General features: G+C 38.2%; 1 protein-coding gene across 4 annotated transcripts; it reads left to right on the top strand.

The window, feature by feature from the left end:
* The first annotated feature begins 15,679 nt into the window (after nucleotides 1-15,679).
* On the top strand, nucleotides 15,680-92,288 carry ZNHIT6 (zinc finger HIT-type containing 6). Of its 4 annotated transcripts, none has more exons than XM_049879669.1 (10): nucleotides 15,680-16,516; nucleotides 18,650-18,715; nucleotides 18,970-19,076; nucleotides 19,162-19,247; nucleotides 26,750-26,853; nucleotides 55,729-55,797; nucleotides 57,487-57,567; nucleotides 59,630-59,707; nucleotides 81,563-81,687; nucleotides 86,077-92,288. In XM_049879669.1, exons 1-10 carry the CDS (start codon nucleotides 15,852-15,854, stop codon nucleotides 86,115-86,117), a joined length of 1,422 nt encoding a protein of 473 aa, XP_049735626.1. In that variant the 5' UTR covers nucleotides 15,680-15,851; the 3' UTR covers nucleotides 86,118-92,288. The 4 variants fall into 4 exon arrangements, with proteins under 4 accessions (XP_049735626.1, XP_049735627.1, XP_049735628.1 ...); XM_049879670.1 differs by lacking the exon at nucleotides 86,077-92,288 and adding an exon at nucleotides 61,397-61,464 and having other exon boundaries at nucleotides 81,563-81,681; XM_049879671.1 differs by lacking the exons at nucleotides 57,487-57,567; nucleotides 59,630-59,707.
* Nucleotides 92,289-107,289: the final 15,001 nt, after the last annotated feature.

The raw sequence follows: 107,289 nt of genomic DNA, 5'->3' as shown, positions 1-107,289 counted from the left end.
TACATATGTATGAGACCTCAAAGTATTGCTATTATACTAATGTTTTAAACTAACATATTCACTTAGCTTCATCTGTAGTTATTTACCCTTTCCTGTGTTTTCCTTTTCTTCCTTCATTATAATGATTTTATCTGCGATAATTTATTCTTCTGGAGAAACTCCCTTAAGTATTTTAATGTTTATCTGCTGGTAGTAAATTATCTTTACTTTCCGTTTGTCTACAACTCTTTATTTTTTTTAATTATGCTAAGTAAAAGTTTACAAATAAAGTCAGTTTCTCATACAAAAATTTATGTATACCTTCCTATATACGCCTAATTGCTCTCCCCCTAATGAGACAGCACGCTCTCTCCCTCCACTCTCTCTTTTCATGTCCATTCGGCCAGCTTCTGACCCCTTCTGCCCTCTTTTTTCCCCTCCAGACAGGAGATGCCCACATAGTTTCATGTGTCTACTTGATCCAAAAAGCTCACTCTTCACCAGTATCATTTTCTATCACATAGTTCAGCCAATCCCTGTCTGAATAGTTCCTGTGTTGGGCTAACAGGTCTGGGGACCATGACCTCTGGGATCCTTCTAGTCTCAGTCAGGCCATTAAGTCTGGTCTTTTTACGAGACTTTGAGGTCTGCATCCCACTGCTCTCCTGCTCCCTCAGCTGTTCTCTGATGTGTTCCCTGTCAGGGCAGTCATCGGTTGTAGCCGAGGACCATCTAGTTCTTCTGGTCTCAGGCTAAGGTAGTCTCTGTTTATGTGGCCCTTTCTGTCTCTCGGGCTCATAATTACCTTGTGTCTTTGTTGTTCTTCATTCTCCTTCGCTCCAGGTGGGTTGAGACCAATTCATGCATCTTAGATGGCCACTTGCTAGCGTTTAAGACCCCAGACGCCACCCTCCAAAGTGGGATGCAGAATGTTTTCTTAATAAATTTTATTATGCCAATTGGCTTAGATGTTTCCAGAAACCATGGTCCCTAAACCCCCGCCCCTGCTACACTGGACTTCGAAGTGTTCGGTTTATTCAGAAAAATTCTTTGCTTTTGGATCCAGTTGTACTGACCTCTCCTGTATTGTGTGTTGTCTTCCTCTTCACCTAAAATAATTCTTATCTAATATTTAATTAGTGAAATCCCCTCTCCTTCCCTCCCCACTCTTGTAACCATCAAAGAATATTTTCTTCTCTGTTTAAATTATTTCTCCACTTATTATAATAGTGGTCTCATACAATATATGTCGTTTTGCAACTGACTAATTTCACTCAGCCTTCCAGATTCCTCCATGTTATGAAATGTTTCACAGATTCATCTTTGTACTTTATTGATGCATGGTATTCCATTGTGTGAATATGCCATAATTTATTTATCCATTCATTCTTTGTTGGGCACTTTGGTTGTTTCCATCTTTTTGCTATTGTAAACAGTGCTGCAGTGAACATGGGTGTGCATATATCTGTTCGTGTAAAGGCTCTTATTTCTCTAGGATGTATTCCAAGGAGTGGGATTGCTGGATCATATGGTCATTCTATTTCTAGTTTTTTAAGGAAGTAGCACATCGATTTCTAAAGTGGTTGTACCATTTTGCATTCCTACCAGCAGTGTATAAGTGTTCCAGTCTCTCCATAACCTCTCCAACATTTATTGTGCTTTTTGGATTAACGACAGCCTTGTCGGAGTGAGATGGAATCTTATTGTAGTTTTGATTTGCATTTCTCTAATGGCTAATGATCATGAGCATTTCCTCATGTATCTGTTAGCTACCTGAATGTCTTCTTAAGTGAAGTGCCTGTTCATGTCCTTTGCCCACTTTTTAATTGGGTTCTTTGTCTTTTTGCAGTTGAGTTTTTGCAGTATCGTGTAGATTATAGAGATCAGACACTGATCGGAAATGTGACACCTAAAAACTTTTTCCCAGTCTGTAGGTAATCTTTTTACTCTTTTGGTGAAGTCTTTGGATGAGCATAGGTGTTTGATTTTTAGTATCTCCCAGTTATATACTTTCTCTTCTGGTGTTTGTGCATTTTTAGTAATGTTTTTTATGCTGTTTATGCCATGTACGAGGGTTCCTAGCATTGTCTTTATTTTTTCTTCCATGATCTTTATCATTTTAGATTTTGTATTTAGGTCTTTGATACATTTTCAGTTTTTGTGCAGGGTATGAGGTATGGGTCTTGTTTCTTTTTTTTGCAGATGGATATCCAGTTATGACACGATGATTTGTTAAACAATCTTTTCCCTATTTAACTGACGTTGGGCCTTTGTCAAATATCAGCTGCTCATATGTGGATGGATTTATGTCTGGATTCTCAATTCTGTTCCATTGGTCTATGTGCCTGTTGTACCAGTACCAGGCCGTTTTGACTATTGTGGTGGTATAATAGGTTCTAGAATCAGGTAGAGTGAGGCCTCCCACTTTGTTCTTCTTTTTCAGTAGTGCTTTACTTATCCAGGGCCTCTTTCCCTTCCATATGAAGTTGGTGATTTGTTTCTCAATCTCACTAAAAGATGCCATTGGAATTTGGATTGGAATTGCATTGTATCTATAGATCACTTTTGGTAGAATAGACATATTTACAATGTTGAGTATTCCTATCCATGAGCAAGGTATGTTTTTCCACTTTTGTAGGTCTCTTTTGGTTTCTTGCAGGAGTGTCTTGTAGTTTTCTTTGTATAGGTCTTTTACAACTCTGGTAAGATTTATTCCTAAGTAATTTATCTTCTTGTGGGCTACCGTAAATGGTATTGATTTGGTGATTTCCTCTTTGATGTTCTTTTTCTTGATGTAGAGGAATCCAACTTATTTTTGTGTGTTTATCTTGTATGCTGATACTCTGCTGAACTCTTCTATTAGTTTCAGTAGTTTTCTGGAGGATTCCTTAGGGTTTCCCGTGTGTAAGATCATGTCATCTGCAAATAGAGATACTTTTACTTCTTCCTTACCAATCTGGAAGTCCTTTATTTCTATATCTAGCCTAATAGCTCTGGCTAGGACCTCCAGCGCAATGTTGAATGAGTGGTGATAAAGGGCAGCCTTGTCTGGTTCCCGATCTTAAAGGGAATGCTTTCAGACTCTCTGCATTTAGGATGATGTTGGCTATTGGTTTTGTATAAATGCCCTTTATTATGTTCAGGAATTTTGCTTCTATTCCTATTTTGCTGAGAGTTTTTATCATGAATGGCTGTTGAACTTTGTCAAATGCCTTTTCTGTATCAATTGATAAGATCATGTGGCTCTTGTCTTTTGTTTTATTTATATAATGGATTACATTAGTTGTTTTCCTAATGTTGAACCATTCCCACATACCTGGTATAAATCCCACTTGATCATGGTGAATTTTTTTTTTTTTTGATATGTTATTGAATTCTATTGCCTAGAATTTTGTTGAGGATTTTTGCATCTATGTTCATGAGGGATATAGGTCTATAATTTTCTTTTTTTTGTGGTGTCTTTACCTGGTTTTGGTATCGGGGATGTACTGGCATCATAGAATGAGTTTGGGAGTATTCCATCCTTTTCTATGCTTTGAAATACCTTTAGTAGTAGTGATGTTAACTCTTCAAAAGTTTGGTAGAACTCTGTAGTAAAGCCATCTGGCCCAGGGCTTTTTTTCTGTTGGGAGTTTTTTGATTACCTTTTCAATCTCCTCTTTTGTTCTGGGTCTATTTAGTTGTTCTACCTCTGTTTGTGTGAGTTTAGGTAGGTAGTATGTTTCTAGGAATTCATGCATTTCTACTAGGTTTTCAAATTTGTTAAAGTACAATTTTTCATAGTAATCCAATATGATTCTTTTAATTTCAGATGGGTCTGTCGTAATATCACCCATCTCATTTCTTATTCGGGTTATTTGCTTCCTCTCCTGTTTTTCTTTTGTCAGTTTGGCCAATGGCTTATCAATTTTGTTCATTTTTTCAAAGAATCAGCTTTTGTTCTTGTTAACTCCTTCAGTTGTTTTTCTGTTTTCTATTTGATTTAATTCTGCTCTAATTTTTATTATTTGTTTTCTTCTGGTGCCTGAGGGTTTCTTTTGTTGCTCTCTCTCTATTTGTTCAAGTTGTAGGGGTAATTCTTTGATTTGGGCCCTTCTTTTTGTATGTGAATCGACTCGACGGCACGGGGTTTTTTGTACGTGTGCATTTATTGATATAAATTGACCTCTGAGCGCTGCTTTCGCTGTCCCAGAGATTCTGATAGAAAGAGTTTTCATTCTCATTGAATTCTATGAATTTCTTTATTCCATCCTAATGTCTTCTATAACCCAGTCATTTCTGAGCAGGGTATTGTTCAGTTTCCAAGTGTTTGACTTCTTTTCCCTGATTTTTCTGTTATTGATTTCTACTTTTATGGCCTTAAGATCAGAGAAGATGCTTTGTAGTATTTTGATGTTTTGGATTCGGGTAAGGCTTGCTTTATGACCTAAGATGTGGTCTATTCTAGAGAATGTTCCTTGTGCTTTGGAAAAGAAAGTATACTTGGCTGCTGTTGGGTAGAGTGTTCTGTATATGTCTATAAGGTCAGGTTGGTTCATTGTGGCATTTAGATCTTCCGTGTCTTTATTGAGCTTCTTTCTGGATGTCCCGTCCTTCACCAAAAGTGGTGTGTTGAATTCTCCTAATATAATTGTGGAGCCATGCATCTCACTTGTCAGTGCTGTTAGAGTTTGTTTTATGTATTTTGCAGCCCTGTCATTGGGTGCATAAATATTTAATGTGGTTATATTGACTTGACGGCAGTGGGTATCCTCCTGGTATATTGTCCCTTGAATCATTATATGGTGTCCTTCCTTATCCTTTGTGGCAGTTTTAACATTAAAGTCTATTTTGTCAGAAATTAATATTGCCACTGCTGCTGTTTGTTGATTGTTGTCTGCTGAATATATTTTTTTCCATCCTTTGAGTTTTAGTTTGTGTCTTTAAGTCTAAGGTGTGTCTCTTGTAGGCAGCCTATAGACGGGTCGTGTTTTTTTATCCAGTCTGCTACTCTCTGTCTCTTTATTGGCGCATTAGTCCATTTACATTCAGCATAATTATGGATAGATTTTTTTTATGGATAGATATGAGTTTAGTGCTGTCATTTTGATGTCTTTTTGTGTGTGTTGTTAACAGTTTCTTTTTCCCACTTAATTTTTTGTGCTGAGTAGTTCATCTTTACATATTGTTTTTTCCTCTTATTCATTGTTGATTTTATTTCTGCTGAGTCTCTATCTTTTTCTTCTATTTTATTTTGATATGTAGAACTTTTAGTCTCCTTTGTGGTTACCTTAATCTTTACCTCTACCTTTCTAAGTTTAAACCTGACTTTTATTCCTTTGTATAACCTTGTCTTCCTCTCCACATGAAAGATCTATGACTACTTAGTTCCTCTTTATTGTTTTAGTGTTGTCTTCTTTTATATAATAACATCGCTGTTTCCCTGTTTTCAGCGTTTTTTTATGTTGATTTATTTTTGTGTTTCCCTATCTGGGTTGACATCTTGATTGCTCTGTCCAGTGTTCTAGTCTTAGGTTGATACCTGATATTACTGATTTTCTAACCAAAGAACTCCCTTTAGTATTTCTTGTAGTTTTGGTTTGGTTTTTTCGAATTCCCTAAACTTCTGTTTATCTGGAAGTTTTCAGATAAATTTCACCTTCATATTTGAGAAAAAGTTTTGCTGGATATGTGATTCTTGGCTGGCAGTTTTTTTCCTTCAATACTTTATATAAGTCAATCCATTGCCTTCTTGCTTGCATGGTTTCTGCTGAGTAGTCCAAGCTGATTGTTATTGACTCTCCTTTGTAGGTGACTTTTCCTTTATCCCTAGCTGCTTTTAAAATTCGCTCTTTACTTTTCCTTTTGGCAAGTTCGACTATATGTCTTGGTGACTTTCTTTTAAGATCTACCTTATGTGGAGTTCAGTGAGCATCTTGGATAGATATTTTCTCATCCTTCGCAATATGAGGGACATTTTCTGCCAATAAATCTTCAACAATTCTCTGTATTTTCTGTTAAATCTCCTTGTTCTCATACTCCAATCACTCGTAAGTTATTCTCTTGATAGAGTCCCGGATGCTTCTTAAGTTTTCATCATTTTTTTAAATTCTTTTTTTCTGATATTTCTTCATATATATTGGTGGCAAGTGCTTTATCTTCAATCTCACCAATTCTGCCTTCCACTTGCTTTTTTCTCGTCCTCTGACTTTCTGTTCAGTTGTCTAATTCTGTAATTTTATTGTTGATTTTCTGAATTTCTGATTGCTGTCTCTCTATGGATTCTTGCAGCTTATTAAATTTTTCCTTGTGTTTTTGAATAACCTTTTCAGTTTCTTCAACTGTTTTATCTTTGTGTTCCTTGGCTTGTTCTGTGTATTGCCTAATCTCCTTCCTGCTGTCTTGAAGAGTTCTGTATATTAATCTTTTGTATTCTGCATCTGGTAATTCCGGGAAGGTACCTTCATCCAGATCCCTTGATGCTTTGTTTTGAGAGCTTGTTGAAGCAGTCATCATCTGCTTCTTTATCTGATTTGACATTTTGACTGTTGTCTCTGAGCCATCTATAAGTTATTGCATTAGTTTATTTTATGTTTGCTTACTGTATCCTAGCTTCTTGCTTTGTTTTGTTTTCATATGCCCAAATGGGTTGCTTGAGTGAGCTAGCTTATTTTCACCTTTGAAGCTCTGAGGTCCTGTCACTGGATGGCTAGGGCTGATATCAGGTGTATCAGCCTAGGAGTCCATTCACTTTTCTTGCATGGATTCAGCTCAGGTGTCCAGGTAGCTTGACATCAAGTGTGCGGTACAGGATCTGTCCTACAGTCTTAGAGGGGCAAGGGTGATTGGTGTAGGTACCAGTGTCTGATTCTAGTAGCGGGTCACACTCTGAACAAGGCAGGGGGCTGAGAACCATCCCCCAAGTGTTTGTTGGGAAAGCGCATCCCTGTTCCCTAGAGCATACAGGTGGGTGGGTTCTGCAGATGTACCACAGGCACTCAACACTTTTGGTTTTAAGGACTGGGAGGTACCAGTTATCCTTGGACTCCTGTCACAGGTGGCTGGGTGACCTGAGTGGAGCCACCAGTCCTCAGGCCCCTGATGTTGGTAGCTGAGGGCACTGTTTAACAGGCAAAGCACTGTCAGACATCAAACACCCACCTCTCCACTGCACAGCTAAAACAACACAGTCTGCCAACAAGGGCCTCTTCTCCTGAAATAGGCCCACAGAGGTCCATGCAGGGGGGAAAGGTATTCAAAGTCCACGGACTGTGCATGCCTGGACAGAAGCTGCTTCTGTCCTGAGCTCCCCAGGTTAGTGGAGCTCGCAAATTATCTTTTCCCCCAATTGTGAATTTATTCCTTCTCCAAGGCTGGGAGAATGGCTCAGAGCACTCAGCACTGCCTTTCTCAGGCCCACAGAAATCAACAGCCACTGAAGCCAGCTTGGGGGCAGGGGTTTGGTAAAATATATGCAAGTACTTAGCTTTTGCCAAGAGCACCATTACTCTGGTTCCAGAGGTGTGAGTAGGCTGTGCAGCTGGCTGTTTCCTCCTAAGGAAACTACAGCTGAACACTACTACCAGCCCGCCGCAATTGCTCCTGGGAATAGTGCCTGAGGGGTCCTAACGATTCAGGTCCGGTAACTCCTCTCCACTTCTGAACTATCTCTCCCCGCCCCTGCCACTCAGCCCATTTTCTAACTTTGCTTTTGATGTTCAGGGCTCCTCACTTGTCATAAATATAATCATTTCACTTTTTTTTCCAGGTCTTTGTTGTAAGAGGGATCACTGGAAGCATCTGGCTATTCTGCCTTCTTGGCCCCACCCCTAAAAAAACTCTTTCATCTTTATTTCTAGAGGACATTTTAGCTGGGTATAAAATTCTAGCTTGACATTTATTTTCTTTCTAAAGAGGCAGTTCGAATCCACCAGGCACTCCTTTGAAACCTTATGCAGCAGTTCTATGCTGTACTATAGGGTCGCTATGAGTCAGAATTAACTCACAGGCAATGGGTTTGGTTTGGTATTCTATTGTCTAGCTTCCATCATTTCTGTTGAAAATTCTGATGTCAGTTTTATTTTTGCTTATTTGAAGATATTATCTTGGGGTTTTTTCCCCCCGATTTTAGGATATTTATTGTCTTTGGTTTTTAATAGTTTTACTACAGTGTACTTAAGGTAGTTTTCTGTGTAATTGTGTGCTTGGTATTCAAAGGCCTTCTTACATCTGTGACTTGATCTCTCTGGTATGTTTTGGAAAAATTCTGACCAGTTTCTTCACATATTACTACTGCTCGTTCTGCTGTTCTCTTTCTGGGATTCAAATTAATCAAATAAAGGTCAGCAGTTCAAATCCTCAAAGCACTCCTTGGAAACTCTATATGGGGTAGTTCTACTCTGTCCTATAGTGTTGCTATGAGCCAGAATCGACTCAACGGCAATGGGTTTGGTTTTTTTGGTTTTTAGATATGTTTACCCTCTTCCACCATTTCATACTCTTCTCAGTATTTTTCTCTTTATGATTCAGACCGTATACTTTTTCTGTTTTATCTTTTAGTTCACTAACTCTGCTTTTGTTTTTGAACCCTAGTTTTGCTGTATCTAGAAACCTGGTGGTATAGTGGTTAAATGCTACAGCTGCTAACCAAAAGGTCAGCAGTTCAAATCTACCTGCACTCCTTTGAAACTCTATGGGGCAGTTCTACTCTGTCCTATAGGGCCGCTATGAGTTGGAATCAAGTCAACAGCAATGGGTTTTGCTTTAGTGCACCATCCACACTTAAGTTTTTAACTTTAGAAATTGTATTTTTTATTCTAATATTTTTGTTTTACTTTCACTAGTTCTTTGGTGAAATCTTCTATCTTTTCATTTATTGAACATATTCATTATAAAAAAAATTATAGTTGACTTAAAGTTCATATCTGATTATTCCAATATCTGTATGTCCTAATGGTCTATTTATATTGTCTGGTTTTTGTTTCAATTTCCAGTCATTTAACCTTGTCTCCTGGAATGTTTAATTTTTTTTTATTAGATAACAGACCCTATGGGCGAAAACTTGCAGAAGGTATGAATGATGATATCTCCCTCCCCAGAAGATTCCTTTTTTGGCAGGTAGTTTGATCCAATCAATGATTAATATAGTTCAAGATTAGACTTTGGACCTTTTGAGAGCTGATCTATTGCTAGGTTTTCCTTCCTTCCATGGGCTCTAGAAGAAGGTTCTTCTTTGTCTGTTTCAGCTTCCTAGTAGCTGCCAGCAATGCTTGGTGTTCCTGGGCTTGTAAATGCATCTCTCTCCATTTTCTGTCTTATTCTTCTGTGTGTGTGTGTGTCTGTTCTTCTCGTTTTATAAAACACTATACAGAAGCGATTAGGTTTAGGACCCCTACTTTGGTATGACCTCATTAACATAAAAAACCCTATTTCCAAACAGGGTCATATTTACAGATACAGGGGTTAGGACATCAGTATAACTTTGGGGGGATACAATTCAATCCATAGTACTATCAAACAGCTATTTTTAAAATATTTATCCAGATTTTGTAGTTGTTCTTGGCAGCAGGCTTTGTCTGAGCAATTCTACCATATCTAGAAAAAAGTTTCCTTATTTATAGAAAGAGAGAAATATACTTCCCTCTTATTCCATTTTTTAGTGGTTGCTGTTGATATAACAATATTAAGATTTAATTCATCACAAGCTACTTAGAGTTAATACTTCAAATAAAATATAGAAACCTTAAAACAGTCTACCCTCATCCTTTGTGCTATTGTTGTCATATGTAGTACATTTGTATACATTATAAATCCAATAATAAAAAAAAAAAATTTTTTTTTCAGGGTTATAATTTCTTCTTTAAGCATATATATATATATATATATATACATATAATTACAACAAGAAAATTATAAATGTAAATATATTTTTTCCTGTGTATCCTATACACCCATGTTATCATCTGGTGTCATTTCCCTTTAAGAATTTCCTTTACCATTTCTTGTAGCATAGGACTGCTGGTAATGAATTCACTCTAGTTTAGTCTTTATTTCACCTTTATTTTTTAAAGGATATTTTCCCTAGAATGGAATTCTTGGTTGCCATCTTTTTTTTCCTCCATCACTTTGGATATGTGATTCCAGGTCTTCAGACCTACATTATTTGTGATGAGAAATTAGCCATCATTCATGTTGCTGTTCATCTATATGTAATATGTTGTTTTTCTCTCAAAATTTCTCTTTATCCTTGACTTTCAGCGGTTTGACTATCACATACCCAGTTATTGTTTTCTTAATATTTATCCCATTTCATGTTTGTTGAGCTCCAATTTAAAGGGCTCTATATATATATATATTTTATATTATCACAGTATAACATTTTTCTCCTGTAATTTCTTGTTACATTAATTCTCATACAGTAACAACACAAATAGCCAAGTCAAAACATTTCTACACAGAGACAGGTAACCACAAGTCAAAAGTAAAATCTGCAAATTCAGAAATTACACTGTAAAAGTCATTTCCCACTGGCAAAATAGTTTAGCACATTAAAATAAAGCCTAAAACAGACAGAAAAAATTTTTTTTAATTCTATCAACTTCATCTGAAATACACTTTCTATAGAAACAGAGTTACCACAAATCTAATAAATGTAAACTTTAGAGTTCTAAAGCAGCCTTCAAAACGTAACATAAACATGCATTTCTGTCTGTAAAGTCTGCAAAAGTACAATAATTTTTAGTTCTTTTTTCATAAAGAAGACCCCCAAAATTGTACGAGCTTCAGGCCTCATAAGACCTGGCTCTGTCCTTGCTAATATATGTGGTTCTTCCTGTAGGAAGCAAAAAAAAAAATTTTTTTGATTGACGGTTGTGCAATAAACCAAGAAAGAGAATGCTGCTAGTGACACAGAAAATCACTTGAGAATAGGAACAAGGTTTTTGGCAGCAGACACTTCGGCAAACCACATGTCCTGACCAAAATGTATGAGATGTCCCTCACACACAGGGTTAGTATTTTTTATCATATCATTTCGCAAGAATAAGCTAGTCTTTCAACGTATAGTGCCTTGCCCTGTTAAAAATAATAGCTTTTTCTTCATGGTCTATATAGTAATTGACTATGATAGGTATGATGAAGTCATTATCATCTCAGCCTAGGTACATAATTACACAATCTGTGTGCTTTGGATTCAGAGTCCTGGCATAATTCAGTGCCAAGTTAGAAAAGTGGCACCTCTATAGAAAATAGCAATTGATGGGGAATCTGAGCTATAATATAGACCTTACCTAGCAGTGGAATTTTAGGACTCCACACAAATACAAAAAATAATCTCAGTAATAATCATTAAAAATAACTTTCTAGGTATATAGTTCAGGACAAATTTAGAGTTGAAATTTAAGATAACTTCTCACTCCTTGAAGTAAATACCAGAAATCTAGTTTCATGAATAGGGATAAGGAGATCACCATGAACTATTAGAAAATAAAAATTTTATTTGAACTTTATTAACATTACATTCCATTTTTTTCACTTGAGTGTTATCAATTTGTAAAAGAGGGGTCAACCACTTAACTACCAATACTAACACAAGATACTATAGTAAAACCTGTGAAAGCCAAAGCCTGTGTAAAGCAGAAACCTATCAGAGAAGAAAAACTTAAATAATATTTTCCACTAAAATGAGCAACAGAAAAGTAGTAAGACTGCACCCTCTCAAAGGTGGAAAATTTGGGAGATTCAGAAGCACAAGGCAGTTCTGTTGAGTTCTGGCTCTCACAGTTTTCACTGTATATAAAACATCCACAGTTAAAATCATTTTTAAATGTTCCCAAATATTTCCTACATAATTTAACATATCACAGAAAAATAGTATGTCTTTTTCTTTCAAGTCTTCATACAGTGAAAAAAACAAAACAAAACAAAAAAACTTTGTACAAAGCTTAATTAGTATAGACTGGCAAAGTTTTTATGTATGAGTCATAATGAACTCAGTGGCAATAGGTTTAGCAAGTTTTCGATTTAATGGAAGTGAGAAAACAGTAAGAATTTATTCAGCTTGGTTTCAGAACTAGTAAAACTTGCTACTTTTAGGCTTCAGGCATTAAAAAAAAATATATTTAAAAATATTTTTATAAATCTATCTCACACACTTCTCTGCAGCAAATATTATGCCTTCCGTATCAGGTCCTGGTTATCTCTAATGGTAATGACGCAGTTGTGGATCCTTCTAAAGGCTTCTCGATTATGATTGAAGCTCTTGAATCATGATGTATTTGTTGTTTGAAATTATCCTTTTGCCAATAATAGATTCAGCCAAATCTTTGGTCCCCTGCTTAAGAATAATCATGCCCACAATCGACCTGTGGTTCCTTCCATGACCATTTCTGTGCTCCAACCTTGGAACCTCAGCTCAGGAAATTAATCTGGCTCCCTTTTACCTACAGTATGAATAAGTGCAAGCTCCTTTGCATGGCCTAAAAGGTATTGATGAACTGATTAACAGTGAAACTTGTGAACTTGACGGGACTACCTTGTTTTCCAAGTCTCGAAAGTTTTCCACCTTTGACAGGGTGAGCTCTTACCCCTTTTCTATTGCTCGTTTTAGTGGAAAATAGCATTTAAGTTTCCTTCCCTGACAGATTTCTGCCTTACGCAGGTTCTTGTTTTGCAGGTTTTACTGTATTAATGAATATATAGTTATAACTTAGAATTAGTGCTTTAAATTAAACACACACATGCAACCACCACCACCACCTAGGCTGGAGCCAAGGAGGGGAGTGGCCAAGGAATGCTTCTCCAGGGAAGTAGTGCTTGAGTTGCCATCTGAAGGATGAGTAATTGAGATAAGGTTGGAGAGCAGACATGGGCCAGAGTATGAGGGCTCTTTTCAAGGACATAGTAAGGATTTAGTGCTTTATCCTAAAAGCAACAATTAGGCATTGAATGGTTTTAAGGAGGTTACTCACATGATCAGATTTGTGATTTGTAAATATGCTCAGATTGGAGAATGGATTGAAGAGATAAATATTTATTAACTGAATTACCCGAATTATAAGCAAACTAATTATGCTCAGCTAACTGAATATTCACTTTATGTTAATCCCTTCTCATTGAAATTTGAATTTTAATATCATCTTCTACTGCAGCACTGTGCAACAGAGATATAATGTGAGATGCATATGTAATTTAAAATTTTCTCGTAGCCACATTAAAAACAGTAAAAAGAAAGGGGTGAAATTAATTTTAATGTTTTATATAACCCATTATATCCAAAATGCTATCGTTTTGACATATAATCTAATAGATTATTAATAAGATAGTTTACATTCTTTTCTTGTTTTGGAAAAAGCACATCTCGATTCTGATAACTACATTTCAAGTGCTCGATAGGCACTGTGGATAGTGGCTCCCATATCAGACAGTCCAGTTGTAGGATCTTCACCTACTGGCTCCCAAACATGGCTGCATATCGGAGCCACTACACAGAAATACTTGGTTAAAATATAGATTTCCCAGCAGCTCTCTCTATTTTGATTAACTACGTCTAGGGAGAGATCCAAAAACCCATTTTGATCAAGTGCTATGAGTCAGAATCGACTCTACAGCAGTGGCCTTGGTTTGGTTTGTACCAGGTGATGTTGATGAAGCGGTTGATTACTGCATTACCTCAAAGTTGTGAATAAAATGAAACTTTTCAGCATTCTGGGAGAATTTGAGCAACACAATGGGAAACCCAGTGGGAAGATATTTGGGACACACCTCAAACCATTTCAGAACATTCATTACCATACACTATTGCTGAAGGAAACCCTGGTGGCCTAGTGGCTAAGTGCTATGGCTGCTAACTGAAAGGTCGGCAGTTGGACTCCACCAGGCACTCCTTTCAAACTCTATTGGGTTGCTGTGAGTTGGAATCAACTCCATGGCAATCGGTTTGGTTTTGGTTTTATTGCTGAGAAGTTCAATCCGAAAGCTTTCAGTTCCTGAAAAGGAAGCAAACTAACAAAATGGCTGCCTCCCCCCCCAAATACAATCCCGAAAAGGTCATGTAACTGTGAGGAGGAGGATTGATCTCAGAATCTAATTCAGAAGCTCTGAGGAATCCCTAAGAAATGGAAGGGAGTTTGATCCCATTGCGGTGGGAGTCAAAGAAGGACACCAATGGAAGGGTAGGGGTTGGAATGAAGGAATAGAATCTCCGTGCCTTTTTTTTACTCTACACTGCCCTGGTAGGATTACAGCCAACTTCAGTGCAAGATGGGGCATAAAAGCAGCAGCACCTACCAACTCAGCACCTACCCAAGAAGGAAGAGAAATGTCAGGAAAGCCGATAAACATGCATAAAGGTTGGTTTGAAACAGTTCTTCTTTGCCTACTTCTTACCCAGTGGTCTAGCTGGCTACCACAAAGGACGGTAACCAAAAAAAAAAACCAAAACCTATTGCCCTCTAGTGCATTCCGACTCATGGTGACACTATAGGACAGAGTAGAACTGCCCCATAGATTTTCCAAGAAGTGCCTGGTGGATTTGAACTGCCAGCCTTTTGGCTAGCAGCTATAGCACTTAACCACTACCCCACCAGGGCTTCCACTAGCTCTTAGGAATGGCAAATGCAGGGTTACAGAGAGGTAACCTAAGGGGCATGTTCTCCTCATGGGAGTGGAGGGCAGGTTGGGACTTACAGGAGTCCACATTGTGACACCAGAGACTTTCTACCCTGAGGCTTTTTACCGCATCTCCTCCCTATCCCCCTCCCAGACAGACAGACAGACAGACAGACAGACAGACACACACACACACACACACACACACACCTGACCAGAAGAGTCACATTCCAAGTCTTAGCGATTTGATCCTCTTTTTCAAATACACCTGAGAGCTAAGGCTGCTGATACTCCCAAGGGAATATGAGATCACAGGGGAAAACACTGCAACATTTGAGGAGTATAATCCCACAAAACCAAAAAACCAAACCAGTTGCTGTCAATTCCAACTCATGGTAGCCTCATATATTTCAGAGTAGACCTGTGCTCCACAGGGTTTTCAACGGCAGATTTTTTGAAGTAGATCGCCAGGCTTTTTTCTGAGGGGCCTCTGGGTGGACTGGAACCTCCAGGTTTTCGGTTAGCAGCCAAGCTAGTTAATCATTTGCACCACTCAAGGGCCCAGTAATAACAGCCACCATATATTGAGTTTGTGTCAGTCCTTGCTAGATTTCCATGCACAATTTTATTCATTCTTCACAACACTAAGAGATTTGTATTATCATTGCCTATGCTAGCGTATAGTCATCACGGGGACGGCACAAGACTTCGGTTGTGCACGGGTTCGATTGTGCTTGGGGTCGTCATGAGTGGGCAAACTCCATGGCAACTGACAGCAGTGTGTACGTGAAGAAACCGAAGCTCCGAGAATTGTAACATCAGGTGAACCCTCCATTTTTTCACAAGATTAGATTTAATCGTTAATACAGATTAGCGTGGGACTTCACATTTCAAAACTGAAAGGGTGTCGCTTCTTTTCCTTCCCTCAATCTTTGCACAACAGGCGAGGCGAGGGGAGGTGTTCCGCCGATGGAAGGGTTGAGGCGGCCCCGCCCCAGGAATAGGGAGTGGCTAAACCCCGCCCGGGAAGGCGGGAGTTACAGTGGGCGTGGCCTCGCGCTGTTTCTCACAGAGGAGTCGGGGAGGACCTCCAAAGAGCCGTAAAGAGCTCTACCAGTCGTGAAGTGCTGAGGCGCGGGAGCGTTGCTTTACGACGAATTCAGTGATCTCGGCTGCTCCGCCCTGCACGTGTGCTGCTGTCGGTATTTGGATCGGTAATTCATTCCTGGCGTGGAAGCGGCCACATTCGGGACGGAGTGGTAGCAGAGGTCAACATCCGTGAGTTGATGGAGTTTGCTGCTGAAAATGAAGGGACTCCGGGAGGAGATTGCATGAGTGGAGCAGTGGGGGCGCGGCTAAGACCCGGGTCGTGTAGGGAGGAAGTTTTTGCAGGGATGGCGGAGGCCTGCGGTGGAGAGGAGGGGAATGGGCTGACAGGAATGGAGAAAACAAGGGTTGGAGGAGAAGGAAGTGGACAAAGGCAAAAGGACATGCGAGTGGACCTGAAGGTTGTGAAGCAAGAAATAACAGACTGGTCAGAAATAGAAGAATGCAAGTTAGATGCATGGTGGGTGAAGCAAGAGGTGGAGAATGGGCCTGAGGTGAAGGATGAGAAAACGGGCACACTGGAGGTGAAACAGGAGATGGATGCTAGTTTGGTGATAAAAGAAGAAAAGATGGATGAACCAGAGATAAAGGAAGAGAAAGTGAAGGTTAAGGAAGAGGTTATGGACTGGCTAGAAGTGAAGGAAGAGAAGGAGGTTAAATTTGAGATTAAAAAAGAGGAGATGTTGGCTGACCAAAACATAAAAGAGGAGGAAATGATGGATGCATTTTGTGTAAAAGAAGAGAAGGATGTCCTGAAAAAAGAAGTGATGGATGATACAAAGGTGAAGGAAGAGCGTGAGATCAGCCCCCCAGTGAGCTGCAAGAGGAAACTGGCCATGTCAAGGTAGGTTGGGGGGAAATCTGATTGGGGGGAGTAAACCAAAAAAAAAACCAAACCCGTTGCCCTCGTGTGGAGTCGATTCCAACTCGTGGGGACCCTATAGGACAGAACAGAACTACCCCATAGAGGTTCCGAGGAACACTTAATGGATTCGAACTGCCGACCTTTTGGTTAGCTTCTGTAGCTCTTGACCATTAAGCAACCAGGGTTTCCATGAATAAGCAAACAACTGGGAAATATAAAGGTGGCAATTGTTTAGTACTTAATTCAATTTTCCATGTTTAGTGGCAATGTATTTGTGTGGCCAATGCCAAAAATCTGCCCATTCTCATAAGCATGATGGTGAGAATTATGTAATCTGCAGAGAACATTTTAGGCCAACCCTTTCTGCTTCTTGATTAGGCCAGGTTCCATCTGTCTCATAACTTTTGTGGAAGCTCATTACCTCCACCGGGAAAACTCCCCATCCACGCTTCTAAAAATTTTTACTTACTCTTCAGATCTCAGCTCAAATGTCGCTACCTCAGGGAAGCCTTCTTGACCTTCTTCTAACCTCTTACATCCTCCAGTCTTGATTAAAAACTCTGGGACAGCTCTGCTTTGTCCTACAGGGTCGCTATGAGTCAGAATCTACTCGACAGGTTTGGTTTTGGTAATTTCTCTGATAGTTCCACGTACTTTTCTTTCAGGGCATGTATCATAACTTGCAATTATGTACTGCTGAGATATTTGATTAATGCCTATCTCCCCATATAAACTTAAGCCCCACAAAGGCAAGTCACTTTTTTGTTTACTGTTGTATCCTGAACATGCATCACAGTGTTTGGCAGTATATATATATGTGTGTGTCTGTGTGTACATGCACAAAATGAGTCAATTCATTTACAATATAAAAACCACATGTTGAGTCAGGAATAGTGATTTTATTGATAGTTCATCTTTGTAAACAGTTTTTGAAATTACCACTCACGAATTATTGGAGACCTGTTGGAAACAGTTTGTATTGTCTGGTCCTGTGGAGTTCTCTGTTGTATAGAGTGAGGAAATTACCTGTAGGGGATGGAATAATGGTAAGTAGTACAAGTTTGGGTCCGTGGAGCCTGAGTTAGGCACCTGTTACGGGGATATAGAGGAGCAACAATGTTGAATGTTGTCAGTTGTTCAGTAGAATATGTGAGGTTGGTAATAAGTCAGATGGGCAGTGGCCAAGTTAGGAAATGAGAAGTCTGAGGACTGGAAAACCTTAATATGCTCTTAGCTTGGTATTTCTTTCAGAGAGGGTGGAAATGAGGAAAGATCTAATAAAACCAACAATGCTAGATATGATTACGTTACCATTAGACAAAAATGCACTTAAACTCAAGAGTCTAGTTTCTGTATGGGTAGTATGAATATTTATTGCTTTTGATGTGCTTTTTAGTTTCTTTATAGTGTATGATTATGTGACAAGATAGGAAATAAAAGAGTGGTTAGATTCTTGGGAATATTACTATGTAGAACACTGTGGGTCAAATAGAAGTAGCTGTAGTTCGACTGTCAGTACCCCAAGATCTGAGGAGAGCAGTTGAAGACATGTGGTGGGCGGTAGCATTTCTAGATTGTTTTGATGCTCAATCTGGGTTGGGTGTGGAGTAAGGAAAAAAGATGCAACTACTACTTTCTCTAAATTTGACTGGTTTAATATTCTTTTTCTAGTGTGTGTGCTTTTAAAATGTCTACACATAGCTCATGGATTGGGTTTCTGGATTCATACACATCCCATGCACATACACATACACGTATGAGATTATCAGGAAGTAAAAGTTAAAATATCAGTGAGTAATCTCATTCTTTGTGTATAGTAGAAAAAGCAGTAAAAATGAGATTTAAAAATTTTTAATACGTGTTTTCTTGAATTACATATTATTAACAACATTAGAAATGTAAGTGCTATTTGGTTTCAAAGAGGAAAGTTTTCAAACAATGCTTGACAGCTACCAAGTATTTTGTCAGACCTACCCTTGCATATACTCTATTCAGTATGACTACATGTCTGTAAATTGAGTGTGACAGGTAATTGAATCACATTCAAGTTTATAAATAGATAAGTAGAACTGATATTTTATAATTTAATAAATTACATGTTGGCTTTTGTAGGTGTGAAACTTGTGGTACAGAAGAAGCAAAGTACAGATGTCCACGTTGTATGCGATATTCCTGCAGGTATATGTGTAACTACTTACCTTTTTACTTCTATCTGTACCCTGGTGGCATAGTGGTTAAGTGCTAAGGCTGCTAACCAAGAGGTCAGCAGTTCGAATCCGCCAGGTGCTCCTTGGAAACTCCATGGGGCAGTTCTGCTCTGCCCTATAAGGTGGCTATGAGTCATAATCAACTTGACAGCAGTGGGTTTGGTTTGGTTTTTGGGTACACTTCTTACCACAAAGTATAAAAGTACTTCCTCTTTGTCCCTTCAGTTTGCCCTGTGTAAAGAAACACAAAGCGGAATTGACATGTAATGGAGTTCGAGATAAAACTGCGTTTGTTTCAATACAACAGTTTACTGAAATGAATCTTCTAAGTGGTAAGCCATGTTATGTATAACAGATTGATGTTTCCTGGCCATTGGATTAGGTCATTCATTTATTTTTCTATTTTGAAATTTTTAGATTATCGATTTTTGGAAGATGTGGCAAGAACAGCAGACTATATTTCTAGAGACACTTTTTTGAAAAGACCAATAGGAAATAAACATGTAAGTATTTTTTCTAATTGCTTCCAGTTATATGGGGCAGTTCTACTCTGTCCTATAGGGTCGCTATAAGTCAGAATCGACTCGACGGCACTGGGTGTGGGTGGGTTCCAGTTATAATTCCTTTCAATCAGTTAGGCTTATTCTTTTATTCAGTAAATTAAGTGGCTGCCACGATCCAGCACTATTCTAGTTATCTAGGAAGACACTACTGAACAAAATAAAGTCCTTCCCCTCGTGACGGTTGTAATGTAGTGGAGGAGATAGGAGAGATGAGAAGAGAAGCAAATATAATCTCAGAGTTAAGCACCTGCAGAAAATAAAGAAGTCTGTGGAGACAAAGAGAATGACAGTGGTGTGTGTGTGTGTGCTGGGGTTGTTTCAGGGTACTGTTTTGAGAGTAGTCAGGAAAAACTTCCCTGAAGAGGTGATGTTTAAGCAGTGATCTAAATGCGGGGAAAGAGACAGTCATGTGAACATTTCAGGGGAGATTATTCCAGATGGAGACCAGCAAAAGTAAAGTCCCCAAGTCAAGGAGCAAGCTCGGCATGTTTGAGGAATAAGAGGTGACTGAAGCATAGTGAGTGAGGAGAATTTTGAACATGAAGTTAGAGAAACAGATAAGGGCTGTTAATGTACCTTAAGTGAAAATGGAAGCCGTGAGAAGGTTTTGAGTGTTTTTGCTTTTTGAAAGATCTCTCTTGCTGCTATGTAGAGAATGGACTTTAGAGGGCAAGAGTGGAAGATTGGAAGCAGGGAGACTAATCAGAACTATTGGTTTTGGTACAGGCAAGAGATGATGGTAGCTGCGATAATACTGTTAGAATGATTAGATTCCAGTTTTAAAGGAAGAACTAACAGGACTTGGCCCTTTGCAATACATTTAGTTTTCCGTCTTTCATTTTCTTACGTACTAGACAAAATTTGAAGGTTACATACATACATATATGTAAACCAGAGTCCAAACTCATTGCTGTCAAGTCTAATTCCAACTCAAAGTGACCATATGAGACAGAATAGAACTTCCCCGTAGACTTTCTAAAGCTATAATCTTCACCATAGCAAATTGCCACATCTTTCCCCCACAGAGCAGCTGGTGGGTTCAAAACACTGACCTTTTGGTTAGCCCAGTGCTTAACTACTGCACCACCAGGGCTCCCTATGTATGTATGTATGTATGTGTGTGTGTGTGTGTATGTAACACTAGTATTCTAGAAATAGTAGTGTGATTAAATCAGATTATACTGGGTTATGTGCATTTTCCAGAAGCTATTTAGTGTTAAGAATTACAGAATTTTAATACCTTTTAAACACCTTTTTTTATTGGTATTTTTGGTACACACATGACAATACACATATCTAAAAGAAAAACTATCATGTGTCAACTCTTTATTTTTCATTTAGCTTAATTAGGTATAATGAAAATTCTCTTAAATTACTTTTCTATTATGAAATGCATAAAATGGGAAATGCAGTTTAATGAATAATCATAAAGTAAACATCCATGTAACTACCATCCAGATCTAGAATTAGATCATTACAAGCTGCCCAGAAGTTCCCTGCTACCCACTTATCTGTCCCTGAACCAGTGCTACCATATTTTTCGCAAATAATGTGCTCACGTAAATATCACACCCACAGATGTAACGTGCATAGCGTGCCTAGGAAGGTAATGTGCAAAGAGGTTGTGCAGTTGGCAAAAAAACACAATGTATGCATTATTTGCATGAAAGTATGGTACACTGTACATACTGTACACTGTAGCTATTTACGGAAACTCACTATCTGATAGGGTAAAACTTTATTCTTTTTCTAGAGGATGGCTATTGAGTGCATGTCACAGTTCTGTTCAAACATTAAGAAATTAAGAATTTCTGAATAGTTTTCTATCAAATGAGTATACCACAATTTACCTATTTTACTGTTCAAGTGCTTTGGATTTTCTATAATAACAAAGAAAAAGGAAGGAATAAAGGAGAAAAAGAACCAATGACAGTATTGTGGAATTGCTTTGTTTTGGAGGTAAACACATCTTTGGGTGGGTTGTTTGTAAACATCTTCCAAAGTGGTTGTATCAGTTTACATTCCCGCTAATAGTGTCTAAGTGTAATCTGCTGACACATTCTTTCCAGTCCTTGATTCGGTCAGAGTTTTAAAATTTTTGTCAACCTCTTGACTATATATATAGTGTTACTGTGATTTTTAAGTTGTACTTTTATGAATTGTAATGAGATTAAGCACCTTCCAAATATTTTATTGACCATTTGGATTTCCTCTTCTGTGAAGTGCATGTTTAAGTTTTTTTTATCTATTCATTAATAGTCAACTTTCTTTTTCTTACTGGTGTGTAGGAATTCTTTGAATTTCCTGAATGCCAGTTGATAGCACCGTGTGTTATAAATTCTTTCTCCCTTTCTGTGGCTTATTTTTTCACTCTGTGATGTCTTGGTGGATTAAAAAAAAAGCCATCAAGTCGATTCCGACTCAGAGCGACCCTATAGATGTTTCTAATTTAATAGAGTCGAATTTATCATTTGTTTCCTTTATAGTTTGTGGTTTTATGCTTTTTCAAGAAATCCTCTCCTATCTTAAAGTCTTGAAGATATTCTTCTATAGTTATTTCCTAAAAGCTTTATAGTATTGCCTTTCAGGTTTCTGTCTTTAAACAACCTGGAATTGATATTTGTGTATTATGTGAAGCAGAGACACAATTTATTTCCCTGTGTGGATATCCACTTTTCTTAGTACCATTTCTTGAAAAGTTCATCTTTTCCCCACTGGTCTGCAAGACCGCCTTTGTTATATATCATGCAATCCATATGTGCTTGAATCTGTCTCTAACCTGCCTGTTCCATTGCATTAAATGCTCGTGTATCCCTTCACCAAGTATTATAGCTTTTTACTGAAACTCTGATTTGATAGAATAAATCTTCCAACCTTGTTCTCTTTCTGGAGTATGGCTTTTCAGTGTTGTTTGCAATTCTGGTCAAATATTAAGAAATAAAGAATTAGCTTGTTGATTCTACAGCCTTCTACCCCTACCCCAGCCCTTGGCTGAGAATTTTAATTGGGATTATTTTAAAGATCAACTTCTTTGTTGATCTATAGATTTGACTTTTTTACAATTTAAATCTTTAAGTCCTTGACTGTATTATGTCTGTCCATTTATTTGGATCTTCTTTAATGTCCCTCTATGTATTTTCTCAGTAGAGGTCTTGCACATTATTTGTTAGATTTATTCCTGAGCACCTTATTTTTGATGCTATCTTAAACAGTATCTTCTTTTTAGATTTTTTTTTTTTTTAATTTCTAGCTGGCATATAGGAATGGGATTTTTTTTTTAATTTTATAGTGAGCAACCATATAAAAATCTATTCTAGTATCTTATATGTAGATTCTTTGAGACTTTCTCTGTAAGCATTCCATCACAGTTTTCTTTTTTTCTAATCCTTACTATTTTTATCTCTTTTTCTTGCCTTTTTGGAATAACTAGTACCTCCAATTCAGTGCCAGAGGCTAGCGATGATAGTAGACATCTGTATCAGTGTTCTGTGAGTCCACTCCCAGATTTAGTGATTCAGTAGAAGGGCTCAGGACTTAGTGTATAGTCATACTCATGGCTAAGATTTAATTCAGTGAAAGGATACAAAGCAGAATTAGCAAAGGGAAAAGGTACGTAGGACGAAGTCCAGAGGAAACTAGGTACAAGCCTCCAGGAATTCTCTCCCAATGGAGTCACAATTCCTTTGGCAATGAGTTGTGACAATATGTGTGAGGTGTTGTCTACCAGGGAAGCTTATTAGAGACTCAGTGCTCAAGGTTTTTAATGGAGGATATAGGTACCGTCTTCCTAGCATGTACTAAATTTCCAGACTCCCAAAAGGAAAGCAGATGTTTAGCATAAACCACATTGTTTGTAAAAACAGTTTAGGCACAGTGAAACCGCTCTAATATATGTTTAAGAGCTGCAGGGTGCTATGGCTGTTAACCAAAAGGTGGGCAGTTCAAAACTACCAGCCACTCCATGGAAAACCTATGGAGCAGTTCCACTTTGTCCTGTAGGTTCTCTATGAGTCGGAATTGACTTGATGGCAACGGGTTTCGTTTGTTTTTTTTTTTTAGGGAATTATTAACCAGGCAAGTTTCCAGATGCCAACCAAGGGCCAGCTTTGCAGTTGAACTTTTCAGAGGATAGTAGTCTCAGGCTGGTTATATTAGCTCTTTTCTGCACAACAGTTTTGTCTTATTTCTCTTAATTTCACAGGGGATGCTTTCAGTATTTTACCATTAAGGTGATACTTGCTTTTAAATATTTTGCTGACATCATTTATTAGATTAAGGAAATTCTGTCCTAGTTTGTTGGAGCCCTGGAGGGGCAGTGGGTGAGAGATTGTCTGCTAATCACAAGGTCGGCAGTTCAAATCCACCAGCTGCTCCTTGGAAACTCTATGGGGTAGTTCTACTCTGTTGTATAGGGTTGCTGAGTCAGAATCAACTCAACGGCAGTGGAAGAGGATCCTAATTTGTTAACAGGTTTTATCATGAATTGGTTTTATATTTGATCAAATACTTTTTTATTTATTTGATTATTTTAATTTCTTTTAACCTAATGTGGTGAATTTCATTAGCTGATTTTCGAATTTAAACTAACCTAGCATGATATTTTTTTAGCATGATATATTATCGTGATATGTCATGTTTTGTGTACATTGCAGAATTCTGTTGCATTATATGGGTATGTGTGTATGTCTGTCTATTTGTTCGTTTTTTATCTGTTCATGAGTGAGATTGACATCTAATTTTCCTTTTTTGTAATCTCCTTGTATCTATGTGATCTGACCTTATAAAATTAGTTGGGAATATTCTTGTTCTGTTCATGGAAGCGCTGACTAATATTGGAATTCTTTGTTCCTTGAGAGTTTATAGAATTTGTCAGTGAACTCATATGGGCTTGGAGTTTAGGGCAGTAATTGCTTTAATAATTATAGGACTATTCAGGTTTTATATGTCTTCTTGAGCCAGTTTTGGTAAATTACATTTTTTAAGCATTTGTCCATTTGGTATAAATTGTCAAATTTATTAGCATAAAGTTTTTCATAACATTTTCCTATTTTTGTAACCATTTCATTTGTGATTTTGATTATTTCTTTTGCTAGATCAGTTGCTATTATGTGTTTGTTTTATATTTTGTTCATGTGTTCTCTGATTTTATTATTTCCTTCGTTCTATTTTTTTCTTTTGGTCTTTTTCCAATTTGTTATGATAAATGATTGGCTCATTACTTTTTAATCCTTACTCTTTTTCTCATGCATACATTTAAGAATATAAATTTCCCTTTTAAGTATTGCTTGATTTGTATCCCAGAAGTTTTTAAATAGAGCATTTTTTAATGATTTCTTCTATGATCTGTGGGTAATTTAGTTTGTGTTTCTTAATTTGGGGTTTTCTAAATACCTTACTTTTAGCTTAATTGCGTTTTGATCAAAGACCATATCCTTTCTGAATTTATTACAAAATATGATGAGACTTGTTTGTAAGGCCCAGGATATGGTCAAGTTTTATAAGTATTTGCCTGCTTTTCTGAATTACTTTGTCAGCTTTTCGATGCTTTTAATGTGATTAATATATATATGTATGTATTTCCTCCCATAATCAGGCATTCTTAGATGTTTTCAGTGGGAGAGTTGGTCTATCTGATTGCTACCATTATTGAAACCAAAGTCCCATAAATTATTTGTTTTAAAGTTATAAAATTACATGTACTTTCTTAAATCATTTTCCTAGTTAGCCAATGAAAGGCTCTTCTTTTTCTTGGCTTATGACTTGTCTTTTTCACTGCAAATTCTAGATCCTCATTCACTTAACAAAAAAACTTGGCTTTTTCTTTTCCTTTTCCTTGAGTGATCCTTCTTTCTTGACTTAACTGAAACCTAATGATACTTTCTTCACCATTTTCTGAGGTTGCATAGTTCAGTGTATCCAACCCAGGTAATCATTGGAGTGACACAGATCATGGTCAGAGTGTTCTCATATTCCAGTTTTCTGCTGCCCATATCAGTGACTACTTTTGAGTTAGGCCTTATACTAGGCAGTACCCTGGTTTCTCCCCGAGTGAGCAACCTATTGAATGATAAAGGCATATGAATAGTCAGAATAGACTCGATGGCAATGAGTATGGATCCCTGGTGGCACACTGGTTAAGTGCTTGGCTGCTAACTGCAAGGTTCGCAGTTCAAACTCACCCAGCAGCTCCATGGGAGAAAGACCTGGAGATTTGCTCCTGTAAAAATTTCAGCCTATGTGCAGACCATGGTCTCAGGGAACATGTAGCTCAACTGGCATAACAATTTATAAAGAAAATGTTTTACGTTCTACTTTGATGTGTAGCGTCTGGGATCTTAAAAGCTTGTGAGCAACGATCTAAGATATTCCACTGGCCTCACCCCTTTGGAAGCGAGGGAGAATGAAGAAAACTAAAGACACAAGGGAAAGATTAGTCCAAAGAACTAATGGACCACAACTACCACAGCCTCTACCAGACTGATTCCAGTACAGCTGGGTGGTGCCTGGCTACCACCACTGACTGCTGTGACAGGGATCACAAAAGAGGGTCCCAGACAGAGATGGAGAAAAATGCAGAACAAAATTCTAACTCACAAAAAAAGAGCAGACTTACTGACATGACAGAGACTGGAGAAACCCTGAGAATATGGCCCCCGGACACCCTTTTAGCTCAGTAGTGAAGTCACTCCTGAGGTTAACCCTTCATCCAAAGATTAGACAGGCCCATAAAACAATGAGACTAAGGGGCACACCAGCCCAGGGGCAGGGACTAGAAGGCAGGAGGGGACAGGAAAGCTGGTGATTGGGAACCCAAGGTCAAGGAGGGAGAGTATTAACAAGTCATAGGGTTGGCAACCAATGTCACAAAACAATATGTGAACTAACTGTTTAATGAGAAGCTAGTTTGTTCTGAAAACCTTCACTTAAAGTACAATTAAAAAAAATATTTTTCAGCCTAGAGAGCCCTGTGGGGCAGTTTGACTCTCACATGGGGTCGCTACGAGTTGAAATCGACTCCATGGCACCTAACAACAACATGTATAAAATGGTCAGAAAAAGGGAAATAAAGTATTGCACAAGTTGCTCCTGTAATTGCCAAGTGACCTGTATTTTTTTAATTCTCATGAAATCCTTTTGGCTTATAAAGTGTATGGTTAAAAGCGTAAGTTCTGAAATTAGACAGACCTGGGTTTGTATACAGGCTCTACCTCTGAGAAATGGCTATATAATGTTGCAATACCATTAATTCTCATTGCTGAAATAGAGTGATGATCGTTCCTATGTCATAGTATTGTTGTGAAGATTAGAGGTGTTACTGCTTACCGTTTGTGGTGCATGGTAATCACTCAGTAAATCTTAACTGTTATTTCATTGGACATTGTTTTACTCACTTTTGAAAATTAAAGCATTTTAAACGTAACGTGTCTGTTTTTGGTTATTAGATGTACTATCTGAAAAACCGTGCCCGGAAGCAAGGTATTTACTTAAAACTTCTACCCAATGGATTCACCAAGAGAAGAGAGAATTCGACATTTTTTGATAAGAGGTAAGTTTCTAACTTCTTTGTTAGCGTATCTGGTGCTCTGATTTGATCAGGAGCATCCTTTAAAGTTTGCTTTACTCTGGGCATTGCTACGCGAAGTGTGGTCTGTGAGCTATTTGTTACTGGTCCTCAACAAGATAACAGCACAAATTAAGAGTAAGCATTTAGAAACCTTTTATAACATTTTGACAGCAATTTTGTCATGTGAACCTAATGATAAAAATTTGGGCCGTGTGTGTGTGTTGATTTTCTTTGAGAAGCTGCTTAAATGTTAATGTGCGTACAAATCTCTAGGGACCTTGTTAATAAGCAGATTGTGATTCAGTAAGCCTCGGTTGGAGTTTGGTATTTTGATATTGTGCATTTCTGACAAGCTTCCCCATGATGCTGACAGTTTGAGAAGTATACTTTGAGTAGCAGTACTCTAGAACACTCTCATACATTAGAAGTGAACTATGTTTCTCTGAGACTTGAGGTACCATGGAAGTATTTCAGGGGCTTCAGGGACAAAGTGGTAAGTCAAAGAAGGACCTCTACATTGCCTTAACTGAAGCAACTCTGTTTTTATAATCCTTTCTATCTTGGAATTCCAAATAAGATTTCCTTTAAAAGTGGATAAAAGGATAAAGCAGGACTTTGAGAACATTTACTCTAATGATGAATCTGAGTCAGATAACAGAAGAGAGTCTACTTTGCTGCTTTCTGAAAGTATTCAGTTGAGAAGGCCCCAATATCACAGAAAACAGAGTCTCAGAGTGTTGTTAAGTAACCGGTTAAGTTATTGGATAATACCTTTCAGAAGTCGTAATTCTGGATAGAGGGCCAGAAAGTTTGATTCTCCTTCAGCCTGAGAAACTGTTGGGACCTTGAACAATTCTAATCGTTCTGTCTTTTCAGTTTATGGAATAGTACAATCAGAAGAGAATCTTAGAGTTTACCTGTTCTAAATCAGTTCCCTTCTCCGGATCTCACCTGTATGATTAGCATGTTGGACTAGGTGAACCCTAAGATTCCCTTCCAATTATACTCCATAAATTGAAAAGACAGAAACATCAAAATTATCATTATTCTAATAAGCTTTTCAGCTTTTGAAAGGATGTTGTATTATTATAAGATGTTGCTATCCATTTATTGTATGTGTTCAAGAAGTCTTTATAAATATTTATGAAGGTGGTTTATCTTTTTGCTGGTTGGCTTCCAAAAGTAAAATGTCTCACATTTATCAGATGTGAGACTGTTCTTTTGTGCATTTGGAAACTGGCATATTTTAGAAATTGACATGAATTGTTCGAATTTTAAGATAACTGTTTCGTGCTTTATCACATATAAAATGTGTTTTATGAAGGAAACAATTCAAAATGATTGTCTTGAGAGTTCTCAAAACCAAAGAACTTATAGCCTCAAATATAATATTTTTGTGTCTCTAGGAATGCTTAGATTTTGGAAACCTGGTGGCCCCGTGTTTAAGAGCTACGGCTGCTAACCAAAAGGTTGGCACTTTGAATCCACCAGACACTCCTTGGAAACCCAATGGGGCAGTTCTCTGTCTTACAGGGTGACTGTGAGTCGGAGTCAACTCGATAGCAATGGGTTTGGTTTTTTTGTTTTTTGTTTTGTTGTGTTTTAGATGCATAACTGTTTGTGGGAGTGTTTTTCCAAGAATATTAACATTTAGTATACCTTCTGGATTTAGGACCCAAATATATATTCTCCATTATCTGGGAGCATCCCAGGTCTCTGGGATGGCAAACTGGACTTCTTGCATTATGTCTTTTGCTCAAGAATTTAATTTAGGGTTGGTTTTCTTATATTTTTGGTGGTTTCCCATGAGGAGATTAGCAACATAATGCTTTAGAGTCAATTCCTTAGCCTCCTTTATCATCTGAACAGTGGAGCTGATAATAGCTACCTTATAGAGTTGTGGCCTCATCTAGACAGTGACTGGTCTGTAAGAAGGAATCTGTACATAGTGGGTGCTGTAAAAATAACACATCGTCATCGTTGCAAAGGAAAAATAGCACCTACAATACTACTGTCCAGAGATGACCACTGATACCATTTTATATTTCCTTATAATCATATTTTCTTTACTTTTTCAAGTAATAAAATGAAATATAATATTAAAAATCCAAACTGAAGTGTGAAAAGTGACTCCCCAAATTATCCATTACTAATAGTTTTTCTATAAATAAATGTACACACTTTTTTCTGCACTTAGTTTTTCTCTGTTTAACAATATATTATGGATTACTTTCCTTTTTAATTTTATTGTGTTGAAAATATACATAACATACGCCATCATGACAGTATCTGTGTGTGCAATTCAGTGCCCCCTAAGCAAAAATTCCCCCTTCTTCCCTTCCTCCCATTCCTCGGAACCACTAACAATCTTTGGTATCTATATATTAGCTTACATCATATAAGTGAGATCATGCAGTGTTTGTCCTTTTGTGACTGACTTACTTCGCTCAGCATAGTATTTTCAAGGTTCATTTATGTAGTGACATACATCAGGACTTCATCTGTCTTCATGGCTGAGTAGTATTCCATTGTGTGTGTCTATCAGATTTTGTTTATCTACTTATCTCTTGAAGACCATTTTGTTTGTTTCCACCTTTTGGCTATTGTGAAAAGTGCTGTAGTGAACACTGATGTATAGGTTCTACCTCATTATTTTTAGGTAGCATATTCTATATATCCTAACTTATTTAATAATTCCCTTATTTGTGAACATTCAGCTTGTTTCTAATTTTCAGTTATTGCAAATAATGTTGCAGTAAACATTCTAGAACAAATTGGTTTGTGTGCTTATGTGACTTTTTCTGTAGGATCAATTCCTAGAAGTAGAATTCCTGGGTCAGAGAGTATATACATTTAAAGTTTTGATTAAAAAAAAAAAAGTGCTGTTGAGTTGATTCTGACTCATAGTGGCCCTGTGGAAACCCTGGTGGCATAATGGTTAAGACCTACGGCTGCTAACCAGAGGTTAGCAGTTTGAATCCACCAGGCGCTCTTTGGAAACCCTAGGGGGCAGTTCTGCTCTATCCTATAGGGTCGCTATAAGTCAGAATCCACTTGACGGCAACAGGTTTGGTTTTTTTGGTTTTAGTGGCCGTGTAGGACAGAGTAGAACTTCCCCATAGGGTTTCCAAGGAGCCGCTGGTGTATTTGAACTGCCGACCTTTTGGTTAGCAGCCAAGTTTTTGACCACTGTGCCACCAGGGTAGCAACTCCAAATTGACCTCCAAAAAAAAGGACCATTTTCTACCCTCACCAGAAAAGTTTGAGAGTACCTGTTTTAATTATAAAGGTGTGCCTGTTTATATCTCTTGCTGTCTTTTAAATCTTCGTTACATACATTACAAATATTCTCACTCTTCTTTAACTTTGTCTTCCAATCCTTTCAATGCATTTTATGTAGTTATAAACATCCTATGTAAAAAATTCTGTATAACATACAGTAAAATAGTATACCTCTATTCAAATTTCTCATTAGCTTTTTCCAAGTTATATGACCTTGAGGTAAGCTTAAGTCCTTTGTGGCTCAGTTTTCCCATCTGTAAAATGAGAAGAATAGTAATAAACTAGGGGTGTACCTTTTTTTTTTTTTTTTTAGGGGTGTACCAGTTTTCACCTTCATTTGCGGTACATGAGAATACCTGTTAAAACATCCCCTTATTAGCACTTGGAGTCTCTGGGTGGTACAAATAGTTTACATACTTAGTTGCTAATTAAAATGTTGGAGGTTCAAGTCTGCCCAGAGGTGGCTTGGAAAAAGTCCTCATGATGTCCTTCTGAAAAATCAGCCATTTAGGAAAACCCTATGGAGCACAGTTGTATTCTAACACACATAGGGTGGCTGTGAGTCAGAATGGACTAATGGCACCTGGTTTCATTAGCAGTGAGTAGTCTCATTTGAAACCAAATTGTTGCTAACTTGAAAGGTGGAAATGATATTTTGCTTTAATTTGCTTTTATTTAATTGCTATTGAAATGTGGAATATTTGCCCATATATTTTGGAGTGATATTTCAAAACTCAAGTATAGAGTTTGTCTTAATCAGTTGTGGTAAGGTGCTCTTTCATTCATAGAACCATTTTGGGAGTTGGTTAAGTGAAATCTGTGTATCTGAATTGTTCCATTAGTTTGTTGTTAAGTTGCTAATTCTTATGTCTAAATGGAAAATGTTTTTGCAACTCTTTATGAGTCGGAATCGACTCAGTGGCAGTGGATTTGGTTTGGTATGGCTGTTAAGTGCCATCGAATTGCCTCCAACTATAGCAACCTTACCTATAACAAACAGATCGAAATGTTTCCCGGCCCTATACCATCCTCACAATCATTGCTGTGTTTGAGACTATTGTTTTGCTAGTAAATAAATATATAAAAGTTTGTATTCTATCTTAGCTGAATAATTATGCATTAAGGTGAGCTCTCAGCTAGTAGGATAGCTGTATTTAAAAAATTTTAAAAATACTGCTGGTTAATTGATTGATAGCTTGGAATATCTTTAGTGTGCCACAGTATTTGTTCATATTTGGTAAGCAGTTTAATCAGTGTTTTAGATCAGGGTTTCTCAGCCTAGGCACTGTTGACATTTAGAGCTGGATAATTGGGGGTGGAGTGGCTGGAGGGTGTTCAGCAGCATCTCTAACCTTTATTGACTAAATGCCAGTAGCACGCTCATGTACACACGTACCCCTCTGTTATGACAACAGAAAATGTCTTCAAAACATTGCCAGATGTCCCCAGTGTCCCCTGGGAGACAAAATTGCCTCTTTTTGAGAACCACCAATTTAGATGAACATAGAAGGCATACTTACTAAATATATAGTTCACATCTTTTCCTAAGCCAGGTAATTAATACATTGTATGACAGAATCAGGAAACCCTGGTGGCGTAGTGGTTAAGTGCTGCAGCTGCTAACCAAGTGGTCGGCAGTTCATATCCACCAGGTGCTCCTCGGAAACTGTGGGGAAGTTCTACTCTGTCCTATAGGGCTGCTATGAGTCGGAATCAACTCGATGGCAGTGGGTTTGGTTTTTTTTTTTTTTTGGTTTATGACAGAATCAGAATTGCAGAAGATTTTGATTACTAAAAGAGGGTGTGTAAGTAAGGTAAATATAAAAAGTACTTGGGAAAAAAAAGAAGAACTTTGTTCAGGATACTTGTCTTTTATCATTTATTTATGGAAAAATGAACAGGGGTTTTGGATGATCATAGTGGTATCTGCTAGTAGGAGGTAAGTAAAATCTTTACAAAGAAGGGAATCTCACACTCCCAGTATTCTATTTTTAAGAGAGAGTTTTCAATGCATTTTCAGCCTGTGTTTGAAAGTGGTTAAGGTGTTGGAAACTTGGATTTGAATATTTCCTCTGCCACTTGGTACAAATAAGGTGACCTTGGCCAAGATACAATTTACTGTTTTAGTAAGGGGATTAAATGAAATAATACCTAAAGAAGTGGCATGTAGTAAATATTGTACAATAACTAGTAAAAGGTCTACATTAACTTATCCAACATCCTTGGGGATACAGCACATCATTCACTGATTCCATACTGGAGAATTCACCCTGTTTCGTAAAAATATGTGCAGTGCTTTCATGGACTTTTGTGTACCTGTGTAGTGGCGAAAAGATCTCCGTTGAGCTTCCCTAAGGTCAATTCAGTATTCTGGTGACTTTAAACAGGCCCAGTCAGGTTTTACTGCAAAGGAATTATTTTTAAAAATGTCAAATTTTAGAGATTTATTGAGATTTTGGTCCTGTGCTAGGAACTATTATTTTTGTCCCCTATGAGTTAAATAAGGAACCCTAGTGGTACAACGGTTAGGTGCTGGGCTGCTAACCGAAAGGCTGGTAGTTCAAACTCACCCAGCGGCTCCATGGGAAAAAGACCTGGCCATCTGCTCCCATAAAGCTTACAGCTTAGAAAACACTATAGGGCAGTTCTACTCTGTCACATGGGGTCAAAATGAGTCAGAAATCGACTTGAAGTCACCTAAAAACATCAACAACAGGAACAACGGTCCTTGTTTAAACACCTTGAACTGCAGTGTAGTCGTAAACTCTCTTTTCCTCTAATCAGTTAATTTTTCTCTGGAACGAAAATCCAGTAGTTTCAAATCCCAGCTCTGCTATTTACTAGCTGAGTAACCTTAATCTGTCTGTATCTGTACGTCAGTTTTCTCATCAGTAAAACAGTTATAATGTACCCACAAATATATATATATATTTTTTGTTTTTTTTAATTAAATCTTAGGTCTTCCTTTTAGGATCATTTTCCTGAAGTACATCCTTCTGAAGTTCTTTTAGTGAGGGTTTTATGAAGAATATGCTTTTTCAATTTTTGTCTGAAAAAAATTTTTTTCACCTTACTTTCTCATTTTTAGTTGCAATACAACACAGACAAAAAAGTACACAAGTCATTAGTGTACCCAGGTTAAGAAAGATAACATAACCACGGGGTTACCTATCACCTCTTTCCCCGAAGTTGACGATCTTTCTGACGTCTAACTTTATAGATTAGTTTTGCCTGTTTAATTTTTTTCCCAATATTTTATTATAAAAACAAGCATAAGCCAAAGTTGAAAGAATTTTACAGTGAACATGTACCACCTAGATTTTTCCATTAAGATTTTACTATACTTGCTTTATCATGTGTTTATCCCTCTAATCATCCATTAACCAACCCATCCTGGTTTTGGTATATTTCGGAGTAAATGCGGACATTACGCCACTTGCCCCTGAGTATTTCATCTTGTATATCATTAGCTAGAGTTCAGTAGTTGTTTGCAGGGTTTTTTTTTTTTTTTTTGTCCTTTTGATGTAAAATTTACATGTAATGAAATACACAAGTCTTATGTATACATTTGCTGAGTTTTGACAAATGCTTACACCTGTATAAACAAGCCTCTATGGATACATAAAACGTTACTGTCACCCCAGACAGCTTTTTCCTAGTCAACTCCTCCCTTCCACAGAGGCAACCACTGTTCTGATTTTTTCTACTGAAGGTTAGTTATGCTTGTTCCAGAATGTCATATAAATGGAATTATACCTCACCCTTTTATAATGATAGTTTAGCTGCATATCTCTTAAATTGACATATATAAGCCAATATATGGAAACAAAAGATGATTAATGGTTACCAAGGTGAAAGAGAGGGGGAAAGGAGGAGCTTTTGTTTGGGGGGCATTGAGTTTACGTTAATGGTGGTGGAATATTTTGGAAAAGGATAGCGATAATGGTGACAGAACATGAAAAATATAATCAATGTCGTTGAGTTGTAAATGTAGAAGTTGTTTTGCTGGCAGATGTTCTGGTGTGTATATTTCACCACAATAGAAAAAAAATTGACATTTATTTCAGCACTTTGTGAAACTGTTATTCCACTGTGTCTCCCTAATTTTGTCACTGCTGAGAACACTGTTGTTTTATAAGTAGTCTTTCTTTCCTGTTGCTTTTGAGATCTTCACTTTTGTCTTTGCAGTTCTACAGTTTAATGCTGATGTGTGTCTTGGTGTGATTTCTGCGTATCTTCCTTGAGTTTTCTGCGTGTTCTGAATATGACAATCCTGGAAAATTCTAATGCATTCTGTTAATCTCTTCATCTCTGTCATGTTTTCCATTTGCCTGTCTTCACTGCATTCTGGGTAATTTATTCAGCAGTGTCATCCAGCTCTCTGATTTCTGTCAGCTGAATCTAATCTGATCTTTAACCTATCTGTTTAAGTGGGTTTTGTTTTTGTTTTTTTCCTTTAGTTGTTTTTCCTTTCTAGAAGTTCTGTTTCTTTCCTAAATCCTTCTGGCCTTTCAGATGGAATTTTTTTCTTTCTTGTGTTTTCAACTCCTTTTTTTTTTTTTTTTCCTTCAATTATTTAAAACATTTTCTGTGTAAATTTTAAACTTCATTTTCTTTATTCAAATTCCAGTATCTGAAGTTCCTGGGGTCTGATACTACTATCTGCTGTTTCTGCTATCTCTTGCTTATGGTGACTTGTTTCCTTGTTTTTATCAAATACATGATTGTGATCTCAAGTTCATCTGGACTTTATGTGGAAAGTGGTGTGCATTTGCTTATGCCAGATACTCCATGGCAGTAATCTAAGACCCTGTTTAGTTTTTCAGCCTGAAGTTTCTCAGTCTATGCTAATAGTAATGATTTGAACCCCAAGCCCATTTAAGAAATCTATAGTTATGCATTCTCAATTGAAACCTTTTTCTCTCCTTGGAGCCCAAATTCCCTTGTTGTCTCAGACCTTTGCCAGTGGACGAGATGTTTCTGGTTCACCTTTTCACTGACTTTATGCAGTGATCTCAGTTTAAAGTTTCCAGCTTAGACTTGTCTCGTGTCTTCCAGTGGTTGTTGAAACATAAGCCTCTTGGTTACCGACTTTGGCAAATGCCTTCAGAACAGGTGTAGCTTTAGTGTAACACTCTGGCTTCTAGGTCCTGCTTTCTTTTGGCCCCTGGAGATTTCTTTTACTTCCTAATGAAGTTGGTATGTTTGTTCTGTTTCTCTAAACCAAAATCCAAACCAAACCCATTGCTGTCGAGTTGATTCCAACTCACAGTGACCCTGTGGGACAGAGTAGAACAGCCACATGGCGTTTCTGAAACTGTAAATCTTTACAGAAGCAGACTACCACATCTTCTGTGAAGCAGTTGGTGGGTTCAAACCAATGACCTTTCAGGTAAACAGTTGAACGCTTAACCATTGTGCCACCAGGGCTCCTATATATTTCTCTAGGACTTTTAAATGTGTGGTATTGGAAGGGTTTTCAGGTTTTCTTCTATGCCATGTTGCCCTAATTGTTTAAAATAAGTGCTGGCTTCAGTAAAAAGGTACTGATCAGCAAGGTAAGATCAGTAGTGGAAAAGAGGTGGATCAGGAAGGCATAATAATTACTAGTATGCCTAGTAGTTCTACTTCTAGGAATTTATCTGATAAGATATACCCATTTGTGTAGAAGATGAAATATGTGCAGAATATTCAGTGCAACTTTACTTATATCGTAGCAAAAGAATAGTTAAAATCTAAATGGCCATTAATAGTGAACTGTGTAAATAAATTATGGTATGTCTTTATAGTGAATAAAGCATGTGGCAGCTCTGAATGAACTAATACAGAATGATTGCAAGAAATACTAAATTAATAAAGGTAGATGTGGAACCTTATACATTGTATATGCTACTACTGTGTAAAAAATATAATTTACATACATATAAGCTCATATTATATATGTTATCTTTAGAGGGATAAACAGTAAACTGGTAATAGTGGTTCCTTTCAAGGAGAGAAACTGAGGGGAAGAGGAGAGGGATGGGAATTTTGTACCCTTTTCTTTCTTTTTGAATTTTATGTTGTATATATTGCTTATCCAAAACATAAATTATATGAATTATTTAAAATATTTGTAAAAGACCTAGCGAGAGGTATGGGCTTGAAAATTTTATCTTTGAAATATATTTTGATACTATCATAAAATTCCATGTTTTTATCCATGGCTGCCACTCTCTTTCATTTGTGCTTTAGTGTTTTGTTACCAGAAATCCATAAAAATCAAGCCTGCAGACTGGTTATATTTGGATAGCATGTCCTACCTTTATTTTATTTTCCTGGCTGTCTGGGTCTAAGAATTCAACAGTGGGGTAGGGGATGTACTTTGGCTTGTCAATTGGAAGGATGAATTGGATGGAGGGACCCCTCCCCAATATCTTTAGCTTAACTCCAGACTTGGACTGTTTGGTCAAGACTAACCACCCATTTCCCAGATAAGGACTCAACTTTTGGCCTTCCTCTCTGTCTTAGTTATCTAATGCTGCTGTGACAGAAATATTACAAGTGGATGGCTTTAACAAACCAATTTATTCTCTCAAAGTCTTAGGAGGCTAAAAGTCTGAATTCAGAGTGCCAGCTCCTGGGAAAGGCTTTCTCTTTCCATTCTGTGGGAAGGCCTTTATCATCAATCTTCCCCTGGTCTAGGGCATTCTCAGCACAAGAGCCCAGGTCCAAAGCACAAGCTTTGCTCCTAGCACTTTTTTCTTGGTGACATGATGTTCCTCACCTCTCTGGTCCCTTCTCTCTTTTATATCCCAAGAGATTGACTCAAAGTACAACATAATCCTGTAGATTGTGTCCTGCCTCATTAACATAACTGCCTCTAATCCTGCCTCATTAACATAATAATTTTTTTAAAACCTGTTGCCGTTAGCAACCTTATAGGACAGAGTAGAACTGCCCCATAGGATTTCCAAGGAGCTCCTGGTGGATTCGAACTGCCAGCCTTTTGGTTAGCAGCCGTAGTCCTTAACCACTGAGCCACCAAGGTTTCCCATTAACAGCATAGAGGTTAGGATTAACGACACATGGGATAGATACATCAAATCCCAAAATGGAGGACAACCACACAATACTGGGAATCATGGTCTAGCCAAGTTGACACACATTTTTGGGAGATACAGTTGAGTCCATGACAACTCTCCCTCCCATGTTTGTCTCCTTAGTGACCCCGACCCTCTCATTTTTCAGCAACCCAGTTGTCCTGCTTACCGTTCTTTATCCGTTATCAGCTTAGAAGCCTGAGTTCTTAACTTCCCAAATTCTTCCTCTTGGCCCAGGACTCTAGCTCTGTGTGCGTGTCCCTATCCTAGACTTGCGATATTTAGATAGTAGAGCTGTACCAATTCTTAAATGACAGCATGTCATATTTAAGAATTCCAGTCCTGTTTTAGGATGTAGCCACTAGGTGTCCCTCTTGTAAAGAAATAACAAACATTTTTACAGAATTAAAAAAAAAAATTACTTTTGATAAAATTACAGTATTCTAATTATATGGCAGTATATACCCATCCAACCCTGCATTGATGTCAGTAGCACTTTTTTCCCTTAAACAATTACATAGTGGTATATTTCTTAAAAGATTGTATTTTTTACGGTGTCTTATAAATATAGGTATTATGAGTTTGTACTTTTCTGCAAACTGACTTTAGAAAAGGACAAAGGAAAAAGAAATGATGGGTTTCACAGTTGTGGTCATGGGGCGGTGGGGACAAGTGGATTTTGCAGTGAGCTTTAGGGAATTACATAATAGGTGCGCAATACAAATTTGTTGACTGACTGAAAATGTTTAGGTCTGTGGTTTCTCTGCCAGAATAGCTTTGATAGTTTGATGGAAGAAATTTAGAGCCATGGCAGGAGCTTAGAAAAACAGTGTGAAAGAATAGAAGCCTATTAGCTCCCCAATCAGGCATTTACTTACTGCGGCCACGTAGACAGTGGTAAGGAAGTTCCTGTGACATAGCATCATAGAGGGTGTACCTTTCCACAGAAGCAGTTAGCCAACCTTTGTGGAAATGGGAAACCAAATACTCTTGATTGTCTCAGGTTGCCCATACTGATTTATTTAGGAAGTCCTTCACCAGTCACTGTCTGCTGCTTCATAATCTGCCTCTGGTGTATGTGCCTTTCTTTTCATATCCTTGACAGCAGCATTTTTCAGCTGTTGTCTCCTATGCAGACCCTTCATGTTTCACCCTAAACTCTTGTGGAGCCTCCACAAGAGAAATCCACACTGATTCTTATGAAAGCACCTTAGTATGTTATGTTGTGTTTTTCTTTTGCTGCTTTCAGAATTCTCTCCTGCCTTCAATATCTCCTCCCCTCAGTCACTCTTATATACTATTGCTAGCTACATCTTTCTGAAATGTGCTTTTATTGTACGGCTACCTATTCAGAATCCTGTACTGCTCTGTGCCCCCAGCAGCCATTAAATCAGAGATACCCTCACTGGCCATAGGCAGAGTTGCCAGTGGGTGATATTTGTCATCTCGTCTCCTCAGCTTTGACCATCGGAAGCTCTCAAGTGTTGTACCCTATTCCATTCCACTTCCTGTCCTTATTTCCCTCCTCATTTGAAATTGCTGCCTTTCAGTAGTTCAATTAGTAATTCTCATTAAGAGAATGTAAGTCCTCTTCAGTATACTTGATTTTTAAAAGAGGAATAATAGTATAGGAAGTTTTTTTTTTTTAAGTTTATATCTATATTGCTCATCAAATTAACTGTGGGGAGGAGGGTAGAGCAAGACAGTGAAGTAAGTGGAGGTGCTCATTTACTCCTCCAGCAGTTAACACAACTGAACAAAGAATAAAAACAAACACAAACTGAGATCTAAGAACTCCAGGTGGCAGCTGTGGTGGGTGTTAGAGAGTTGAGGTGAGTCTAAAAGTGGGGGAGAGGAGGAACTGGGATGGCACAGAAGCTGGGAGAACCTACCTGCTAACATGTGGAGAACTTGCTCATCACAGCCATTTTGGAGCAGGGCTGGACAATGCCCCAAACAAGGAATACAGAAAAGGAGCTATCTGAGGAAGCTGTAGCCTGATTTTTTAAGGTGGCGCAGTTTGGCCGTGGGATTTCGCTGGCTACACAATAGGAAGGGGGGTGAAAGGAGACTGTGGTGCTGCGAGAGAGTGCTGCTGTTGAATCTTACTGAGGCCTGAGGCTGATGGGCACTAGGGCCAGGAGAAATTGCAAGGGCAGCAGGGTGAGAGGAATACTTCGGACAAAGAGGCAATGCAGAGGGAAACTGCTATCTCCCTGCCTGCTGCAGGACACCATTGGGAGAGCCTGTGCAGGGGCATCCATGAGGAAAAGACATAGAGAGACCCTACCTTCACTACTGGAAAATCGAGCCCCACCACTTACATCAGTGTCTGCGACCAACTAAACTACCTCCACCCCAGCGCATGCGTGTTGAATTCCAGAGATCAAGCATCAAGAAATCCTTAATCAGCACTGAAAAAAACAAAGGATAAGAATGCCTTCTGGTGACTCACAGGAGAAGTTATCAGGCCCACTGCCACTGAATTGATTCTGACTCCCAGAGACCCAGTGGGGTGGAGTGTAGCTGCCCTGTGGGCTGTGAGTCTTTCCAGGGGCAGGCTGCTCCATCTTTCTCCCTCAAAGCATATGGTAGGTGTGGGCCCCAGCCTTTTGGTTGGCAGCCGGGCGCTTGGCGGCGGCATCACCAGGGAACCCAATCAGAAACTTTTCCACAAAAGCCAGAATATAAAATTTAAAGTAAAAAAAGATAACAAAATGGCCCAAGTTCAACCAAAAATAGTAACACAAAAAACAAGCAAAAGAAAAACATGAAGAAGCAGAAATCTCTCCTATGGAGGCCAGACTAATGGAACAAGTTGAAAATTTTCAGACCGTGGTGCTAAATGTGTTTAAAAAAGCAAAAAGCACACAGAAAACTAACTAATGGAGATCAGGAAACAAATAGAGGAACAAAATGAGAGACTCAACAAGGAAATTGAAAACATCAAAAAAAAAAAAAAGCACAAAAACAAAGAGAACTACTGGAACTGAAGAATAAAGCAACTGAATTAGAAAAAGCAAGGTGAACACTCAGCAGTAGAGTCAAACAGACAGAAAATAGCATAAATAAACTAGAATACAAAATAACTAAACTCAAGTCTCAAGAGAAACAAAAGAACAGAACTGAAGAAACCCAAATGAAAATATGGGATTCAATACAGAAATCTAACATTAGAATTATTGTAATCCCAGAACACCGTGACAACAATAAAGGCATAGAAACAATTTTCCAAGAGGTGATCAGTGAGAATTTTCCAGACCTGAGAAGATAACCAAGTCTACAAATAAAGGAAGCTACACAGACTCCCTGGTGGCATAGTGGTTAAGAGTGATAGCTGCTAACCAGAAGGTCGGCAGTTCAAATCCACCAGGTACTCCTTGGAAACCCTATGGAGCATTTCTGGTCTTTCGTTTATGGTTGCTATGAGTTGGAATCGACTGGACAGCAATGTGGTTTTTTGTTTGTTTGTTTGTTTGTTTGTTTTATACGGATTCCAATTAGAAGAAACACAATGATAAACTCCACAACATATTCTAATAGAGTTCTTGAAAACCAGAGACGAGGAGAGAATCCTGAAAGCAGCAAAAGAAAAACACAATATAACATACCAAGGGTCTTTCATAAGAATCAGTGCAGATTTCTTGCCAGAAACTCTAGAGGCCAGAAGACAATGGAGCAACATATATAAAATACTGAATGAGAACAATTAGCTTCCAAGAACTCTTTACCCAGCAAAGCTGTCATTCAAAAACAGGGGAGAAATCAAGATATTCCCAAACAAACAGAAGCTCTGTGAATTTGCCACTACCAGACCAGCTTTGCAAGTATTACTCAAGGGAGTACTCCAAATTTAAATTAAATAAATACCCCATCTATACGTTAAGAAAATGAGAGAGAGAGATCTCCAAAAAACGCAACAGCACGGGCAACCGTAAGGACTCAGTATATGATATTTTCACGGAACAAACTCGATAATTAAATCCCGCAAACAGTACAACATCACGTTTGTAAGAAATAAGTACAACGTACTTATTTATGCATGCAAAAAGTGGACAGTGAATAAGGAAGACCAGCAAAGAATTGATGCCTTTGAATTATGGTGTTGGCGAAGAATATTGAATATACCATAGGCTGCCAGAAGAACAAATAAATCTGTCTTGAGAGAAGTACAACCAGAATGCTCCTTTGAAGCGAGGATGGTGAGACTTCATCTTATGTACTTTGGACATATTATCAGGAGGGACCAGCCCCTGAAGAAGGACTTCGTGCTTGGTAAAGTAGAGGGTCCGCGAAGGAGAGGAAGACCCTCAACGAGATAGATTGACACAGTGGCTGCAACAATGGGCTCAGACATAGCAATGATTGTGAGGATGGCGCAGCACCAGGCAGTGTTTTGTTCCCTTGTACACAGGGTCATTATGAGTTGGAACCAACTTGATGGCACCTAACAACAAGTACAAAGTAAACTTATCAAATATAAGTTACATATTAATGTTAATGGAGACACCAACAGAAATGGGAGAGGGAGGAGCATATCAGGAATAGATTTATTATGTTAAGGTTGTATGTTAACTGTTGCTGATGTGTTAAATGTTGCTGCAGTTGTACATTGTGTAATGCAATGTATGTGGTAATCTCTGAGAAATCACCAAGAAAAAACATTCAGGACAAAAGGGACTTCAACATGCCACATTCAATTTTAGACAGAACATCTAAAAAGATCTTGGGTACACTGGAGAATTCTGCCAAACATTCCAAGAAGAGTGACACCAACCCTACTCAATCTCATCGGAAATATAGAAGAGGAAGGAACACTACTACCAAACTCTTTCTATGAAGTCAGCATGACCCTGATACTGAAACCAGCCAAAAACGTCAACAAAAAAGGGGGGAGGGGTGGTTACCAACATCGATTATGAACATAGATGCGGAAACCTCAAGAAAGTTCTTGCCAACAAGCTTCAGCAACATATCAAAAAAATCATATACCATGATCAAGTGAGATTCATAGCAGGATTACAAGGATATTTCAGCATTATAAAGTCAATCAATGTATGCTACCTCATAAATAAAACAAAGGAAAAGAACCGTATGAATTGAAGCAGAAAAGGCATTTGATAAAAATTCAACACCCTTTCCTCATAAAAACTCCCAGCAAAATAGTAGTAGAAATTTCTCAACATAAGCAAGGATACATGTGCAAAAACAACAGCCGACCCTATACTCAATGGAGAAAGGCTGAGGGCCTTCCCTTTGAGAACAGGAATGGGACAAGGATGCCCATTATCACCACTCTTATTCAGCGTGGCACTGGAAGTCCTAGCTAGAGCAGAAAGAGAAAAGAAATAGAAGGTATCCAGATCAGAAGGGAAGAAGTAAAACTATATTTGCAGATGACATGGTCCTATACATTGAAGACCTTAAAGATTCTACCAGAAAACTGCTAAATACAAGAATTTAGCAATGTTGCAGGGTACAAGATAAACCTGCAAAAACCAGTTAGGTTCCTCTACACTAACAAAGAGTATAAATCAAGAAAACAATACCATTTACTAAATACCTAGAAATTAACCTAACTAGGAATACAGAAGACTTATACAGTGAAAATTATAAAACACTACTGTGGGAGTCTAAAAGACCCCTACGAAAATGGAAAGACATCCCATGCTCATGAATTGGAAGACTTAATATAGTGAAAATGTCGTTTCTGCCTAAAGCAATCTATAGATAACAATGCAGTCCTGCTACAAATCCCAACAGTATTCTTTACTGAAATGGAAAAACTTTGTGTGGGAAGGAGAGGAAAGAAACCCCCAAAAGCCAAAGCAATACTGAAGAAAAAGACCAAAGCAGAAGGCCTCACACTCCCCAGTATCAAAACGTACTATATAGCCACTATAATCAGAACAGCCTGGTATTGACTCAACAGTAGACACATAGACCAGTGGAATAGAACTGAGAACTCAGAATTATACCCAGCATCTTTGGACAGCTGATTTTTGACAAGAGGTCCGAGTCTATTCAGTGGGAAAGAAACAGTCTCTTTAATAAACAGTGCTGGCAAAACTGGATATCTACCTGCAGAAAAATGCAACAGGACCCATACCTCACATCATACAGAAAAACTAACTCAAATAGATTAAAGACCTAAATGTTAAACCTAAAACCATAAAATTCCTGGGAGAAAACTATGGGACCTAATCTTTTGTAAAAATAGGATAATAAACATAGCAGCAAATGCACGAACAGAAGGCAAAATAGATAAATGGGACCACATAAAAGTTACAGACTTACGCTTATCAAAAGACTTTATTAAAAGAGTAATAGATAACCTACAGACTGGGAAACAATCTTCAGAAACGACTTATCCAGTAAGAGTCCAATCTCTAAAATTTATAGAAAACTTGAACAACTTAGCAACAAAAAGACAAAAAACCTAAACAGAGTGGGCGAAGGACATGGACAGAACCTTCACCAAGGAAGACATCCAGGCAGCCAACAAACACATGAAGAGATGTTCACATTCACTAACCATTAGAATGCAAATCAAAACTACAGCAAGATACCATCTTACCCTGGCTAAAATGGCAGTGATAAAACAGATAACAACAAATATTGGTGAGGATGTGGGGAGATTGGGACCCTTATCCCTTGCTGGTAGGACTGTAAAGTGGTAGAACTACTATGGAAAGCAGTATGGTGCTTTCTCAAAAAAAGTAGATAGCGAACTACCCTGTGATCCAGCAGTTCAACTTCTAGGTATATACCATAGAGGCCATAGAATCCTTCCATATTGCAACTCAAGGCTTGAATTTTTTCTTCAGTTCTTTCAGCTTGAGAAATATAGTGCTGTTGTTAGGTGCCATTGAGTCCATTCCAACTCTTAGCGACCCTGTGTACAACAGAATGAAACACTGCCTGGCCCTTGGCCATTCTCACATCGTTGCTGTGTTTGAGCCCATTGTTTTAGCCACTGTGTCAGTCCATCTCATTGAGAGTCTTCCTCTTTTTCGCTGACCGTCTACTTTACCGAGCCTGATGATGTCCTTCTCCAGAGACTAGTCCCTCCTGATAACATACATATCCAAAGTAGGTGAGATGAAGTCTCACCATCCTTGCTTCTAAGGAGCATTCTGGCTGCACTTCTTCCAAGACAGATTTGTTCATTTTTCTGGTAGTCCAGAAATACAATAATCCCCCCTTATCTGCAGGGTAAACATTTCAAGACCCCTAGTGAATGCCTGAAACCATGGATAGTACTGAACCGTATATATACTATATTCTTTTTTTTCCTATACATACATACCAATGATAAAGTTTAATTTATAAATTAGGCACAGTAAGAGATTATCAACAATCGCTAGTAGTAGAATAGAAGAGTTTTAACAATATACTGTAAAAAAAATTAAGTGACTGTGGTCTCTCTCTCAAAATACCTTATTGTTAACTACGTTTGACCACAGGTAACTGAAACTGCGGAAAGCAAAACCATGGACAAGGGAGGACAACTACCGATCACGTTCTTCCTTTTGGTTTCCTAACTCCAGGCCTTTGCACATTTCATTATAATACTTTTCTTTGTTTTCTCTAGCTGCCCTTTGAAATCTTCTGTTAAGCTCTTTGACTCCATGTTTGTTCTATTTGCTTTAGCTACTCTACATTCAAGAGTAAGTTTCAGAATCTCTTCTGACATCCATTTTGTTCTTTGCTTTCTTTCCTGTCTTTTTAATGATGACCTTTTGCTTTCTTATATATGATGTCCTTGATGTCATCCCACAACTCATCTGTTCAGATACTCCTTGATTGGTTTTTCTGGTTTGAAAACTTAGGACCGTAGTCTTATGGGACAACTCAGTCAGTTGGCATAACATTGTTCACATTAATCATGATCTGCATCCTAGTGAAGTGAGTAGCGTCTGGGGTCTTAAAAGCTTGGGAGCAGCCATCTAGAATATAGCTGCTGGTTTCTACTTGCCAGGAGCAAAACAGTAAGAAGGTAACCAAAAGCTCAGAGAAGAAATGAGTCTACATGAGCCACGACTTTATCTACCCTGAGACCAGTGTCTGACTACCACTACTGACTGTTCTAACCAAGTCACAATAGATGGTCCCAGATCAAATGAAAGAAAATTGTGGAGCAGAACTCAAACTCTTTTAAAAAAAAAAAAGGACAAACTGGAACAGTAGAGAACAGAAGATTTCCTAAAACACCCTTTAAACTTAGAATCGAGCCTATGCCCTGAGATCACCTTTTAGTGAGATAGCAGAGTAGTAGCACACATAATAGAGGATATTACCTGTAAGACCAGTGCTCTACTTAAAAACCATCTGTATGAGACAAAAAGGTCAACAATTACTCAAAAGCAAAGATGAGAAGATAATGGGGCAGGGAAACTAGAGTTCTGGAAATGGAAAAAACAGAGCTCAATTAAAAAGAATGATGACACATTGTGATGAATGTAACTAATGTTACTGAACGATTTATATGGAAATCGTCAAATGGGAACCTAACTTGCTGTGTAAACCTTCACCAAAAATTCACTAAAATATTAAAAAAAAAAAAAAAAAAAAAAAAAACTGTTTCTAAACGACAACAAAAATTAATTGTGGGGTGATTTCAACATTCAATTACCTGGACCTAACCACCAAAAAACCCAAAACCAAACCTACTGCTGTCGAGTCAGTTCCAACTCAGCAACCCCATAGAATTTTCAAGGCTATAAACCTCTACAGAAGCAGACTGCCACATCTTTCCCCCGTGGAGTCACTGGTGGTTTCGAACTGCCGACCTTTTGGTTAGCAGTCTATCACTTTAACCACGGTCCCACCAGGGCTCCAGTTACAATTTCTTGGGCCTAAAATAGAGCTAGGAGACCCTGGTGGCATAGTTGTTAAGAGCTATGGCAGCTAACTAAAAGATCAGCAGTTCAAGTCCATCAGGAGTTCTTGGAAACCCTATGGGACAGTTCTACTCTGTGCTGTAGGGTCACTATGAGTTGGAATCGACTCGATGGCAACGGGTTTGGTTTGGTAAGGTAGAGCTAAGGAGCCCTGGAGGAACAATGGTTAAGTGCTCTACTGCTAACTGAAAGGTCGGTGGTTAGAACCCACCAGCGGCTCCACAGGAGAAAAGACCTGGCATTCTGCTCTAGGAAATCCTATGGGGCAGATCTACTCTGTCATATAGGGTTACTATTAGTTGGAATCAACTCAGTGGCAAACAACAAGGTAGAACTTGGGCATATTTGCTTTTAAAAAGCACCAGATAATTCTGATATTTCCTTTACCTAGAAACCATAGGCATATATGGCAATAAGTCACTGCCCTTGTTCTTTAGTAGTTCACGGTGAGTGGGAAAACAATGGGCAGACTCTTACCATGCGGTATTGTTAGTGCCCTGGTGGAATACACGTGGGTGCTGTGGGAGCACAAGGGAAGGCTCACTGCCCCAGCCTTGGGGGAGTGTTATTCATTGGGAATGGTGGATGGGAAAGGCCTCCCAGAGAAGAGAGAATCTGAACAAATTTTGGAAGGACAAGGAGAGGTTTTCTCCGGTGGGAAAGGATGATCTAGTGGTGAAAATATCAGATGCAAAAGCATACAGTGGTAGATTTAGGACAATGTAAATAGTTTGGTATGCCTAGAAACTAGGGTGGGAGTTAGTAAGTGACAAGGGATGAGGCTGGAGAGGCTGACTGGGGCTGGGCCTTGTAGGGCCTTATATGCCATGCCAGGGAATTTGGGTGGAGTCATACTTTGAGCAGAAAAATCTTCCTGTTCCTACCAGGGATCGTTACTGAGTATGGATCTTCATAATTTGTCACAACCTGATTTCTAAATGTATTCAGCTAAATGGGCTTATCGCTGTTCATAAACATTTCCATATTTCTTAGCCATCCATGAAAGTACACATGGTAGCTCATCTCTTCCATGATTTCTTCTTCTCCCGAGTTCCTAGAGTACACATTTGCTCCACAGTTAATGTGAAACAGATGCCAGTATTTAGTGCTGGCATTCATTTTTTGTACACATACATCTGCTGTCCTTTCTACATTCTAATGTTTCTTTGTAGGGGCTCTATTGGCATTTTGAACTGGCCAAGTTTTTGTTGTATAGAACTTCCCCATGCATTACAGAAAGGTTAGCATTCTTGGCCCCTCAAGCGCTCCCCAGTCTTGGAATAGTCAGAGCTGCCCAGACATTTCCAAATGTCCCTCTCCCCAGGGTTAGCATTACTCCCAGTTGAGAACAGCTATATTAAGTACTCAAACATTTATCAATTATTTGACACAAGATGTACATTTTTATTTCAGTCTTCATCTACTGCATCCATTTTCTTAATATACTGCCCTACTTAAGCCAATACCACATAGTTACCTTGTTTCCTATTATTATCATGTAGTGGTGGTGCTAATTTTTAAGAATATAAAATATGTAACTGAAACTTTTAAAAATATTTTTATAATAATGTGAGATATGGTTTTCATTCTCCTCAATTCAGATTATTTTAATCCATAACAAATAACAAAAAGATCCTTTGTATTCACTCTTCCAGAAACAATTATCACAGTACCAGTCGTAATAAAATAGATGGATTTTATGAGGAATAAACCAAAAAAACCAAACCTGTTGCCGCCGAGTCAATTCCAACTCATAGTGACCCTATAGGACAGAGTAATACTGCGTCATAGGGTTTCTTTCCAAGGAGTAGCTGGTAGATTCGAACTGCTGACCTTTTGGTTAGCAGCCAAGCCCTTAACTACTGCGCTTTGAGGAATAGTTGTGTTTATTTTTGAGAAAACTGTTCCAATTTCGATATTGAAGTATCTTCCAACAGATGAAATGACTGTGAGTGGAGGATTATTTAAATATTCTTTATATTTGTTTTCCCCTGAGGGGTTTCAAAATTTGGTAAATTTTCTTTGAAATTTAAATTAATATAAGATTTTATAGTTGACAGTAGAACAAAATGCTTTATTTCTGAAACTCCTTCAGGTATTATTTGCTGCTTCTAAACCTCATAATAATAATTTAAAGATTAGTTTCTCTTTCTTTCTATTAATGAAATAAGAAACCTACAGAGAAGAAAACTTTACTCCCTATATCAGTTCACACTGGTTTGAACTATAAGAGAAAATACTAACTCTCATAAGTACATATTCAGAGATAGGATGGGCTTCTGAGTTAATAATTACAGTGGCTCGATGATGTTGTCATTAAGGATCCAGTTTATTTCTGGTTCTCCATCCTTCTGTGGTGTCAGTTTAATCCTCATGGTCATAGGATGCTGCTGGTAACAGTTTGAGTCACCCTAAATAACTGGAAGGAATGCTTCTCCCTCAGCATTACTAAAGAGGAGACCAAAAACTCAACACCGATGACCCTGTCAGAGTAAAACTGTACTCCCTAGGGTTCTCAATGACTGATATTTTGGAAATATCAGAATTTCCTTTCAAGGTCGCTCTAAGTGGATTTGAATCTCCAATCTTTTGGTTAGTAGCCAAGCACGGTAACTGTTTGCACCACCCAGGGACTCCAGAGTTATAGTGTCTGGGTTTAAATACCAGCTGTGCCACTTTCCAGCTGAGTAAGTACCTTGGCGGGGGAGGGGTGGCTTTTTTTTTCCTCTTCCTCAGTGTCCTCATCTGTAAAGTGGAATAGTAATGATATTTACCTCATAGAGTTACGAGGAGTAAATGAATTAATACGTGTAAGACCTTAGAACATTACTGTTACTACTATTTCTATTGACTGATGCTCTTTGTTGAAAAGATCTACTGGTAATTTTCATAAGCTATAAAAAGACAAAAAAATCCATTGCCATTGAGTTGATTCTGACTTGTAGTGACCCTGTAAACTTTGGTAATTTAATAAGTGGAGTCCTGGTGGCACAGTGATTAAGTGCTTGAATGCTAACCAGAGGTTGGCAGTTTGAACCAACCAGCTGCTCTGGGGGAGAAAGATGTGGCAGTCTGCTTCCATAAAGATTACAGCCTTGGAAAACATCTGGGACAGTTCTACTCTGTCCTATAGGGTCTCTATGAATTGGAATCAACTCGACAGCAATGGGTTTTATAGTACTCTGACGTGGAAAGACTAGCTTTTGCTTATCTCGTGGAGTCACCCGTATTTAAAAATCATAGGTTGAAAGAGAACGCCTGTTTAGAACTGGTATGATATGCCTATGTGATTCTCAAAAGTAATAGGGAATACTTCTCTTAATAACTGCAAACAAGGGCTGAAAAGTTAGTGTCCTGAATATACTATGGAAACACTTATTGGGAGAGTTAAGTGGTGGGATGATGGCTCTCCCTCTAAGCCCTTCATATGACTTTTCTTTAAAACCCTTTTTGTTGCTGCATTAACTGCAGGGTAAAATCTGTACTTTTTAGCAGCCCATTGAGGGCCCTTTACAATCTAGTATTAATCTACATGTCTAGTCTCTTCTGTAGCCGCGAGATACTAAGTTGAGTGAAAGCAGAGTTTGATTACGAACTCATGCAGAATATTCTAAAAACTATTGTCAGTATTTCCATTCTAAGCAACATAATTTAGGTCATTGAATCGTGTGTAGAGTTATAACAGTGATAATACAACAGTGGCTAACATTTTTCAGTGGGTATGTTCTCAGCATTTGACATGTGTTTACTCATTGAATTCTATGGTATGAATATAAGTGTTATCGCCATATTATTGTGAGATAACCAGAGGCACAGGGGAATTACAATGTCTTGTTCAGGGTCTTATAAGTAATATTTTTAAGAGTGGGACTCAAACCTAGAGTCTGTGTAACCTCTCCCTGTTCTACTTCCGGACATTACAGTGTATTGAGCATTTTTGCTGCATACAGTATCAATAAAAAAAACAGGGTGCTTTCATATGAAAACCCTATACTGCTCTCATAAAAAAGGAAAAAAGCAGCACCCAGGGTTGGTGGTTGACTTAGTACCCTAAAAAAGTCTGCCTTGGCTGGTCCTCTCTAGAGATGAGAACGGGCGATTTTAAGTCATGAAGTCAAAAGAATAATTGAGTATATGGGTGTAGAAGAGGAGCCCTGATGATGCAGTGGTTAAGCATTCAGCTGCTAACTGAGAGATTGGCAGCTCAAACCCATCAGCCGCCCCATGGGAGGAAAATGTGGCAGTCTGTCTGCTTCCGTAAAGATTACAGCCTTGGAAGCCCTGTGTAGCAATTGTACTCTATCCTGTAGGGTCACTGTGAATTGGAATTGACGTCACAGCAATCGGTTTGGTTTGGTTTGGTTTACAGGTATAGAACCAGCCCCCTATCTCCCACAGAATGAAAATATGGTAGAAAATGATCTTTAACAGTTTTTAGTAAGCAAGGGTTGGTAAATAAGTACCCCATATTAACTAACTGAAATAAAGTATATGTATTTTTGATCATATAATACATGTACCATCTATCTCAGTTCTCAGTGTGTTTCTGGACTTTTTTTTCATTATTACTGACACACACCCCTTTCACTTTCCCCCTGGCCTCAGAACCTAATTAGACATTTTTTTCCATAATCCCCCCTCCCATGATATTCTGATAGCATGGACTTACTTTATATCTCTTTATGTACAGTGGTCCTTTGGTGGACCACAAACCATTGTAATATCTAGGATTTTTTTCACCTTTGCAACAGCCAGTGTTTACCCCCTTGGAGTGATACTGCCTCCACTGACAAATATACATTTGGGGGAGGGGGAGAGAAGCTTTGCTATGCATGAGTAGTTACATTAGTTTCATAGGACTCAGAGGAAGTCGGTTCAGGGATGGATTACCTAATAACCAAGGTACACGTCGACTTACTTGTATTTTGATATGGTGAAAAACTGGTGAAACTGTGCACTACAGATTAGTAAGTAAGCATAAGTAAGCCCATGGCATACCTTGCTTACTGGTTAATCCGTCCCTGGATCAGTGTTTCTGTTACTTTATTGAGTTGTCCAAAGGGAACATTAAGGTTCAATAATTGCTACCATTACTTCATAGTGTATTGTCAACTAAATATAGTTCCTTGAGGTGCCTAAGTTAATTGGAATATTTTAGGTATGGTATTTTCATTCTTGAGAATTTTGATAAATAGGCCAAGAGCACAATGACATTATAGTTGAAGGCATTTTGTTGGAGGCCTGGGGTGCTGCTGAGCAGCCAACAATGTTCAGGACAGCCCAGTAGTGCGGAGGCTGAGAAACCCAGTCCTTTCCTAGTGATTGTAGACCAAACCAAACTAAACCTATTGCCATTGAGTTTATTGCAACTCATAGTGACTATAGGACAGGGTGGAACTGCTGCATATACTCTAGATTCCAACACTGTAGTCTTTATGGAAGCAGACTGCCACATCTTTCTCCCATGGAGCGGCTGGTGGATTCGAACTGCCAATCTTTCAGTTAGCAGCCAAGCCCTTAACCACTGTGCCACCAGATCACCTTCCCTAATGATTCTCCTTGGAATCTGTCCTTACAAAATAATCTAAAATACAGAAATATGCACAGAGATACTCACTGAGATATGAATTTTTTTTCCTTTACAAAATATATTCTTTTAAGAACTTATAAAAAGACATAAAATTACACAGTCCCACCACCCACAAGTAATATTGTTGGAATTTCAATGTTTGTGTATGTGTTTGTTTAATGGGACATACTGTTTTATGATCTTTCCTTGATATATCACTATATAAAATTATGAAAAACAGGAAACAAACTTAATTTTTTGAGTCTTTGGAAGAGATTTGATCACCCATGCCAGGATTTTCATGAATTTCAGGAATGCTAAAGAATTGGAAACTACTTTAGAGATAATTAAGTTAACCATGTCAGGAATTCTTTATACAATGCCGTTCAACCCCTTTCTGCCCACTCTCACTTAAACCACTTAACTCTGAATTACTGTTCTCAAAATGCCTCTTTTACCACATAGAGTAAAACAAGTACAGGCAGTTTTTCAGTAAAGTTAACTCGTAGCTCTATGTATCAGTTGTTTAGTTGCTGTCAGTGGATTGCAACTTATAGCTACCCCATATGTTCAGAGTAGAGCTGTTCCATGGGGTCTTCAAGGGTGTGATCTTTTGGAAGCAGATTGCCAGGCCTGTCTTCTGAGGCGCCTCTGGATGAGTTCAAACTACCAACCTTTCAGCTAGTAGTTGAGCACTTAACTGTTTGTACCAGTAGAAGTAGATAATAGCTTTCTGCATGTACTCGACGGCAACTAATAACTGCTGTAATATGAAAGAACAAATGCAAAAAAAACAGAAGCAGTCATAATGTTCATTAGTAAAGAATGGATATAATTTGGCTTTGTTCACACAATGGAATACTAAACAGCAATTAAAATTAATGAACTAAATCTATGTTATAAGTAAATCTCTAAAACATAGTATGAATGAAAAAGTAAGGCATAGGATATTTTTAGTATGACAGCATTTAAATAAATGTTAAAATAACACAAAACTATATTGTTTATAGATATGTGTATATATATGTGTGTGCATATATATATGTACACATACGTACATATATATATCTTAAAAATACATAACAAGAATACACAGCCAACTTCAGGAAGGTAGTTACCTCTTATGGTGCAGGGGGGAGGGAATTGAATCAAGGAACAATGTAAAGGGCCATCAACCATATTTATAACCTTTTATTTCTGACGAGAAAAAAACATCCCAAGCAAATATGGCATGCTGTTAGTTTATTAAATATGAATGTGAATTCATGAATATTGTTTATATTATTCTTTTACTTTGTTTTTTGAAATAATTCAAGATCACAATTATTAAAAGTAAACATGCACTTTTCAAATGTCACTCTTGAACTGAAGCCAAATGTAGAAGAAAAATTTAGTCATAATTATATATGTGCATGCGTGTATGTATGTGTGTATGTGTGTGCTTATGTAGTAATTAAGGACTTCATTATAACCACAACTAGGTAAGTACAACAAATGAAAGAATTTGTAAGGGCCTTCCTGTCTTTGTGTTTGGAATGTTAAGTACCTTCTGGAAGTACTTAGGGTCTGCCGAATGTTGGTAAAGGTGAATGATTCTTGAAATTACCGAAGCAATGATTGAGACAGTTGAATATGAGTTACGGTTTCACAAGATGACAAGTCAGTGATTCATTCTGTCCCTGTAACTTAGTATGGAAAAACAAATATATTTAGAAAGAAACCGTATTATGTATCAAGATTAACAAAATTGCTTTCAGTTGTTTTTCCTTACTAAAAGAGAAACATGCTCTCTCCAAGACTCTTGATGGTAAACTGTGCTATGCCAGTTTAACAGATAATGAACGTTGCAAGTTGTTTCATTTTGGAAGAATTATTTATTTAAAACTAGTAGCTGTTGCATTTGCATTCACAAGTTTTTTTGTTTTAAGTGTTTTCCCCAGAGATTTTAGGCATCTGGCCTTCTGATTAGTCAAGGGGGTGCTTCATGGTTTTGTTGACATGCTTACTCCTTGTATGATAAGTGGCACTGTCATTGTAAGCATAATTAAGCATGTTTTTCTCTATCTAGTGCCAGAAACTGCCTTGTTGTTAAAGAAAACTACCATATACAGATCTGCAATGACTTGCCTTAATGGGAGGATTTTTATTTAGTTTATGGTCATTCTCTTCTTCCAAAAGTTTGACTAACTCACATAAATGTTCAGTGGAAGACCTTGTACTAGATTATATTAAAAGAAAATAATTTTAAAGGGTATTTGCTAATTAGATAGTAGACAAGAACTATTTTAGGTAAAGGGAAAAACAACACACAGTACAGGAGAGGTCAGTGCATCTGGACTAAACCAAAAGCAAAGAAATTTCCTGAACACAACCAAACACTTTGAAGGCCAATGTAGCAGGGGCAGGGGTTTGGGGACCATGGTTTCAGGGGACATCTAGATCAATTGGCATAATAAAATCTGTAAAGAAAACGTTTTGCATCTCACTTTGGTGAGTGGCATCTGGGTTATTAAACGCTAGCAAGCGGCCATCTAAGGTGCATCAATTGGTCTCAACCCACCTGGTGCGAAGGAGAACGAAGAACACCAAAGGCTCAAGGTAACTATGAGCTCAAGAGATAGAAAAAGGGCTATATAAATCAGAGATTACATCAGCCTGAGACCAGAAGAACTAAATGGTGCCCAGCTACAACCGATGACTGCCCTGACAGGGAACACAGCAGAGAGCAGTGGGATGCAGATCTCAAATTCTCGTTAAAAGACCAGACTTAATGGTCTGACTGAGACTAGAAGGACCCCGGAAGTCATGGTCCCCAGACCTTCTGTTAGTCCAAGACTGGAACCATTACCAAAGTCAACTCTTCATATAGGGATTGGACTGGCCTGTAAGATAGAAATGATACTGGTGAGGAGTGAGCTTCTTGGCTCAAGTAGACAGGTGAGATTATGTGGACAGCTCCTGTCTGGAGGGGAAATGAGAAGGTAGAGGCGGACAGTAGCTGGCTGAATGGACGCAGGAATACAGGGTGGAGAGAAGGAGTGTGCTGTCTCATTAGGGGCAGAGTAACTAGGATTATATAGCAAGGTGTATCTAAATGTTTGCATGACAGACTGACGTGATGATTTGTAAACTTTCACTTAAAGCGCAATAAAAAGGAAAATTAAAAAATAATTTTAGATTTTTGAGTCCTGCTGCTAAGGGGTAGATTTAAAGGAGATACTGGCCATTGCGTGGAGGGCATGCTGCCAGCCATTAAATTGCCAGTAGCTTTTTAGAAATTTCTTCTAAAGAAAACATATGTAAAGCCATCATTTAGTGAAGATGATTACATTTCTGTAAAGGATTCTGTATTTTGAGCATTAAATATTTTTTAAAAAGGAATGGTGTCTACTGTCACCAAATTTTGATTTGTTAAGTACAACGTGGTAATTTCTCTGCAGTTAGACATTTCATAAATTATTACTGTCAGCCCTACATCAAGCCAGTTTAAACCAGAAAGCAAAGAGACTCTAACTCAGATGCATTCTGCTTAGCAACCAACTTGTTGTCTACTATTTAGCTACTGAATACACGTACTCATGCCTCAGAAGTGTATCTGCAGCCAGCTGGACTCAACCAGACAATACTTCATTCACCTAATTTCCACACTAGTCAGGCAAAAACATCAGCTCATTGTTAGTCATGAGGAAATGTATTTGTAAACTTAAAGTGGTACCAAACTGTTCTAAAAAGCCCCTGAACTATGAGAAATTTCCTTCTCATAGTGAAGTCCTTGGAATTCAGAATGTCTTCATTTTGTTTTTGTTTTGTTTTGTTTTTCTTCTTGAAAATTCTTTTTTAAGTATGTTGTTTCAGAAGCATAACGTCTAAAATCCTAGAAAGGAGAAAATTGTTTTTTAGAGAAAAGATGTTAAATTCTGAGACTGTTTTAGAATTGTTAAAATGTAAATTCATGAAGTATGATTTGCATCCAGACTTTTATTTTCTGCCTTGGCACTCACATGATAATTTTCTGTCTTAGAAACCAACAGTTTTGTTGGCATGTGAAGCTCCTGTTCCCTCAAAGTCAAGCTGTGTACGTAGAAAAAAGGTATAGTGTCACCATTGTATATTAAAAACTGATTTTTTTGTTCCTGTTTGTTTTTTAAGAACTGATTTGTTTTTAAGGCTTTCTGTTTAAAATAGACTGTTAACCCAAATGTTTGTCAATAATAGAATCGATAGTTTAAGTTTTCATAAATTGACACAGTGAAATGCAAAATACCACAGAAAATGAGTGAACTGCAGCTATATACATCAGCATGGATGAATCTCAGAAACAAAGTTGAATGAAAAAAGCAAATTATAGAAGACTACACACAGTTTGATTTTGTATTTAGACTTAGAAAATAAAAACTGAACAGTACTCTTTGAGGGGCATACATAAGGAGGTAGTAAAACTAAAGAAAAGATTAGCATAAAAATGATAGTGGTTACTTTGGCAGGGGGAGGAGTGCTGGGAGAATCAAAGGGGCTGAACCTTTTCTGTTTCTTAAGCTGGGTGGTTGTATAGGGTATTCGCTTCTCTTCAAATAGTGCATATACATTATAAAAATGCCTTGATGTAATTCTCAAGGGGAAAAAAAATCCTAAAAAGAACAGAAATGAAAAATGACCCAAAGTTCTACTATGCAAAGTTTACTGCTCGTAACATCGTTGTGTGTCCCTCAGACAATTATATATATGTGTGTGTATATATATATGTAATCTGTTGCCTTCGAGTCGATTCCGGCTCATAGCAACCCTATAGGGCAGAGTAGAACTGCCCCATAGAGTTTCCAAGGAGCACCTAGTAGATTTGAACTGCCAGCCTTTTGGTTAGCAGCCATAGTGCTTAACCACTACATCATCAGGGTGTCCATATATGTGTGTGTGTTGTATATATATATATATACAACACACGTTCACACATAATTGGAGTTAATTTGCATAAACAGTTTGTTGTCCTACTTTTTTCATGTGAACATTTTCAAGTATCATTAAAGAATTTTTAATGGTTGTATACTGTTTAATTGTTTGGGTTAGGGAAAATTTAAAGTTGCTTTTTAAGTAGTTCAAATGTCCTCTGTACTTGTCGTGTGGATTTTAGTGAAGGACTTTCTTATTTGAACTCCCATACTAGACTAAAGATGGGGAAGGACTAATGTTTTACAGATCGAGTATATAACACAATAGTATATATGGGCATGTATGAATGATAGAGGAAAATTACTGTGTCAAAACAATGTCTTAATTTTGCTTCTACAACTTTATAGTTTAAAACAATATACACATAGAAAAGTTGGAAAACGTAAAACACTTTGTTTCCAGGAAAGTTCATATCAATTTCTTAATTTGGCTTTTTGAATCGGAATGAATACATTTGAGCATTCAGTGAAATTAACATCATCTGAAACCTTCTGTAAGTGTTTTGATTTTGTAAAGTCTCACGTCCTGACTTCGTTCATGTGTGAGCACAGGTGTGTTCTGAAAGAAGCTTCGCATTTTTATAATAGATTTATGGGGAGCTTCTCAAAATGTTGTTCTTTAAGACCTTGTTAAGTGTGTCCAAGAAGTCTTTTTGAACTTTTTCCTAATAATTTTTGCTTAAAAGGGTGTTATATTTTGCCAAGATTAAAATAAAAGGTCTGTGTTCAGTTATTCAAGCAGAAAAGCCACAAGATTTAGTAATTCTAACACCTTTAGTAGAAAATTATAAATAATAATCTGGGTTTTCTTTTCTTTTTCCTTTTCTGGGAAGGGTACCGGATAATAAAACTATTAATGAAATCCTAAAAACTTACATTGATCCTGAAAAGTCTGATCCTGTAATTCGTCAAAGGTATATTTAAAAAATGTAACTTTATGTAATTATTAAAAGAAAGTTCAGGTACTTGTTATGTGCATACTTATTGTGTAAAGCCATGATGTTTTTTTAGAATGTGATGTGTCAGTGTAATTTAATTTCTGCCTCATTTCTTTGGCATTTAATCAAAGTTTTCTCATTGTGAATCAGGAACGTTTACTGTTCACTGTGTTCAGATACACTTTGAAGCATCTTTCATGTATTAATTCATTTAATATTTACAGTAACCCTATAAGATAGATTACCATTGTTATACCCATTTTACAGGTGGGAAAACTGAGCCTTAAAGTGGTTAACCCTTTTAAGCTACAATTTTTTCGTATTTTGATTTTTTTTTTTTTTTTTTTGATGGCATGTGTTTTCAGTAGTGGAATGTGTGCCTACTAATTGTATTCAGGTTTTTGTTGGTAATATGGATTTTGAAAATTTCACGCAAGCATACATTTTCCCACAAAATATTGGCTATAGTCTGGAGCAATGTTTAGTGGGCTCTGTCTGTCCCAAGAATCTTTGGAGGGTGGCACCTTCCATTTTGTACATTCATTTTCCAAATATGCACGCTCACAAAAAATCCAAACCCACCAGGGCTCCATAGCTATTACCCAGGAAGCCATAAATATGCTTATAAGGATTATCTAGCTGTACAAAAGCCAAAAGAGACAAAAGTTTGACCCAGTCACACTCCCTGGATGCACTACCTCATACTTAAGCCTTCTACCTTAGAGAATTTTTGCCAAAGAATGTTTCTTTTATTTTACATCGTTACACAAGCCCCCACTGGAGGGCAACATGTACTTTTAAGTGGGAGAAGTAGCCTCCCGAGAAACCTGAGAATTCGAAAATGTTTGTCCCAAGAAGCATAAAAAGGTTAAGTAACTCCATATAGCTAATAAGTGGGGAAGTCAGGATTCAAACCCAGGCCATCTGGCATCAGAGTCTGCACTCTTTACCCTTGTAGTAAACTGCCTTTCAAGGTGAACCAAACACCCTGAAATGAAAATTAAGAGTTTCCAAGTAACTGCCAAAGACAGGAAATCCTGATCATGCCAAGTCTTTGTAGAACTCAGTAAAGTACACTTTGCCTCCTGTCCAGAAATACAGCATGAACAAAAGTGGCTAACATAGCATAAAGGAAAGATTTGGTCATGAATATCTGGGTTAAAATAGCTGGCTCTGTCCATTATTAGCTATGTGATCAGGAGGGAGTTACCTAACTTCTGGGCCTTGATTTTTTCCATCAGTAAAATGGGAATGATAATACCTACTAGATAGGGTTGTTATGATGCTTAAAGGAAATAACATATAAAGCACCTAGTATAGGGCCTAGCACACAGTGGGCAGCTCCCCAAAAAAGGAAGCTATGATTAAGAGTGTGAGTTATTAGCAGTCCTAGGCAGGAACCCAGCTGACTTCCTTTCACCAGATGATGCTTAGAGTATGAATGCGTGGTTTGGTTCCAGAGTAACCTGGTGTTTACAATTTAGACTGAGTGGGTTCTAAAATCTTTGATCCAGTTCTAGTTAAGTCTCATTCTTCATTTGACACAGGCCAGTACCCAAGTGAACTGGATCCATGTCCGATATCAACCAGTGTCTTTGGGACTGCTATTATAGTTGTGTGTTGTTGTTTTTTTTTTTTTTTGTCTTGGTTATTTTTCCCTGTAATTGATAATCCACTTGTTATCATTAGTCACATACCTGACAGTAAGACATTTGGCAATGTTTTGATAAATGTTTTTGAGTATTTGTTAGGTATCTGTCACTAAATGGAATAAAAAAAGTTTAAAACAAGATAAAATAGCCAGATTAATCTACTCAAGTAGGTATTTCTTAAGTTAAGCTATTTAATTGAAAAGAGAGAAGAAAGGTAATTTTTTATTTAGATCTTGGCTAGAAAATATTTCTAACCCCTTTTCTGTGCTTGGTTAGATGAATTTTAATTATTATTAGCTGCTCTTAAATGCATGGTCTTCATGAGACACTCCTAAAATATATTAAAAATCAAGTATGCTTCCTTCAATATGACATTTTTATTTCAGGTTGAAAGCCTACATTCGCTCTCAGACTGCTGTCCAAATTTTAATGAAGGTTGAATGTGTGCAGCAAAATTTAGTAAGGTAAAACTGCTCCCCCTCTCCATTTCTTTAATTTTTTTCTAATTCTGTGATATAATTAAGTAGCTTGATTAGCAAAAGTAGTTATTATACTAATTAACTGATTATTAGCAACACAGACTTTTACAAATGACTTTCAAATTAAAATACTAAAATAATCACACTTACCATAATACAAGATAAATTCAGTTGAAAAATTACCCTGGTTAAAATAGTTTTTAAATATTGCCCTGTACAACTAAAAGATTTCTAAGCCTTCTCTTAATTTATTTCAAGAAATAGTTTATACAACAGACTTAACAGTGTTCAAATTCTTACCTTTAGGAAATATAAATACATGTATGATCAGGTGACCATCTCATATATTATAATGGAAGAACACTGGATAGAAATGTAAAGAGAATCAGATTTTAACAAGCCGTAAGATTTGAGCAGGCTCTGTTCCTTTATTAGTGGGATGATGAATTAGATTACACTAGATGATCTCTGAAGGTCCTTGCAAAGACTAAAGTTGCTGTTTAAGCACCAGTTTTGCATCACCATCATGAATTACAAAGCTCTAGTCTTTAAAGGGAAACCCTGGTGGCGTAGTGGTTAAGTGCTGTGGCTGCTAACCAAGAAGACAGCAGTTCAAATCCGCCAGGCGCTCCTTGGAAATTCTATGGGGCAGTTCTACTCTGTCCTATAGGGTTGTTATGAGTTGGAATCAACTCGATGGCGGTGGATTTAATCTTTAAAGACATCTGATGCTATTTTTTTCCCTTTTTTCCGTTGTTTACTTAAAACTATTTGATCCAATTCATACTAGGTCAGTCTAGTATGGTCAGTCTCTTCTCAATTTGATTTGCTAATATACTTATAGGTTTAAGAGTCCAAGCTGTGAAAAGTTGGGTTTGAATCCCAGTTCTGCCTGCTACTGATCTGTTACCTAGAGTAAATTACGTAACCTCATTTGCCTTAGTTTCCTTGTCTCTAAAATGAGGATAATAATACAGGCATACCTCATTTTATTGTGTTCTGCTTTATTGCACTTCGAAATTTGTGCTTCTTACAAACTGTATGTTTGTGACAACCCTGCATTGAACAAGTCTACTAGCACCATTTTTCCAACACCATGTGCTCACTTCATGTCTCTGTATCACATTTTGAGAATTCTTGCAATATTTCAGACGTTTTCATTATTATATCTGTTATGGTGATCTGTGATAAGTGATCTTGATGTTATTATTGTAATTGTTTTGTGGCACCGGGAACCATGCCCATATAAGTTGGGGCAACTTAACCGATAAATGTATGTGTTCTGACTGCTCCACCGACTGGCTGTTCACCTGTCACTCTTCCTCTCCTTGGGTTTCCCTGTTCCCTGAAACATGCCAGTATTGACATTAGGCAAATTACATTAGCTCTCAAGGCTTGAAAATAGTACTCTGCTCTCTGAGATCATTTGGGCAATGGCCCTGCCCCCTAGACTCTAGATATTAGCCACACTCACCAGATTCTGAGTGGAGTTCCCTAGGCTCTAGACTTCAGCTGTGCCTCCCAGGCCCAGTGGAAAGGCAACTCTGCTCCCTCACCATTTGGGTGGTCCCATTCTCCTAGTCCATCTGAGTGGCAACTCCACCCTTTGAGACCCCAGAGATGTACCCTTTGAGATGGAGGCAGTTCTACTTCCTTTGTTCCTTGTCTCTTCAGCTTCTGTTTCCTGGTTCCTTGGCCTCTCAGCCCCTTAGCCCTCATCACCTGGCATCTGATCTGCTGGGGTAAGTATTCCAAAGCTCTTTAGCCTGGACGGACCTCACTCAGCCAGTAAACTTCGGCCGGAAGGCACTCGCTCTCTTGCCCCATGGGTCAGCAAGCCTAGCTCCACCAATAAGTGCTCAGAGGCACCCCATTCCGCCAGGAAACTTCCTGCAAAAGGCACTCAGCTCTCTCCATGAGTCAGCTCCAGTGCCGTCTTGCGCTCATCTCCTTGTTCTGCTGCTGCCGTTTCTCACCACCTGCACCGTCTCCACTGTGACAGCTGTTTTCACTTCCAAGTCCTCACCAGAATTGTCTTTGACATCCATAATTGCACCAGCAGTCTCTTCAAGGCAACCTAGGCTTTTCCTATTAGGCACTTTAAAACTCTTCCAGCCTCTATCCATTCACAGTTTCAAAACTGTTTCCAAATTTTAGGTGTCTGTTAGAGCAGCACCCTACTCCTGGTACCAAATTCTGTCTTAGTCATCTAGTGCTGCTGTAACAGAATTACCACCAGTGGATGACTTTAAGAAAGAGAAATTTATTCTCATAGTCTAAGAGGCTAGAAGTCCAAATTCAGGGTGTCAGCTCCAGGGGAAGGCTTTCTCTCCTGTCAGCTCTGGGGAAAGGTCCTTGTCATCAATCTTCCCTGATCAAAGAGCTTCTCAGTGCAGGGACCCTGGGTCCAAAGGACACGCACTCCTGGCTCTTCTTGCTTGGTGGTAATGAGGTCCCCATGTCTCTCTGCTTACTTCTTTCTTTTACGCTCACTTCTCTCTTATATCTCAAAACAGATTGATTTAAGACACGACCTAATCTTGTAGATTTAATCCTGCCTCATTAACACAACTGCCTCTAATCCTGCCTCATTAACATAGAGGTAGGATTTACAACACATAGGAAAATCACATCAGATGACAAATTGTGGGCAGTCACACAATACTGGGAATAATGGCCTAGGCAAGTTGACACATATTTTGGGGGGACACAGTTCAATCCATGACACCCTGTTAGATATGGGACCCCAAGTGAAGACAGAATAGAAAGTTCTGTGGTTTCTGCAAAGATAATTCTCCAGAGTTATGGCATCCATGTTAACCCAAATCAGTAATTCTGAAATTGAGATTCAAACACTTAGGTAATTAATGAACAATACTGATGTAAAAAAAAACTCTCAGGTGACATTCTTTCAGTTTCGTTTAGGAAAGTCCTAAAGTGAATTCCATGTAATTTATATTTACACAAAACAGTTTGCATTGTTCTCTTAGAATTTACCTCCCATCAATCATTAAGTAATTCTTCCTTCCTCTGGTATCTCTGTTTCCTCTTACAAACTCAATTCCTCATGTGCACTGTATTTTATCTAATTAGTTCCTTTAAATGTTACTCATGTTTCATACCGTGGTACGTACTTGTTGAGTATATTGTGATGTCAGTCTTATAGGCCTGCTACAAGAATATCACTGAGAGTCTTTATGAAAAATGAAATACCTTTTTGGATAGTTGTCTCTTCTTACCTCTTCCAGGCTAGGAAACGAACTGCAATATTCTCCCAGTCTTCTCTTGAGGACCTAGTGATGGTTTCTGTCTGACCGTTCGAACACTTCTGTACCACCCTGAGTATTTCACCTCTCTTGAGCCCTCGGCTGCCAGTGTGGCTATCACATATGGGTGGCTTCAGAAATTACTGTCTTCGTTCAGGAAATCCTTATTTCTGAGTGCAGTGGGGAGAATAAAATTGAATTTGCCCTATCATTTCCTTTGTATGTGGTTACCTGACCTTGAATAATTGTAAATAGTATCCATTGCCTACTATTTTAATGATTTCATGAAGAAATTATTTATAATTTAAATTAATAAGCCCATATAGGCAGTTCCCGGTTTATAGACATCTGACTTACCAATAACTCTTACTTACCCTTTAATGTTTTGTAAATTTGCCCTCACTTTGCAACGACTGAACCAACCCCTACTCGCTACAAATTCTTCATCACAATCACCTTCGTTTGCTGCATGTGTAGCTTTTAAATCATTGAAAAGGCTTTGAGCATTTTCTTCCACTAAAGTAAGGCTAAATAAGAACCTGTTAAAGGCATAGTTAGGAATGGATCTCATTTGTAACCTGGGGACTGCCTGCGTTTGAAACACTAGATTGCTTTTACAGAATTAAATGAAAGTATCTGTCTTGGCATCGACTTGATCAGAGTCGCTTTATTTACGTATTTTGTTAGCCAAGTAATTAAACAGCTTTACTAAAACTGAATAAAGCAACCTACTTTATTTTAGTACACTGCCTAACAGCAAAAAGTTTGGATTTTGTTTTTTGTTTTTGTTTGCTTGCTTGCTTGCTTGCTTCTTTGTTGTTTCCATTTTTATTTCCTCTGATACCTGAAAGGGAAGGTTTGTTTTACTTCCATTTTAAGGCAAATTGGGCTGTGGCCAGTGAAGAAACATGCTGCCTCTACTAAGTTAGTCACACTTGACTCTTTGCCAAAATATCCTCTTCTTCCAAAATTCAAGGAAACTAGAACTGTAGGATACTGAGTATTTTAAAATTTACGATATAGGACAGACTGTTTGGGTCCAGAAAGCAATTACTTTTAACTTGGAAATGTGTACTGTAGATCCATGAGGAGGCAGAGGGGATGGGAACAGGCTGTCCTAGCAGACCAGGGCTTTCTAGCAGAGGGCAAGAATGCCTACAGAATGGCAGGATCCAGACGGGAGCAGTTGGGGAAACACACCTTTCATGCAGTGGTATAGAAGGAAGTCAGGATACCTGGAAGCCACAACCCAGGAGTATACCAGTCAAAATGATGAGGCATAGTTTAACAAAGATGAATCTGAACCAAAAAATGTCAAAGCACACAAAAATGGAGGTCAGCTGACTTGGTGCCAGGCACTCACCTTCTCTGTGCTTCATTCTTCTTTTAGTCCCTTACTCTCTCTAATTGTGTAGCCTTCCTTTTTTAGGATCAGAAGGGGAGCAAAGCTGGGCTTCAGATTAACCCTGTTGGTTCCCAAAGTGGAGGGAACGGTAAATTAATAAAGTAAAAGTGGGTGGTGTTGATTTTAGGGAGTGCACAAAGTAGTCTGTTTTGAAACTAAACCTCAGCTAGACTGAGTAACATGAAAAGTACTTGAATTTTACCCTATTTTTGTAGAAAGCTTATCCTTCAGATTTCCCATTTGAGTTGTTAGCTGGACTAAATGATAATTGAAAATACCGGCAGAGAAGAGGAAGTGGAAAAAAGGTTATGACACAGGGCCAGAGATCTTGAATTTAAACATCGCACCCCCCCAATCACCACCACCCCCCAGTTAACTGAGTAGTCATGTCATCATTTGGAGGCAATAATAATATCAGAAATGTCAGTTGAGGGAGATTTTATCCTGAAGGTAGAACTAAATTGGGAATAAGGTCCATCCTTTTATTTCTGATTGTTAAGTCAGCTTCTAATTATACATAATGTCTTTAGATACCATGGGGATACATTTAGAAATAGATTTTTATTTTAATCAGGAAGGTTTTTAAGACACAGTGGTCTCCAAATAGTGCATTCATAGGTAGGCTAAGTGAGCATTTCCATTTGATTGTATGTGTAATTACAGCTCTAACATGAAAGGAAAGTGCATTCAGAGAACATCTAAGTAAGATTATTATAGGTTATAAAATGTTAGGCTTCTAATTTAAGTATACTAAATAGGAGGATTTTATTATTTCCTGAAAAGTGCTTAGAAGGCAAAAACGTGTAGTTTCCTTGTGGCTGTTTGATTTTAAATATATCCTACGATTTACAGCATTCCGGTAATTTTAGCGTACAGTCTCTTCACCAAGTATTTAGTGCGCCTTATTTTCACTGGTTTTATTTTCCATTCTTGGCGGATTTATGGCAATTGTCTCATGATATGCCTGATCAGCTAGAGCAAACTGAATGTTTTTCAGGCTTTAGCTTTGTCATACGTGACATTTAAATTTAGGGGATCATACAATGAATTTCTAACCCTAGGGAGTTTGTTGTTGATCTGTTTGAGAGTTTTCTTTCCAGAATACACAGGACTTAACTCTGTCTCTTACAGTAAGTTAATTAAAAAAAAAAAGTTAATAGAGCTTCTTAAATATGTTAATTCATTCCACAGTCCAATAGTAAGCAGCCACTGTGACCTAGGTACTATGGTAGACATTGTTGCTATGCAGTAAAAACCATTCCTGCCCCCAGGGAGCTTACATTCCCAGTGGAGATCATTTATGTAAGGTATTTGTGTCAGTAAAGCCACACATGCCCTCCTGCCACATTATTTCTTACCAGCTTTCCATTCTCAGGAAGTGAATAAATGGTTTTGAAACAGAAAGCCTGTGTTGGGTGAGGCCAGGCACTATCAGAGGGGAGCTCGCTTAAGTTATTACTGACAGAAGAATTTAGAAATTCACCAGCTTTGATACTATCCATTCAGTTGTAATATTCCAAAGCTACTGAATTTAAAGCGTGTATTCTACCTTCACTTATTAATGAAACTGTTTATTTTTCATAAAGAACCCCAGATACATCTTCTGTTCTTTACATTTACGTTGCTGCTTTGATGTTTCTGTAAGCTTCTATTTGATAAAGACATAATTTAAGCTGTCATGGGTTGATTATTTCCAAATTTATTCAAAAACCATTGTAAGTACGTTCAATCTTTTAGGCACAAAAATAAAAATTGGAGTTTATATATGAATGAGTAGGATAGAGTTCTACTGTAATGGGGAAAACACACGTACATATGTTATCATAGACCTGTGTCTAAGTACTCTGAGGCTATGGAGAAGGTAGCAGCTGTCCTAGTGTCATCAGAGAAGGCTTTGTAGAGAACATGATATTTGATCCTTACTGAAGGTGAATAGGCCTTGGCTAGAGGAGACTATCAATCCAGGCAGAGGGGAATAGAAGGTGCGGGCAGCCCTGAGATGTGTGAGGACATGCATGCGGTCTTGTAAAAGGCAAAGTGATTTAAGGAGGTTGGATGGTACAGATGTATGGAGAGCAGCAGTTTAAAACATTTTAAAAAATGAGATTGAAGAGGTAGTTTGGAACCCAACTATAATGCTAAGTTTGGATCTTATCCCATTGGCGCTAAGCAGCTATAAAAATCAAGCGAAGAGTCAGTAGGACTTGGTGACCAGTTGGCTTTAGGAATCAATGAATAGGAAGCAAGAAGCAGAGGTGACTGCAGTTTCTGGCATGAATGCTGTTTATGGAGAGACAGAGTTAAAGTCTAGACAAGCTTAGGGCATGTTGGATTTCAAGTAGAAGTGGCATTTTCTGGAACATTATTTTCAAAAGGAATGACCTCTCTATAGTGATCTTTTATTATTAGGACCCCTTCAGAGTGAAATTATATCATGTTCCAGTAAGAAATAGTAACACAGTAAAACCTTCAACAGCTGTAACCAGTGTGAGGCTGAAACCTGTCAGAGAAGGAAAGCTCAAATATTTTCCACTAAAAGAAGTGATAGAAAAGTCATAAAGCTGCACACTGTCACAGGCGGAAAACTTCCGAGGCCCAGAAAAAACAAGGCAGTCCCGTTGAGTTCTGGCTGTCACAGGTTTCGCTCTATTATCGTTCCAAAATTATGGAGTAGACCTTCTTATTTTACTTTAAGACACTCCAGATTAGGTTTTTCTCACAATTACAGATACTAAATTCACTAAACCACTGCTCCTGAAACCTAACTCAAATTATGCGATGCTCTAAAATAATCTTTTTGCTTTTAACCAAAACCTACATCAAAGCAGATTTTTTATAAAGTCAGTGTTTTAAATTTGATACAGACCTTGGAAAGTTACAAAGCTTGTTTGTCCATCTGAAAGTCGGAATCAAGACAGACTTGATATTGCAGTGTTTGAAGATTAATTTGTCGACTACTTAGCACAGTGCCTGGCACATAGCACATCACTCTCAATAAATACTTATTATTCATGTATTACGGGTCGCAACTAGAAAAACATTCAGGCCAGCATCTTACTGAACTGACTCAATGAATGTAAGAGGTTTTTCTTTTCTTTTTTCCTAGAGATTACTTCCTTAATAAGAGGAGGAAATCTGTTTAAAATAACAAGTTCCACATGGCTGGCAGTTGACTGTATCATGCATTACATTTTTTTTTTTTTAATAACAGTTTCTTTCAGCCAAATTTCTTATACTTCTGTGAAGTATTCTAAACTCAGTTATGCTCCCAGTAGGCCACTCACCACTAACCACAAGGGGGCAGATACCCAATCATGTTAGTTTGCATTTCTTTTGACATAAATTGGATATTGGAAGAATATGAGGTTTCAGGAGCTTGTTTATTTAAGATGTTGTCACTGTTATTTCTGTACAAATGGCTCCTAAATCTAACTAAATTTTTAACCTTTCTCCCAAGCTCTGAATCTGAGTTTCCAGCTCCCTTCACTTACACATCTCATTAAATCTTAAGCTCAACGTGTCTAGATCTTATCCCACCACATCCTTTGCTTCCTGATTTGTGTGTGTGTGTGTTTGTTTTAAATGAGGATTAAATGGGCTGTATTTCTGGCATCTGATCAACAGTCAACCAATGTTGATATTCTTTCCCTGTTACTGGCGTTGTCATTTTTTTTAGCAACTCAGACAAAGGACTTTGGTCTATCTGTGACTTCTTCACGACCTCTCTCTTGCTGCCCTGCGTTACATAACTGACCTCCATAATAAGTCTTCCATATATGTTCTCTTCCCCTATTTGTCTGGGTATTCACAATGCAGCCCTTACACGTGCTGTTATCCCCTCTCCCTGAACTGGATGTAATTTCTTTATCCTTTGAATCTCAGAAAATGTTTTTGCTTCTCATGGATTTCTACAGTTCTGTCTTGTGTGTTGTCCCAATAAAATTTATCACGTACGATGATGAACTCTCTTTTGAGAACAGTGACTTCCTTAGGCATCTTCATCTCTTTATTTCCTGCGGTGCTTAGTGATTTTTCCATAGCTCATCTTAATTTTTTAGTAAATGATGTACTAAGACTTAAATATATGTGTGCCTGCTAAATACTAAGTATCAATATCACTTTAATAGTCAAAAAAATAGAGCTTTGACAACTTTTTCTGCAGAGGGCCAGACCGTAAATATTTTTACAGTCCCTGTCATAATCACTCAACTCTGCTGTTATAGTACAGAAGCAACTGTAGATAATATGTAAATGAATGGGCATGACTGTGTTCCAATGAAACTTTATTTACACAAACAGACTTGCTGGCTATAGTTTGCTGCCCCCTGCTCTAAAGGATTATTTCATTGGTCATTTGTAACCTTATGTTATTTAACCAGTTGGCGACCTCAGTTCTCAATATATAAAGTGAAGAAGTTAGAGCAAGATTATAATAAAGTTAGTTCAGAAAAAATAGCACCTGCACAGAGAATAAGCTTTTTGATATATGAACTTGACCTGAAGTATGAATGGGTTAAGATTGATCAAGTCTGTATTTTTCATTTATTCAGTTAATATTCATTAAGCCCCTTCCATGCATAAGCCCTAGGGTTTACATAAAAAACCCAAACCAAACTCATTGCCATCGAGTTGATCCCAACTCATAGCAACCCGATAGGACAGAGTAGAACTGCCCCATGGGGTTTCCAAGGCTATAATCTTTATGGAAGCAGACTGCCACGTCTTTCTCCCACACAGCAGCTGGTAGGTTTGAACTGCCGGCCTTTCGATTAGCAGCCAAGTGCTTAACCTCTGTGCCACCAGGGCTCCTTAGAAATTGCATAGACATCTAAAAGGATAGCCCTCACAGAGCTCCCAGTCTAGGAGGGGAGATGGTTATGGGGCACATGCTGTAATCCTTATATATTTAATATATAAGACATAACAGGTGGCCAGTGGAGGGTGCTGGCATCTTTTCATGGACACCCCAAACTTGTCATTATTGATAGATGCGCATACCTTCACCGTACTTCCAAAATTTGGCATATAAAACCCAAGCCATAATTAAAACATCTAGACTTTAACCGTCACAAATGCGTATTATCTGATTGTACTTTCACAGTTCTGGTAGTCACTTCCCGCAGCGCTGGTTGTAGTTCATACTTTTAGAACACTTTTTGTCTGAAAAGTAACCAGCAAAAAGTATGAGCTGTTTTTCTTGGATGATTTTATTTCCATGCTGAGAGAGAGGATGTTTTTTAAATTAAAAAAAAAAAAAACTAACTTTACTTTCTTTGGATCTTTATGAATCATTAATATGAAATATTTTTAAATCATTTTCAGTGAAGAGGTATGATACTTTTTCTTATGTCTTTTTAGAAAAATTAGTTTTGTTTATAAAAAGACCTCCTGATGGTCCTATAACACTATGCTAGTGAAGGGTGAGACCTACCTACCTCTTTTTTCGGCCCACCAGCAAGCAAAGGCCCTCTTCTGCCTTAGAGTAGAGCAGGCCTCCCAGCTCGTGTTATTTGCCAGACTCTCTACTCTGCCTGCCAAGATACCACCTTTAAACCCTAGTTAATTCTGAGAGCCTGGCCTCTTGTTCCCCTCACCCCATAATCCTGCCAGGTCCCTCCATGCTCCTACTGGCCAAATTATCCTCCCTTATCATAAACATCTCCCCAGTTGAACATGTAACCTGTGTTCTCTTATTATATAGCAGTGCTTCTGTGATTTCAGTGTCTATCAATCATCTAGTACAGTTGGTAGAAATATAGGTTCCCAGCCTCCTCTTAGAGGTTCTAGTTTAATAAATCTTACATGGGATCCCAAAACCTGTATTTCTACAATCTCTGCCTCCTAGGAGACCTTGATATAAGTAATGGGACCACACTTGAGAAACTGGCCAGGGTAGTAAGCTCTTTGAGGACATTTTTTGATCCCTTACAGTGTCTAATGTAGTATGTTTTATGTCATAAGCGTTTGGTAGATGTCAGTTCAGTTGAGTTGTTGAAGTTATGGTAAAAGAAATGGGTTATTTGATATTGGGATGGGTTTTTTAAATCAAATATTTTATCCCCTTAAAAATACTAGTCTGTAACCTTTGCCCAATTAAACTAGAAATGGAAAATTAGATGAGCTTGGTTCCAGTTTACATAGAATGATTGGAAATTTTACTTTCAAGATATTCTAAATAGAAAATGTAAATCTAGTTAAAAATTTAAAAATAAAAAAAAAATTCTGCCTTTAGAAAACTGAAGATCTTGAAAGTAAAGGCTATTTTGATAACAATAACTGTGGTACAGTATTAAATAAGAGAACATGAGAAGAATTCCAGAATTTCTACAAATAATATTAACTACTTTCAGATGCCTTGTTTTATGTACATACCTGCTGCTTATGTACATAGCCGCAAACCATTTCTGCCTTTTAGGTTGATCCCTTGCAAATAACAGTGATGAAGGAAGATTTGTGAATAACAGCAGTTTGCTTTCTAAATGTGATTACTTAAACTTCCTCTTGCGTTCCTCTTGGAATTTGCTTCTGTTAATGTCTACCGTGGAGATAAACGGGAGAAAGATGACTTAACTCACCTGAGAATCTCCTGTAAACAACCTTGCATCCAATAGAAGATGCTGTTGTCGGCACTCATCCAGCACATTTAGAGATGCAGCTTCCAATAAAACTTTACTTTAAATGTTTAATTACTGTCGACATTTATAATAAACCTGTGTTGTTTTGATCCATTTATTAATAATAGTTTAAACTATTTGGTCCAGAAGAAATTTTAGCACTTAAAGCCTTAAGGTCATAAAATAGGTAATGAAATTAAAAATTTAATTTACGTACACGTTTTTATTGCAGAGAAGTATGGATGAGTATTCAGGAAAAGATTTCCAAGCATAAAAATATATTTGGGATAAAATTTTGTGGGAGAATTGGAATGAAAATACAAATCCAAGGAGAAAAGGAACAGTATAAAATTCTTAACTATGACAGAAGTGCTAGTCATACACTTTTTAAATGGATCATATTGGTATCAAATTGCCATTGTATTTAGATTCTAGTTGATTCACTTAAGAGTGATGTTACAGTTTCATTTCACATCATCAGTATTTACAATATACTGTAAGTCATATACTTCGCATCTATTTAAGCTTAACAAGCAAAGATGTAAAATGAAATTTTAGATCACTATTTATTTAAAAATGTATGAAAGCATACATTGTTTTCTGAAATTATTTTAGGGTGTGTGTAAGCAAAAATGTATGAAGACTCAGAGTAAGTTTTCCTAAACATAAAACAATGTTTGCTACAAGGATGAATTAAAATCAGGGTTAAATCTGGAGGCTAATAGGTTGTGCCTTTATGAAATATATTAAGTATTAAAAACTACCTTTTGTTGGTGCCTACTATTTTTTACAGTCTCTATTAAAAACTTTACACAAATTATGTTATACATGCATATATTATACATCACAATTACAATTGCATAGAGAACCCTGCATACAGCTGTGTAACTACTGAATGGTGGAACCTAGATCCAAACCCAGGCCCCTCTGCCTCCAGAGCATTAGTGCGCTGTTTGCAATATAGCACGTGCTTCTCAGCACCATAAAGGCCATAATACATGTTCTTAGATTATGCGAAGACCAACCCTAGTTCTTTGTTATTTTGGGATTGTTGATTATTTCTCAAGGTCAAAGTTGTGATCAATGTGAGTACGTGTTCAAAATGGTATTAACCTTTCACCACATTTTGGGGTCTGTACTCAGGAACAAAGGAAACAAAGAATCATTTGAGGACTTCAAACTGAAGAATCACCATGAACATAAAGGAAAATTTAGAGCAGAATGTTAATCATTTTTTATCATCTCAGAAATGACACTCTTCCATTGGTGGAATGAAATTAACTTTCAGCATTCTCCTGGAAACAGTTTTATGATAAGAATTGTATACTTAACTCTAGGCAAGCTGAAGCTCAACTAGTTGGCACAGCTGGGTGAGTGTTTACAGGATAGATGCAAACACAACTATTGAAGCCTCAGCAGCTGTGAATTTGAGAACTTTAATTTGAGGGGCTGTGCTGAAGAATAGATCCTAAGTAATATAATAGTCAAATTCTTTGCAGATTACAAACCTACAGTTTCCCTAATGCTGATCTCATTTCAGATTGGTTATGTGCAATATAAAATGAGAGTTTTCTCTAAAAACTTGGGAAATGTTTTAACCCTTTTACTTGGTATTAGTTCACTAAATTTATCCATGCGAGGTATGTTATATAATATTTTGTAGCCAACTTTGTTTTCTTCACAGGGAATAATGACATGAGTAATTGAAATTTCTAAGTGATTCAATTATTTCATTTCACCCAAATAGCCTAAGCCTCCTGTCTAACCAGACCTTTCACGGTAATTTATTATAAATACCAAAACTGCGTGAATTCTATCTGTATCCCCATATCTACTGTCTACTTAGCCTTGTAGACACCTAGCTTATTCCTGTCTCCGCCGTGTGTGTGTGCGCATGCGCGCGTGTTTCCTAGAAAGGCTTCATCATTTTCACCTTTAGTAAATACTTAATAGTTCACTACTGTGTTTCCAGGACTTTCTACAGTGTCTGGTACATTGCAGTTGCGTAGTAAATATGTGTTGAGTGAGGAATGAATGGATGAGCAAACAGTCAAGTAAAGGAGATCACAAGACCTGTTTTCTATTACCAACTCTTCATCTCCCTGAGTGACTTTGAGTAGGATGTTTCTCTAGAAAACAAGCAACACTGGAATAAGTCCCTGCCAATTCTAAAAATAATATTCTACAGTGTAGTTACACCATGAGTTGGAATCCACTTGACAGCAACTAACAACAACAACAATAGTAATTCATGAACTATTTAACCAACTTTTAAGTAGGCAAAAGTTTCTTTGAGGAACCTTGTATTTTGCAAAAATGATGCTTCCTAATAAAGACTGAAGATGTTAGAGTCTGTATTGTTAAGACTCTGGCATTCAGTTTAGTTGCAGAAGAAATGTATATTTTTGAAAGGTCATAGCCTTGAAAACCCTATGAAGCAATTCTGCTGTGCACACATGGGGGTCACTGTGAGTCAGAATTGACTCAACAGCAACTAATGACAACATATCTTCATTACCTAGCAGACTAGCTGTATATGGTAGACACTAAATAAATATTTTAGAAATTAATTGATAAATAAATGCTTGCAGTGTTTTCACATGCATTGTTTGATTCTCATGAAGTACTTTATCTCTACAAGAGAAGAGTCTTAGGCTCTGAGAAATTGACTAATCCAAAGGAACCAAGTTGATTTTGAACTCAGGTCTGTTTGTCTACAAAGTTTGTGCTTTTTGTGCAAACTAGAAACCCTGGTGGCATAGTGGTTAAGAGTTTAGCTGCAAACCAAAGGTCAGCAGTTTGAATCCACCAGGTTTTCCTTGGAAACCCTATGATGCAGTTCTATTCTGTCCTGTAGGGCTGCTATGAGTCGGAATTGACAGCAACAGGTTTGGTTTTCGTTTGTTTGTTTAGTCTCTTTATAGATCCTAAACATATTAACAAGTTATAGTTTAGACTCCATGTGTGTCAGAGCAGAAGTGTGTTCCACAGGGTTTTCAGTGGCTGATTTTTCAGAAGTAGGCCTTTCTTGTAATGCTCCACTGGGTGGACTCAAACCTCCATCCATTTATTCCACCCAGGGATTCCTCCTGCCATTATGATTAGGAAAACTGAGTCCCCTTAAGGAGTCAGAGCTCAGAAGGACCAGTATTAAGATTGGAACCCAGGCCTTCTGAATTTAAAAGTAGTTGAGATTACTAATGAAGATTAGAAAAGACTCTTAAGAAATGGCAACTAGAACAAGTCAGACCTTGTAAGACCCTCTTTAAAGCACGTTTGAAAACGAGTAATTGGTCACTTTGTTTCACCACGTCCATAGCTTTCATATCATGGGTTAGACTGCTTCTAAAGGGTTGAGCTTTCTCAATTGAGGCATATTTCTGCACTACACAACTCACAACTGGTGCCCCAAGTTAAGCACGTGTATGTCGTCCTTATTGCAGATACATAAAAACCCCAAAACAAAGTGCAACAAACTACTAATTCGATTATTGTGATTTTTTTTTTTAATGGGAAAACTAAGACTGGATAAGAAAGCTGTCACAAAATCTGTTTCTAATGTGACTTGGACATTATGAGTTGTAGAAATTGTTAGACAGGAATATTATTTGGAGAATTTTAAATACTACTGTTTATTTTAAAATAGAAGAGTCAAAACTGTTGAACACCTGTGCCCAACTTGGTTTAAACATTTTAATTTGAGTTTACATATCATTTTTCCTTCTATTATGGGTCTTCATTAACAAAATAGCTTTTTTTCTTCTTTTTTAATATTTTGATTTGAAAGTGAAATTGTTTAATTAGTTCTCTTTCTACTCTATTAAAGTAAGTTTAGGACTTTTAAGTTTGCATTATATTAAAGAAATTTGATAAATATAAATGTAAAATATTTAGTTTATAATTGATTCAGGAACATTACTGAATTAATTATGCCAAGGTGAGCCGTGCTTTTAAAAACATTTAGCTATCAGTTAACAATGAAGTGATTTTTAAGAAGGTTCATTAAATGGAAAAAAAAAAAAAAAACCAGAGGTTCAACTTTGTACTTTTGGAATTAGTTAGATGCAGTTTTAACCCAGAAACCTAGATTGAGAAATAAATACAACTATAAAGAATGTCGGTTTAGTGCTACCTTTGGCAGGTAAGTATCAAAAATTGTAGAATTTTAGAGCTGGAGAAATCTTGATGATTATTTCATCCAGTGACCTTATTTTATAGCGAAAAAATACTGGCATAAGGACTGCTGCTAGATTGTTAAATCTGGAGAATATTCTAACTTAGTTTTAGTATTTTTTAAAGTGTGGGAGGGATAATGATCCAAGGGACATCATGATTAGATGGGAAATAAAGCAATTTGTGACTGTTTTTTTTTTTTTACTCTTGGTCTCTTTGAGTTAGAAGGAATTTTTAAAAAGCACCCTAATTTGCTAATGAAGTGCAGAGAATGAAGTTCAAGAATTTGACCAGTTTCTTTGAAAGTTAGTAATAGAGCCAAGATTAAAAGCACACCCTTGAGTATCAAAATGACTTTTATTTATATAATATCAGTCACAGTAACGCCTGTTTCACCTACTGAGCCATGCTGCCCTCATAGTGCCCCCATGAAGCTGCCTAGAGCAGTGTCAACTAGGGATCCTGGGGGGTGGGGAGGGATGAGCATGTGAAATAACAAGAAGAGAACTCTAAGAGTGTCCCTAAGTGCAAGAAAAAAGACAAATGTTGCTGTCTTAATTCTTCCAACCTGTAGTAGTTTGTCTTATGGAAGCAGAGCCTCTCTACTAATGGAAATTTCAGAAAGATAAAGCCATCCCTTAGAATTCTGTGACTTAATGACTTGCAAAGGAGTTGAACCCTAAAGGTTTCAGGCTGTGCCAAGGTGGACCCTGTAAAATTTGCCTTGAGATAGTGGAAACAGAAATATGACATTCAAAGCACTTTTAGCCTCTTAGAAGTAAATGTGATATAAAATGATGTTGCAGTAAAGTTGGTTGTACTAAAAGTTGTAAGGCTACACTTAAAATGCACATAAGGCAAATATGTATTTCAGCACTTTTATAATAAATGACATTTTTTGTTATTAAAAATTTCATTGACTTTGTCGTTTACTAAAGTTTCTGTAAGAATGTGTAATTATTTTAGGTAAATATAAATGTAAAACCTGATGGATTCATGGTTTGACTAAATAACATTTTCTATGCTTTATCATTTATCCCTCACAATAACTCTCTGAGGTGGTACTGTCATTGTGTCCATTTTCAAGCATGGAAATTTGGGCTTGGAAAGGTAAACGGCTTGCCCAGAATCACATACCAGTAGTGATGGAACCAAAACTTTAACTCAGAGTGTTAGACTCCAAACCCAAGTAACTACTAAAAGTTGCTGCATCACTTAACTAAACTCCAAGTCCATAAAAAGCCACTCCTGTGGTTATTTGTACTTGATAACTTTTCTTTGAACAGATTACATCATTTACTTTTTAATCATGGGTAAATATTAATGATAACTAAGAGTAACCATTAGCGGTAGAAAAATCAAAGAAATTCAGAATTTTAGCTGAAGGATTATTTAGTGAAGTCTGACCTGATATAACAGACTAGAAAGCCAAAGCCCAGAAGTTTACTTACATGTAATAGCTGTGATTAGAAGTATGTAAGGTTTTAGATTTAACATTAAATAAAATTCAGTGATTCTAACCAAAACATTCTTAAATACAGCATATCAGATTTGTATTGCATTTGAATAAAGCTTTTAAAAACATTTCATTAGTTGCAAGTTTCTTTTAAATCTTTGTATTTGCACCCGAAGTACTTTGCATAGTGCCTGCTTGTCACACAAAATAAGGACCACATTTTGTTTTTAATTTTAAACAAGTGTAATCAGTATAGTTTTAGGATTGAAATCATGTATAACTTGTGATTTGGTAATTTTTAAGTATCTCTGAATGTCTCTTTACTGAGAACATATACTGTAGCCTCAATAATATTAGACTTTGATTTCATATAGCTTTTGAAGAGCTAGCTCTCTTTTTTTTTTTTTTTAATTGTTTCAGCTTTGGAAATCTAGATAAACCTAGTAACGATTTAATATTATGTAAAAAAATGAAAGAACTAAAACATTAGGTATACATTGAGAATTATTTACCAAAAACTTAAATAAGTGGAAAAAAATTGGAAAATGCTTCTTAAGAGAAGCCTTATGATTCAGTTAGAATGCACAGAAGGTAAGTTATTGCAGGTGTTTGTAGTATACTACTTGTTCATATTTGAGAAATCAAGTCTCATTTTCTACTAAGAAAAATTTAGTAACATCCATTTTATATTTTACTTTATAAGTTAATCTTATACTTTGGTATCTAATCCAGTCTCACTTTTCTCTTTTGTATAATCTTTTTTTAAAACAATTCTGTTTATTTCAAAGGGAAATAATGTTTAAAAGATGTGAAGCATTTAATCCTTTAATGCTGGAACCACTTTTAAAGTGTTATAAGCACATCTGTATTACATTATACTGGAAAAGAATGTCTCTGTTCTATGTCCTATAGGCACTGGGGTGGCTGGTTTAGGATAAAACTATTTTGCATTTCAAGTTTCTTTTCAACATAGAAAACATCCTGTGATTATAAATGAATAATTTAATTCCAGGGGTGGGGTGTGTGGTCAGCCAAACATAAGTAAAGTTTTGGCTTTATAGTTGTCCTCCCACTTGTCACGTACTTCTTAAATAAGTTTTCCTAGTGGGCTTGACTTTACATTTTTTTAAGCACATCAACATTCCCCTATTTGAAAAGCTGTTGCATGAGACAAACTTAAAACAAAGAGAGGCCACTCCATCAAGGGTTCTTAATAAGCATGTGCTATATGTCTTCCTTAGGTGTGAGTACAAGTAATTTGTTACTGATTTAAAAATACCAAAGTTTGTGACTTATTTACTTTTAAAACAAAATTATAGCAGATTCATTATATATACTAATGATAACTTTTCTTGATCACCTGCATTCCATTGTGCTTTTTTTGGGTGGGAGAGAAAAGGATGGAGTTACAGTTGTCGTCGTTGCTGTCGAGTTGATTCCGACTCATAGTGACCCTATAGCACAGAGTAGAACTGCCCCATTGAGTTTCCAAGGAGCACCTGGTGGATTCAAACTACAGATGTTTTGGTTAGCAGCACAGCACTTAACCACTCTACCACCAAGATTTTAAACTTACTGCCATCGAGTCGATTCTCACTCATAGCAACCGTATAGGACAGAGTTGAACTCCCCCATCGGGTTTCCCAGGAGCAGCTGGTGGATCTGAACTGCCAACCTTTTGGTTAGCAGCCAAGCTCTTAACCACTTCACCATCAGGGCTCCGGTATAGCGGCTGCAGCAGTATATCGACAGGGAACTGCCAGAAATTCAGGCCGGATTCAGAAGAGGATGTGGAACCAGGGATATCATTGCTGATGTCAGATAGATCCTGTCTGAAAGCAGAGAATACCAGAAGGATGTTTACCTGTGTTTTATTGACTATGCAGAGGCACTCGATTGTGTGGATCATAACAAATTATGGATAACATTGCAAAGAATGAGAATTCCAGAACACTTAATTGTGCTCATGAGGAACCTGTACATAGATCAAGAGGCAGTTCTTCGGACAGAACAAGAGGATACTGCGTGGTTTAAAGTCAGGAAAGGTGTGCGTCAAGGTTGTTGTATCCTTTCGCCATACCTATTCAGTCTGTATGCTGAGCAAATAATCCGAGAAGCTGGACTGTATGAAGAAGAACGGAGCAGCAGGATTGGAGGAAGACTCATTAACATCCTGTGTTATGCAAATGACACAACCTTGCTTGCTAAAAGTGAAGAGGACACAAAGCACTTACAGATGAATATCAAAGACCACAGCCTTCAGAAGCATGGATTACAACTCAACATAAAACAAAAATCCTCACAACTGGACCAATAAGCAACATCATGATAAATGGGGAAAAGATTGATGTTGTCAAGGATTTCATTTTACTTGGATCCACAGTCAACAGCCATGGAAGCAGCAGTCAAGAAATCAAAAGACGCATTGTATTGGGAAATCTGCTGCAAAGGACCTCTTTAAAGTGTTGAAGAGCAAAGATGTCACCTTGAAGACAGATGCACCTGACCCAAGCCATGGTATTTTCAATCGCATCATATGCATGTGAAAGCTAGACTGTGAATAAGGAAGACCTAAGAAGAATTGTTGCCTTTGAATTGTGGTGTTGGTGAAGAATATTGAATATACCACAGACCGCCAAAAGAACAAACAAATCTGTCTTGGAAGAAATACAACCAGAATTCTCCTTAGAAGCAAGGACGGCGAGAGTACATCTCACATACTTTGGACATGTTGTCAGGAGGGATCAGTCCCTGGAGAAGGACATCATGCTTGGTAAAGTACAGGGTCAGTGGAAAAGAGGAAGACCCTCAATGAGGTAGATTAACACAGTGGCTGCAACAATGGGCTGAAGCATAACAATGGTTGTAAGGATGGCACAGGACTGGGCAGTGTTTGGTTCTGTTGTGCGTAGGGTCACTGTGAGTTGGAACTGGCTTGATGGCACCTAACAACAACACACTGGTCATGCTGGGCATCCCATAGGATGTGTGTTTTGCGTGGAGACATCATCTGACTTTGGTAGAGATGGAGAAAAAAGTTGGAAGACTTCTGCATGACATTGGTGGGCACGTTCTCAGCTTTTTCCTCTTTGACCTGACAGATAACATTCACATGCTAACATTTTTCCATATGTAGCCCCTATTGAACTAGCTGAAACTCCACCCCTTTTCTCTCTCGTCCCAGAAAAACCAGAAAAGTGAAATGTTATGAAGATGCATCCTCAATCAACTCAAAATTTTTTTAAGTAATGACATGAGAATTTCATACTTTAAGGAATGTTGTTAGTTGCCATCAGGTCGGCTCTGACTCATGGTGACCTCATGTACCACAGAGCTAAATGTTGCCTGATCCTGTGCCATCTTCACAATTGGTATGCTCAAGTTCATTGTTAAAGCCACTGTGTAGTTTGAGTGCCTTCCAACCTAAGGTGCTTATCTTTCAGAACTATATCGGACAGTATTCTGTTGTGATCCATAGGGTTTTTGTTTGCAAATTTTTGAAAGTAGATCACCAGGCCTTTCTTGATAATCTTGGTCTGGAAGTTCTGTTGAAACCTGTATTTTTAAACCATTGAAAGCCTGTCTTAGGCTGGGTTCTCTACAGAAGCAAAACCAGTAAAGCCTATAAATGTATATGGAGAGAGATTTATATCAAGGAAATGGCTCATGCAGTTGTAAAGCCTGGAACATTCCAAGTTGGTGGATCAGGAGAGCGGCTTCTCTCGATTCACGTAGCTGAAGGGCTGGCAAACCTAAGATCTGCAGGTCGGAGAGCGGGGTTCCTGCTCTCAGGTTGTGAAGATTGACAAATCCCAAGATCTGCAGATAAGCTGGTAGTTCAAGTCCCAAGAGCCGGAGATGAGATGGACGAGAGGCAGCCGAAGGATCCAGAGTGAGCCAAAAAGCCAGAACATCTGCTTATATTCTGATGCAGGCCACACCTCCAAGGAAACTGCCTTTCAACTGATTGGCTACTCACAGCAGATTCAACCATGGGAGTGATCACAAGAATCATGGCCCAGCCAAGTTGACACACAATCTTAACCATCACAAAGCCATACTTTTCCTTAATACCAACACGCAAGCCACTGCAGTACAACAAACTGACAGATGGATGATGTACTTTAAGGAATAGTGGTATCTAATTAGGTCCTTGGGTGGCAAAACTAGTTTGCTCTCAACCACTAATCTAAAGATTTGATGGTTCAAACCCACTAAATGTCATCTTGGAAGAAAGGCTCGACAATCTGCTTCTGTAAATATTACAGCCATGGGGCTGTCATGAGTCAGAGTCGACTCAACAGCAGTGGGTAGTATCTAAAATTACCTGTGACACATTTGACATTTATGTCACAATACCAAGATTTATAAACTCCATATTTCTTCAGTTTCGTACTGCTGTCCATTTAAAAGCCCCCAATACATACATACGTATGTATATGTATATAACTTCAAAATAAAGGAAAGTTAAAGTTAATTGTATGGCAATATAAATTTCTAGAAACCATTTTTTAAGTTTTTATAAAAGTATTTTATAACCAACAATTTTAAATCTGTATATTTAGAAATTATCATGGGATAAATAATAAATATATTTTAGGATTTTTGAGTTTTTAGATAATTATTTTATTCAGGAAAAATCCATGGCATATTAAACATAGCTATTTTATAAAAGTTTGTCTGCATTCCTTGCTTGGTATGAAAAATAGCACTTTGTTCTAGGGCTTTCCTAATTTTGAAGTATTTGATAATACTTTCAATGTAGTTTAAGAGTCTCAGTAATAATAGTTCTCCTATCTGGCTTTTTTAGAATGTATTAAACTTATTTTAAGTAAATAACTACTGAATTGATGTGATCATCTTTGTTTTTTAATTTGTGAGCTTTCTAATATTGAAGTGTTTTTTGTTTTCCTTTTTATTAATAAGTTATTATGAACTGGATCCTTGTAAAAGTCTCCTAGACAATTTGAAGAACAAGGTGATTATTGAGTACCCAACATTGCATGTGGTGTTGAAAGGATCCAGTAACGACATGAAGATTCTTCACCAAGGTAAGTGTAAATTTGTTCCTGTAGTGCTGTTGAGTAACTCTATTGCAACTGAAGCAATTGCATGAGTGCCCTAATTTTTTTATATATGTGATTTTCCACTACATTTACTTACTGTATTTACTGTATCACTAATACTCTAAAGAACTAAGTGAATAGATCAGATTGAGTGTCTGGTTATAAAAGGATGTTCTTTGCCTTATTGGACTTCTGTGTGTTTTTCTTTTTTTAAGCTAATAGTCTTTAAGTAATGTGCTGTGTAATTTGTCTGTGTTCAGATAAATTTACTTCCTAATTAAAACTCTTTCTTTAGAGATTCCTAAAATTAGGGTTTACAAAAAATGTTTCTAGTGTCTTACCTTCTATAAAGAGGCGATGTTACAAGGAACATTATCTTTAGAATTTTGGCTGCATTGCCTTGACCCTTTATCTTCTTTGAAACCACGGATTTTATTTTCCTTGTTTTTGTTTCCTTGGTCATATTCCTTAGCATTTTAGTGGGTCTTTAAAAGTAGATATTTTTCCCTTTTTGGTGAATAGTGGAGTTGGAGGAAAGGAAGTTTCAGAACTGAAAAGGTATTTGTGTATAAAATTACTTTGTGTATAAGTGTATAAAATTACTTATCCATGTTTGTGACTACTAAATTAAAATAGACCAATTGTGTTTCTGAATGCAGGGTCCTAAAGGACAGATAAAAGTCTTCAGTAATTGCTTTAAAAAGAAAAGGAAGATTATCCAACTTTACTGAAAACCATTAGATAGAACTTTCAGCTAAGAATTTTAGGTACAGACCAAGCTTCATTGTAACAAACTCCAGAGGACAGTAGAATCCTTGAATTGAATTGAACTTTTTTTTTTTAATAATGAATGTTACTTGAAATATATGGTTCAAGTTTCATTGTTAAATACAAGCATTATAGGCTATAACAGGCAGTAACCTATGTTGTGAGTTTTTCTCTGTACCTGTATATAGCTTTTTCTTTACCAAAAGTTAATAGGAGAATTTTTTTTCAGAGTAGCCTAAGTTTTTGTCAGTGCCACAATTTCAAACCAAATTTTAATTAGCAAAAGCAAAGTTCATAATAATAAATTAAGAATCTCTAAATGTTATATGGAAACCCTGGTGGTGTAGTGGTTAAGTGCTACAGCTGCTAACCTAAAGGTTAGCAGTTCAGATCCACCAGGCGCTCCTTGGAAACTCTATGGCGCAGTTCTACTCTGTCCTATAGGGTCGCTATGAGTTGGAATCAACTCGACAGCAATGGGTTTTATGGGTAAATGTTATATTTATTCTTGACTATATATTTTGCACAACTTGACAATATTCAATTTTATTTTCTCAAAGTAAATTAGAAATTTCAGTTTTAAATGACCAGTTTCACTTTTTTAAGGCTGTTTAAATCCTTACTTCTTCCTTAATATAACTCACATACCTCTCTTTCCAAATGTCGGTTTCAGAGAAATTTGTTTAGTAATGTGGGTTACTAGCCAGGGCAAACATTGTCTGTGTAAATAAACACAGCACACACAGCTTCTCTTTCACCTTGTTTAGGAATGCATATTGAAGTAAGGCTTCCTGTAAGGAAGCAAAAAGAAAAGGCTACTTTGCTAGTGTTATTTGGAACCTAATTAAGTAAAATGTATTTTCTGGTGGATATGTGATGCTTGACTTATGTATAGGAAGCACAGGTGTCTAGCTTGTGCTTTCAGTATAGAGGATCACTTAGAGCTGCTGAGCAAAGAATCTGAAGAGATTTTAGGGATCATACCAGTGTTATCATGCCATAAGGACACACACCTAAATATAACGCCAGGTCTTCCTGTACGTGCATATCTTAGTGTGAGCACCTCACAACATTGGATATTTTGCAGGATGCAGGAAGGGATAAATAAGAACAGGACATTTTCTTTGGAAAGCCTTGAAATTTCTTCCCTCTCCAGAGGCAAAAAATGTTGGGTTTTGATCCTGAGTTCATAGTACAAGGTGTTTCTCTTCTAGTTTTGTGGGGAAATACGGTCCTGTGCTGAGATTCAGTAGTTTTCACACTTGGTAGTTATTATAATGTTTGTTTTGATTATAGATTGCCATAATTTACTTTTTCAAAAATCAGCCTGTGCTGACGGGCAGCGGGCAAGTTTTGTTTGTTCGATTTTTGCTTTTTAAGGAATGAAGATGGTTGAATATAAAGGGTAAGCAGTCAGGGTAGCACACTGTAACGGAGACGTAGAGTTCTGCTTACTTACCCACCTGAGCATGGGAGGTGCTCAGAATGGTGTTACTTGCTGGCCAAAGAATCACAGATTTAAATCATTTGATAAAAGCATGCTGCGTTTCAATCCAAAGAATGGAGCCAATTAAAAGAATGAAACTGGCAGTGTCAGTAGGCAAATAAATGGAAATATATTTCCCCAAACTGCCAAATAGTACAAAGCTCCATTAATTTAAAAATACCAGCAAAATATATTTCTCAAAGAGCCCTGGTGGGCAGTGGTTAAGTGCTCAGCTGCTAACCAAAAGGTCGGCAGTTGGAACCCGCCAGCTGCTCTACAGTGGTAGAAAGATGTGGCAGTCTGCTTCCATAGAGATTTGCAGTCTTCGAAACCCTGTGGGGCAGTTCTACTCTGTCCTATAGGATCACTGCGAGTTAGGATCAACTCGACACCACACAACAACATTGTCCTAATACAACAGATTAGAAAATGATGCTGCCTTTTAAAAAAGAGTCAAACCCAAAATTGATTATTTGAATTAATGGAAATATCTGGCATAGCAGCTGCTTCTATTCAATACATCAGTCGCTTGTTGGCCAATAAATCCTTTCATCCATTCTCGCTCCCTCTCTCTTCCCCCATTCCTCCTTATTCTTTTCTTCCTTTGTTTTTGTGTGTGTGTGTGTGTGTGTGGTGGGGTGGGGAAAGTGAGGGAGGTGGATCTCAAGCACAAGAACACACGTGTAGACTTTAAAGTGCTGAGGAAGCCAGAGGAGAAAACAACTAACTTGTTATATCATGGAGACAGTTGAAGAGTTCTGCCACAGTTTATAAAATTCCGCAAGAACAGGGACTGTATCTTGGTTGGAATCTATTTTAGTGCCTTACTAACAGAGCTGTTGTTGTTAGCTCCCATCGAATTGGCCTCTGACTCGTGGCGACCCCACACACAATGGAACAAAACACAGATGGGAAGGGCTCTGTTAGCACCAGTTTGGTTGCTGGTACGGTTTAAAATCTAGGCACCGTCAGCACACCCCAAGGAACTTGGCGGTTGGAATACGAAGCAAAGGTGTAAGTTTATGGTTCTAGCATCAGTTCGTATTAACAGTGGGCCCTAGAGCATTCACTCTCCCTCTGAGCTTTATTTTTCTTACCCTCACGGGGGAGATAGATAACTGTGAGTCTCAAGCAAAATAATCTGTATTTCAAACTTAGCAACTTCCAAATTGTTTTTATATATTATTTCCTTTTGGCTTTATAATTTTAAAAAAAAAAACAGTTGCCATCAAGTCGATTTTGGCTCCTGGCAACCCCATGTTTGCAAGAGTCGAACTGTGCTCCATGAGGTTTTCAGTGACTGATTTTTCAGAAGTAGATCACCAGGCCTTTCCTCTGAGATGCCTCGGAATAGACTCAAACCTCCAACTTTTGGTTAGTGGCCAAGTGTGTTAACTGTTTGCACCACCCAGGGGTGCTAGCTTCATAATATAGCAAAATTAATAGAGACGTCCCCGTGGTTCCCATTTTGCAGATAAGAAAAAAAAACTAAAAGACAGAGTGACTTGCAGTCATAGTGATTGAGCAAACGTTGATTGGGTGCTTACTCCATGCTATGCTGTGGAGATGGATATAGGGAGGAAAAATCTAGTCCCTGTCCTCAAGGAACTCAGTTTAGTGAGTGAGTTTGCTGTCTTGCCCATTCTAGGCAAGACAAGAGCTTTGACTCCAGTTCTGCTCTGATTCTTCTTTCTGATGGAAGGAAGGAGATGGTGATTAGTCATCTGTCGGGCCACAGTCACTCAACATACTGACCCTCAATTTTAAGTTTAAAAAAAAAAATGAAATCATGGAAAAATTTATTCCAACCACAGTTGGCCAGCCTGTATGATCATAGTGATCTATTCAGTGCTGCAAGTATGGGGTCATAACCACACCGTGAAGTGACCATTCCTGAGTCTTCCACAGAATCAGGAAGGATGTTACCTCACAGAATATAATTGCCACTTTCAGACATCGTTTCTCTATTTATTGTGGCCAGAATTATGTAACTTGGCTGCCTGGCCCCCCTGAACAGTGCTGCTGCTATGCATCGGAAGTGAGGGGAGAAGAGGAATAACAACAGGCTAAACAGAAACAGTATAAACACTTGACTCTATGTTTACTTTTTTTTTTTTTAGTGAAAAGTGAATCTTCCAAAAACTTTGGCAGTGAAAGTTGATCATTTCTTCTGGAAGAAGGTGACAATTCCCAGACAGTTGCAGAGGACTATGTATTGGCTGGCTATTGGAAGATTGGAGCATTATCAGTGGGTGATTGGAATTTTTTATTTGTCTGGAAAGTAATTAAAAAACCTAAAAATGATTTTTTTTTTTTAACAAGATGCATTTTCTAGTCTCTTAAATTTACTTGTAAGGCCCTTCTTCATATTAACAACCCTGTTTTGTACCTGATCAGTAGAAAAAAGAGAGCTTGTTAAATCCTGGCTTTTAGCATGCTTAATTCCATAAGCTGAAGTCTTTTTTATTTGTTAGTTTAGTGCAAGGTCAGCTGTGTTGGCCACAAAGTTGGCATCCTCTGTAGTAGAAGCTCACTGAGCAAGAAGGCCTTACAACACACTGTCCAGCCGCAGGATGACTGATCCTCGCCAGTTCTTGTCTTTGAGGTTTATATGTAACCTTTCCCTCTTGAGATGACTGATGGGTACTGGTAGTAGCCAGTACAGTGTCTTTGTAAAGACTCGATAAATACCATTAATAATAATTTCTTATATTTGCCTAAGAAAATTATTGGCTGTACATTGCTATTTGAACCATCAGTGCTAATGAATTTAGACTTTTATGCACAAAGTGAACTGTATCTTACTATGAATTCTGTGCCTTTAATTCCGTTTCCACTCCACCCTATTACCACACAGGGATATTGTGATGGCCAGTGTTGTGCTGTTTTGAAGTGTCTAGCAATAACTAAAGAAAAAACATTTGGAACTCTTCAATTTGTTATTGAAATATATATGTGTGTATTTGTGTGTATACATGGTTTAATTTATACCTTATGGCAGCTCTGTGTGCATTTTGATCTCACATATTGAAATTAAAGTTCCCTAATTTTATTGGAATTTATACAGTTATGAAATCACAATGTGACTGTAAAAGAGTAAAAGATTATTACATCTGTATTGCATCGGTGTACTTAATGGTCAAGAAAACAGTGACAAAATTGGACATTAAAGAAAGCCATTTTTAGTTGACAATTGGAGTAAGTTTTAGACCAAAAAGAAACCAGAGGCATTAATTAAAGGGACTTGGAAAAATTTGAAATATGAAAAGATAATGGGAAGATGAGCTTAGGAGAAACTTATAAGACAGAAATATATATAACTTGGGGTAGAAATTGTAGAAGAAAATCCAAAAGACATAATGCAAAAAAAGAAAAAATAAGGCCTTGTGATTTCAGAAATATGTGTATGTATTATAAAGCAAATTCAAGAATTGTCTGTTAGAGTAATTTGTTGTTTATGATATTACTGGAGAAACAAGTTAATGGGATTTCAGAGAATTCAGACTCAATCTGAAAATGAAATTTGTTGCTCTGAAATAGGCAAGGAATAGGATGGAATTGAATTAAATGTGTCATAGAGTTGTTATTGGGGAAAGTGGGATAAAGTACACAAAAAGAACATGTGATCTGAATATCAGGGTGGAGAGGAATTTCCTGACAGTGAAATCTGTTATGATGTAGTCTCGTTTCCAAGAAAAGTGTTGAGTTCCATCCTTTCTAGAATTTAAATTGAAAACTGGACAAAAACCAAAGGATTTATCCTGTACTTTATCCCATCCATTAGCGGGGAGAAATACCACATGATATAATACATCTTTGCCATCTCTATTTTCTAGAATTCTCTCAGACTTTTTAGTTATAGACTATTCCTTTGGAAAGAATTTAACAAGCAGAGTTTCCTTAACTATCAGCTCCTTTGATTAATATGCACATGAATTCCCACAGGATTTATAATAAACATGTGTTTTAGTGAATAACCATGTTACAGTCTTGGAGGGGGTAAAACTGGAATAATTTCACTTAGAGCCCTAGAGTTTTGTCACATTAAGCCTAGTTTGTTTCTGGAGGCCCTCTCCAGTTTTGGATTTTTGACAAATCCTCATAAGTAAACAAACTCCTTGACCCATGTTAAGTTCAAGATCCTGCGTTTTGTTGGTGAATCAAATTTTTAAAGGAGAAAAGCTCCACCTGGCCACCTTTATTTTTTAAACAATGATTTCAAAGAGAAGGTACACCTTTCATAATTGCTAATTATGACATAAGGGATTAATAGCCATAAATTACAATAAATTTTGCACCTGTTCCTATTATAAATATGAATTAAAGAGAGTTACTGTAATAGATATTTAAGATTGCAAAGTGTGCCAGTTTGTTTCCTTATAGCAAGTAGTAGGATTTAGGTTTCACAATGTATATTAAAATGCCAACAATTTCCTATATACATTTTGTTTAATTTGTTTGACATATACTGTGTGTTGTACCTGATTTCATATTACTCATCTAAATTTTGCACTGAGATGCCTAGCCTAATTTGATCACAGCCTACTGCATTAAAAAGAGAAATAAAAATCATTAAAATTAAGTTTATTTTAAGGTAGATGTGCACCTTTAATTAGTAATCAACTGTCCTTCAGTTGCAAGTGACAGAAACCCAACTCATACCAGTGTCAGCATGAACGGCAATTTTTGGCTCATATACAGGGAGGTCCAGGCATCTTACCATCTCCCGTACTTACCTCTGATGTTCTTTTTTCCAGATTGGTTTTCTCTTCCAGGCAGACTTTCTCTTTGGGGATGTTCTTTTTGGAGTAGGTGTCAGTAAGGTGAAGATGGTGAGCAGCAGTGATTGATAGTTTCAGCTTACATTATCACAACCGATGGCCCAAAACATAGCAAAAAGAAAAACCAAACCTGTTGCTGTTGAGTCAGTTCTGACTCATGGTGACCCCAGGTGTTACAGAGTAGAACTGTTTAATAGGGTTTTCTTGGCTGTAATCTTTACAGAAGCAAGTCACCAGGTTTTTCTTAAATAGTGCCACTGGGTGGGTTCGAACTGAGAACCTCTAGGTTAGTAGTCACACAAAAACCATTGGCATCACCCAGGAACCCCAAAAACATGGCGCAAGGTATATAAATTTTCTGGGAAGTGCTTTGATTTTGCCCAGATTGGATCACACTCCATTCCTGAGCTGATCAGGTCAGGAGTTCCCCCAAAGGAAGGAGAAGTTATCAGAGAAAGGAAGGTGTAGAAAGCAGGAGAGGAAAGGTGGTTACTGAGAAGACGAAAGTAACAGATGTCAACTGTACCCCATTTGACACCCTTTGCTTTAGTCGGAGCCCTGGTGGCGCAGCGGATGAGAGCCACAGCTGCCAACCAGAAGGTTGGCAGTTTGAATCCACCAGCCACTCCTTGAAACCCTATGGGGCAGTTCTGTACTGTCCTCTAGGGTTACTATGAGTCAGAATCGAATCAACGGCAGGGGCTAGGTTTGTTTTTTTTTCCTTTAATCACTCCTTGTTCACTGTCTCCACATGACCATATTCTACCTATCTTGGAATAATAATTGCCATGGACCTCCCACATAGAAATCATAGTTAATATTTGCACTGTATTCCTGTCCCATTTATAGCCACTGTCTTAAAGTCCCCACAAATACTGAATTATAAGTTGCTAGCCAAACCAGCCTTGTTTGACCTCACCTAGGACTGAGTATGCCCATGTCTGCAAATGACCGTGAAAGCACTACCAGTATTGTTAGCAAATAGGCCAATTCTCCAATAAGGAATCTGTAAATAATGAGGATCAACTGTAATAATAACAGTAATAAACTAACATGTATTGATCACTTACTAAATGCCAAGCACTTTATGTATATCAACTCATTTAAAATTTCTCGAAACAAATCCAGTAAAATAGATGGTACAGTGAAGCCCTGCAGTTAAGTGGGGTACAAAAAATTCAGTAACAGGACACTGAATAAACGCAAAGCCCTCAAGTCGATTCCGACTCATAGCAACCCCGTAGGATGGAGTAGAACTGCCCCATAGGGTTTCCAAGGCTATAACCTTTACAGGAGCAGACTGGCACATCTTTCTCCCATGTAGTAGCTGGTGGATTCAAGCCACTGACCTTACAGTTAGCAGCTGATCACTTAACCACTGCACCACCAGGGCTCCTTATTGGATGCATATTACAGGCTTAAATGACAGAGTAAGCCTGTGCAATTAGTTTTCCAGGTTCCTATAGTGTAACTGTAAGATCCCAAATCTATCACCTGGTAGCAGATGTCCATTCAGGCCAAAATATCCATGGAGACAATTCTGAGTCAGTCATAGGGCTAGCTAGTACTTCCATGATAACAGAGTGAGCTAAAGAATCTCCCAGGTAGTTGTTGCCCATTTCATAAGCCTTATCTGGGATTAACCCACCCTCTGCCTCACCACGTCCTGGGACAGCCCATTGTTTCCTCACCCAGCTTCATTCTCCCTTTCTTATTCCTCACCTTTACCAAGAGATAAGAATTTGAGCCCACATGGGTTTGAGAACAAGGGATAGGTAGAGAATGGAGGCCAATTCATGTTTTTGTGGGGAGCAATATTGACAGATTACTATAAATCCATTTTACAGTTGATAAAGTCAAGGCATGTAGAGGTTACAAATCATTCTTAGACCAAAGTTAATAAATGGTGCATAAATAAAAATTGGGTGTTGAGCTGGGGTCCAAGGGGTAGGGAAGATCTCTGGGTTAAAAAAATAATTAAGTCTTTGTTATAGATTGTTATCTCCTAATTGTAGCAGAGCCCCTGACTGATAAGAATAACACCAATAGCTAAAAACTTAAATAGAACTTAGCAGTAGTTAGGCATCATTTTACCCACAGGTACAACCATTAAATTACTGAATCCTCATAATTGCTTGGGGTAGGTACTGCTGTATTTCTTTGAATCTAAAATGTAATTGACAGTAAGGTATGCCATTTTATGTAACACTGTTCTTGTTAGGTACTGTCAAGTCGGTTCTGACTCATAGCACCACTGTGTACAACAGCGAAACACTGCCCAGTCCTACGCCATCCTCACAGTCCTTATACTTGAGCCCATTGTTGCAGCCACTGCGTCACAAAGTGTTATTATGTAACACAAAGAAAAAAATGCTGCCAGTTAAATTATAATACCTCATGCATGCAAAAGCTGGACAATGAATAAGGAAGACTAAAGAATTGATGCATTTGAATTATTGTGTTGGCGTAGACTATTGAATATATCATGGACTGCCAGAAAAACGAATAAATCTGTCTTGGCAGTACAGCCAGAATGCTCCTTAGAAGCAAGGATGATGAGAGTTTGTCTCACATACTTTGGACCTGTTATCAGGAGGAACCAGCCTCTGGAGAAGGAAATCTTGCTTGGGAAGTAGAGGGTCATTGGAAGAGAGGAAGATCCTCAATGAGATGGATTGACATACTGGCTGCAACGATGGGCTCAAGCACAGCAGTGATTGCGAGAATTGTGCAGGACTTCCATTCTGTTGTACGTAGGGTCGCTATGAGCCGGAACTGACTCGATAGCACCTGACAGCATATAAAAAGCTCTTCTAGAGATTTCAGCAAATCCAAGACTCCATCAATTGTAATACACACTATTTTATATACCACTGTGAGTCGGAATCAACTTGATGGCACTGGCTTTGGTTTTTTGGTTTGGTGATGGTTAAGATTGTGTGTCAACTTGGCTGGGACATGATTCTCAGTGTCTTGTCAGTTGTATAATGTTGTGGTCATTTCCTTGTTGAGATTTGATATGTAATCGCCCCATAATGGGATCTGCTTCGAGTAGCCAGTCAGTTGAAAGGCAGTTTCCTTGTTCGTGTGGCCTGCATCAAGTGTGGGCAGATGTTCTGGCAGGGCTTGGGGGGCTTTTGCTCGTTCTAGATCCTCCAGCTGGCTTCTGCTCATCTAACCTCCTGTTCTTGAGACCTGAGCTAGCAGCTTAACTGCAGACTTGCCTGCTGATGTTGGGTTCCTCGATCTTCACAGTCTGTGAGCAACAGCCCTACTCTCTGACCTTGGATTCAGCAGCCTCTGTGGCTATGTGAATCAGCAGAAACCTCTATCCTGACCACAGAATTGGGACGTTCCATCCTCTACAACCGTGTGAGCCATTTCCTTGATATAAATCTCTCTCTCTATATATATATTTATATGCTTTACTGCTTTTGCCTCTCTAGAGAACCCAGTCTAAGACAACCACTAAGACCAAAAAACATGGCCAGTTGGTTGTGTGATACATTCTGATGTATGTAATATTAAAATATGAAAAATTGCTTAGAATTGATGGAATAAGGTGTTTAGATAAATTTTTTTATCATATCACTTATACTTACATGAAAAATGTATGTGAAATTAATTGATTACGACTTTTCTAAAACTTCACATTCAGAGTCTGATTCCTGCATTGCTTCACAACTCAAAGACCTTGTGAGTAGCAGTTCTGAATGGAGTGCTCCACTGTTGTCTCTGGGACTTTCTTCAAAGTCCCTACACCCATCCTGCAAGTTCTGATCCAGGTATTTTCTTGGTCAGGTGTTAACAGAAGGCTTTCAGGCAAACGATCAGGACAATGGTTTGTGAACTGAAATACTAAGGGGTTGAAGTGTCCAGTCATGCCACAAGAAACAACAGGCAGCTCTGCATATGCACAGGCAGGGACAACTACATCATGACTGTGGCCTGGCCAGCAAGCATTTTAAGACTGCAAAGATTTCAGAGATGCTAAAGTGTGAGCTCTAGAGTCAATTAAAGGGGCAGAGATGCTTCAGTGTTGGAATTCTTGCCTTCCACACAGGAGACCTGGGTTTGATTTCTGACCAGTGCACCTCATGCACAGCTACCACCCATTTGTTAGTGGAGTCTTACATGTTACTATGCTGAACAGGTTTCTATGGTGCTTCCAGACTAAGACAGACTAGGAAGGAAGGCCTGGCGATCTACTTCCTAAAAATCGACCAGTGAAAACCCTGTGAATCACAATGGTCCAATCCAGTTGTGCATGGGGCCACCGTGAATTAAGTGCCAACTGAAATGTAGCTAACAACAGAGTCAAGTATGGCACTATCATCCCCATTTTGTGCGTAAAGAAACTGAGGTTCCGGCAGATTGGGGAACTTGCCCAATGTTGCATGTAAGTAGGTGAACTAGGATTCAAACCCAGACAGGTTGGGCTTCAGCAGGCTGTCCCAGAGTCCTACTGTTTCATGATGAATTGGGGTTACCATATTTTTATGCAAATAACATGCACTGAAGTTCTGTGTTGGCCAACCGTGCCCTCCCCGCTCCAAGGTTTTTTTGTAAGTGCCACTATGCCAATTTTTTTACGTTTCTGTAAGAAAAAAAATTAGCATTGTGCCCTTATAAAAATACCTCGTGGGAGGAGGGCGCAGTTGACAGATGTAGAAGGTGCATGTTATTTGCCTCAAAATATGGTAATACCATAGTTTACTGCTACTTAAAAATGGAACAATCTATTTCAATAGGATTTTTTTTTTTATATATCATCTAACTTTTTTTTTTTTTTTAAAGTAGAACTGTCCTTCCATAATTTATGAACCTGCTCTTCTTGGAAGCTTCTCTCTCCAATGATGGACAGTAGGCTGTTTTATCCTAGTATTTTCAGGTCCTGTTTTGAATCTTTTATCCACGTTACTCACATACTTCGCGGGTTTGGGCATAAAAACTTCAGTCACTTAGGTTAGTTTGAAACCAGCTGTTAATGCTAATGCCAGTTTCTTTCAGTGGATTCCAGGATATTAGTATCAGGTCTATTTCATTGTCCGAAGTGTGAATTGTGTTTTTGTCTGAATTGGACACTCTTCAAAGCTGTTGGAGTGGGCCTCAGGGAACGTGGCTATCCAGGACTACCCGATGAAGGGAGTCCACCTGGAAAGGACATAGGTACACAAAGACAACTATTAATGTCAGGTTGACATTATGTTAAGCTGCACAAGGAACATATGCTTGGCATGTGAATCCAACTGAGAACTGCTGGGCGTTGCCTCTGGACAGGACAGGCTTGGGTGGAGGTGGTGGGTGTAGAGGGGAGAATTTAGGATACCACAGGAGAGGAAGTGTAATTTCAGGACCTGTTGGAAATCTGGGGGATGGCTTTAGAAGTGGAAATAGGATGGTTGGGTACAATCCATGAAAAGAGCAGAGTAGACAGATGATGAAGGCCTTGAAAACAGTGAAATATGAGTCCTGAATTCTTAATTGCATGGGATGGAAGCTAGTGTTCATACTCTGAACTATATAGCCAAAAAGTAAACTGAGCCATGTAGATTTTAAAAGGGAAGTTTCTGTCTCCCTCAGATGAGTAATGCGGGGACCATCAAACAGTGGTTTCACTTTTTACTTCAGAAATTGTCCCCTTCTCCCAGATTTCTGCTAAGCACTCAAGGTTATTTTTACTACGAGAAGAGATTGTTACACACCGCCTCTTGGTATGATTTCTTCTGGGTCCTTGAACAGTGGATTCTAGTTTTAAGTCCATGTGGTGTGAATCTGAGGTGCAAATATGGTCCCTAAAGCCTAATAACTTGTTATTTTTCCTAGAGCCCTGTGGTCCTGCTCTTGACTCTGCTGCTCTGAGTTCCTAAAGAAAACAGTGGAGTCTAATCTCTGTGTTTTGAAGTATTGATGGTTAGTTAACCAGATGCTGTGGTGCTGTCCTTTTAGGGCCTTCCCCAACACAGAAGAGACAGCAACTTTTTCCATGTTCCTGACAGATTGGAAGGTTTTTTTTATTTCTCTGCTTCAGATTTCTCCCTGGAAATGTTGGTCATTTGCTCAGCCAACATCTTTGGCCTCTGTAGCCAGTGCAGCTTGGAAGCCTATAAAGAGTTTCTGCCACATTTGGACCCTCACAAACAAAACTTCTAAGCATTGGAAGTGGAAAAATTGAGGTGGTGAGGAAAGCCAAGCAAGAGCGGGCATTCAGTCTTCCAGGTAACAAATTAATGGGACTCTGTAAGAAGAAAGCTACTGTTTGTGGCTGACCTGTGTGTGGACAGTCAAAGGGAAAGCATGATCTAGATGTTCTTTCCTAGCCTTCCAAGGTGGCAAAGAGCAATTGTGAGGTTTAGTGTGATTTTTTTTTTTTTTAAGCAATCAAATTCTCCTTTTCCCTACCCAACTTATATGTCCCTTAGGAGTAAGAAGGAAAAGAAGTTTATTCCTCAGCCCCTTTAGCCCATCAAAAAGTACTTTATTTGAAATCCTGAGAAATATTACAAGCTTAGCCCACTCAAAAGTACTTTATAATGTCCTATAATCTCTTACAGTCCCATTTAGTATTTCTCCAAAGAGTAGTAATGAATCTATAAAGCTTAGACCAAGTGATGGTACAAAGTATACATTATATCAAAGGGTATGGTAATCATCTGTTGTTTGCTACCCAACATACATCCACCTTCTTTCTGGTAATGATACCTTGAGTTCCTTTGGGAAACTGCCAACTCTCCCCTGTTCTCACCTATCTGGTTTGGATGAGATTTACCCCAACCCTAGCTCATGGGTGGTTTTCATCAGCCTAAATTGATCAGAGTATTCCACTCCTGTAGTCATGTGTTTGGTTCAAAACTGTGCAGGTGACCTAAGCTGGTGCAATCTGAGGGAACTACAGAAATTTGGATGACAACAGGCGGGTTGCAGCCTCTTCTCTGCTATAAATTGGTAAGGCTAAGAGCAAGTTAGCGTTTTTGCTACTGTAAGGGAGAGCCAGCTCAGAGGAAGCTAATTGAGCCTGCAGTAAACCAAGGCATCTGTCCCTATGGAGCACTGAGTTACATTGTTGCTGTTACCTGCTGTTGAGTCAATTCCAGTTCATAGCCACCGTATAGGGCAGAGTAGAAGTACCACATAGGGGTGGAGTAGAAGTGCCCCATAGGTTGTCCAGGGAGCAGCTGGTAGATTCAAACTGCCAGCTTTTTGGTTAGCAGCCCAGTTCTTAACCATTGTACCACCAGGTCTCCTTAGTTACATTAGGCAATGCATTTTTTTTTCTTATTCAAGTTTAGGTAAGTTGGGTTTTCTGTCATCTGTGCATGCATTTGATACCAGCAAATGAAGTGTGGCAAGTGATATCCCTGGAATATGGAATTGGCTGGATCAAGGAGGCAAGGAGAACCTCTGTATCTTATGCTAGAATGTTAGGAAGGGTTAGATTCGGTTGTAAATGTAAAAATAATCTTAACTGTGGCTTGAACTAAATAGAATTTCTTTTTCTCATATTCAAGAAGACCAGTCAGTGGGAATCAGTGTCAGGGACCCAGGCTCACGCCAACTTGTTGCTCTACCAAAGTGGCTTCTGTTCCCAAGGTCACCATGTGGTGGTACAAGATGGCTGATAGTCACTAGTCCACCTTCTGCCTAATAAAAAGAAGAGAGAAAGGCATGGCCCCAACCTTTAAGGATACCAATTCTATTTACATACTATTTTCGGAACTTGGGCAGTTGCTGTGACTTCTTGCAGGGGGGGCTGAAAAAAAAGTCTTTATTCTGGATGGTAATGTGCCTAACTAAAAATTATGGATCTTATTATGAAGGAAGAGGGTTAAATTTCAAATAACAGTCTTTGCCACAATTGACCACTGGCAGTTCTTCTTTGTGGTACTGTATTAGTTGGTTATTCCATTGTCTAATGTATACTGGAACTTGCAGCCCATATATCTCCTAGTCTACAGTACTAAGGGACTTGGACAAAGATCAGGCTGTAGGAATGTGTTGAAGCCTTTGTAAAATCCTAAAAGAAAGAGATTTATTTGAAACTAATTCATCTAAAAACCAAGAAATAATAAAATAAGGCTTTGCTACTAGAAACGCTTTCTGCCTGTGACATGCAATCGAAGTCAGCTTAATGTGAAAAGCTGGATCCTTCAGTGAAAAAGCCAATTTTTCTCCTAAAGTTAAGTTATTTTGAGCAAAAGAGGAGAGAAGTACAGTGATACAAGATTGGGACCTAGAATGAGTGTGATTTCCCCCAGGCCTCTTCTAGAATCCTCTTGTTAAACACTTCCAGCCTGTCAAAGGAGATACTCATTCCCATTGAAAAGATGCAGTTGGTGAGCAGTCTTCCAGCAAAGGCAGGTTCAGCCATTCCTCGCTACTCCAGGACATTGCTTTGTATTGCCCCCAAACAGAAGCCAATATGGAAGCAGACATCATTCATTTTCAGCCAGCCCAATCCAATGTTTTAAATGAAAAACTGTGAATCAACTAGATCTCTAATTTTTATTACTAACCCATGGATTAATCAGAAACTCATAGATATAGAGCCAACTGAAATGTTAAGGGATTAATATCACAGAGAAACCTCCAACTCTGACAAAAAGAATATTCCATGACTGCCCAATTTCTAAATCAGTCCTCGGAGCCCTGTCGCCCACCACACATACACCCTGTTTATACCACTAAGCAGAGGGCCGCTGAAGCTGTGCAATTCCCTGGAAAGGCTCTCACAGATATAACGGACAAGGGAGATTCTCTCAGAGCGTGGAACAGAGACAGCGCCAGATGTGCACTTCACTGCAAGACAGGGAGTTCTTGCTCTTTCTGTCCGGAAAGATTGTAATATGTATGAGGACTGCTGTCCACTGCATGTTTTCCATTCTCCCCTTTGAATCTTTATTGTAGTCTTTCTATTTTTTTCTCTCCCACTGGCTGAATATAGGGTGTAGTTAAACAGATCAGTGAGGCGTGACAAGTCATTTGACATAATCTACACATTAACATGAAATATCTGAGTTGGATCTAGCTGCAACAACTGGGTGAGATCTCTTATTACCTCCCTTTAGGAAGGGTTTGAGTCTATTTTACATATGGAAAGGAAGGAGTATGTTGATGTTAGGCAGCCAGAGAGGTGGACTGTCCAACATCAATTACTCCTATCTGGTACTCCAGATTTCCTTTAAGAATCGCTTCTCCCCATTCTCGACTATATGGTGTGGTTGGGATTAAGAACCCACCTTCCCATTCCACCCTCTCAGCCACAATGATTGGTTCAGGAATGGGCATATAAATCCATACCAGAATGAATCTCCAGATTTTTACTAGCAATGCTGGAGCTCAAGCTCTCTCTTCCTCCTTAGGTTTACTTATGTGATGAGTCTGTGAGCTTTAGCACTGTTGTAACCATTTTTGATGCCACAAGAGGAGGCAACCTGAGTACAAAATCAACCTAGAGGCAGAGTTGAGAGATAGATCCTAATAACATTTTGCTTTCATTTTGCAATGTTCTGGAATGCTTTTCCTGAAATTGCAACAATAGCAATAACAAAGTTTCCCAAATGATATGGAGGATGTGAGAAAATTCAAAAAAGCACCTTTTTTAAGTGATCTTTGTCAATCTTCTCTAAGCCTGTGCTTACCTCCGAAGAGTAAGATTGAAATCTGTAGAACCACAGACTCTTAGAATCTTAAAACCAAAAGAATCATAGAGATCAACTAGTCCAGGTTCTCCCAAGGTGCCTCAGCAAGGTGATTTTTAGCTGCTTTATGAACATTTTTAATTTTAATAAGTAGAATTATTATAATGAGTCCTAGAAAAATATAGCTAGTATTTTCCCATCAAACCTGTGATTTCATGGATTCTGTGTGATGCTTTTACTAAAGAGGAAATTGGAGAGAGATAAAGGGGCTTGTTTAGGAATTGCCCAATTGGTGAGTGAAATGTGAGAGGATTAAATGTGGAATCTTATAACTGGAAGGGACCCTGGAGATCATGAAGTCACCTCCACCCCCTTTCACTTCCAACTTCAGACTTCCCTCCAAAGCCTCTTTCACAAGTATGTAGTAATCCAGCCTCTATTTGAATACCTCAGGGATGGGTAGCTTATTATCATTTGAGGCAGTACATTCCATTTTGACAGCTCTGATAGTTGGAAAATTCTCCCTTCTACTCAGCCAAAATCAGCCCCTTGAAATTCTTTCCATTCGGTTTCAGTTCATCCTTTTGAAGCCACGCCCCTCCTTCAAATGTTTCAAGACAGTTACTCTGCTCCCTCGACCCTTCCCTACATAGACACACCAAGTCTCTTTTCATAGAATGTGATTTTTAATCACTTAGGCGTTTTCTCATTCCTTTTTGATTTAGTGCTCAAATGTCTTTATCCCTATTAGAGCTTTGTGTCAAGAACAGGACTTAATAAATACACAGTGTAGACCAAACTAGAACTGACCTGCTCTTTGTCCTGAACTGTTTGTTTCTATTAAAGGCAGCCTTAGATCACCACGTCCCATGATTGGCCATTGAGTCTGAGTGTCCATCTTTTTTTTTTTTTTTTTTCCAACCATCATAATGTTCTCCACTGGCTGGCTAATTGGACTTCAGTTCACAACTCCTACTTTATTCTTACCCCTTTTCAGTGCATCATTCCAGTCTGTTGGGAATTTTATGGATCTTGATTCTATCAGCCAATTTATTAAATCCTGCAATAGTAGAGCATGAGGACTTTCCTTAAAACTTAAAAAAATATTACCTCAGAATACATAAAAATGTAATGAATGAAGAGGATAATAAACTTATGGAACCTAGTACCCAAGAGGTTGATGTAGACTGAATATCAATGGATTTAGTATGGATCCGTGAGAGATTAAGAGATGTTTGGGAGATTATTCAACTTTTTGAATATAGTGTCCTAACCTTGTCCAGCAAATACTCCTATTGTCCAAAAAGATTGTAATATGTACTAAGGATTGGTAGACACTGCATATTTCATATTCACAAAAACATAAGATTGAGCTATACCAGACAAAGTCTAACCCAGCATAGAATTTCTTACCAGTTTCTCCCTGCTGCAGAAACAGACCTGTCGATGGCCTCTGGAGCCAATCCAGTTAATGGTTAAAAGCACTGGTTTGAGAGTTAAATAGAACTGAGTTCAAACCCTAACTCTATGTTTTTTTTACTAGTTGTGCACCCTCTGGCAAACTATCCCGTTTCTCTGAGCCTCCATTAACTGCCTCTATAAACTGGAGATAATATGGTACCCGTGAATAGGCATTTTAAGAATTACATAATATAAAAAAAAAAACAGTGCCATCAAGTCGATTCCGACTCATAGTGACCCTATAGGACAGAGTAGAACTGCCCTATAGATATATAACATTTGGCACATAGTAAACACTAAAAACTCAATAGCTATTATTGTTTCTAAATCTTTTGATAGCCACACAAAATAATTAGAAAAACTGGAAATAAAAATTGGCCCATAAAGGCTGAGCTGTCCATCATGACCTTATATATTTAAATTTGGGCACTTTCTGTCCTGAAATGTCTCAGTGAGGATACTCTTTAAGTTTTGGTGAAGAAAATCCCTGACCCTCCTAGTATTTCTCCTGCTGGAAGGAAGAAGCTATGAGAAGTTCTGATGGCAGTTTTGAAAACGGAGTGAGTGGAAACCAGCTCGTAGATACTTTCTTTACCAATAGGCTAAACACAGCTGTCTGGAAGGTACAAAGGTATCCCTTTCACCAGGAGGCCATTCACTCTGTCACCTACAGAGACATCAGAGTCCTTCTACACTTGTCATCCAGAAGAGTTTTGAGGACTCAGAGGTTTAGGTCTAATGAGGTAAAAATGGAGCAGTGGATGGATTGTTTCTTTCTCAACATACACGTTTTTTCAACTGCTGTGATTTGCCATCCCACCTGAACACGTTTCTCAATGCGAAGAAGTTTTTGGGTGCATATGCCTGGGCAGGCACAAGCTTCCAAGGATTGCGTTTTTGAACACTGACAGGGCTTGCCAGAGTTGAGCGAGGGTGGCCTCACCTGATCTGAGGATTATTGTCAGGCAGGAGGGTTTTAAAAAACTAAGTTTGAGTTTTTTAACTCGAAAACACCTGGGCTTCCTACCCTGTGAAATAAGTGGCTTCTGTCGGCTTCTCTTTTGTTGCAGAGTTTGTAGAGCTAGTACATTTTTTATCTTACACCAACAAAAAGCAGTCAATGCCTAGATACTCATCGTGGGCCCAAACTGTTAGGACTCTCAAAGGCTTCTTCATTTGTTAACTTCTCGTGACCCTGTGGTTTAAACCAATTTCTTTAGTCAATGCCATTCCTTCAGCACTCATTGCCTCCTTATTGAGACAGGTGTACTAAGAAACTAATTATTTGAAGGTTTTTAGAGTAATTAATCATATCTAGATACTCTAAGTGCCGTGTGTGTGTGTGTGTGTGTGTGTGTGTGTTTTCTGATGGCCACTCAGTTGGGCTGTTTTTGTTTGCTTGTTTGTTTTTTGTGTGGGGTTTTTTGTTGTTTTTTTGTTTTTCCCCACTTGCGCAGTCACATTCAGACCTCTTCCTCCTTTAGGGGAGGTTGCACATTCGTCACATAATCTGCCTCCCATTTCCTCTATGGGGATCACAGAGCCCTTCCTGAGGTATTACCATTTTTCCGTTTCTTCTTTGCTCCCTCCTTTCTTTTAATAACTCTGGGAGACAGGGAGGCACCTTGTAAAGTTAATTTCCTCCAAAGCTTTCAAAGTAAAGGCATCTCTCAGCCCAGACACTGCCACCCCTCTCCACCTCTCAACGACACACACCACACCCTCCTCACAGCCTTAGTCACTCTGGGCTGTGCCCGCCACCTACAGCTCACCAGCCCCCTCCATCTGTCTCTGGGGCACAGTGACTTGCTGTCTAGTTGCTGTTTGGTCTGGGGGTGGGGGACACTAGTTAAGAAGAACCTCCTCATTTATTTGCTTGTCTGTTCTTTCCCACTTCCTGACTGTGCTCCCTCTTCCCTTTTCTTCACTGCCTTCTGCTTCTCTCTGGTACTTTCATGACTGGCTGCCTGCCTGTACCAGGGATGGCATTTCCTCTTCAAAGGCCTGTGGCAGCAGCCACCCAGCTCAACCAAGCACACAAACCTTAGGAATTGCTGTGGCTTTGCCTCATGCCTCTTTGGAAGGCAAGGGCAGTTTCTCAAACACCCCTTTGGTTTCTTGGGGTGAAGCTTTTCTCAATCCTATTTTATTTATGTGAACATGATCTGTGGCTTTTTTGTGTTTGCTTTTGAATGTTTGTGTTAATGGACTAAACTGAAAGCGTTTCCTCTTACCGGAGAGAGGGCCCAGTACAGCTGGGGTCCAGGCAGCTCAGCTCAGGCGAAAGCTGTCCCAAGAGGAACAAGTCTTCAGCCAAGGAAGTCTGGAGGCTCAGAAAGGAATTCATTGAGGCTTCGTGGGCAGCAGTGGTCAGAGTAAGGATCATAGACTGGGCCATGAAGCTAAGCTATTCCTTTGATTAATAGGGAGGGCTGGACCGGAGACACCTAGATCTTTTCAAATACATTTTTTAAATTGTGCATATATTTACCAAAGCCCTGTGCGGTTTTGAACAGCTTGGGTGTCTGATCTTTCACTGCATATTCACAGCCTTCTAAGGTACTACAGGCAGTAGTAAGAACTCCAGAAGCTGGTTGGCCCCTGAATCCTCTGTCTGTAGGAGGCCTGCCATCTGAAAGTGTGGCAGAGTTCTCTCTCAGCCTAGTAATGTGCTTCCCGATGTATTTCCTTTTCCTTCTTCTCACACTGGTACCAAAGATCCCTGCAGATGGAATTAGAAACAAAGACTCAATGTGTCCACTAAGTGCAAAATCTTTCCATATCCAAATACTGAATAAGCTAGGGGGAGTGAAGGCAGAAAGTAGAGGAGCGAGTGGAACCGGAAAGGATTCTGTGAACCGAATGGAATCCTCAAATCTGTCAAAAGGACCAAGAAACAGAGTAAATGAGAATCAGTCAGGGTGGGCTGTCCTCAAGGCTGAACTCTACAGACCCCCACCCACTCCTGCCAACCCATAGCCTATGAGTACCCCTGGGTCCAATGGCCCTGGAAACCTATAAGCCCCTTAACCAAAGGTGAGGGACTTAGCTGGACAATTTGTGTGAAGAATGGGCAGAATAAAGAAAACCTCTCCTAAACAAGATGGAACTAAACAGAACTAATTGGGAATCTTTCTACAAAATGGGCCAAGTGGTAGCACCAACAGGGATGTTGCCCAAGGAATTAACTTTTCTTAAATGCAGGGGCTGATTGTTGTTGAATACTGTAGAAAACCGCTCCAGAGGAGAGGAATTGACCTTGGGCTCCATGGAATATGGAAGTTACAGTTCTTGAGGCAATTCTAGGCTTTCTTCATTTAAAATATGTGAGCTCAATGCTGATGACTCTTTGTTTATCTACATCCTCTCCTTGAACAATCTCTTCCAGCTCCTTAACTTAGTGACCACGGGTGACCCCACATCCTGGATCTTTCTCCTGAGTTTCAGACCTAGACACCCAGCTGCTTACTTGATGAGTATCACACATGTACTTCAAACTCAGTATGACCCAAAGCTTTCATCCACAACCCCCAACCAGTTCACCCTGGGTCCCCCATTGTAGTCACCATTTGCCCAGTTGTTCATGCCAGGAACATCATTTATCCTTGTCTTTTTCTTTTCCTTTACCCCGATGCAGTTAATCACTGACTCCTATTCATTTTACCTCCTAAATATTTATCTTGTCCACATCTATTTCTCTCTTTTGGCCACCAAACTAATCCAGGCTATCATCTTTTCTCATGTAGCCACTATGGTGGTCCTCTGGACAGTCTCTTGACCTCTATTATTATCCCCTTACAGTCCATTCTCTACATATCAATTAAAATGATGTATCTAAAATATAATTTGATCATGTTTTTTACCTAGCCCAAACCCTTGACTAGCTTTCTATTACTTTTCAGATAAAAGCTGTCATGGATTGAATTGTATCCCCCAAAAATATGTGTCAACTTGGTTAGGCCATGATCCCCAGTATCATATGGTTGTTCTCCATTTTGTGATTGATATAATTTTCCTATATGTTATAAATCCTAATCTCTGCCTGTGGTTAGTGAGACAAGATTGGATTATGTTAAAGAGGGTTAGGGTGGGATGTAACACCCTTGCTCGGGTCACACCCCTGATCCAGTGTAAAGGGAGTTTCCCTGGGGTGTGGCCTGTACCACCTTTTATCTTAAAAGAGATGAAAGGGAAGTGAGCAGAAAGTTGGGGACCTCATACCACCAAGAAAGCAGCGCCTGGAGCAGAGTGCATCCTTTGAACCCAGAGTTTCTGTCAGAGAAACTCCTAGTCCAGGGGAAGATTGATGACAAGAACCTTCCTCCATGGCTGACAGAGAGAAAAATCCTTCCCCTGGAGCTTATGCCCTGGATTTGGACTTGTAGCCTACTAGACTGTGAGAGAATAAACTTTTGTTTGTTAAAGACATCCACTTGTGGTATTTCTGTTATAGCAATACTAGATAAAGAAGACAAAGGCCAAACTCTGGCTGTTTGTGATGTGATCTGCTTACTCCTTTCAACCTCTTCTGTCACTTGGATAGAGACCTTATCTTTCCACTTCACTGCTGTTCCCTCTGTACCAAGAACAGTGTCTAGCACAGGGTTGCTGTCTATAACTAGAGTTTAAATGTATGAATGAATGAATAAATAAATATGTGAAATTTCTATGCATTTGAGGATAACTTGCTCTAAGTCAGAATCGACTTGACAGCAATGGGTTTGGTTTTGGTTTTTGGTAAGGAGAGTGGAGAATGAGTCAAGGCCAATATTGAAACCTCTTACGATAGTTGTTCATAGTCGAAGACTTAAAAATTTGGATCCTGGGGCTGAAACACTGGAAATTACTTGAGCAAGCATTGCACAGAATGCAAGGAATGGGATAGTCTCCATTATTCCACGCCATGAGCTCCCATTCTGGGTGCGAGCAGCACACAGGCTGTCAGGTTATCTGTGTTGACTGTGGAAGATGGACAGGTTTACCAGGTGAATAGAAGAAATGCAATTGGAAAGTTTAATGTAGTGGATTATTTGGTTGATTGGTTTGGTTTGGTTTTGACTGACCAGCATCCATTCACTTCCCAACAGTACCCCAATTTTCTTTTGAAGAAGGACCTCCTCTGTGTTGGATGCAGTCTGGTGGGACTGCAATTAAGAGCCATGCCTTGCCTTGAGGTGGATTCTTGTGGCCCAAGTTAAGTCAGTAAGATGCTTTCTGCCTAGAATTGGACTCTTGAGCAGAGCACAGAGACCAAGAAACTTGAAACAGTTGTTGTGAGACTTCCCTATCATACCGTTCTTGCTAAGGTGGTTCCTGGGGTCCAGTCATCCATTGATTCTACAGGCTCCAAATAGTCTTCTAATACATTTCTTTTTCCAGAAGTTGGTCAGAGTTGTTACTTGCAAGTGTTAGTTTGATAAAGTTGGTACAAGGAGCATTATCGGAATATAGCTCTGACATCTTTTAATGCTTTGGTCAAAAGGTCATTATATAAATCCCAGAATAAATATCAGGTACACTATGACCTTGGGAGTTAAATTATGACTTTACTAACATGGAAATATGCAATATCCAAACTTGGGTTTTCTTAGAGACCAGCAGCTCAAAATATCACTCTTTGGATTGATCATCTGTATCTAAAAGAAAGAAACCCAATCTTCACCTTCAGCTTTCATTGCAGCAAAGTAAAAGACTGATCAGGTAAATGCAAATTAAATGACTATCATGTGCTTACCAGTCAGTTCTGCCAAAATTTAGCAGACTGACAATATCCATTGTTGTTCAGAATGTGGAACAAAAGGTACTCTTTCATAGTTGGTAGGAGCATAATTAGTCAATCTTTCTGGAAGGCAATTTGGCAGTGCCTATTAAAATGCAGGATGTGCATACCCTTTGACCCAGCAGTTTATAAGAGCAAAAGGTCATAGGTATAAGAATAGTCAATGCAGTTTTAATTTGTACTATCAAAAAATTAGAAACAACCTAAATGTCCCCCTAATAAGCTAAATACATTATAGTATATTTTTACTATGATTTCATGAGTCACTCTACAGCAGTTAAAAATAACATGGTTGATATGTATATAACAGAAGTGCATCCACTTGCAAAAAACAAGTTTCAGGATAGTGAGTAGACAAATTCCTTTTTCAAAAACAGTCTTTTATAAGCATAGTTGTGTGTGTGCATATATGTAAATATGTGTGAAAAATCTATATGGAACAGTTAGTTATCAGTGGTTGCCATTAAGGAATAGAGGAGGGATGGACAGGGAAAGAAAGGGAACTTTGATTTTATATTTCATATCCTTCTGTGTTATTTGAATTTTTATTGCCTTTGTATTTTTTTTTGTATTACTTTTGTCATTAAACAATGAAATATTTTGTAGTTTTAAAAAGAAATGTAAAAAGGAATAAAGACAACTGGAATTTAAGCAAACAGTCAGAAGCAGGCAAAGTAACTTTTCCAGAGGTCCAAGGTGAGTTTTGATCCACTTGTCCTGACAAGTGACTGGCAGGTCCCAATGGGTGCAAGCTGAAGGACCGACCATTCTCAGGACGTGCCAAGTTTCTGAAAGAGGTAACCACCCAGGCAGCCAAAGGAACAAAACTTGGAAGCTTAACCTGGCTCCAGGTGGAAATCAATCCCTACAGGAGTTGGAATTGCCCATTTGATTGTTTTTATTGGCTTTACCCATCTTACCTTGAATACCTTCTTCTTTTGTTCATGAAATGTTTAATTTGCCATCCTGTCATGGCTAATGAACTTAATGATTCTGATGTGGGTGTCTGCACACAGTTCATTGAGATGTCATAACCCTACCAGGTTCCTGCTTTTCATGCTGCCTTATTTGGGCAGAAACTTTATTTATTTGTATTCTACCTCATTCCAAAACACATGGTTTGTCAAATGGAATAGTTCCTTAAAATGAGAAAATGCAAGGTGAAATAAAAATAAGGGTATGAAAATAAGATTAAGCCAACAGTGAGGTTACCACACAAGCTACATGCTACCTAAGGTTTTATGTACTTAATAAGTTAAAGGTGGGCCACAATTTTGGTTCTGAGTTTCCTAGAAGCCAATGTACAAATAGCAGACATGATCAGGTATAGCATTAAAGTGACAGTCTTGGTTTTCCTGAGCAATAAAAGAACAGAAATTTCTTAGTCAGTGTAAGTATGTGTTTGTGTGTGTGTGTGTGTGTGTGTGTGTGTGTGTGTATTTATTTATATATGTATGTATATCTGCCCTGGTCATGCAGTGGTTAAGAGTTCAGCCGCTAACCAAAAGGTTGGCAGTTTGAATCTACCATCCATTCCTTGGAAACCCAATGGGGCAATTCTATTCTGCCCTATAGGGTCACTATGAGTCAGAATCAACTCGACAGCAACAGGTTTGGTTTGTTTTATATACACTGCTGAGAAGAAGTATACCCTACTGTAGTCTCAAGGACTTG

This window comes from Elephas maximus, chromosome 3 (genome assembly GCF_024166365.1).
Source record: "Elephas maximus indicus isolate mEleMax1 chromosome 3, mEleMax1 primary haplotype, whole genome shotgun sequence".
NCBI classification, from domain to species: domain Eukaryota; kingdom Metazoa; phylum Chordata; class Mammalia; order Proboscidea; family Elephantidae; genus Elephas; species Elephas maximus.
The sequence above is the reverse complement of the archived record's forward strand: the minus strand, read 5'-3'. Positions and strand labels throughout refer to the sequence as shown.

Bases quoted from the DNA above. Each gene is read 5' to 3' on its own strand.
- ZNHIT6 (XM_049879669.1), top strand. From the start codon at position 15,852: ATGGAGTTTGCTGCTGAAAATGAAGGGACTCCGGGAGGAGATTGCATG. The intron at 26,854-55,728 runs GTAAGTTTCTAA...TTTCTGTCTTAG, and splicing joins TCGACATTTTTTGATAAGAG to AAACCAACAGTTTTGTTGGC. The intron at 57,568-59,629 runs GTATATTTAAAA...TTTTTATTTCAG, and splicing joins GATCCTGTAATTCGTCAAAG to GTTGAAAGCCTACATTCGCT.